The 144,179-nt window shown below is 39.1% G+C and overlaps 3 protein-coding genes across 14 annotated transcripts; all 3 read left to right on the forward strand.

The window, feature by feature from the left end:
• Positions 1–1,137: 1,137 nt before the first annotated feature.
• RGS17 (regulator of G protein signaling 17) lies at positions 1,138–81,199 on the forward strand. 9 transcript variants are annotated; one of them, XM_083829966.1, is made up of 7 exons: positions 2,379–4,577; positions 43,193–43,292; positions 47,872–48,015; positions 52,676–69,439; positions 70,889–70,978; positions 74,726–74,960; positions 77,635–81,199. In XM_083829966.1, exons 5-7 carry the CDS (start codon positions 70,950–70,952, stop codon positions 77,821–77,823), a joined length of 453 nt encoding a protein of 150 aa, XP_083686092.1. In that variant the 5' UTR covers positions 2,379–4,577; positions 43,193–43,292; positions 47,872–48,015; positions 52,676–69,439; positions 70,889–70,949; the 3' UTR covers positions 77,824–81,199. The 9 variants fall into 9 exon arrangements, with proteins under 9 accessions (XP_083686090.1, XP_083686089.1, XP_083686091.1 ...); XM_083829964.1 differs by lacking the exon at positions 52,676–69,439 and having other exon boundaries at positions 1,138–4,577; XM_083829963.1 differs by lacking the exons at positions 43,193–43,292; positions 52,676–69,439 and having other exon boundaries at positions 1,138–4,581.
• A 2,547-nt stretch (positions 81,200–83,746) lies between these two features.
• Positions 83,747–100,345, forward strand: MTRF1L (mitochondrial translation release factor 1 like). Of its 4 annotated transcripts, XR_014581944.1 has the most exons (8): positions 83,747–84,428; positions 86,766–86,845; positions 88,091–88,274; positions 94,886–95,049; positions 95,879–95,996; positions 97,754–97,890; positions 98,358–98,835; positions 99,921–100,345. XR_014581944.1 is itself a non-coding variant. In XM_083829957.1 (7 exons), the coding sequence occupies exons 1-7, from the start codon at positions 83,762–83,764 to the stop codon at positions 98,559–98,561; spliced, it is 1,554 nt and encodes a 517-aa protein (XP_083686083.1). In that variant the 5' UTR covers positions 83,747–83,761; the 3' UTR covers positions 98,562–100,345. The 4 variants fall into 4 exon arrangements, 3 of the variants coding, with proteins under 3 accessions (XP_083686083.1, XP_083686085.1, XP_083686084.1); XM_083829957.1 differs by having other exon boundaries at positions 98,358–100,345; XM_083829959.1 differs by having other exon boundaries at positions 84,391–84,428; positions 88,116–88,274; positions 98,358–100,345.
• A 942-nt stretch (positions 100,346–101,287) lies between these two features.
• Positions 101,288–108,259, forward strand: FBXO5 (F-box protein 5). The gene is made up of 5 exons (XM_083829960.1): positions 101,288–101,584; positions 103,223–103,956; positions 104,277–104,367; positions 105,598–105,759; positions 107,102–108,259. The coding sequence occupies exons 1-5, from the start codon at positions 101,303–101,305 to the stop codon at positions 107,351–107,353; spliced, it is 1,521 nt and encodes a 506-aa protein (XP_083686086.1). The 5' UTR covers positions 101,288–101,302; the 3' UTR covers positions 107,354–108,259.
• The last annotated feature ends 35,920 nt before the right edge of the window (positions 108,260–144,179 follow it).

Raw genomic sequence — 144,179 nt, forward strand, 5'->3', positions numbered from 1 at the left:
TGTTGGCACATAATACCAGCCTTTGAAATACTGATTGCTCAGCCAAAGTTAACAGAAACAGCTGCAAAACAAGATGTCATTATCTCTGGGTCTTGCTCTGAGTGAGCTACAAGTGCACTGCCATCTGCAAAGAGCAGTTCTTTAATAAGGGGACTTCTAAAGCCTTTGTTTCTGCATATAAACACGCCAAATTATGAACGTTGCTTGGGGAAATCTGAAACTGGACTCTCAGAGACAGACTCTGAGTATGTTCAATCTATTGCTACTACAAAAGTAAATCTTTGTAACATTGAGATGCTGTAGTGTTACATTTTGCAAGCCATCTTTCCATCCAAACAGCCAATGCAAAAGGATCACTTCTTCAACTTATTTGCTTGTGCCAAAGAGGAGGAGTTGGGGTTTGTTTTGTTCGTTCATTTGTTTTTCGTATTTTTCTGCATAGCAGCATAGAAAGGTCTATTTCTTTCTCTGCACCCTAATAGTATCAAATAGCATTAGATACTCTGATGGTTAAATACAGCTATGGCTGTCGCGTGGGCATAGCGAAGAAAGATTCAAATCAGTGTTTAGCATGAGGCAGATCTTAAATATACAGTCACCCCTGTAACTACAACACATTTTTCTAGTTCATTGCCTAGTTGATGGTACAAATGTAAGCACCTTTGATTTGCTGCAATACTGCTGCTTACAGAGGAAAAAAAAAAAAAAAGTATGTTATCAGGGGCTCACACATTCACACATATTTTAAATAATTTATTTTGTATCACATCAAAGCAGTGCTGGAGAAAAGAAAGTCATGACTTTTTGATCAATTTGAAGTTTTGACTATTGATTTGTTTTAATGATAGCCATTGATTCTTTTAATGTTGAAGAGGGGCAGAGACTACTATTTACAGAATGTAATCTTGATGAGTTCGTGACCATGAGAAATTTTAAACATCTTGTATTGTACAGGTAAAATATGAAGTTGTCTGAAGTTACACGGTCAACTAATAATCATGGAGCCTTTATACTGGAAAATAAGGAACCTAACTTCATGTTCATTAAAGTAATAGGCATCTTGACATCAAAGATCAGAAAGTTGGTGTATAATGATTTTATTATATTTATATGTAATCTTTATACCAGAGAGCCTTCCCATGTACACAGTGTTCTAGCTTTTTACAAAACATTTTATAATGCATTACTATGTCCTTTTCATTTTTCTCAAAAGTCAGTGACAATTCATTCGAAAAAATGATGACAACAGGTTTCAATTTAAAAATAACGAATGCATGGTAACGGAAATTGTTTGAGTTAAGAAGTGCAAAGAAGCATGGAACAAGACACAGGAACTAGGGAGAGAAAATAGAAAGGCCTGGAAGAAAAAGTCATTGAACACAATTGCAGGGGTCTATAATAGGCAAAAGGATTAGTCAGTGGTCTGAACAGAGTGGTTGAACAGCTATTGAAAGTAAGTGTATTTATAAACAGGAGTTCAAAGAACAAGGAATGGCTTCAGTGCAGGAAGCTACGGTAAATAGGAATGGCTGTGGGAAACATTAAGGAAGTCATAGAAAGCTGAAATCTTTTATTCATTTAAATAACTGAAGCACAGCATTTTCTAACATAAAATTCTAAAATTGTGATTTTTTTTTATGGTATATGGATATATATATATAGTATATTGATATATACATGTATGGATATTCTGGTGTATATATATGTTGAACACCTGCATAATACTTCCTGTGTACTTACTAAATCTCTGGGAGAAGACACTTGATTGATGGGTTTCATAGCTTTTGTCAGAACAAAAATGTCATCAAAACTGTTGTTCTAATATTAAGGAAGCTCTAAAGGCTTACTGTCTTCAGTAAGAAATTAATAAGCTCCAACATATGAGATTTAAGTATATTCCTTTTAGGAATATTTCCTAAAAAGGGAGGCTTTCCTGAACTGAGGCCTTAGAATAGCATCAAAGTTCTTTAAATGTAATTGTATATTAAATGTTAATATACCTAATGTATAGTAACATACTTTATTTATTTATTTTTTAATCATCACTTAGCAAGACCTGTTAAGAGACTCAGAATAGAACAAGTATGAAATTCTGAACAGTCATTCTTCCTAGTTGTCCTTCATCACTCAATACTTCTGGAGCGCAATGTCTAATTACACTTGGGGTTTTTTTTGTTTGCTTTTTTTTTTTTTCCTTTAAACTTTGCAGATATGCAAAGCTCAAAACACTGGTTTGGCAGAATATAAAACTATCTTTCCTTTTGGAGAATCCAAGGAGCAACAGGGCAGTGTTATGCTGTTGCTCATTGTACCATTACACAACCTGTCAAATGCCATCAGTACAGGAGCAGGAGGCATGTGATTCCTAGTGCTGGGCAGCACATTTGTTAGTGAGCCTTCCAATTGCTTTTCCTATTTACATCTCTGGGTATATGTGTTCTTGGTTTGCATGTTTTTGATAGCAAAACATGCTATTTTCTGAATGTCTCCCAGGGTCTGCCTTCTTGGAGGATCAGAAAATCTAATTTACACATTTGTTGTATTCTTGACAGAAGGGATATCCTACTTCAATCCAGGGTGTGGACTGCCTAAAGAAAAGGCAGTTTTAACTTCCCTTTAACTGTCTGTGAACACTGAAGATGAGTTTGAAGCATATTTAACACCGTTAACACTTCATAAGCATTCTTTTTTTCATTTATAAAACTCTGAACAGTATTTTGGAAGAAACACATCGTGAGCTATATTTCCATAAAGATTTCCAAATTGCCATCCACTTGGTTGCTTAACTTGGAGTTACATCTACATCTTTATTTAGGTATGTAACTAAAAATTCTGCAGGCAAAACTCCACATGTAGGTAGCATTTTTATGAAGACACTTGGCATAGTTGGAGGAAAAAACAAAACAAAACAAAACAAAAAAATGGGCCATCAAGATCTTCTTCAAGTCCTAAACAAAACCTTAAATATCAAACTAAATGTCTCCTGTTCTTGCTTTATTAATTATGTTTAAAATGGCTGAACAAATCAAGAGAAGGCTGTAGGAGCAGAAGGGGACAATTGCCAGGGAAAAGGTGACAACGTATGAGCACCTGTAAGCCACAGAAGAAACGCCTGGAAAAATTTTGCCTGTGGAAAACTGAAGGACTACCTTGGATGGAAACATGATATTTAGTTTCCATCATGGCCTTCACTTAGCCAATAACCTTTGGTATCAAGCAGAGTTATGTATTCCAGTTCTCAGATTTCTCTGCCATGAGGGTCAGGATCAGAAGAAAGTAAGAGTGACGGTTTGCTTCCCCTCTGGACTGCTTCCAAAGCTTTTAATTTCAGCCCTACTAATATACACACAGGTCTGGCCTCAGTTTTTGCACACTTGACTGTGGGATCTATCTGGGATGCACAGGAGTCTAGATCGGTGTTGTGAAGAGAATCAGTATGGGCTGTTGGCGAGGTGCGGTACCGCCTTAATCCAGCCTTGTGCCTTTTTGTACCGTCTTGCCAGATTGTTTTGACTGAGTGGTAAATGCAGCAATGTGTTCTCTCTTGAGATATTAACATTTCTGGACTCGTGGCACGATTTGACAGGATCCAGGTGCCAAATATGTATTTTTTCCAGTGCCGTTGCCTTCAGGCATACCAGGCTCCAGATTTTTAAGGTGCAGCAGGGAAGCTAAGTAACGTTCTCTGTCGAGCCAAAATTTGGAAACTGGAGTTTGGGAAGCTGGGGAAAAAATGACTGGCAAGATCTGGCAGGATTCAGGATTCGAAGCCAGATTTTCAGAACATCCTGGTGTTGTTTCTTACGGTCACAACTGACAGATCCACGCTGGTTCTTTATCCAGGCGTTGTGCTTCAGGTGCCTGACATCAAAAAGTTACTCAGGCTCTAAATGCCTGCACTGCTCTCGCCTGCACGAGCGGAAGGAAGAGTTGGATAGCGTTTTCAACACCTACTTCTCTTTTTTTACAAACCAATATGCGGACAAGAAAGACACCTAAGCCGCAGCCCAGCCACCCCTCACCACCGCGGCTCCTGGCTGCCTGCCGCAGGGCACTCCCAGGCCACCGGCACGGCTGCCGCGGGGCTGCGGGGACACCCGGGGGGGGAGCTCACCGCGGCCCCCACCGCCCTCGCAGCCCCGGGGCCCCCCGCCGAGGCGCCCCGCGGAGGCGCGGCCGTGCCGGGGCTGCTCCGGGGGCTTTCCCGCGAGCATCCCCCGAGCATCCCCGCGGCCGGCGGGCGGGCGGGCGACGAGGCCGTGCCGAGCCGTGCCGTGACTCACCCGCCGGGGCCAAGCGGGGAAACTCCCGCTTCGGTGGCAGAGCGCATGTGCCGAGGCTCCCAGCCTCCGCTCCTCGCACCCTCCCCTCGCTGCCTCCCTGCCTCCCGCCCTTCCTCCCTGCTCTGCCTCCTTCCCTCCTTCCCTCCCCGCCCGCCCGCCCGCCCGCCGCCGTCTCCTCTCCCTGCCGGCTGGGTGCTGAAGTTGGGCGGATGGCAGCAGCCCAGCTCCGCTAGGACGAGCCGCCGCAGCCCTTCCCGGGATCGCTCAGCGCCAACCGCACGCAGCCGGGCGGGGGTGGGTAAGGCGCTCCGCTGGGGTTTCAGCCTGAACCGTGCGGAACGGCAGCAAAATGTCTGCTTCGGACTGATGCGCGGGGTGGGGGGAGTGGGGAGGGGGGGGAGAAAAAATGAAAAAAAAAAAAATAAAAGAAAGGGGAGGGGGGGAGGAAGAGAGGAGGGAGGTGAGAGGGAGGATGGATGGAGGGCGGTGGAGTGAGGCTGAAAATGGGGGGGACCGGCTGTGTGTGTGTCAGTGTGTGTGTAACAACGGGCGGCTGCGGCGCCGAGGCTGCAAGGTGGTGTTTCTGTGTGTGTGTGTGTGTGTGTATATGCGTGTGTGTGTGTGTGCGCGGCTCCGTGCCCGCGATGCACAAAGGGGTGGAGAGAGGTGCCGCCGGGCTCTGCCCGCGCCCTCCCCCGCCGCCCCCCCGGTTCGTGCCCGGGGTGCCGTCGGGCATCCGCCGAGCCGGGCGATGCTGCCCAGCCCGGGGCGGGGACGTGGAAAAGGGGGGGACACGGGAAGTGGGGGGGGACCGTGCCGCCCCCGGGGAAGCCGGGGGCATGGGCTGGCGGTGTGACAGCCGCCGGCTCGCAGCTGAGGCAGCGCTCCTCCTGCCTCCCTTCCCTCCTGACCTTCCCCCGCGTATCGCGGCTCTGCTTGGCGGGCGGCGGGCAGCAATTAGCATTATTATCGCTATTACCGTTTTCATCCGAGGAGCCGGCGTAAGGTGCGGGCGAACACCCGAGTCGTTGCTCCGAAGCCGAGAGTTGCTTCCCGCTCCCCCGTTCCCCTACCCCAAGCCCCCGTCTCGGCCGCCCCCAGCGGGCCGGGGAGCCCCCGGGGGCCGCCCCCGCCGTGCTGCCCTGCGGCACCGCCAGCCTCCTGCCCCGGCCTCCATCCCGGTGTATGCCGGCGGCGGCGGCACGGCGGCGGGGGGAGCGGGTGGCGGGACTGGGGCTGCTCCCGGTGCGACCCCCGGCCCCGGTCCCCGCACGGCGGCGCGGCCCCGGGCGGCGCGGGGCTTCCCTGAGCCCGGGGAAACCCCGGCTGCTGCCGCTGCCGGTGCGGCGGGGGGATGCTGCAATCCCCGGCAGCCTCCCCAAGCCGCCGTGCGCTGCGGTTCCTCACCTCTCCCCGGGATGAACCCGCCCGCGGTTTTAAGCAGGCTGAGGTCGTCTCGCTTGCTCGGCTGTCAAGCCCGCGTTGCACAATTTATAGCTGCTTCTTGTTGATTCATCAGGGGACCTTACCCGCGCCGTCAGGCTTAGCATCGGCAGGGGTAAAATTTAGGATTTTCGGCATTCGGTTTCCTCATTTCCGTATGTGGATTTTCACCGATATGTGTCTCAGGTTTGCAGCCAGATGCTTTTGCAAAATGGATGAAATCTCAAATACCCTGCTAGGTAAATGTAAGTTACATATTGTCTGGCAATAGTATTATGGGTAACAGGTGATAAATAGCTTTCAACAAATGTAATATACACACGCTGCAAATTTGGGGAGTTGTATCAAGGAAGTTAATCCTTATTCAAATCTGTGGATGGTAGTGGCATCATCCTTACGTAAATCACTAGGGAATTTTCCCGTGGCCCAAGTCGTTTAGGCAAACGAATTATTTCACCGTTATAAAGACACAGTGTTACACGCTGTTATCACTGTTATCAAATATGTATTTTCATTTGATTCCGTACTCAGAATAAGCAAAGTCCTAACAAAAGATGTGTGTGCCCCACCCCAGTAAGTTTACGGCCTCAGAACTGCAGGCCATGATAGATGCAAGTATTTACCTCCCTAAAATACATGAGAGTCAGACATTGAAATGCCTTTCTCAATCAGGGCCTTAGATCCTTCTAAGTAGCCGAAATGGGAACGTAATTTGATTAAAAGCATACGATCAAAAGAATTGCTATAGTGAGTTGGACATCTAGTCCAATATCCTGGCTCTGACTGCAGTCATTAGCAGATGCTGAAGGGAGAAAAATGTAAGAAACAGGGCTGGTATACAGTGTTTTTTTCCTGGCATATCCTTTCAAGTTCAAGCAAACCGTAGTACAGGGATTTCTTAACCTGGAGTTTGCTTCCAGGCCATCATGTGTAATAAGCCCCTGACTTTCTGTGCTCCTTTTTTTTAAATCCATTTATACTTTGGTCTCAACCACATTCTGTGGCAATGAGCACCACAATTTAATTATGATTTGTGTGAAAAAGTACTTCCTTTTGTTTGCTATGAACCTGCTGCCTGATAATTTCATTCAGTGTGTGACAAAGAGCGTACACTGTGCCTGCACAAGTTGCTAGCAGTGTCCTCTCACTCCAGAGCAGGTACAGCACTGGCAGTACAAGTCCCGTCATTTCATCTAACACTGAGTTAGGAGGTCTGCCTAGGAGTGTAAAGCCATATTAAGCTCTCAGTCTTCCTGTTGAAATCTACAGATAAGAATAGTCGTTCTTTTTCTTGTTATTCAACATAGGTACTTGTGCACAAAAAATTGCCGTGAACCCATGAACTCATTTCAAAAAGGCTACTGAAAAGCTGTCTGCTGAAAATTAACTCTCTGCACTATTGATTTGAATCAAAGTCTGACTGACAGCTTGGTGAAAAAAAAATCCTGTCCTAATCCAGTTTTCTACTTATCCTGAGCAGAAGATAAAATGTTTTATTTTCAAACTGCATTTTTTTTTTCAAGAAGTATACTAAATACAAAATGGAAGCTACATATGTCTATGAACTCTGCACATTTGTGTAACATCTCTGCTAATTAATTCCTCTGTGTAAAGCTCATTATAAGGAATGTGCATATTGAACGATGCACACGGTTTCATCAGTAATGTTTAAATGTCCCATGAAATCTAACTGATTTGGAAGGACTTGTGACACGAGGTCTTCTCCCCACGAGTGCTACTGAGTTTGAATCATCCTTAAGAAGCAGAATCCTTGGTCAGATTAACATGGCAGAAAGCTTCCCCGATCTCACTGTTAGGCCCTCTTTGAGTTCGTCACAAGAGTAATAAAAGAATAAGAGCCCAGAGAGCTACAAAAGCACCACATGGACCCAAAGATCCAGAAGTTCCCACTGTTTGAAATCAGGTGCAGACACAACTTGGAACAACACAATCCACAACAAATTGTGGGCCCATGGAGAACCGTAGGAACTCATGTGAGCTGAGAAATCCTTCACAAAAGTTAAAATATTGGCAACCTCAGATGCTGTAATCCTCACTTCCCAACAGACTAAAAGAAGAGACCAAATGGTATGATTATGAAGACAGGATATAAGGGATGTTAGTCAGTCTCAGACATAAGCCAGTCTCAAACTAGTATGTATAGGTATACATATATGTGGCAAACATACGAATATAAACTTTCCATCATCAAAAATGCATGTGTGTAAAAAATATAATCCTACTATCTTTTAAATAAGATTAAACTTTTTTTTCTGCTTCTATAATGAGCAAATGAAACAACGTTCTTACTTGTATGCTTCACATGCATGCCTTTAAATATAAAACATGGGGAGATTCCTATGAGTACTCAAGAAGTGTACTAAAAGAAACAGTGTTAGCTCTTACAGAGACGTTGGTCGCAGTTCCATTAGCTCACTTCTTATAACATCTCCATGGTTTCAGGTATGGATTTATTTTGCACTTGTACCCAATGTCTCAACTTCAGCATTTTTGATGAAAAATATATCCTCACCATACTTGTAGTGCTTGTTCTGGGAATGTATAATGAGTTTTCTAAGAACACAAAATTAATGTGCTAATTAGCTTCAGTTAAAATTAGTTAAAAATGAAATCATTCAAGAAATTTAGCATTTCTATTGACCTCTTGTTTGTCCTAAGTAGTCTTTGTAATGAAATAATGCAATCAAACTTTCCATATTGTTAATTAAAAGCTTTGTGCATAGGGTATAAAAACAAATTAATAGAATAAGTTGTAATTAAGTTTACCTATTCCTGGCTATAGCTAATGGCTATAACCATACAGGCTGTAAGTAGGCTTGTGTGAGTAGCTTTGCTGGCTCCTGGGGGGATACTGCACCCCCTGAAGGAACGGAGCCTTTCAGCTCAGCACCCTGGCAGGTCCTGGCTACAGCAGGACTGAGGCAGGGGGGCTTCATGCCTGTGTCACGCGGTCCCACTGGGAAGTTTGCTGCTTCAGAGACCTCCTGTCTGAAAAAAAATAGTAATTGTGCCTCTACCCGAAGCTGGGTGTCTGCTCTCAGAAGGTTTCCCTTGGCACAGCTGCTGCCTCTAATGTGCACAAAGGAAGCAGCCATGCAGTGTAACTATGGCAGGAACCTGTGGGAACACTTAAAGCACACAAACCAATGAACTCAGGGTCTGCACTGCTGCTCCTGCCCAGCCACCATGCAACCTGGGCCACGGCTAAATGTGGGTCCTCCAAAGCAAGGGCTGGGTTCACATGCTTCAGCAGTTCTGCACTGCTCTGGTGATGCAAAATAGATGTAAACTCAATTTAAATGACTGCTGTGCTTTGAATAATTTGTGCTGTTCTGGTATATTAATGAATTTGGGCTTAAATTAAAAAAAAGAAAAAGAATAAAACAAAGTAATGCAAACTGATTTAATACTGAATCTATCATATCTTAATGTTTTGAGTGATAGCTTTGTGTTTGGGTTCCTTGTTTATAAAATATGAATGAAATGTTTCTTACCTTTCATACAATCACAATTTTCATAAATTATTTATTGTGTAATCAAATGGCAATAAGTTCTTAGAAATTGGTAGATTTCTAGCCAAAATGTATATGGGGAATTACAGGTAGGGAGATGGGCTAGAAATAAAAAATTAATAACATCTTAAATCTTAAAGCCAAGTATTACATATTGCACTTAAAGACACTTAGACATCTTCAACACTACAACTGCTCTGCATAATCCTTCTCCATACAAAAATACAAAATAACTAGCCTAGTTTCATCAGTGAGAAAGGGAGTAAATTAGTGAGTGATGCATTAACATAGCTATGCAGCTTCTGCTACCAAAGCAGCTTCATTTAAAGCATCTTGGCTCTTCTTCCAGTGATGCCAGCTCTGTGCTTGCTGAAATATGAGGGAGAGATCACAAGCTGGATGACTCTGTATAGACCTAACTCTATATGTGCTGCCCATCAGAGAGTATAACTGAGAAAATGCTGCCTTTAAAGGGAGTCACTCTATCATGGCTTCCTGCTGTAAAAGTCAATTGAATATGTCACTTTGGTCTGTAATTTTGGTTCAGTGCAAGTCCAAGCAAGACTTGTTGGTAGTCTGTTTTAGGAAGGCTGAATGTGGTTTGGGCTGTTTTGCTGTGTTATGTTTTGCTATGTTATATTTTGCTGTGCTGTGGTGTGCTGTAACAATGTCTTCATTTATCAGTGACTTGTGACAGCTGCAGTAAAATAACCCCATGTGTTCAAAGATAAAGCAATTAGACCACAGGAATCATGGATGAAGGCTGTCAGGGCATCCTTAGCACAACACTTCTATGCCTATTGCAGTTCAGACAGCTTTCAGATGAGAGGGCTCAAAATGCAGGGCACTCCAAGAGGCAAGTGTTCAACCAGCCCTAGACACACTGCAGCTAAGGCAAGGAGCTTAAGGAAGTCCTTACATTTCTCACGCTACCAACTAGTGTCACCGTATACATGCTGATCTCCTAAAAGCCTAAATAAGAGGAAAACACGCAGTACATGTTTAATAGTGTGGTTACTATTTATCCTTTATGCAATGAGAGTGACTTTGTGAAATTAGGAGTTTCTTAGCCAATCCACCTTATTAGGGTGCTCTTACCCAGCCCTGCAGGCAGTACCCAGTCTCCAGCATTCATATTGCACCACACCTTTGGGTGGTGTAGATGTGGCTTTCTCAATTGTTTGCATCAAATGAAAAACAAGAGCAGTGAGTAATAACTTCCTTTACAAGGGCTTCACAAGGAGCCCAGGTTTAATGAATGTAGGTGGGAAGTGTGGTCCTAATTACTTTGTGTCCAAAAGGTAGTTTTACTTCCAAGTCTTAATATCTTCAGAAATGAAAAATCTCTAAAATATTAATCAGAAAATTTTCACAGCTTTCAAGATGAGTTTGGGAAGAGAGGATTGAGATGTGTAACCTGTTCGTTTATTGTTCGTTTACAATGGTTCAAAAGTACACCCACAAATTATTTTCACGCTTAACTCTGAACTAGTTTGTTGGAATGCAGTTGTCATATAATGATCTGATAATCTAACTCATTCAGCTTGATATATCTCATAATCTTGTAACAAGAGTTTAGTTTGTCCTGTTTTTTTCACTGTTACATTTATTATGTATTCAAAGGTCTCTACAAACACTTTTTGACCCAGACAATGTGGAAAGAAAAAAAAAGATAATAGTAATCAGAGTCTTAGCTGCATGGTAAGCATCATGCTGACCAGAATAGACAAGGATATTTTCAAATTCAATATCTGATTATTTCATATGTAAAACCAGGTCATAGAGCTACTGAAGAAAGTCAAGACAGTACTCGTATGGTGAGGACATAGAAAAGCAGAGAGGGAACACCTCTACCGAGTAAATGCAGCAACTTCATATAATTATGAAGTTATGAAAATGGCATCTTTGAATGGTACGGTCGTGTACAACTGGGCATTGGTCAGCGACTGAGTATACAAAGATTCACTATAGAGATATATGACTGTTTATGGGGTTTGTCCTGAGTTCTGTTTGCAGAAGAACCATCCCATATCAAATATCTGTCTCAAAGAGCATGTCTTAACTGCAAATTGCAATGTATGGTAGAGAGACCTGACATAAGTTGAACACTGGAAAAAATCTAGTTAAAGCAGCACTGTACCCTGTGGAAGAAAATGACCTTATTTTACCTCTACTATCTGTATGCCATCTTGCATCCTGCAATATAGGCTACTCAGAAACTGAGAAATCCATTCCTGATTTTTTTCTGTTTTTTAAACTAAATGTCTTCTGAGGGCATTTACCATGAAATATGTTCCATGCTCCTTCAGCCGATGTCTTAGCTGTTCTTAAACCTGCTTCAATTGATCAATATCCCTCTTCATCTACGGACTTCCCAACTGTATTTCAATAGCAGTCAGTGAAAAATACAGAATTAACACAGCTTTCACATGGCTGTCTAAGTTTTCAATTTTATGTAGCTAAGGTAGGACAGCTCTTCCAGGTGCAGTATTGCACTGAGCACTTCTTTTACTTGCTGTGACTCTCAGTTCCTGTTAGATTCCCAGGTTATGTCCTGTAAAACAACAGAAGCCTGGGCTTGTGCACCAGAACCTGACCATCTGCATATAGCATTGTTAGAGTGGTCCCAGCCCTGGCTAGAAAACTAGCACAGTCCAGGGAGCATTCCCAATAAAATGCCTGCATGAAGCAGTCCTGTTATTCAGAGCAGGGCAGTCTAATTATAGAAATATAACTAAATTGGCCGTTTGGCCTCAGAGCCAGAGAAGAAGTCCTGGAATTGCTTAGCTTTCCAATATAGATATGTCACATCTTTTCAGGATGGAGCTTCCAGCCTCTGGCTTTGGCCTGCATCTTTTCTCCTTTGGTATGTGATGTTAGATTCAACCAAAGTAAATCCGTTTGCTGTGACTTACTTACCGATGGATCCAGATCACCTTAAGTCAGTGATTTGCCCTTGTTAGCCTATATTGTTCCCTCAATATTCACCTACTACAAACATTAGCATTAGCAATTTTTATGGTTCCTTCTGTTTCGTTCATAGTAGAGGGAAGGTTGTCAAGCTGAATAAAAGAACATATTCCTGAAAGACCCAATTAGAAATACACCTGCTTAAAAGTTATTCCCTATTTTTAATTTTAGACCAAGATTTATCAGGTTTTAATACATTTAATGTTTACCAAGTTCATTTTTATCATATTTATTTTACAATCACAATGTTATATGTACTAACAGAAGTCAACGTATTTACATTGGCAATATAGCCACCAAATTTAGCCATCAAATTGATAACCTTATGTAAAATATATAGCTATATAATTTTATTTTTTTATTTACCATAACTCATATGGAATGCCTTTAATTATTATTAAGTTCACTCAAGTCTTTCATATGATTATTATTAATAATATTCTATCAAATCTGTTGGATGTGGTGGTGATGTTTTTATGTTTAATATTCATTTCTTTCACACATAACAGCATAGAGGAGAATTGTTCAAACATTCAGCAAGAAAGTGTAAAGTTTAGAAAAGGGGTGTGGCTCATATCTGTATGTGCATGATATAATAGGAAAATTATATACCTTGTGTGACTTGACTTCTACTGAGCATTTTTCTTGGCCAGGCATATAATGCTGTGACAAACACCATGACCTGGTTTCATACAGGGTGTAAAAGCTAGTGACATTTCAGGAACTTTTAAGAAAACAGAGAGTCAAGAAAGCTCCAAACAGTAAAAGAGGAGGGTACGATTTTTCATATTATAACAATCTTGAGAATCTAGACAATTTAGTAAGCACTGAGAATGAATACAGAGCACATTATGAAAAGGCTGTCCTTATTAATACTGTTTTTCCAGATTTCTGGGTTTCAGACCTAGGAAGTCTTTTAAGATAATTGTCCCATCATGCCATTTTTGCTACAAGCTCATTTTTCAAAGAATCACATCACCTCTGTGTTCTACGACATAGTAAACAGCACTGCTATTTCATGGAAAAGAAATACAGATACACATTAATTAAGTGATTTCCCAGGATCACACAGTAAAGTACTGGCAGGAAATTAAAAAAAATAAATTGAATATAAAGGGCAGGAATCAAATTTCTTGTTGAAAAGACGTTCAAGAGTCAGAATTTAACACCAAGAATCTTGACTCACACTCAACTTAACAGCTTTCTTTTTTACCAAAGTAATGATCAGATGTAAAATATCAGTGAGAGCTTAAGATACAGGACAAAAATGGGAATTTGCATTTGACTCAGAAGTCAGTCTTTCTGTTCTTAGACATTCTGAAAATGACCAGAGCAAAGCCCACGTTTTCATCCAATATAATTACACTGATGCCTTGAATATGTAACCTGAATATCAATATTAAAAGTATTAGTTATGGCCCTGTTAGAAAAGCATCCCTCAATAGGAACAAAGAAGCTTCGAAAACATGATAGCTTTGGATAATTGAGCAATGTAACCGTAAATTTTGTAAACTGGAAGAAGAGAATGGAAACATAGTTGGTGGCATGATACCTTCTGCATATATCTACTGATATTTGGCTCATCAGTTCTTTAAAAAAATCTGTTGGGTTTGTTTAGTTTAGTTTTGTTTGTTTGTTTGTTTGTTTGTCTGTGTGTGTGTGTGTGTGTGTGTGTGTGTGTGTGTTTTCTTTCTTGTATGTGTGTGCATGATTCATTAAACCATTACCTATAGATCTGTCTATACAATTCCCAATACAGTAAAGTCAGTCGGATAACACTTGTTCTAGCTTTACTAAATTTAAAATAAAATAAAATAAAATAAAATAAAATAAAATAAAATAAAATAAAATAATTTTCTGCATATATATTTTGTTTATCTTTTTTTGTGACAAAAGATCCTATGAGATCACAGCTATAACACAATTTTTTATTTTATTTTTTTTACTGCTAGCAACAAGAGGACTAAGAGTGGACTAACAAGTCAACACGTCTGATTCTGCTAATGAATACACAATACATTTTCTAACCCAAAATTACTCTGAATGATAACAACACTATACATTCTTTGGCTTAATCAGAGCTTGGCCTAGGGGAGGTGTTTTCATCAGCCTATATCAGCATATACTTTATATATGTATATTATATGGATATTTATTTTTAATGCAGTCTAAGATATTTTGAATAAATTGCCTTGTGCGTAGCACGGTGACAGAATACATCCACGGGCTGTAGCATAAGTTACTCCCAGTCAACTTCTCCAGTATATTTGCCCTGAAGTACATTGATGGCCCAAGTAAATGTAAAGTAGTTTTTTTCTTAGTGAAAAGAAGTCACTCCATGTCCCTTTAAAGATAGGGGGAAAGGTCTCTGAATTCAAGTAAATATGGTTTAAAAGAACTTTAATGTAAGAAGACTAAATTTGTCTGAAAGTGTAATTTATTGCAGACTGAGTTGTAGTTGGAATTCAGATGGTTTAAGGTTCATAGGGGTTTTAACTGTCCAAATAATTCAATTGCTATTAACGTATAAGGCATTTTTCCATTAACTTCAACGGACTTCTATGGCAGAAACTATTCTTACATGCAATGCCACCAGTCATATTTCAAACATGTGATTGTGAGAGCTCTATTTAGGCTCTGTTAAATAGAAACTATTCTGCTGGACAGTGAGATCATATGCAGCAAAGGGACTAAATGCCAGAGACACCCTGACTTGGACTGCACCCTGTGCAGTGAGATACTAATAGGAATCACTTAAAGACAGTATTTTTTGTTTTAAAACCAAGCTGAACAATATTCATGCAGCAGATTTATTTATTTATTTATTTATTTTTCAGTCTGTATCAAACCTCAATCCACATAGGTGAGAGACTACTTTAAATTGTGCTAGAGTCTTATCCTCAGAGGTACAGAGTGTGTGCAGCAGGGTGCCAAGCAAATCAACTGCTATCGAACCAGGCTGGCAGTATGTACTCAGCAGCTCTCTGGATTAGGCTGCTTTTTATTAGTATGGCCAATTCCAGCAGGTGGCTTAGGAGTAGTTTTAGGAACACTGGAAAATAAGAACATAGACTGGAGGGAACACCCTGGCTAATTGCATCCAAATCCCCAGCTGTTTCCAACCATCAGTTCTTACTTTTCCTTCCTATTCTGGATCAATTTAATATTAGAAGCAGGAAGGGTCTTACATCTATTCTTATTCAAAGGTTGTTCCAGAGCTCCTGCTGAAAACCTTTTTTTTCTCATTTCAATATACATTTATTGAAAACTAGCTTATTCTCCATTTGTTCCTATGCAATAATACATATTAAATTGTTTTCCCTTCCTTTTATTTGTCCATCTGACATATTCATCTCGCTCCCGTTTAAATATTTGTCCCCATATTGCTCCTTAGATCAAACAGACCTCAGAAGATGGAGGGAATCCTCAGAATGCAAAATCTCCATATCTTGGGAGGAAAGAAGGCTCAAATGCCATGGCAACAGCACTCCTTCCATTCATGAAAAACCTCCTCCAGCCCTTTCTCTTCATAACTTGATCTGTGGAGTTCACTGTAGTAGGAACGCAATAGGCTGCATGACTACTACACAGTCATCCTCTCACTCCCATTTATTTAAAGGTGATTCCATGCTAAGATGCACCTAACACCTTAAGAAAGCATAGAATTGTGTTGCTTGAGTTTCAGTGCTGTGACACAGAGTCTTCCTTGCTGTAAATAATGGCATCAAAACTCTTAAAGTTGTCTGTGTAAGAAAAGACTCAGTTACATAAACTTCTACAGTCTGGACCTAACTGAAGCTGCAACCTATCCTGTGAGGCCTGCTGATAATGATTCACCACTGGTGAGGTGAATAAGTGACTGGTTGTTAGAAGGAAAGGTGGTAGCTGACCCATAGCCACTTCTATCCTAAGTTACACAATGTGAAAGAAAAAGAAAAAACATTTCAGGTGAAATAGTAGTTAGTAAAAAAAATAAATTACTTGAACTCCTGCATGCATTTTCCCTACCTTAAATTTAATATTTGTATCTATCTTTCTATCTATATGTATTAGAATGAAAATAAACAAGAAACAAGACAAGAGAAAAAAAAATAGGAAGATATATCAATATATCTCAGGAAAAAAAAATAATTAGTATATTAGTATTAAATATCTTAATTATCTTAACTTCAGAAAGCTTTTCTGACTTCATGTAACTTTAATGGATGTAATTTCTTTAAAAGTTGATAAAGTTGCTTTTGGAATTATTTCAAACCTAATAAAGGAAGAAACAAAACAAGGTCTTGCTAACTTAATAGCCAAAAAATCTGGTATAATAGAATTCTCATTCACTCTCCCAAAAGAAACCAAATTTATTCTTGTTTACTACTAGGTTTAGAGGTGCCTGAAAGTTGTTTGTTTTTGTTTGTTTGTTTTTCTTGTTGTTTGTTTGTTTGTTTTTGTATCACCAAATTACCTTTCCACATTGATCTGGATACGGGAAAGCTTAAGCATTAATATACTTTCTCTTGTCAGACAAAATTGCTTTTTCAGGAAATTTCTGTAAGTTACTTGTAAGTGCTACTCAATTTTGGCATCTTGTAGAACTAGATAAACTAACAAAATATGAGCGTAGATACTAAGATGTTAGTCTAGAAGAACAGTGTTCCAACAATGACAACTGTGTGATGCAATTGCTTTGGTTCCCCCATATGAGATTTCACAGGACAAAAAAAGAATGTCATCCACTTTGATTTGTTGCTTCTTATTCAGAAGAAAAGTCAAATCACAGGATAAATTAAACATTTGTCAAGGTAATGAAGAATCTGGGCCATTTGAATGAATTGGCTCATGATTATTCTTAAAGTTGAATTGTGTTATGAACTAGGTAATGTTGACCCACTTGCAGACTTGAATGGAAACAGACCATGTGGATTTATAAAGTTTTCACTCTCACGTCCCAAAAGTTGTCTTTACACCCAAGCAAAGGTTTGAGCTGACAGTGAGCATGACATATATTTTATTCCCCTTGCTATCCTAGCTGTTAACATGCAATAAGGAAAATACTCAGCCCTATATCAGGGCAGGGACCCAACTGGGAAATGAAATTTGGCCAGGTCCAAACTTATGATAGCTGAATGATGTCCAAATGTCTGATGTGATTAACAGAGAGCAGTGCCCCCAGAAAATGCAATTATAACACGACTTCAGTTTATTCTTTAATAGTAAAAAAAAAAAACAAATATTGTATTGTTCAAACAAACATTAAAGCCTTTCAGAAACCATCTAAATTTGGCTTCAGACTGTTTCAGACTTCGAATGCTTTTCACTGTTTCTGAGTGATGTGCGAGGTTGGTGCAATTAACACATTGAAAACACATCTCCTTCTTAAGATGTTGCATGGGTGCCATACCAGAGGCCAACATGTGTCATGAGTATTATCTACATGTGTCAGAGGAGAGTCCCCTGATCAAAAAAGCAGCTACCTTGAGGTTGTAGATATGCACATGCCATTTGTTAAAGGACATTCTGGAGCTCAGGTACCCAAACAAAATATGTGGAGACAGCACTGAGTTGGTCTCTGTGCTCAAGCAATGAACACTTACCTTTTGGGCGTCCAGTGGCTGTTTACTCCATGAAGCACTCCACATCCCACCAACATCCCAGTGTCTGAGCCTGTCTCATCCTCTTATCACACTTCCAAACACAGACACAAGAAATCTTGTCTTGTTCACAAGACAGCAATGTAGATGGGGCATGGGAACCTCCCACACATCCAGCTGGCTAGGACATACGATTTTGGTCCCCCTGTAAGCAAAGCTTCTTAAAGCAGATAGAAAGTATACACAACACCTGTTTATTATGGCTAGGACTCTGAACTAATCTGCAACTCCACAAAATCAGAATTTCAGATGTGGATTTACACAGAACACTGTTAGCAAGCATATCTAATCTTTGTTAGTCTCTCTCCAGAAGTCATCAGTCATAGCAAAATTACAACGATGATGTCGTAAATTAGGATAAAGCCAAAGAAACAAAATTCAAGAAGTTTTCTGATTGTCTTTGAGAAGTGTCCAAAGTAGTAGTAATGAGAATGGGAAGGTTAGAAGTTGATCTGTAGTGGTATAGATGGTTAGTGGCCAGGGGTGACTTCTGACAATAAGAGCAGAAATATACTTTCTTAGGGTGCTCCTGCATCCTAAAGGATGAAATCAAAAATGTTCTCCATGAAAGTATCATAGTACTTGCCCACAAGTCAGTGCCAGTGAGAAAACACGTCAGTTCAAATCAAGAACTGCAATGCAAAACTTCCAGTGTTTCCACACATGGAATGATGAACACGAATACAGGCCTCCACCCCACCAGAAAAATCTGCTTAATCTTACTTTATGACAAAACATGCAGACAGCTCAATTTGACTCTGACTAGTTCTTTCTACAAAACTAAAAAAATTGCCTTGCCTGAGCAGGAAGTGCTTGAGTCAGCTCCACAGAACAGAAGTCTATCCATTCATTAAGTGGGATGAATCTTCTATTGAGATGCTAAATATTGTTTCATTGCCTGGCATACAGCCCTTCTATATGATCTGAAGAACTTTTTATTCCACAGTCATATATTCAGTGTGAGCCTTTTGCCCCTGGCTCTCCACCTGTTTTTCTGCTTATATTCTGAGGCAAGAACTGCTGAACTTGGGGAGCAGGAAAACTGAATTATTGACAGAGACAGTCTACAGAAAGATTTAGATTATGTGTACATCTCAGAACTGTTTATCCAGATCTTTCAGGAAAAGAAAAAATTCTGCAAGAGCAGAAGTAATAACCAGCAAAGACTGAGGCATCAAGGAGATGTTAATGGGACATTCAAAATGTAGGAATGCAAGATACCGGCATATCAGGCATTCAGAATGTAATGGTAGACAGTAATGATGGGTACTGAAGTGAGAACATGAGCCTGGATATTAGTGAAGAAAAGAGGAATTTAGTGATGGCTACAGTGATACAAACCTGGAAGTATGAAATAGGAGGGTAAAGTAGTAAAAGTAAAAAGAGTAAAGCTGAAAAATAAATGTGAGAGGGAGGAAGGAGGCTTTTTGCTGTGGAGATGGGAAGGAGAGAGGGATTTTAGAGCTCAGAAAAATGAATGACAGTATTTCAACAGATGAGATGATAAATGAGAGAGGAGTCAATGGTGACTGAAGTTTAAAAGGTTGGGAACAAAGTGGTTTGAAAGATTTTTGGTGCAGAACAGAGTGGAATATGTAGAGAGGTAAGAAACACTGTTTCTCTTTCTATCCAATGAATTTAACTTGCCAGTGCAACATCAAGAAGAAGAAAGCCATTCGCTAGTTGATAAGAGGCTGAACAGAGCAAGATCTCACCAACAGTAAGCTGACTACACAGGTAACAGTTTAGACATAAGGCAGTAGAGGAACATGTTGCGGGAAAAAGAAAACTAATGTTAAAGTACTAGAAAAAGAAGCGGTAGTTGCTGAAGAGTTTTATAGTGAGGAATGAGGGGAATGGAAGAAATGTACTATAATCACGTTTCAACATAACAGCTGATTATTTTTAATATATTTTGATTATTAGAAGATGTTTGTAACATTTGAGGAAACCAGTCCTTATAACAAGATGTTTGTTCAGCCTGAACATTAGCTAAGATTTTATTCAAGTCCTGCTTTAAAAAGTAGTTTGAAACTTAAAAGAGTTAATTTAACTGCATTAAAATATGACACATGGACAACACCAGAACCAACCAAAGAAACAAAAATGTTCAATTTTCCCAAAATTAAAATTTCTTCCTGAGGCACTCAAAACTATGTACCATTCAACTAGGTCAGAACTAACAAACGGATAACAATTTTATATTCTCTCTTTTTTTCTGATCCTATCCTACACTCAAGACATCTTTGAATAAGTAAGAGCAAATGTATTCTTCTTGAATGGAAAAATTAACTTTTCCAAAGCTGTGCTTTCTTTGGAACTGGAGATCCATGAAGAGAAAGAATGCAGACAACTTTTGATAGCAGTAAATATTCATACCATTCCTAAATTTGCTTTATGTGGGGATTCTACTGGAGACCAACTGCAAGTCTCCCAAAGATTTTATTGCTGGGTTTATTTGTTTTTTTTTTTTAAGAGATAATTCAAAATTTCATTGTATCCTATTCAATACTCTTAACATTTCAAAATAGATTTTGTTTCATTGTTCTACAAAACTAAACAAAACAAAACCAAAAACAAAAACAAACAAACAAACAAAAACCACTTTCCACCATCCGAAATTTCCACAATATTTTTTCTCATCAAAATCTGTTTATGGAAGATGCATAAATATTATATTATAACATAGCTATTGGTGACGTTGTTTTCCAACATACCAGTGCTCTGGTAAATAGAAAGGGGGGAGACAGGCGTGACTAACTGTCTTTTTATAAAAAATATATATATATATTAAGCAATTTCATGTAATTGAAATGTTTCCTAGACCTCCATTTGCATTCAGCCTTCCTTGTAGGATGAGGTATATGTGCACAGGTTGAATTGGCATAGCATAGAAATAGGCAAGGAAGAGTTTATCTTTACTTAATCTGCGATGGCAGTATCTGCTGCATGTACCTTGGCCTCAGTCTTCCATAGACATTAGGAATCCAAACTAGGATTTATTTAATTGGCTTTCAGTCCTCTGTATCCAAGAATTCTCAACATCCCATTCCTCCCACAACGTCAGGTACCCAAATTTCCCAAGTCAACTACCTTGAGTGCCTATTACTCTCCTAACAGTTATGCCTGAAACTGCTTCCAGCTAAGTAAGCCACAACCAGCTCTTATCAGGACAAGTTTTCTGCCTGAGATCCCAGAGGAGGCTGATCCAAGGGACATGCTGAGAGTGTGCTTCTCATTTTCTAAAACAGCTGAGCTCATCGCAAAACACAGGTCACAAATCAACTGTCATTCCAAAACACAGCCAGAGATGAAGCCTGGCCAGAAGTAGTTTTTGTGGTTGTTTAACAGCCTCCCCTGCCCTCATAAAAACTGTTAAAATTTTCTTCACTTTTTTTTTTTTTTTCTTCATAAAACTGTGCAAGATGGACAGCTCCAGCCGGGATGTGAGTTCCACAGGATGCCTCAGTTCCACATCATGTGAATCTCAGGAGTTCAGACCTCCCCTTTGCAATCAAAAGAAGCCTGCCTTAATCACCAGTATTGTGTCCTGAAGATATTTACAGTCCCCTTCCACTATTTCTGTTGACCCTATATTGTTTTTCAAAACCAAACCCAAAACAAACAAACAAAAAAATAAAACCCATCGAACAATTAAACAGTCCTTAGCCAGAGAGGCAGCAGAGTACCCACCACTACAGTGTTCACCTGGGAGCAGGAACACCTTGATTTTTGCCCTAAGTACCAAAGAGAGTATTGGAGCTACATTCTTTAATCTTCATGATATTGAATAAAAGCAAGAAAGCACATCTATCATTTTCTTTTTTCAAAGCATAATCTGCCCCTTAATGTGTTTTTAAAACATATGACTCAGAGTCCTAAATTTAGGAGACGTCCTTGGCCAAAAATCTCAGTCATTCTGCAATTCAGGCGGGGTTTCTCAGTTCCAGGAAGGGACAGGTTAAAGTACTCTCTTGGTCACCTATCCTCCACTCATGGTTGTGCCCCAGCTTAATCCAGTCCAGACCAGAACTGCTGCTTCCGTCTCCCTGCCACATGTGAATCAGTGCAGAGAACCATTCCAGTTGATGACTGTAGAGTTAGTTTCTTGCCACAACAGCTACTTGATTTGGCTTACCACGTGGTAGAAACACATCAGCAGAAATCAGGAGTTTGAGGACTGGCAGCTCAGACTTCAGCCAGCCAAAGATGCCACAGAGGTTTCTGCTTGGTGTGCTGCCTTCGGCAATTCAATCTGAAATGCCTAATCCTGTCAGTGTATTGCAGATGCCCAGTATTTCACATAAGGAGGCAAAAACACCTCCAAAAGCTAGGTGCTAGTTGTGTTTTTGCAGCCAGAGTTCTCTGGTCTGGTATTTTCAAGCCAGCTAAGCAGATCAGCTCTGGGGGACCCAGTATTGCCATAGTGCTCTAGAAGCAGAGGGAGGCATTGGTTTGGTTTTATCATTTCCTCATCTTGGTAAAAATGCCCATATGCATTGTGTGATTTTTTTAATTATTATTTTATTTATTTATTTATTCATTTATTTATTTTCTGCTTGCATTGTAGTTCTGATGGGCCCCAGTTTTAACTTTTGAAATTAAGTTTGTGTTTGATTTTTTTTTTTTAATTCATTGAATAGCTAATAAAAGTTGTTTAAATTGTATCTCAAAAACAAACAAAAACAAAAACAAAAAAAAAACATTAAAAGTAACAAAATCTGTGTCCCTGCCTCGGACAAAGACTAAACCTACAGTAAATGTTGCATGCAACAAATACCCTGACAAGTTCTCTTCAAATACCTGCAGTTATTATTAAGTGGATGTTCACCCTGACCAGACACCCTAAAAGATATTTATCTGTACATAGGTGTTCTGCACATATGTGGTTATCCTAAACCCCTAAATAGAAAATTAATTTCTTCCTCTAAATACAAGTTTCATCCTTTTTCTTTTCTATTTATACTATAATCAAGTCTTGTGATAGTTCATCTGAGTGAAGATATTCACCAAACATGGATGGGAAATGCACTGAATGCCTTTTCTAAGAATTTTTGCAGATATACCATTTGTTGTAGATGAGGAGATGAACTCTTCTGGGAGTTGTATCAGACAATTTTGAGATTGTTTCTTTCTGAAAAGAGAACACTTTTTTTTATTTTTTTAACCTTTCATGTATGTTCCCCTACTCTGTGAAATTATTAGTTTGACAGGAGTCATATACGGGAGCTCAAAACTGAGATCTTGTGATCGTAAGACTGACACAATAATGTACACCACCACTTGTAATTCCAGCCAGGACTTAAATGAAGACAGGTCCACTATTATGGCCTCACACAATAGCTTATTTAAACACTAAACACAAATTTTTGTAAGTTAAAGTTTTTCTTGGGTGTTTTGTTTTAGCCCTAGAAGGCAGCTCAGCACCACTACTAAGTGAGCCGCTCACTCACTCTCCCCAGCTCCCCAGCTGGAATGGAGGAGGGAGAATCAGAAAGGTAAAAGTGCAAGAACTAGGGGGTTGAGATACAGGCAGTTTACCTGGTAAAAAAAAAAAAAAAAAAAAAAAAGAAAGCCATGCACACAAGAAAGGCAAAACAAGGAATCCATTTACTGCTTCCCATTGGCAGGCATGTGTTTTGGCTCATCATGCATAATGGTTTCTTGGAAAGACAAACACCATCACTCCCAACATCTGCCCGCCCCCTCCCCCCGCTTCCTTCTTCTTTCCCTTCCAGTTTTATTGCTGAACATGACACCACATGGTATGGGATATCTCTTTGGTTATTCTGAGCTGGGTGTCCTGGCCATGTCCCCTCCCAGCTCCTGGTGCACCCCCAGCCTCCTCACTGGCAGGACAGCACGAGGAGCCGAAGAGTCCATGGCTCTGTGTGAGCACGGCTCTGCAGCAACTAAACACTGGTGTGTTGTCAGCATTATTCTCATCAAAAATCCAAAACACAGCACTGTGTGAGCCTCTACAAAGAAGATTAACTCTATCCCAGCCAAAACCATGACATCTGGTTGTCTGCACATCTTATGTCATTCTTATGTCTCTCGTTGTCCAAGTCAGAATCTTAAAATAGTGTCTGGAGTCTGAGCTAGACTATTTGGTCAAAAAGAAACGACTCCTTTCTGCTCACCCAATAGTCAATCACATGTTCTTACACCTGTATGTAGAAAGCAAGGTTTAAGGCCAAGCTGAGCTGAAAAGGGAATTACATCTGCATCTCTTGCATCTTCTAGCTATATAACTGCAAACAGTTACATACACTTCAATGAGATCAGCACAAAAGTAAGAAGTCTGGAGTCATTTGATTCAACACTGGAAAGATTTTAAAATCACAGATTTGTTTCATGGAATCAATAAATATATATATATTTTATACAGGAAGAACTGCAATACATCATTTCACAACCTACAGTCGCCAACTCCTATTGAAAGAAAGAACTTGATAGAATTCGGACAGTAAGCAACAAATTTAGTCAGGCTTCTAAATTTTAGGATAGTCCTCACCTACTGGCTTGTGCTTTCTCTCCAGTTTATTGGCTGTTTCTGATCAGTTGGGTATTGTGGCTGACTTGTACACAAGTGGAACCTCCATTAGTAATCATGTATTAAAGCTGCGGTGAATGGCTGTTGTAGAAAGTTTAAAGGTTATGTTCTTTTATAGAATCTGAACACTTTTAAAATCCCTTGGGCTCCTCTACTGACACACTGCGAGATGTGAATCACAGCAGGATTGCGTGCTGCCTTCTCTGTAAAGTTGGACACACTGAACAGATTTTCTAACTAGTCAATATAAACATAAATCCTGTATGGCTGTTTTTTCCTGAAAGGAATTTCTTGCTCATACACTGTCAGATTTTAGGGTATGAGAGAGCAGAGAAGATGAACACTGGAAGAGAAATCAAATTAAGAATCTGTGTGGTCTGTGAGAGCAATACAATGGCTTACTGTAAAGGAACACTGTTAAAACCAAAATGCAATAAGAGATAGGTTTTCATTATGAATTATACTTCAATTATCTGGATTGCACCTGGAGCACAGAACTCATTTCTTCAGTTCAAAAACATGCAAATGTCTTTGTGTGAGACTAGCAGACTGACCATCTTCTTTAAACCTCCCATGAAAGCGACACAAATGCACAAAACCAAGAATAAATGAATAAATGGGGAAGCAACATTCCTGTCCATTGCTTCAGTAACTTAGATGGAAAAAGACACACCATTAAAAGAGAAAGGGCGATAAAAGCATATCACTAGACCGCTAAGTTTGCCTTGTACTTTGCTGTAAAAGCTAGGAATCATCAAGCTGAGTGTTCTGAAAGCTTCTCCATTCAGCAGGATACAAAAAAACAATTCCTACATTTTGTTATGAGTCAAGCCAGCAAGACGTTTTTAATGGGCTTTCAGGCTTGATTTTGGAAATATCATAGTGTCACTTATGGTAAAACTAGAACAAATAATAGCATCTGTCTTGAATATAGCCATCTCAACCCCATTACACCATAGCAATGCCATTAGAAGCAAACTGGCTTTCCTGTACTCTCTCTCTATTAAGTTATCTTCCAAAGTGATAGCATTCTTACCATAAAAATTTGCCAAGCATGTCTTGAATGATTACCTGTTTATATATAATTTCAATTTTTCCATCTAGTACAGTTTCTGATTTTTATTTTTTTTTTGGTATCACATCAACTTATTGGCCCCATTTGATTAAAAAAAAATCCTGCGTATCTGAAGGAGGGATATCTTCAGTCTGTATCCAGGTTAGTATAATGGCCATTTTTAGTTGGAAGATCATATATTGGCTAGCCAGAACAGGAAAACAAAACAAAACAAAACAAAAAAACAGTTTTTCAAAAAGCTGTGGTATGTGAGGCTTGTTGTTGGTTTGAGGTTTGGATTTTTCTGGGGTGTGTGAGGAGTTTGAAAACATTGTCTTGCTACCGTTTCTAAAGCAAGCATGCCAAAGCAATCCATGTAAACTACAAGTGTGCTCACAGGATGACTAATGTCAGCTGTCACTGAAGAAAATGTGCTAGGGAGTAACGGTGTACACCATTTAGCATGGAACAGAAAAAAATGAGTCTCTTTTATATCATTTAGGTGACAGAATCTGACTTGGTACTTAAGACCAAAGTATTACTCTCTTGGCTGCAGCTTAGTTTCCGTAAAGTCACTTGAGCTAGTAGACTTTCAGAGCTAAGCTACTAGAAAGGCATGGCTAGAGCAGGAAGCCAGACTGAGATAATTCTTGAAATCTGAGGTGGTCAGTCTGTTAAAACTGCACTGCTTTTCAATGACTCGAATTGCAGTTTCCTGGCATGATGATAAAGCATAACCCACCGTTCTTTTTGCCAAGTGGCTACGAACTGCCAATAGAGTGCTAGAGTAGACATCTCTGTGGCTGAAGCATAAGCACCTACTGAATTGCAATGAAACAGCATAAGGAAGGATGGAGCATAGAGAAAGGGAGCAGAAAGTGCTGAGACAGCTGGCAAAACCACCTCTGAAAAGGAAAACAAGGTGAACTCCTGCAAACTTATGCATCATGTCATATGCCATCCTCTTGAGGAAGCAGTAGGACGCAAACTGTACTCTGCATTTGCTCAGGAGTAATCCTGACTCCTTTAGGAAGCACAGTGTATCCAAGCTTGAGTTTTTATAGAAATAATCACTTTCACAGTTTGACATCTCAGTACTGAGTTTCCTGACTATCAGGTGAATAAGGTATGTCTGCATTCTATTCTATTCCCTTATCCTTCATAGGAGAAAAAAAAAAAAAAAAAAAAAAAAAAACCCACATACATTTTCACATTATCTAGAATCAAATGTATGTAATCCTAACTGGAGAAATTTGAGCAATTCAAGAATCTTGTGCTCTACATCCTTATTCAGTACTTTTATGTATACTCAAAAAAAAAATACACTGAAAAAACACCTTCTATGCTTGCTTTTTACATTTATGTGGTCAGATATATGAAACCAAAACTCATGTTGCTTTTAGGGTTATTTGGAAACCTGGTTAATATCTTGGCCCGGGGAGGTTAATCAAAGTTCTGTGCAAGTGCAAAGTGATGATGTGTAGTGAAGAAAGCTGTTTTCTCACCTAAAAAATGGTGGCTTTATAATACCTGGAGTTAACTCAGAAATAGACCTAGGCATCTTTATCGTTTCACTGGTCAAAATGATTACCCTTTGATGTACACTATAGCTGATCTTTAAATTGCACTTCTTCTCCAACAGCTCATGTAAAGTTTACAGCGCATTAGTCATTTTTCATTTTATAACACCAGTTTATACAGTTTTTCTGGTATAAGAGTAAAGGGATGTTGAATAGTGATTAGTAATTCCTAGATATATTTATTCAACGCCCCTAGAAAAAATGTATGCAAATAATAGATACCTGTCTCATGAAATAAGTTTTTGGGAAATTTCTCAGTCTTTGAAACAGCACTTTTCAGGCAGCAGTCATTGTATATCACTCAATTTTGCAACCCTGACCCATTCAGTTATCTAGAAAGGACTCCTTCCAGACAATTCATGTGCTGAGATGTTATCAGGACTAAATAACTTATTATAATATTCAGTAAACTTGACTGTGGTTACTCTTCTGTAGCCATGGACAGGAGTAATTATATGGCAATTTATGGTTCTCATGTAGAAGATTTTCTTCACTCAGAGGGTGTTGAGGCACTGGCACAGGTTGCCTAGAGATGTCCCGTCCCTGGAGGTGTTCAAGGCCAGGTTGGATGAGGCCCTAAGCAACATGATCTAGTGGGAGGTGTCCCTGCCCATGGCAGGGGGGTTGGAACTAAGTGGTCTTTAAGGTCCCTTCCAACCCAAAGCATTCTATGGTTCTATAAGTTTTTTGGGTTTTTTTTTGCACAGGTTTACCTGAAACTTCGGACAAGTAAATACCTGAAGAATTTAAAAAGAAAAAAAAAAAGACAAACCAATAAAAAGTGAAATATTATAGATGATTGGCCAAAATCACTGGAAAATTACTCTCAGCATAGTCTTGACATTAAAGCAAAGCTAGGTATAACAAATTGTATCAGTTTTGGAGTTAACATTACTGTCTCTGACATATAGGCATATATGCCTAATATATGGTGATACTAACTGCTGACTTGCTGTTAGTCAGTAAATCTCATATCTTGTGGTCTCTCTTACTTCTAGGCATTAAGTGCATATCCTAAGCAAGTCTGATCTCATACAAAGCCAATAGCAATATGATAGTCAAATGTATTTCCTCTTAATATCTGATTCAATCATCATTTTCTTCTTAAAAATTAAAATTGAAATCAGCACTAACTGCTATACCTGCCAGTCCATTTTGTATGGTAGTTCCTCTAGACAGCTACAGAATTTCATGTCTGACCACGGGCGAAAACAAACAGTAATCTGCCTTCCTCCAGCTTTTCTAGGACACCTTTTTGACCTGGAAGACTCTTTCAAATGCAAACTCAAGACTGTCATTGCCATATTTGTTTATTTATGTTTATATATTTGTATTTATTTCTGCCTAGGTGAATGAAACAGTCCTGAAAGTAGAACAGAAAGCATATTTTAATAAGTAGGGTGCATATTATCCATTCTCTTCATGGGAGGTAAAGACAGAAGAAAAGTTATAACATCCTCTGTCATGCTGCTCCTCTCCCACAAGATAATGGCACTTCAGTAGCATTATACTTCTCTGTATACTCCTTGATTATTTGACAATGCTTGACTGTGCAAAGCTCTGGCCTTTCATCCCCATTTTTTCCCAGAGAATCCCATTTCTTCAGTTCAATCATACTTGCCTGCTGGTGTACTCAAAGGGGGATGAGCTAATCCGGAGAGGTAGTCTAGACGACTGTAAGAGCAGACATTAGATTGTTTGAATGTCTAAATATTCTTTTTCTTCTTATTATTGTGAGATACATAGAATAACTAAGTTGCTTCCTAGCTAATATGTATTTGCTGTAGAGGAAAGAGTAAACCCAGTGCCTTTGTGTCTACTGTTTGCCATTCAATTTGTTAAGTGGAAAAGCTTTGGTAAGCTAAAAAGCTTTTTTTAACATTTATTTTAAGTTACATTCATAACTTTCCATGAGGGAACACTGCTTTCTGCTCTAAAATAATGAGGTATACACCACTGAATAAGTAATAATCTGTTCATTAGAGCTGAATTTAAGGTATTTGTTCACATTGTTAAAAAAATAAATAAAAATGATTTGGGTACAAGAATCACTCTAAATTTATTCTCTAAATATTAGTTTGTTGTTTGTTTGTTTGTTTTTCCCCAACTACTTACAAATTCTATAACTTGAGCTCTGATTTCTCCTCTCAATTGTTTTCCCATTTTTAATCATGCCAGCAGTTTTCTCTATTCATGTGGAAGCACTCAGGGCTTTTTCAGCACAACTGCTTGAAAACAAGACAAATTGGAATCCAGAGGATCATACAACTTTTAAATCTAGAAAATTAGTGGTTTAGAGACAATTTGGAAATCGATATTATCATAAAAGGATTGTATTCCACTTCTAACTCTCCAGAGTCTGTAGGAACTAGTTGACACAGAGTCCTGAACAGCTCCAGTCTAGAGGCGGAGACAGGAGCATTTTTTTCATACATTGAGAATCTTTAACATTTTCCAAAATATTTCTGTCCTAAATAGTGAAAAAACTTTCTCAGATATAATAACCCTTCCTAAGTAGAAAATGTGGAAATTAATTTGGATTAATTAAAACATTGATTTTTTTTAGAATACTTTTATTTCAATTTCCATCATAAATTGATTAATTTCAAAGCAAAAGTTTCCCTTTGAAAAGCTGGCCTCAATTTAGGAAAAAAAAAAAAAAAGTAGAAGAAAAAAACAACAGTAAAACAAAGCAAAACAAAAAACATCTCAGTGAGATACTTTGGCAACTTCCAAAATTTCTTTCAAATAAATGTTTTTTTTAAGAGTACATCTACCATAAACAATTGCTTCAGCAGTCAGTTTTGGTTTTGCCAAACATGGTCTTTTCTAATTTATACTTAATTGAAAATTTCCTGACCAGGCCTATTCCAGATTGACATGGGAATTGACTGGCAGTTGGACACTATGCAAAAGAAATATATTTACATGGCAAGCTAAGGACCGTGAGCATAAAATTAAGGTGATGTTATATAAGGCAGCTCCTTTCCCAGAGAAATCTCATAGGGAGCATAAAGCGGTACTGATTTTGTTTGCTGTGACAGCATGGGGAACTAGCATAGCCAAACTGGGACTGCTTCATGCCCTAACTGTGGAAAGCATCTGCACTTATTAATATGTCCTCTGCAGGACATAGCAGTAGTATATCTACATCCACAATGCCAGTGGCTAAAAAGTTGAAATTTTACAAGAAAAATCAGTCATCAGTATCTCATTCTCATGAATATATATGTGAATATATATATATAAATAATGTAGAAACCTTTAGTAAAGGGAAACCTTTACTCCATTGAATAGCCTTAGTGATGGTGATGACCATTGAACAGCTTATGTTCTGCTAATTGCAGGGCTACAGAAAACTACGTAAGTGCAGTCACAGATCTTCCTGTTCCTCTTGTAATATTTTACCAGAATAATTACTTTGCCAATTACAAATTAACCTTGCTTATGAAGCATCTCCACATTTTTAGGCTAAATTTTCAGGAAAATATCGGGATGCTCTTTGCTGCTGCTGTACCTCCCACCACCTTTGTTGCTGCTGCTGCTACCACAGCTGCTTTGCTAGCAGAAGAGGTGGAAATGTGCACAGAGACAGCAGCAGTACTTGCAGCAGGAGCTTTACCTGTGGAGGTGAAAAAGGTACAGTGATAAGAACAGTAACAAAAGGGTCTGGTACATATAGGATGAGTAGGAATTTCTGCATTCCTAGGGGGAGAAAATGTCATGCTGGAGAGATTTCAAAACCTTTTTATACCTCCAAACCAAATTCCTTTTATTATTTTTATTTTTATTTTATTTATTTTTTTTCTGCTAATGTGCAAGAGGACAATAGTGATTTCAGTCTCCCTGTGCAATTCCAGCTTCCCAGCCACAAGCGTTTTTAGGGCAGATATAATTAATTTTTTCCTTGTGCACTTGAGATTGCATTGGGATTCTCTCTAAGTCTCATCTTCAGCAGACACCTTTGTTCCCCGGGGGGGGATTTATTCACTGCTACAAATCACTCACTTTGAACACCCAAATCAATATGTTTCAAGAGAGTTTGAATAAATTATGTTTGGAAGCTGTGGTGAATATTTCTTTATTTAACAGAAATCAAACTATCCTTGAAAGGGAATCCGCTGTGTATAATTCTGAAGCAGAACTGACAAAATGGACAGAGCTCCCCTAAATACTTAACTCATTAAAGCAGACCAATCTCTGCAGGGAATTTTAAGGACCAGTAAAACAAAAACATAGTAGATGCTCAGGTTTTTATCATGTCAGAAGTTTTTCTTTCAGCTGTAACAATAATAGTTTATTTTGCTTGGGTGTCACTGACATTAAAGCTCTAGACTTACCAAGAGGACAATAGATCACTGTCATAGACTCAAAAGGTAAATGAGAATACTTTTCTGACGAGGGCAGAAAGAGGACATGAATGTCACTGTTACAGGAATCCCTTGTAACTCCCATAAATTGATTATAATTCTTCTTTGCTTCATCTTGTTTGTAAATGTGCCAGTAGGAATGGGGAGGGGAAGAGAAGGAAAAGGAAGAACATGGGGACAGTAGTGGCTATAAATGACTTGACACAGCTCCAGCATGATTCACTGAAGCCTTCCAAAAGGCTGAGTGAAACAGAGACTGCAGCCTTAAACAGATGAACAAAGTAGGCACTGAGGAAGGTTCTTTAGAAGTGCACAGGTGCCTGTACAGAGTGGCTGACCTTCCTAATTTGTGGAGGAAAACCTAGGCCCACTGACACTGCTGCAGAGGAAGAACACCTGCAAGAGAGTCAACAGTGTGGTTGTGTTTACCACTGAATAGGGAGCTCTGAATTTGGCCTGTTGTTACTAAAGTGGCAATTGAGGAATACAAAAAAAATAGTTTGAATACAGGAAATTAATAAGTAATGTGAGTAGAAAAGGACCCACTCCAGCAAAATTACTCTTCTGGATTAATTTGAATTTGAAAAGACCACACAGCTGATAGAAGTGCCAATGAAGTTTTTCAGCCCCTCTTCTGGCTCTAAAACAGATTAACTTGGGCAAAAAATGAGACTACACATCCAATGCAGATCTGCCTTACTTAAATAATTCTGTCTCGAATGACTGAAGTAGCCACAAAACTTCTGAACTTGTATTTCGGAATAACAAGGCATCATTTGAACATCTCTGGCCAAAGTATTTCAGGCATTACTTGCAGAATGGCACCTTTCTATTGCATCAAGATCTTCTCTACCCACTGTTTCCCATATGATGCACTTGCAGTATTGAGACACAGTATGTGATTTAGGCAGCAAGGGGAAAACGGTTCATGATGGGAGATAAATCTAGCAAATGCTCCCAACATTTGGGAAACTGATGAATCATGGCATCAGTGGCAGCAACAGCCTAATGTTGAACTGAACAAGTCTGAAAGGGGGGAGGGTTCCCCCATCCAGAAATTTAGAGCATAACTAGCAAAATCTTTCCACCACCACCACACCCCCTAGGAACCTGTAATGTTGCAAAGATGCCATTTTCCAACAGTCACAGGGAAATTCTGATTAGTCCTTGGCAGAATCTGATTAAATGTTGTTCAGTAACTTACAGCAAGACACAGCTAATTGTTTCTGCAGCATTTTTTGCATTTTCTAAACTATGGAACTTGAAAATACCCGTGAAGAGATTTGTCTACTATCTGCTATCATCAGCAGCATTTAATTTGTGTCTATTTTTCTAGGGAAAAAAAATGCAAACACAGTTGTGAATATTATCAAGTCATTCACAAACATTTTAGGCTAGTGCAGGTTATTTGGAAGTTTTGTTTATGGATAAGCCTGTAGGATACCTGATGACTTCATGCAAGACAGAATGACAATGGCCAGCTACATCACCTACATAATTTTTCATAAGTCATTTATTTTTGTACATCTGAATTAGCTTTTGTGTTGGAGCAAATAGTATCAAAGGAGTACTCAACTTCTGAGTTCTCGTCACTTTCATTAGCTGCATTCAGATTATCTGTAATGATTAATCAACTTGAATAAATTGCCTGGAAACATTCCTTTAACCACTTCCTGTTTGTGTCTCATTAAAAACACTGTCTTTACATGGTAGGGAAGGGTGGCAGATGTATTTACATGCAAATAGAAAAAACAAATCTCCCTCGTGTTGCCATGTGCCTCCTGCAGTAAGAATTGCTTATGGAGTTATCTCAGCCCTTGCAGGGGAAGCTTATTCCCAGCGGTTTCACTGGAGGCCCCTCGCACGTTCAGCTCTAGTGGGAGTTCATGCAGTAGCTTTATGGGGGATGTTGATTGCATCCAGATGCTGGTTCAGAGCAGCCAAAGTAGCAATGGAAACAATGACCCCAGCTTCAGAGGAAGAAAGGGGCAGATCATCCTCCACTGGGAACTGAAACACTGGAAATGGGGAAGGCTGATGAAGAAGTTTCAGACATGCCTTCATTTTGGCAGGAACTGGAGCTATCAGAAAAAGAAGTCAAGCAGAAGCATTCATATTTCTGAAAGTAGATAGTACTCAAGAATCTCACATTTTTCATTATTTTTGCTTACTCAAGTAGAGATGGTTAAACACAAGACTGTTCAAAGTATGGAAAATACACAGAAAAGAGCCTCAGAAACAATGTGTTTTTGAGCAAGACATTACATATGCAAGTGAAATGGAGTTATTGACTGGTTTAATTTTTAAAGGTAATTTTGGGAAAGTTTCTGATGCAAAAGCAAACTAGGACTGCAATTTGAGGCAACGTGCTCGGCCTGATGAAAGATCCAGAATTAACTTAGCAATATGATTATTGATGGGTAAATGAAGTGCCCCTGCCTGAAATTTTGAATGTAAAGCAGGAATCTGATAGTGTGAACAGCGAGGAAAATTATAAAATACATTTTAAAAACAGGCTTGAAGTACAACAACATTCAGAACTAATATGCAGCAGCCTGCAAACAACACAAGTGTGGTTGTCCAGCACGGAAATAATGAAGGAGCTGAGCTGGAATATGCCATTAGGAAGACTGTGCAAACTTCAGGAAAAGCTGATGAACATAAATTGATGATCTGACCAAATGCACAGAAGAATGCTTCCTAGCAGTTCTAGACAGCACTGGAATAGAAAAATGACCAGATTATTAGTTGCAAATATGTGGAATCTCAGCTGTTAGTTGCATGCTCGTGCACAAGTCAGTTGAAGAGAAGAGAAAGGCAACAGGTAGTAATACGCAAACTGAACTTTCCTCCATTAAAGAACAGCTAAACAACAAATGGAAAAGATAACACCCACAATATCACTGAGGGGAAAATAGTGTTCCTGTAAGGGCTAATATCTGTTATATCTTTTCTTCTTTTTTATCAGCTGTCCGCCTTTCAGAATAGATACGTCCAGAGACCTCTGCCTCCACTGCTCTGAGGGTGCTGCCCATGCCGGCCACATCATGTGGCCTCATTTGTTTCCACATCTGTGAGCTCCTCTGGGCACCACTTCTCCTCTGGGCAATGTTTCTCCACAAGTTGTCTCCAAACATAGCTGAGTAACTTTGTTGGGATTTTCCATTCTTGTCTATAATGTGGAATAAAGCCACTTCAAGAGATGTTTATTAGAACAAGCAAGGACTAGCGAATTGGCATTAGGCCTGCTGACATGTGTCAAGTGTGTTGGGAAGAAATGCTGAGTTTTGCTTTTCCAGTTGTGCATTTATTGAATATGCCAAAACTTTGCAAGAGGCATGAGTCAAATATAAAACATAACATGAAAGTATCATTTAGTCTGAGAGTTCTTGAAACAAAACAGTGGTCTTTTTTATTGAGAAATACTGTGCTCAATGTCTCTCTGTGAAGCCTCTGTTCTTAGTTATTACTGCATTTAATTGCACACCTCCTAACAAGTAGAGATCTGAGGATGCACAGCTGTGTTAAATGATCATCTTTTGCCTCAAAGAATTGTCTTATTTATTTATCTGGACTAAACTAAATATATATATATATATATATTTTCTTAGTGAAAGAGTTACAATATCAGAGGAATCTAATTCACATCATGTAGCCTTAGGAAACATCCGCCTGAAGCAGCAACCTTGTCTAATACTTAAAACACAGATAGTTTTCCAGTAAATAAAATTAATTGCAGAGCTCTTGCACATATCTTTTAAATAATGAAAATGGTACCTTGTCCTCTAATTGTTGTAAATATAATTTTCTAAAATTGAGCCAGAAAGCTACTTAAGCATATTTCACTGTCTAGAGGGAACAGTTCTTTATGCAAAGATTTTTGCTCTTTTTTTTTAACAATATGTAATACTGGAAAAAAGGGTGCTGATGAACTTCTGTCATGGAACCTATAATCTCTGTGGCAGTAAACGTGAGAGGACATCAAACACGCTACACTGCCAGCGAGCAGGATTTTGATAGGGAGAGAGGTGATATAGCAGGCATTCACATCAAGCTCTGTTCAGAGATCTGTGAAGACAGTGTTCCAAGAGATCTCGCCTGCTGATAGATCTTTGGGGATCTATTTATCTAAATTAAATCGTTTCACTCTATCCCATTGCATACTCAAGCAGAAGAGCTACTTGAAAGCCTTGCTGCACAGTAATATAGCTGGTAATTGTAAATCTCTTCTAATGCCCAGCATAAGATTAGAGAGATTGTAAATATACAGATCTGGCTAGACATGACACTTTCATACCAAAAATTGCATGTTCCCAGAAATTTCAAAGGTTTCAAGTTTCCATAGCATGTTTTCTGTCCCTTGTGTTATATTTTTTTAATAGCAGTACAATGAGTAGACTTGGATTATGATAAATCGTGGAAGTTATACCATGGCAGAGTAGTTTCAAGTTCCAGCCTTTAAACTTTATAAAAATAAGGCATTAAAAATAGACATTTTATGCAACCCGTTTTTGTAATTCCCTTATAAGAGGTCTTCAAAAGGTTTTCCTGCCTTTGGATGTATTTTGCTCTTTTCTGGGCAGCAATTGATTTGCAATTCTTTCTCTCTTTTTAAGCTTTGAAACAAATTCACTAGCACTACAGCCTTCCCTGAGCACACACTGCTTCAAGAACAACATCATACAAAGAAAGAACAGAAAAAATAACTTATGGAGCATTACTTACTCTTGGTGCATGTTTCCCAAGTTCAAATATTCTTTTCTCAAGAAGAAAAATTATAATATTTTTTTAGAAAAAAAAGGATTGTATTTAGCATTGTATTTATGCAAAAGCTAAAAGAGTTTTTATTGCAATGATTTATTAAGAATGTATTTGTTAAGAGTAAATTAGTGACATGTTTCATAGGTTAAAAAAAAAAAAAGGAAGAAAAACTTCTATATCATTTTTTTTGTTTGTTTGTTTCCATTCTGAAGGAATATGCAAGTCTTCCATAGTTCAATAGCTATCAGATCCTGCAGGAAGACATAATTTATTCTTTTCTGTTGGTGAATATGAAAGAACACATGGACAGCTTACTACAAAACTTTGTTTACTGGAATGGTTGTGAATCTGTATTTTTAAAACTGACATTAAAAGAATGACCATGGGAAGATAAAGGAGGGAAGAAATCATACTTGCTTTTGTTTCCATTCTCTGTACATCCTCATATCCCTCCCAAAACACAGCATGTTAACTCGCTTTAGGGACTTCCCATACTCACTTCAGAATGTCTCAAACTCCCTGCCTCAGTCTGGCATTTGGAGAATCTCTATGAACCTAGAGAAACCTGTACGATTGTTAGCCCCTCTCTGTATGATTTAGACATTTATGCTGTATCCTTGCATCATATCTCCGTGTTTAGGGAGAGAGATTGTGCTAAAAGCGTCCGCCACCTGATGTTATAAAGTACCAGCAGCCACATCAGTTTGTGGCGGTAGGAAAGCGTAGCTCCTGAAAAGCCTTCCAGGCAAGATAATAAACCTGAAGCTACTGAGGATTCAGTCAGCTGAGGCAGATACTCAAGTGATGAGGCACACAAAGGAGCTTGCTGCTTTACACATGGGAATCGTTCCAGCAAGGGAAGGGATAAAACAAGGGCAAGGGAGAGGAAAGAAAGCCTGCTTATTCTGATGAAAAAGGTAGTGAATAAGTTCTAGACAGCTCTTGTAATGGCGAGGGGCTTCACCTGGAAGTCTGCTTTCTCTTTTTTCCCACAGATCTCTTTCTGTCTTCTGTGCTGACTAGTGGCCTTGACAGATGAGCTGCAGTGAGTCTTGCTGCAGTAAGCACCCGCCTGGTGTTGCTCTGTAGGTTGTCGGTGGCACAGCAGAGCTGAGAAGTGCCTCAGCAGGCTTGGGATTGGGAGGGAAGGAAGCCTTGGGAAGAGAGCTGAGCTGCCAGTCAGCAGCCAGTCCCATGAGGCTCCTTCCCTTGGCCATCCCATGAGGCTCTTTCCCTTTGTCATCGGCTGTGAGCAGCCCATGCCACCACACTGGTTTGCTGCAGGTGGATGCGGATCAAAGCTTGGAGAGCTCCACCACTGTGCAAAATGAAGTCTTGCTCTTTTCTGCTGACAGCAAGTCTTAGAAAGGAACAACTTCAGGACCTAGAGTGGTGGTTCTCACTGCCCAGAGATGTGTCAGACGTGGGGTGTGCCTCAGTTTTCCATGAGAAGTACACAGAATTTTTATGTTTCTGACCAAAGTAAATGTTGTTGGTGAAATTTTTTTGTTGTTGTTGATAGAGATATATATATCAAGGCACCCAGAAGCTGAAAGCTCTGCGTGTTTTCATATCTGCATGCAAATACCAAAAAGTCTCTCATTAAAATGTTGAAGCTTTACAAGACACATAGCCTGCCTGATACCCACTCCATTCCTTGCTCCAAAATGGTTCTAACCCAAGATTTAGTCAGTTAAATCCACAGATTTTCTCTTCTAGATTTTTTTTTCATTCTCTTTCCATTTCCCTACTGCTGTCAGCTCCCCTTTTTACTTCAAGCCATCTTTTATCTTTTTTTTTTTTTTTTTTACTTTTTTCTGGTGAACAAGCTGCTTGCTCATCAAAAGCAAAAAGACAGAAAAGAGCTCCTCCAAATGACTGTCCTGTGGCTGTGATAAGCAGCTCCTGCATCCCCTTGCAACAGTGAGGTCCCAACCAGCAACCAGGAACATGCAGCCTGGGGTGAAGAGGGTGAGTGCACCAGTTACAGCGATCTGGTGAAACCATGAGGAAGCCTGGGGCCACAGTGTTCCCTGCAGCTTTGGCACCTCCACAAACTGTGCTGTTGATAAGGAAAAGGGACACTTTCTTTTTATAAGTGGGGAATCCTCTCACGTGACCTGCATGTAGGACATGAAACTTGGAAGCAGCAGATGGTAAAGTGAGAGTCGCTACGAGGGATGCGTGACTAACAGGAAAGCAGCATCCAACACAAAGCAAGCAAGTACTGGGAGACAGCGAAACTAGTGGAAATGAAGGCGTTCAGACTACAAGCATTCTCCAAGCGTGGAAGCAGTAGCTGCTTCGGCAGAAAGGGATGAGGAAATGAGGGCAAAGCTTTGCTGTATTATTTGTGGGGAGGAGAAAGGGGAGATAGAAAAAGTCTGAGACATTCTTGTCAGAAATAGTGCCTGAAACACAGAAACGGCTGACACTGAGTAACAGGGAGAAAAAAAAAAGAAAAAAAAAAGAGTTTTGGTTTTGTTTGTTTGCTTGTCTGTTTGTTTTACCTAGCATCTAGGAACACAGAGAGAACAGACATATTACAAGACAAGAAGATAATTGGCATGAGAACTTATAAGAACCATGGCAATTTTTGAAATTATGCAAGATTCCCTAATTTTAAAAACACAAAATTGGAGGAACGTTTGATTACAATTTATTGCAAAGATTTGGGTAATGATGGTAGATTTCATCCTAAAGCTACAGTCTAAAAAAGTCAAGGCAGCAGAGCCATTCAGGTAAAAATCAATATATCTTCCTAAACTGAAAAATAATTACCTGTATAGCCTTGATAAAAGCATAGCAATTAAATAAGAAGAAGTGCTAAGTAAGTCGCAGCCAAGCCTGGAAGGATTCAAGAACACACCTGTGTGTCTTTAATTATATGAATTATTGTTAGTTCATATCCCAAAAATGAGTTAGCAGTCTGGAAGATACACAGTCAAAACTGTGATTGGAATTTTTTCCTTGCAAAGTACTCAATGCTTTATCCTCTTACCTCATGCAATGATATTATTGCACCCATGACATAGCACCAGTCCTAGCATCAGTTAGCACAAATCATCTTTACCTAGACAGTCACAAAACCACAAAAAGATCTTGTCAGCAGCAAAGACAACCAAGATATTGACAGATGATAAAGAATGGATGGAAAGGATCCCTCGTGTGTCATGCTAAATTATCCTGTGTACCTTATTGGATGCTAATTGTAGCCCTGCACAAACTGATATGCTAAGACCTGCCTATGAAAGTCAAACGTAATGAACAGCTTGACGTGGCAGAGATTTAACTGTAGGAATGATTAGAAATAGAACTGCCACAAATCTGAACCTGTTATGCAGGTGAGCAAATGGTTACCCACACCAAGGGCTAGAGAGCAAAAGCCCAAGGTACCATGGACTATAGGTCACCTAAAGTAGTTACAGACATGGGGTGGGAGTGGAGGAGAAGGAAACAAAGGTAACTGTGGAGCGGTAATAGAAATATTACTAATAGAATAGCCTCACACAGATCCTGCAGAAACTCTTGAAACAGGGTTAACAGCTAAGGATGAAGTCAGAAAAGGCAACATAAATTTGTTGTCTGGAGGTGGTAGGAAGGTAAATGAATGAAAAACAAGCAAGGTGGAAGCAAGAACCATGCGAATAGCACTGTGCAGTAGAAAGAGTCAAGGATTTAACTACTATGGATCCAAATGCCAGCATGGTGGGAAAGAGCATGTCCTCTGCACCAAGTAGAAGCTAGTCTCCTCTCTCTTCCTCAAGTTAGCAAACATTAGCACCAAGTGGAGGACCAGACATATCAGGAGCTTGCTACAAGTTCAACAGAAGTAGCGTAGATTGGAGGGAAGTGGGGATGCTAACTGCACCAGAAAGAGGCACAGGAGCTGAAGTGTATGCACACAGCCTGAGCACTACCTGTCAAGGGTAAATATGTCCTTAGTTCTGTGGTCATAAAGTTCACGGGTACTATGATGTATGGAGAGCATGAGGATAATCTGCCCCTGCCTCTTACTGGCAGCTACTTGCTGCAGCTGGCTCCCATCAAGCCTATCCACAGGGTGTGCTTGTATTAACCTTCTCCCACTATTCAAAGCCATCCAGGACAATGCTACATGCCTAAACTTGTTTCTCCCTCATGCCACCTTCTGTTCCTTTCCCTCTTTTTTTTTAATTTTTATTTCTTTGCTATGTTAACCAAATACCTTCTCCCTGTCACACTAATCTCTCATTTATTTATTTATTTATTTCTGTTATTTTGAGGGTGTCTGAGGGAAGGAGGGCTGAAGCACACAAAGATCCTGTCAGAGTATACCTCAGAAGTCAGTCAGTGAACCTAAAGTCAGCATAATGAGCAAATCTCATTATTTCAAAAGACCTATGCTACAGAAGCCTTTTGGAGGCTACTTCTGTCTAAAGCTGCAACTTTCATTTCTGAAGATAATTTAAAATAATAATAATAATAATAAGGTGATTAAGAAGTAGAGAGCACAAGTGTTCATTCTACAGTGAAGAATGTACAATTTTTTCACCTCAGAGACTAGGACCATGTCCAAAGTTATTTCATGAAATCTGTTTTCACCCTAAAACCATTTTCCTAATGCCTTCTTTGTTTTTCAGCCTGTATTAGCACATGCACCCTAAATGAAAGTTTTGTGCATTTATTTGATTAAATACCATAGTCATTTATGCAAAGTTGCTGCCATTTCTGCCTATGGAAATCTACCAGAATGGTCTTATGTGCAGAAAATGTAGACAACCAACATTAAAGCTTGTTGGATACTTGCCTTGCACATGCAAATATTTTTCCCCTACATTTGGTGCAAAGGCTTGTACTGGTCCTATGATTTTTCTTAAATTTCTGCTGAACATTGTAGAGAATCTATGCAGTTCACATATCCCCAAAAATTACTTCTGTTTTTTCACACAGAAAACTGGCTTTAAGCATAGATAAACTTATTTGGAAATTACAACCATTACGCTTGCAGTAAAGCTATATGTGTTCTCAAGTGTCTTCTTAGTGTCCCCTTCATGGGAAATGTCATGGACTTCCACAAACACTTCTTTAATTATTTAGCAGTATGTCAAGATCTGTATTTCCTCCCTATGAGGAGAATATCTTTTCAGTTTTCAAAAGTGTAGTGGCTTGATGTGTCCAAATCAGCGGCAACCATGCTAGCCACAAACAATAGGTATATATATATATATAGCATAAAATGAGATTCTCAGATATTTCTCAAACGCACATAAATAAAAGCAATATGCTTAAAAAAGATAAAAGGTTTCCTGGTGAGTGTTACATTTTGCTTTTTATAAAAATGTTCCTGAAGGCTGTAGAGTGCTCTTGATCATAATTTTAGAACAGTTCCTTAAAAACCACATGCAGGCATCTCAAACTTTTCAATAATGCATTACTGTCAGGCTTAATGTTTTGTTTCTTAGCAGTAACCTCTGATTCAAAAGTACAAATGCATATCTACTTGATGAGATTGTAGAGATTTAAGCTGGGCTTCCTAAGGATACTAAGTTCACCATAAAATAATAAAAAGAAATCTCAGACATCCTTTATGAGCACAAAAGCTGTCTGGAAAAGTCATAAAAAGAATATTACTGTACACAAGGCAAAGATTTTATAATGTTCAGCCAAATTGCACAGTTTCCGGTTAAATGAACACTCACGGAGCAGTGTTGTATTCTAATAAAACGCATAATGTCCGAACATTTTCTGCCAAGTGTTCACACAATTTCTTTTTCTTCTCCTTCCATCATTGGACAGAATGTCCAGTTTGTGATCTTCTGAAAGACTTTAGAAAGAGTCAAACATTGCCAGAGCAGGAGAAAGATAACTGCACAGAAAAAATGTACAGGTCTTGAAGCTTCTTGTTAAGTTGCAGTAACTGATAGAAGAGCAAGATATTTTGCTGTAGGCACTTGGGTCTTCAATTCTCCTCCCCTTGGTTTGATCTTTCCTTCCAAAAAATTAGCATTCTTAACAATACAAGCATTTCAAACTTTCCATACTGCTGGAATTAATTGGCATTTTCCATGTATGCTATATTCAAAGAAATTAAAGTTTCATTTTTACCAATAACTTCTAATTGTCCTTTAATAGACTACAAAGACATTGAAATAAGTAAATGGAGCCCACGGTAATTCAATTACACTTCTCCTTCTGGTAAGCTTATCCTTCTCTATTACTTTACATTCATTTATTTGTAAAATATTGAGTGGTTATCATGACCCAGTAGCAAAATAGAGAATGTATTCATGTCAAGGTTTCTCTTGGGTAGAGTATGATTGCCATTGCTCTACGAAGATTGTATAGGTGGTGAGGAGCACTTCAAAGGATGCCCATGTCTCTTCTGTCTTGACTTCACTATTCATCCAATATTGCCAGGGGTGTACAGAAAATTTTATAGTTCACAGACACTCAATAAAATCTTCCAGTTTATCTTCATTTAGCTTGTGGCACCCTGAAGACACTCTCGAATGAAGACAGCACAAATAAAAGGCTGTTGCTGTGTGGTGGCTGTCCTTGCATCTCAGGAACCGCACAAGCATCTGTGAGCATCAATAGAGTTGCATCTGGGGCTAGTATAAACTGATATAAAGTTTACATTTATGCAAGCTATGCAGCTGAGGTTTTGGTGCTTTACTGTCAAAGTTAAAAGAAGCAAAGCAATGCAAAAGAGTTGATGTGCTAGATCACCCAAAGAAAGTATTTTAATGGCTAGGTTTCTTGCCTACAGAGTAAATCACCTTCAATACCCTTAAGTCATTGACCGCTTCTTTCTGATGAAACATGATTTTTTTCTCTTCCGTTGCAGAAGTTTGACAAAAGACAGATTGCTCTAACTGATTCTGCTCCAATTCTGTCCTGAAAGCTAAGTCATTATGTGTCCTACCTGCAACAAAAGACATAATACCACTTGCCTGCTGTAGAAAATGATGGTGTGTGTTTATCTGCACCCTTATATGATATCTCTTTTTCCAAACAGACATTAGGGAATGGCTCGAGAAGATACGATCAAAAATTAGCTGTCCCTAATGGAGTTTCAAGATGCTTCTAGGACTTCCCAGCATCTGAACTGCTCCATGGTATGCCCTCTCAATCCTGAGAGTAGAAATGCTTACAGGAGGGTCATATGCAGGGGAAAGCTACAACACTAGCAGAGAGGGCTGGTCTTGTCAGTGCCAAAAGTAAAGTTCAGATAATTTGCAGGGTACTAATGTCAGGCTTTTGAGGTCAGAGAAGAAAAAAGAAAAATAAAGTTCTTTTTTCGTCAGAAAATAGACTTCACTACAGCTACTGAAATGATGTAGCCTGTGTTCTGTGCTGTGTTGAACACCTTGGGACTTTCTGGGGAAACCATTCTAAAAGCTTAGCACAAGTTCTATAGAAGATGGAGGAATAGGGCGGTTGAAACATTCAGAAATTGCCTTCTTTTCATCTTCAAGAAGCACTGTGTGGAGTTTGAAATTACTGCAGTCAGTATTCAATAGAATTGCCCAGGTATAAATGTAATAAACCACATATTCTGTCAGCTATTCCTTTTTGAGCTCTCTTCCCAAGATACTCTTCTGTGCACAAGGGAATATCTCGAATAATTACTCCTGAATACCCAGTGGAATAAGTAGTAATTACATTATATAAACAGAAATAGATCCTTGTGCCAATGGTTCCATAACTGACAGGAAGCCTTACTCCAAACTTAAAATTTCTAAGGGGTTTTTAGTTTTCATGTTCCTCTTGCACCGCAGCATTGACAATGTTCACAGGGCTGTAGAAATGTTCTTGCTTTGCAGTTTATATGAACTACCTGTCTGTAACAAGTATAATAAACAGTTGCTATACCCTGGCATTCTTTTCCTCAGCTGCAGGGTAGGGGCAGCAGATGTGCAAAATTAAATCCTCCACGATTATGGTATTGCTCAGAGGGCCATAATACCTACCCACCCCCAAGAGAATGAGTCAGTCTAGCAAAATAGAATACTATTCTGATTTCTGATCAGCACAAATGTAAATCATAACAATGTTAGTAAACCATGCCATGAAATGGAGGCAAAGAAGCAGATGTAAAACTGGCAGAGGAAACTTTAACCTGTGTTATGATGGTCTGAGAGATCATACAGAGTATCATGGAAAAATAATACTTCTACTGGACAAAGGTCCACCTACATGACCAGGTATTATTATCAAGCTAGAGAAGAATGAAAATGTTGAAAAACCTAAAAGGCAAGAGTCTTGGAGATAGTAGATACAATTTGTACTACTATCCTAGAAGGTCTGCTCAATATCATCTCACAGTATTCTACTCCTTCATAGTTATGCACTAACTTTCACACTTGGTTTCAGAAAAACAATTTATCTCATTAGACTTAATTGCTGAATTAAAGATTCTAAATTCCTTTTTCATACCTTGGACCAAGGCGCCAAATATAAATCTGCTGTCTATGGTTCAGTCTGTCAATACAGCCAAGAATTAGGATGTTCCTGTTTCTGAATCCTACGTAATCTAACAGAATCAATTACAGTTTTCCATAGATGACATCTGGTATTCGCAAATACAACCTGAAACATTAAAATAAAATCAGCATGAAACTAAAGTTTCCACCCATCCTCGTTCATCCTCAGTAAACATATTATTGTTTTGCACAGCAGGGTAGATTTCTCGTATTTCTTATAGACTTCAGGTTAGAGACTGCATGGTAAGGAACAGGATGGGTCATGTCCCTCCTCAAACTCCAGAGAAGAGCCAGAGCATAGTAAAGCACATAGCATCCCTCTAGTGACTGGCTAGTCTGTAGGCTATGAGCAGCCTTGGAGGAAACCATGCCTCCTGAAATAGTCAGCAGTGAAGGCACATGTTTCCTCACAGCTCCTGTGTTGCTACCATATACTGCCAGAGTTGCAAACCTCTGACAAGGTTGGCCATTGCAGTCCACATCAAAAGGCGAACAGTGGAGAAGTTTCAATGGTAGATGTTGCTGGGCAGGGCTGGGAACATTGAACCACTCCTGTGAAATCTCACCTCTGCCTCTGTCCCCAGACATGGCCAGGGTTGTGAACTGGGAATTAAAGTTATAGATTTTACCTTTACGCAGCTGAACATCTCCCGTCAGTTTCACCATAATTTCATGCCAGCATAAGCAAGGGCTGCCAGCAGTAGTCCCCACTCTCACCTCCCCTTCTGTATGTTTGTGCTGTACTGCTCTGTTTCCTCCCTTGCTCCACCCCAGGTGTTCACATCTTCCCAAGGTGAACATGACTTGGACCTGAACCAAGTTAAATTTATTTTCCACCCCCTTTATATTACTTTTCAATCATGTGTACTGTTTTATTCCATTCACCAAGTGAATTTGCCTGCACAAATGCTGCTGCCTGCACAGAGAAGGGGACAGCTCAAGCAAGGGAATGAGAGGCTGTGTGCTCAGCAGAAGCAAAGGCAGAGGGTCATCTATCTTAGTAGCAGCGGCAGCTTGTGCTCTGTTAGTTATTGTGAAAGTACAGCAAAGTCACAACAGTCATCACTATGTCTGCATGGCTAACCTTTATCCTGCCAACTTGTATTTATAGTGAAAGAGATTCTAGCCATTTTTTCAACAAAGGTAATAGTATATTTTATATGTGTAGCTAAAATTGTGTAAGAAATGCATGATATCAGGTATAGAGGTTGAACACATGGGCTGCTTTCATTCCAATATTACAGCCCTATAAACGCCTAAATATGGGTAATCTCACTGGTTTCTGAAACTAATACATTTTATGATTATGTAGAAATATTTTGAGAATCTCTGTTTTATAAGAATCAAATGTTCCCTGTGAAAATATCTGGCTTTAATTTCTTTACCCATAGTCATTGCACCTGCTGAAGTAAGTACTATTCACAGCATGGCACAGCTATCTATGAAATAATTTAACTACATCATGCATAGTCAGCAGAAGTTCAGCACTGTAATTTGGAGAAAGTGGCTACATGCTGTCACTGTCTAAGCAACACATTATGCTGCAACACTTTCCTTTCCTTCCTACCTACTGTAGAAATATGGGCGTTCTTTCAATTTTATCAAAGTATTCCATGTTAACAACACATTTACAATAGATTAAAAATATATATATTTTTAAATGTAATTTTAATCTTCAAGAATTCAGCAACTATAAACCATAAGAAGTAATATCAATAGCATAAACAGGTAGTTAAATCCTGAAAGAATTCCTGAATTCCCCGAAGTGGTGGGACTTTAATTCCACTTAAATAAAAATCATTTTATGTGAAACAAATATAAAATGGTTGCTCATTGTTCAGTTTAACCAAAACACTGAAATGACTCAGTTTTTCAACATATACAAAAAAGTTAGCTGCACAAGACACTGAAATGAGCACCAACCCTGAGTTCTGCAGCATGGGTTCAAGCTCTGAGACTTAATGTTCTTGCTACAAGGCATTGTGTGTAACCTATCTATAAGGACATTTTTACAGAAGAAATTCAGGAGTTTTAGAAATAATGTAAAATGCAAATTCTCAAAGCTGCTCTTTGAATGCATGTAGAGGGAGTACAGACATCTCTCCATTACCTGTGTATGACGTACCCAGGTGGCAAATTAACCGGAGCCTGACTTTCCGCAGCACTCCTGGCTGCAACAGGAGGCCTGAGGGCAAAGAGCAGAGCACGTGCTGCTCACACCAGGCCCTCTTCAATCCACTTCTGTTTAACACTGGGCTGCTCTCCACACTAAAATGTTTGCACTTTTTCAGAGACAGAAGTACCAAATTTATTCTAATTTGCATTTACTTGTTATAACTCTTACTCTGGGAAAACAATAGTTGTACAAGGAAGACATGAACCATTAGAAGGACTCTGGTATCTAAACCTTCCTAAATAACATAACCTGACAGTAAAGTTATAGCTTCTTTTGAAAACTAAGTAATGCATGGAATATTACTTCTAGCTGCATAGTGCAAGTCACTGGAAAGAAAAATATCTTGGCCTAATAAAACCTAGGAAGGACTGACAATGAGCAAAAGAAAATCTGTCACCAGAAAATAGTCCCAAAGCTGGAAAAGTATTTTGGAAATAAATATTTATTATTCCTTTTATTTACAGAAAATAACTCTCAAGTAGCAAATCTCTCAGTTACGACACACAGTAATCTTGGCTCATTATTTACAGACAGCTATTGCTGCCCATGACTTTTACAACACTTATATCGATTTCTCTGGTCTAACATTCACCAGCGAAGTCAGTACTGGATTAAAAAATAAAGATCACTTTCCAGCTCGTGTTTGAAGTATATAACCATTTTGCCATATTTTTAGTACAATGGAAAAAGCTGTGATAGTCATATGGTAATGAACGACTCAGTTTCTACCAAGTGCTATCCAAGCTGTGTAGCTTGGTGTTCAGCAGGGTAATAACAGTTCTGTTAGTCCAGTCAAAGTGATAATAGATGTGATTTGAAAGCACAGTAGCATAAACTTGTCACCAAAACGTGGTCTTCTGGAAACTGCTTTTATCACAGGAGAACTATGACTTGGCCACCATGGTTGATGGCCACGTGCTTTCATTGCCACAAGCTGTGAGAATCAGTAGAATTAGAGGTTATTGTAGAAATGTGAATGTACTTTATGATGGTCTGTAGTAATTCTGTACATCTCTTATGTCTGTGTTCTTATAGCCACTTGGGCACTGAAGTAGCTGAAATGAGAAAGAGGCAGCAGTCACAAAATGAAGGAACATCAGCTGTGTCTCAAGCACCTGGAAACCAAAGGCCCAACAACACATGTTGCTTTTGTTGGTGCTGTTGCTGCAGCTGTTCATGGTATGTCCTGTAGTATATTTGGTTCCATATCCACCACAGGTAAACAAGGAGAATGGAAAGAGCCAAGTACTGGGAACATGCAAACTTCTGGGAGAGGATTGCTGCCAAGAGGCACAATTTAAACATTTCACATGCGAAAATAAATAAATAAAAATAAAAAAAAAATAAAAAAAAATATTAAATAATTCCCTGATTTGGTTGGACATCTTGTGAGGGGGGAAGGGGGAAGAGGAAAGAATAGTAAATTTGAGATATATTTACCCTATCAAAATCATAACTAAATGAGAAAATTTCACCCGTGAAATTTATATGTGAGAGACTTCATGCTGAATATTTTATATTTTGTGTTCAAAGTGTCGGGACTTTTTCTGCTTTTATTTTGATATTGCAGTTCTTTGCATTCAGGAAGAAAAAAGGGAGCCTTGTATTACTTCTTAGTTGTTAAATAATATATATTCTGTAAATCTGAAATCATAAGCCTTGAATTCTACTTTACCTTTTAACTGGTGTGTCAAAATTTTGATGGAAAAAAAGGCTTAGTAATTGTGGTTGCCTGTCTGTTCCTGAACAACGTGTTGGCTTGGAAAGTCAAAGAATTAAAGACAGTTTCAGAAATAGCTTAAAATTTTCAGTGTCTTGAAAAACATTAAGTCTTTACTTCTTATTTTCATGAACACAGTCAGTGTTGAAAGAAAAAGAAATTGACCTGCAGTGTTCAGAGCCTGTGCATCCTGTTACATACAGAGTTCAGTCTCTTTGGAGTGACCATTCATCTGTGTATCTGTGTTATTTTCACTTGAACCAGCACTCTAGCCCCAGTCTAAAATCAGAGGCTATTTGCCCCCAGTACATTTAAAAATACATGCAAGTGGATATTTGGAGCAAAGATGAAGGAGTGCTCATGCTTTTATAAAGATACTTTGCAATGTGTTCATTCCATACAGCACAGGGGCAGAAGTGCCTTTAATGGAAAGAAACAGGAGGATGTTTTGCTGCTGTTTTCTTCTGCTTGTGACAAAGGCACAATATAGGATTTGCTACACTATTACAGACCAAAGGTCCATTTAGTTCAGCATCCTACCTCAGGATGCTGTAGTGGATGCTAGAAGGAAAGGATAAAAGAAGTGAACATCCACATCCTCATGCTTACCCCAACAAAAGTCACAACTTCTGGCAATCTGCAGTTTAGGGACTTCCTGGCCCAGAGGTTATACCTATGGTTTTTGTAGCCCTTGATGGAATTTTCTTTCATTAATTTGTCATATGGTTTTCTGAAGTGACTTTTGTAACTTACCTAAACTTTTGGCATCTAGTTTCCCATAGAAATAAATTCTACAGCAGACCTGTGTTCTGTGTAAATTATTAACCCCTCTTATTTGTTTTAACCTGCTACAGAATAATTTCATTTGATGCCTCCTTGCTTCTATGATTATGAGGAACAGTGAATAATTGTACTCAGGATGATCATTTTTTAGAAAGGCTCTGTCGTATCTCCCTTCATGTGTCTTTTCTTACATAGTCTCCTCTATAATCTCTGTGATACAGAAATTGACCCAGACCTTGGTTTATCCTCTTCTATCGATCCACCTACTTGTGTCTCTTTCTATATCTTTCCTTTTTCACTATCCCCCGTCTGAGATGTGTGACCAGAACTGTTGCAGTAGTCAAGACATAGCTGTACCATGGGTGCACTCTGTTGCAATGCTTTCATGAGCTCTGTGCCCCTTGAACTTCCTCCACACCTTAGAATGCAATACCATTACATATTTGCTTTAAATTGTAGGATATTCTTTCAAATGCTTTAGTAACTGTTTTTGCTGTTGATATACTGTCTTTTTTGGGGAAAAAAGGGAATGTTGAATGGTAGGGTTTGGGTGCTTTGTTTGTTTGTTTGTTTTTGATAATGTAGATTAGACTGAACATGCAGAAATTCTGTCAATTTAAGCTAATATTCTGAATTAAGGCAAAACACGCAATCAAAGGAGGTAGTGACATCCCTTGTATTTTCTAAAATCAAAGAGATAAAATAGATGATAAAATAAGTCTTTTCCAGCTCTATCTTCTGTGATTCTACAGTGGAAACCCCAAAAGAGAAGAGATGGGACAAATTTTGAAAAAGACAGCATGAAATGCTTCTGAATCTGAGTTAAAATGAAGTAATTGGTTCTGGTGACAAATTTGTTTGGTGAATTTGAGCTGTCCAGGTGGAGTACAAATTACTGTTCTTGCACCAGTTAGTTACCCTAAAGAGAAAAAAAATGAAAAAAAAAAAACCAAAACACATAAACTTTGATAGTCACTCATTATATAGATGATTATAGGTAGGTAATTCTCTAGGGTCATGTAACAGGAAGGCTTAATCAATCATTGTAACAGGTTCTCTGGACCTAATGTAATTACATGCTTTCCCTAGTTCCACAGGTATTTGAGTAACATGAATTTCTCAAGAGATACCAGTCTGGAAACGTAGCTGGGTTTATTAATGGTGATAATAATGCTTTAGCTGTCAATATCAAGATAAGAAGGCTTTTCTTCTGTTTTTCCACCAGCTTATGTAACTGAGGGACAGCTCTTATATCACTATCGTTTAGTGCCACAACTTCCTCACTATTCATAGAAAAGGGGGGAGGGAGGAGGGCAGCTTTTAGCATAAAGCTTTCACTTGTGTCTATGTGAAGAGCTAGTTCAATAGTTCGTATCTCCACACAAATCATTCCAATTCTAAAAATATCTTTTGTGAATCATGTGATGTTTGTTTCCTTTTGTTCTACCCTGTGTTAAAATCAGAATAGGCATTAAGTCTTCTGTTTGCATAACAGCATAGGCAAATATTCACACCTTTGTTTGGAGAATTAATACTTTGCCTAACAGAGACTTGTTAGCAGCAACAGGTTGAATCCCAAAATTACCCAGTACCTATTTTTACAAACTTTTTTTTTTTCTCTCTAATAATTCCTCTTTAAAGGTAATAAACTTCCGGAGCACATTTCTATTATTGTGAGTTAATCCCAGAAGGCATCTGAGCCCCACCCAGCCTTCCCTCCCAGCTGGCTGGGGAGAGAACTGGAAAGGTGAAAGGCATAAAATTTGTGGGTTGACATGAAGACAGCTTAATAAGTAAAACAAGGCTGCATGCACAAGCAAACCAAAACAAGGAATTCATTCACTGCTTCCCATGGTCTGACAGATGTTCAGCCATTTCCAGGAAAGCAGGGCTCATCATGTGTAACAGGTACTTAGAAAGACAAACACCATAATGACAAATGTCCTCCCTTCGTCCTTCTTTCCCTCAGTTTTATTGCTTAACATGATGTTATAAGGTATGGGATATTACTTTGGTGATTTTGGGTCAGCAGTTCTGGCTGTGTCCCCTCCCAGCTTCCTGTGCACCCCCAGCTAACTTGCTGGTGGGGCAGTGTAAGAAACAGAACCTTGACTCTGTGTAATCACTGTTCAGCACTTGGTGTGTTATCAACACTGTTTTCTCCACAAATCCAAAACATAGCACTATGCAACCTACTGTGAAGACAATTAACTCCATCCCAACCAAACCCAGTATGTCCATTGGTACAGATCATGGAATCATAGAATCATTAAGGCTGGAAAAGCCCTCCAAGATCATCTGGTCCAACCATCCCCCTACCACCAATATCACCCACTAAACCATGACCCTAAGTACCATGTCCAACCTTTCCTTAAACACCCCCAGGGAAGGTGACTCCACCGCCTCCCTGGGCAACCTATTCCAATGCCTAACTACACTTTCTGATAAGGAATTTCTCCTGATTTCCAACCTGAAATTTTAGATAATTGTCATGACAGTAAATTGCTTAGTTTAAATGGACAGAGCAGGGTTTGCCCAGATTGCCAAGATGGAAATAAATGGCTTTTTATTTTTAAGATGGCTTTTTATTTTGATAGGTATGGTCAGTAGGATGCTCAACTATTTTAAGCCTTTAAGTGGTGGTCCCTGAGCATGACTAGCTAATCATGAGTGGTTCCTCCTTAGTGGGGAAAATACAGTACTACTGAAATCCTCAACAGCAAAAGTTTGTCCATTTACTTCAGAGGCAAATAATATATGCCTCTGAAGGTCTTCTATAAAACCTTCTTCTCTCTGTTGACCAGATATAAGCCTTAGGTGCTTACTTTGGAAGGACTGCCTCACTGAAGTGTCTAGTATATAAGTACAAGTTAGGTACCTAAGGTGCCAAACTGAATCTCACCCTGTGTCTTAAGCCACCACAAAATACCATTCCCATAGAGGAGAGAAGAAAAGGCTTCCTCACCAAGTATAACTTCAATGATTCAAGTAGCCATAACTGTCCTAGAATGACTATCTATGATTTCCTCAATTTCACTGCTCTTCAGAGAGATGCACTAGTGTTTAGTGCTATGGCTTTAGTGCTTTGAGCTCAGCCTGGCAAGGTAAAGGCGGAGAAAGACCTTTATTTCACTTTCTTTAACAGTCCACTAATTCAACTTCCTGAGCAGACATCAATCTAGTGGCTCTCATGCAAACATTTGTAAATCATATTCTTCAAAATAATCTCAAGATGCAAACACGGAGATATTGGCTATTTGCCAGTTTTACTTTGCTTCCTCTTTTTTCTCCCACCCAGAGAAGTCACAGTTTTTTATCCTCTCTTCCTTTTATAAGGTGCTCAGTGAATTTCAAAGCTCTTGGACACCCTGATGCCTAATAAGACCTCTCTTATTTCACCATACACAGAAGGTTCAGAGGACATCCAACATCTGCCCTGCAAGACCTTTTCTGTATGGGAGCCTGGGGGACATGAAGAGGCTTCCTCGGGATGAGTGATGCTGATCACACAACTGTACCTACTTCTGTAGCTTGATTCAAGTAACTTACCTGGATGGCCTTTTCCTTAAAGGGAACCTTAATGAGACCTGAAGCAGTTGCTGAAGAACTTGTGGAAGAGGGAGAGGTGCTCACAAGTCCAGCAGCGTGACCCATACAAAATCTGTGCCCGCCATTTGATTTCTTGTGACCTTTCTGTGACTAGTTTCCCACACCCAAGAGATCTCGAGGAAGATAGGGTATTTGCCAGCTTGGCAGTAAACAGGAGTTTGTTGGAAAGAAACCGCTCCCTTCTAGCTCTAATAACTTGCCCATGCCTGCTGTGAGTTAAGTCTGAAACTTCTTCCTGATGACCTTGTTACACAAATATTTTTCTTTATTAAATGGCTCATTTTCCTTGCCTGGGTTTAGGAGCTGACCTGGGACTACAAGCTACTTCTGTCACTTGTGCCTTGAATATGAGATGACAGATATAGTTCTAAGATGTGATTTCAAATTATATTAATATTTTTTTCCTCTATGGGGTTCAATGTTCTCCTCCTCCTAACTAATAGATAGCATGAATAGTACTCTAAATTAAAAAATAAAAATAAAAATCTGTACTTCCAACCTCTAGTACTTTGAGATGAATACTTGTTTTCTAGCATATTCAGTGTTTGCCACTGAAAAATTGTGTCTAAGCTTTGCATGACTCTACACAAGGCAATTGCTGGGGATTATAGTCAGGGGTGCTTTATCTTTTTTAACTATGGAGGAAAGTTTGGAGGGGAAAAAAAAATGGAAACAAAACCAAACAAACAAAAGAACCCCAACAATTTAATGCAATAAATTATAGCCACATTTTCTGAAATGTGTGCAAAAACTAAAATCTATATTCTACTTCCCAAGCATGTCTGCAGCAGAACTCTTATGCTGGGAGTAGACTAGAGGGGAACTGGTACAAATGGAGACACCCAGGCTCTGGCATTTTGTTAAAGTTTTTAGCAAGAAAATATCTTTATCTTCAAAGCAAAGGCACTCACATATTTTGAAAAACATTTTTGGCTTTTTTTTTTTTATGAACCTAATATTTTAATTCTTCTTTTTCTCCCTCAGTGAGAACATATCTCAAACAGATGTACCCAACTCTCTATGTTGTATTTTTTCAAAATGTCAGACCTGAGAAAAGCAAATGTGTAAAAGTGCACTGGGAATTATTGTGCTGTAGTGTAGAATATGGAAGCATAGACTATTGCACTCTAATTTACTGAAATAGAAGGTGATATTCTAAAAAAAAAAATATATATATATATATATATAACAGGAATAGATGTTCAATTCTGAATCTTTTTATACTTGCAAACATCACAGAACTTCCTTCAGTTTTTATCATTTGTGGTTACAGAGGTCAAAGATGAAAACATTCCCTCTCATTCCTGCAGAATAATTTATCCTGAGGGGTAGCGGGCTTAGCTAGCACAGGAGCTTGTGCTATATGCTTCTGTGAGACAGCCTCACTTGCTTTGCCTCGGGTTATCACATTGCAATGGGCAGCACTGGTGCTTCCTGAGGAAAAAAGCACTAGTTTTCCTGACAGGTAGAATTTAACGCTGTACAAAATCCATTACATAACCTGTCACACATGCTACTGAAAGTGATATTTTAGAAAACTAGTTTTAAATCACCTTGTCTTTAAGTCCACCAATCCTGAGTGCTGAGGCCATGACAGAAAGCAGCCTGGCAGGCATTCCTTTTGTCCCAGGAACGCACCATGGCGTGAGCTTGGGGTGAAGACTTAAATGTTTAGTCCTCAGAAGTGGGCCTCTCAAGGAACCCTGAGCTACTTAAAATAACAAATTTAAATTCTCAGCATTTGGAAAAACAAGCAGAAGACACTCTAAAAATGAATAGCTTGTCAAGTATTCTTTTCATACTTTCATAAACTGTGTTAATACTTGAGAGGTAAAGCATTTCTTTTCCCTTTAAAGCAAATGAAAGGGATGATCTCTGAAGTTAAAAAATCAGAGAAGTGAATCCTGTCTTTCTAATGGGTATGATATTTAATGGGCTCTCTCTGCTTTGTAATTCAAATGGGCAAGTATTTTTTTCAGGAGTTTTATGGATGCTTCATTCCTAAGGGCAGGTGGGGGAAAGGTGGCTCTGTACATGCTTGTTTACACAGCTCTCCCAGGGCATCACAGTCTGACCTGCCAACCTCTGGGCTTGCACCCTTCAGTGACACTGTGCCAGATTGTCAGTTTTAGCCTAATAATTCCCAGAAGTCTGCTCTCCCCTTGAGCCAGAACACAAATTTATCTCAGATGTGATTTGGGGCAGGTCCAATCCCAGAGATCCAGAGGCAGTGAGCAGAGAAAGATTTTGACCATTTCCTGCACCTCTCTGTGAAGCAGATGTGAAATGCTACTGTTTGAAAGAAGGGAGCACATTTCATCTACATAAATAATGCCACTAAGTGTGAACATATGACAGATTTGGTTTCAGGTATGCTAACTGCAGCAAACTTCACAATTTTTCCTTTATCTACTTCTAGAGAGCAAGAGGCCATGGCAGGAAATCAAAATGCTAACAGCAAACTGAAAGGACTACAGAAATAAAAATTACAAAAAGCAGAATTTAACGTAAAATCAACTAAAGAAAGCTTAAAATTAACCTGTTAAATCTCATGTGAAAGCCTGCCTCAGTCACTGTGGAGCCCTGCTCTAAAATGCTAATCTGATCTTCTCTAGTCAGAAAGCAGCCCCGAAATCTCTATTTCCAACTCCATCCATCACCTTTTGTCTTCCTATCTTCCCCCTGTCTTCTTCTCAGCCTCCTGCCACCTACCTCCAAAGCGCATTGCTGAAGGTATTGTGCAGCCTTGGACCACACACTGACTCCCGCAGCAGGAATGAGTCTCCACAGGCCATTTGCCACACAGAAGTGGCCTTGGTGCAGGTCATTGCCCCACTGGGACATGTAAAGTAGATCAGAATCCTGCATTTCTCTAGAATAAAGCAGCAAGCCACACACTGCATATTATTTCTGCCAGTGTCTGCAAAGGGGTTGTCACTAATGTGCTGCTGGGCTACCATGAAATCGTAGCGGAAGCACAAAGATACAAAAGATACCATGTGTTCAGCTTATACACATCATTTTAAATGAATTTTTAGCCAAAAGCTCTGGTTTGGAAAAAAAACGTACCACCATAAATTCAGTCTAACTCCATGTAAACTGACAGATGTTTCTATTTTCAAAGGTATGAGATAACTTTGTTCCTCCCCACCGTAAAATAGAGGACTAATGTGAGGAATGGAGTAATAGCTTATCATGCAGCCAGGCTGTTAGCTTTGCTCCCAAGCTAGTGGTAGAATCTTCATTAACATCAAAAGCAGCACTGTGTTCTCTTGGCCAAGCTTTCAAGATTAGGTCCTTGATATCTTAAACTATGAAGTTCATTTCATATTGAGAAATAAATGAAGGCTCATGTATTTACATATACATACAATTGCAGTAAAAAAAATACAAATAAATAAATAATAAAATACAGTAAAAAATAAATTAATAATACAGTGACACTTCTACCCATCTGTGATAACACAAGCAGGTTAGAGGATGGTAGAACATAAACATAATATATTAGCAAATTTTTAACAAATGTTTCTGAAGCTTCATAAACCAAATGCATAGATTCTTATGTGTATAATACTGCTGAGATAAGAAACACCTATCAGTCAAAAAGCAGAGTTTAACTGCAGAAAATAGTCCTGTTTCAAGCAAACGATTCTGCAAAGGAATTGGAATTAAAGAAAAAAAATCAGAACAACAATCCTCCTAAACTGAAGAATAAATACATGTTCAGAGGGGATTTGGGATTACAGAAGGCTCATTCTAATTCAGCCATACATAAGATGCTGACAGTAGCTCCTTAGAAGGAAAAAGCAGACTAAATCTAGTTAACTTTAGAAAATGATGTTGATTCTGTCCTGGCACAGCATGCAGGGTGTATTCAGGGACAGCTGCTCTTGAGGAGACTAGAGGAGGAGAAAGTGAAGGCAGAATCACCTCCACCGGGGTACAGCAGCTTGATGTCTCCTTGGAGGCTGTTTAAGAGATGGATAGCTTCAGAGCATCAGCATCTTGGTTCTCCCTCACCACTCATGCCCGTTTCCCACCTGCCTATGCCAAAATACTGTTCAGCCTGATGTCTGCAGAATGGTGTCTGAAGGAAGATTCATAATGTCAGGACAGATTTTCTGTCACTAGCACACAGCTTGACTGTTGCTGTGGAAAAAAAGAAAGAAAAAAACCCCACAAAAACAATAAAAACGAGTGCTGAGGTTGCCTGAGTCCAGTTTGTGCTACAGTTTCAGTGATCTTCAGTTGTTAGGAGTATGAAGCTTTTGAAATCTCCCCAGATTTTTTTATTATTATTATCTTTTTTTTCCTTATTGAAAATTTGTCAATTATATATTTACACAAGGATGCATTAACTTAGGAGTCTGTGGAAAAACACAGAAATGCAGATGTGAAAGATCAAAATGGGTCGGAGATCAAAATAGAAGCTCAACTAAGGTTTGTTACAGATGGTGTCATTTTAAAGGAGAAAAAGTGACATTGCAAATACTCAGAGCTTTATTCATCATGCAGTGTAAGAAGGGCTTAAATATTTAAATGCAAAAACAAAGCCAACAAAATCTTACTCAAATTAAACACATTGGCTGCATCTATATTAGCAAACTAAACAGGTCCAGGGGCCAATATGGGCTCAAGCAATCAGCCATACTGTTAAATTGTTAGCAGTTGGTACCTCCCTGTCAGTTTTGGCACAGTTTCAGACAGTGACCTATTGCATGTGCAGAACCCACCCCTGTTTTGGATATGGTGTTTATGGATTTGAGCTATGGGCTGTCTGTAAGCCTCAGCACCACAGAACTCTCCCAACCCCTGCAAGAATAAATGCAGCCTGCAGTTCTGAGCTGAAAGGGGAAAAATATTAGGCTACTTAAATCTGTTAGCAGCAAAATTTCCATCTTATGATGGCTTATTTTTTAACCATGTATCATTCCAAATCGGTTTAAAATGTCAGTTAAAACAGGAATAAATGCCTAGTGCTTTTAAGAGAAAAAATGAGAAAAAGTATCATGGAAATGAGTCTGCACCTCTAGTAGATAGCACTTATATGATGGAGATCCTCGCACTTGAAAGTGGGTCAGATATTCATTATGGGAGGCAGAAAGGCAAAGAAGATGAGAATCTTGTCTAGTCACTCTTAATAATTTCATAGCACACTTATTGGTCTAGATGGTAATTCTGGCTCTTCCAAAGTAGCTGATTTAGGCCTGATACTGGCAGATACTGAGCACCCATTATGGAGCAATGGATATTCCTTTTGCTCTTTACAGTCCCTTTTGGTATTCATTGAAAGTGCTTGTTGCTTTGCTCAGCAACTTGTTTAACAATATCTGGAACCCAGAAGCTGGCATCCATCATAACAGAAGCTTGTCTGTATTAAATACAAACTGGCATGACAGTTGTAATTCCAGCTTGTTAGGTGGACAAATGTTAAGCGGAAGATCCCCATCATATACGACTGTAGTGTGGATAAGTGTAAACTAGTTTAGCCCATGTTAATTTCATAAATAAAATAATCTATTCATAAGCATCATGGTAGGAATTACACTTTACAAATGCATAAAGCCCTTTATAATTGAAGAATTTAAAACACTTTATGAAAAATTATGAATTTAGTATGAATGCTGCAATTTACCTTCTTCCATTTAGAAACAGCTACTAAATCTACAGAAGCAAAGGAGCGACCCTAGTCAGAGTGAATTCTTTACTGCTGCTGCTATCTTCATCCCTTTAAACCAAGAATAATCAAAAACACTATGGAAATCGAGACTAGACTCATTTATCTGAATAAACTGAGACCATTAGGCTTGCTTACTAACGGATTGGAGGGCTTTTATTCATCCAGTTACCCTCGCATAATTTCTATTTCTTTGAACACTAGACAACTGCCACTTTTAATTGTGTCAAGTATATGAAGGAATTGCTTGCAAAATAGCTGTAGCCAGGAGTAAGGACACTACAGATTGTCTAGTAATTAGATGTATCCATTGAACAAAATAGGATATGAATGGTAATCTTATTCGGAAGGAAGGAAGGAAGTTGACAGCCAGACTAGTGAGCTGTTGGGTGACCTGACAAGAGAAATACACCTTTAAGTTGAATCTTGCCTAAAGCAGAAACCAACCCTACTGTAACAAAACAAAGCCAGAGTAATTATATTAAGAATCAGTGGCAAGGGAACTTAGTCAAATTGCATCAATGGATTTCTTATGTATACAAACGTTACATTCCGTATGTGAGACCAAAAATGTCAATAATTTATCCTAGAGGAGACTCAAAGTTCCCAAAAGATGTAATAGCTTCTGGTGTGGCTATCATTATGTAAAAGTAGTATAATCTCCTTGCAGTAGAATCCATCAGAAAACATATTTTTCTTAAAGATTTTAAGAAGAACAAAATACTTCTGAGAAAAAAAAGGAGAGTTTAGGAAGTCACCATTTTTTTCTTCTTTTGCACAGTTGCAACTTTTGTTCAGTACTAGTCTAACTTTGAGGAAGATACTGTCCTTTATTTCAGAAGTTCAAGTACAGTGCACACTGGTAGTTTCCATCTGCCTCTGGATGCCTGCTGAGCTGCAATATCTGTAGCTAGGTAGATTAAATCAGTCACACAAGAAGAGAGGAGAAAAGCAAGTTCAGCAAGCCTTGGCTTTCTGAAAGACTGTCCATAAAAAGAACAAGACTGCTTTCACATACTCTTTAGCCTGAATTTACTGTCATTGACCTTGGGAATATCTCCCTCTTTCACTGAGAAAAAAAAAAAAAAAAAAAAAGATATTCTGAAATGTAAATATAGTTACTCTTTTTTTATCAATGTGTGCAAAGACCTGAAGGGAAGGTGCAATGAAGACAGAGCCAGGCTCTTTTCAGTGTTGCCCAGACCCAGAACAAGAGGGTTCATAACAAGAAATGGACACAAGAGGTTCCCTCTGAACATCAGGCAGCACTTCTGTACTGTGCAGGTGACCAAGCACTGGCACAGGTTGCCCAGAGAGGTTGTGGGGCTCTTTGGAGCTCTTCAGAAGCCACCTGGACATGGTGCTGGGCAGCCTTCTCTGGGTGTCCCTGCTTGAGCTGGGGTTGGACTAGATGGCCTCCAGAGATACCTGCCAACCTCAGCTATGATGTGGTTCTGTGCTTCTGCTGACTGGGGAAAGACTAAACTCAGATCTTGAATGTTTGCAAAACTTTTGTTGTTGTGGATATATTTGTGGGTATCTTAGGTGTATGCCTCTTCTGTCAGGAGTTTTTGCAGCAGGTTAGCTTCTCCTCTATCAAACTGCTTCTGAACATTTTCCACAAGAAGAAAGAATCGGTTGAAAAATTGCATCAAAGATCAAACTGCAAATATCAATCTTTGTCAGAAGACATATCAACACTTGAATTTTTAATTCTGCAAGGCCTTGCTTTCAAATTCTTCATGGGCTCCAACAGGAAAATGCAGAGTTTGGACAAATTTGAAAGCTTTGTCTGCCAAATTTATACTGATTTCTACTTTCATGGAAAATACAGCAGGATGATATAGCTCATGGCTTTAAAAAGAGACTGTTAGTTCAACTGTCCCTTATGAACAGAAAAAGTTATCAGATTTTAGATCTGTTACATTTTAAATTATTAAATATACTGGAAAGGGAATAAAGTGGACCGCAGTAGATTTGTTCAAACCTTTTTAGGTACTGATTTTACTGAGCCTCTATGACTTACTTTAGCTTAGCATTCATTTTTCATAAGGATGATTTACCTTCACAGTGGCATGTGGGATGCAATTTAATAACCTTATATAATGATCTTACATAAACTCTAAAATCTTGTCCAAGACTTCCCATTAACAAAGAGATGATTATACTCTTAAGCAGTAGATCACTTGGTTTCAATTCCGCTTTTACTCAAGCTAAGGAGTAGCACAGCAAAGGTAAGAGCATCAGAACAGAGCTAGATGCCTTAACTGACCAGACCTTAATAGACTGAGATGATGCAGATAACTTAAACGTTAATTTTTACTGACCTCTTTTTTCTTTTATGGTTTGTAGTTGCATCTGTAATGACTTTGACCAATTACCCTGAATCCAGCACAGTATTAAGGAAGCACTGCTATTGAAAAGCCTGTTCTCCCCCACCTTCAAAACACGCCAGAAACATACATCTCAGATAAACTGAGAAATTTCTTATTTTTCAGGGGGAAGTTCATGCTTCTGAATTAAAATAGGGTTGGCCTTATGATAATCCTTTTAAGAAAAGCGTTCACACACCTAGTTCAAAATTTCATGAGGAAGAAAGGTAGGACTTCCCTCCTCTTCATCTACAGTGTTTTAAGTGTATTTTATTCTAAACTCTCAAATTTCTTGCAGAACTAGCAGCTAGCTTTTCACACAGAAAAGTCCAAAGAGCACTTCAAAAGCAGCACTGGAACAAAGACAGGTTAATTGTCAGCAATTCCTTAGTCACGTCTGGATTGCTGCTGCATTGTAGGTATTAGAAATACCGCAGCAAACAGGCCAAGATACTTGTGTGTAGGCACAAAATTTTTTGGCCACAGATCATCATAGAATCATAGAATGCTTTGGGTTGGAAGGGACCTTAAAGACCATCCCCTTCCAATCCCCCGACCATGGGCAGGGACACCTCCCAATAGACCAGGTTGCTCAAAGCCCCCTCCAGCCTGGCCTTGAGCACCTCCAGGGACAGGGCATACAGAGCTTCTCTGGGCAATCTGTTCCACCCTCATAGTAAATAATTTCTTCCTAACATCTAATCTAAACCTACCCTTTTATACTTTAAAACCATTACTCCTTGTCCTGTCACTACACTCCCTGACTGAGTTCTTCTTCTGCTTTCTTGTAGGCCCCCTTTAGGTATTGGAAGGATGCAAATAACTCTTCACTCCTGTCTTCAAACACTTCACAGCCACTTGTCTAGGAATCTCATGACTGATTTAGGGAAGCAAGGATACTTCAAAATAACACACAAAACAAATGCAGTTTTTTTTTGTGTTTTGGGGTTTTGATTCTTTCAGGCATTGCTCTTCAAACTTCTCTCAATAATGCTCAGCACAAACATGACTCTAATGGAAGGTGAAAAAGTATTAGCAGGACTCTGAGAGATAAACTAGTAGGCTCCAGGTATCGTGAAATTAAGAGTTACAGCTTTTGGATTTTCTTGTTAACTGCTTTCTTATTAGAAAATCTCTTTTCTAATTATCAGAGAGATTACTGGGGAAAAAAAAATCTGCTATGACAGAATGTAACTTTTTAAAGAGCTTTTTAAAGTCAAGCACTTTAATAAATCTAAGCACAGTAATTCATTTAAATGTATTTTTGATTATATTAGCTGGAAATAAATATAAATGACTAGTTTGTTGTTAGTAACTAGCAGTTTTTCATAGTAACTAGCACCTACTAGCAGTGAATGAAACCAAAACTACAGATTATTTTACTGTATAATTGAAGAAAAATGATTTTAAGAGTATCAAAACAAATTATGAAATTTCATGAATCTGAAACTTACTTTTTCAGAAATGCTGTTTTGTGGAAAATGAAGTGTTTAAAATCCAATTCAGAAGTAAAGTAGCTTCAACTGTCAATTTGTACCCAATATAAACTCAGTTTCAGTCAGCTGTGTTCCCTACCACACCACAGTACAAAGGGCTGTGAAACAACTTCTGTACCCATTAGTGAAAATCCGACCAGAAAATTTCCTTGAGTTTCCCATTGGCCCCCAGGATTTATGGTATGCCGAAAGATGCATATGGGAGCCAGAAGTCTGCCTGCATTTACTATTACTGGATCTTGAGCAGGCACTAAGCTTTTTAGTTGAAAGCTCATTCACAGCACACACAAGTGCCCAACCGTCTGTTACATACCGTATCTCAGCTGTATGCTCTTCAAACAAAGAGATGGAAAAAGAGGAAAAATCTGAAGTACACCACACTACAACATACCAATCTGAATCAAACAGAAAAAATTCCATCAAGAAAAATTGGAAAGGGAGAAATTTAATGTATTCTAGCCATTGGAAGAAAGAAAGTGTCTGTTTTATCATCTGGTTCATTTTTATTTTACCTTTTGTGACCTATGAGAAGGGAAAAAAAAAAAGAAAAAAAAAGCCAGTTATCAGTTATCATCTAACTATCATTGTGGCTTTTATGGTTACAGGTCAGAATGTTGCGATCATGGTGCAAGCTGAACTAAACTGAACACATGAACTTGGAAGTTTGTGACTGCACATTCCTTTCCCTCACTGAAGCTTTGAAATATTAGAGTTTTTTTAGCTGCAATATAAAATCTCCAGGATGAGAGAACCTTTGAACCTTGCAAATACTTGTTTTATTTAAAAACAAAACTAAACAAAATTATTGCTTTTTTTTTTTTTCTTATATGAGGTAGGCTTGCAGAATCGGGCCTCAAGTTCTCTTTGCAAACACTTTTTTTTCACTCTAAAATAGCTGAGTTCAAGGCAGTGTGTAGGTTTGTTTTGATTATTATTATTCTATTTTTTTAAGAAACAATTTGTATCATACATATCTCTTGCGCCATCTTTTCACTTAAGGCAAATGTAACTCTGGCACTCAGGAAACTTAGCACCACAGGTACCTGGACTTTTTGAAAGGAGTTTACAGTTTCAGTGGACACTGCCAAGTAGGCTGATTATAGCCTTATGGTAATTGTTGGCTTTTCCCCAACAGGCTGCTTTCCTGTGGCAGTCTACTAAACACAATCTCCCTCATTTAGTTTAAAGCATGAGACAATTCATTGCCTCAAAGAAGGATGTAGCTATTTTTCTCTAAGATCCTAACATGTATTCAACATAAAATTTTACATCCTACATTTCTTCACTGAATTCAATGAAGATCTGTAAATCTTATTTCATTAAAGAACTAGGAAGGACACTAATTCTAAAATAAATTCCTTCACTTTTTTTTTTTTTTCTGCTTTACCTTTGGACAAAGATGATCATGTTCTGCTGCCTCAGTTAAGACCTGTAATCATTCTGTAAATGATTCCCAAGGCTCTTGACCACCGCTTCCACTTCAGTTTCTTCCAGACAATCAATGTATATATATATATTGAAATAACAAATAAGCACTTTTAACTGATTTACGTCTTTCTGTGGGCTAGATGAACATCACTTATGCTGGCTTTGTCACCAGGGTTTTTTTCTGTGGAGCGTCTGCTCCAGAATTCATTTAGTGCTACTAATTTGGCTGAAGGTTGTTCTGCATTTCTATGCTTTGCATATATTGGTATTACAACAATCTAAATGCTTTAGCCTGTCTTGCAATTCTTACTGACAAGGATATAAATTCTCAGAGGTCAGAGATAAGAGACCATAACACATGGCTTTTATGTCTCATGCATCCCCTATGAAAATATCTAGTGGAGGGCATCACTTCTTGACAAAAATCATTACTCTAGTTCAAGTGTTTCTCAAACTAATTATTCTAAATTTTTTCACTTACTGTATCAAAAGTCAACCCTTCCTAACTTTTTCTCAGCTACCAAAAAAAAAAAAAAAAAAAGCTCTTTTAAAAATCCTTTTGACAAATACCTATTTTTGCAACTTTAAATGGGAGATAGAAGATAGCATTACTGACTAGGCTCTGCCTAAGTTATGAGATTAACATAGCTTTATTGTTCTTTACAAACAGATAACAAATATATTGCAGCTATTTTTCATTATTTTTGATTTATTCAATATAGTAAAATCATCATACTCCTCTGGTCATAAACACAGCCCTGCATAGTTTTCACTGCCTTCAAGCTTCACTATTCCATCTGTCAGAAGAAAGAAGTTGTCAGAAGATAATTTTATCCTTTGTTTCATGAAGAAATTAAAGGGTGCCAGTATAGTTGTCTGTTTTAGTGCCATACAGCATCACGAGACCACATCCATCTTTGACTTCTACCAGAGCCTGCCTCAGCAGCTGAACAGAGCTGTGCAAATATGCTGATTTTTCAATGACTGACTGTTGAATTAAACTTTTGAAAAAAGTCTGATCAGATTGATGCACAATCAAAAATGGCAGGAGATACCAGCATGCACTTTTTCTGCATCCAAATTAAACCCAGGAAAAATATATTTCTGTTCATATGGCATGTTTTACATCAGACATTTATTAAAAAATAAATAAAAATAAAAATAAAATGAAGGAATCAAAGAGCTTGGAGGCAGGAAGGGGCACTAACATTTTATACTGAAGAGTGAAGGTATTTAGCCAGCTGGGCAGAGATCTAGGATTACTGCCCATCTTTGTCTCAGAGTACTCAAAAACACATTTTCCTCTTTTCAGGAAAATTCAGTGATCATATGTTCTTGTTTTCAGGCTCTCCCCTCAATGGTATAAAAATATTGTACTTTATATAAAATTATTCATTATGCAATGTTTTGCCATTAAGAGTCTCTTATTTCCACCTCATGTAACCTGTTATTTTTATCAAGTGGAATAATTTCAGCAGAACATCTTGAAAGACCCCACAACAGTCCAACAGTGAGGGTGTTTCAAACCATTCAATGAATCTACTAACCTTCTGGTTTAGCAAAGGGCTTCTCCTCCTCCAGATCACCCTGAAAAACATATTTAATGGCTGAATCTGTTTGGCAAATTTGACCTGAGTTTCTCAACATTTTCAGGTAAAGGGCCACATTATATTGTCTGCCAGTGGAATTTTGAAATCTCAAATATATCTTGATCTCATTCTTTTTTCTTTTTTTCTTTTCTCTTTTTTCTCTTTTCTCTTTTCTTCTCTTTATTCTTTCCTTTCCTTTCCTTTCCTTTCCTTTCCTTTCCTTTCCTTTCCTTTCCTTTCCTTTCCTTTCCTTTCCTTTCCTTTCCTTTCCTTTCCTTTCCTTTCCTTTCCTTTCCTTTCCTTTCCTTTCCTTTCCTTTCCTTTCCTTTCCTTTCCTTTCCTTTCCTTTCCTTTCCTTTCCTTTCCTTTCCTTTCCTTTCCTTTCCTTTCCTTTCAAGAAATAAAAGAAAAAAAACAACTTTTCATTTCATCTACACCTACTAAATCACTATTATTTAAGTTATGTTAGCCCTGCATATAGTTTGCTTAAACTGGAAGCTGGATTCAAGCGTCAAAACAATCCTTCCTGGGTCTTGCACCTAAGACCTAAAAATATTTTGTCTTTTGATCCAATGATAACAAAATTTCCTAGGAGTAGGATAGGTGAAAAGTAGTGTCAGCAAGATATACTCTTTCAGAGGGTAAACCTGTGAAAGAAACATGTCAGAACATTCATCTGTTATCCAGAGGCCCTGAAATGAATATTGATTTTTACCTGGAAACCAAATTCTGCCTTTAGATTATATGTGTGCAACTGACTTATGTGGCCTTTCGGCTGAAATAAAAAATGCAGTTGTGTTACAGCAGTGGCTAAAAGGATCGTGGCCCTACTGCATTACACACACAGATTCAGGCCAAAATATAATCATCAGCAATGAAGTAAAAATTGAGCACTGATCTCCTGAATGGCAACCCAATAGCTTACCAAATAAGTGTACAATGTCCCCATTTGATTTCTACTCCTTATCTTCATGGCAACACAATAAATGCCACTAAGAGGACAGGCTTTAATTGTCAGTCTTCAATGCCAGATATAATTGCAAAATACTGGGATGATATACTGCATATGATGCGTATAACGCAGAAAATACCTGAGTAAATAGTAATTAGTGGTAGCCATGCACTGGCAGAGTATTGGTCTTAGCACCTGTCACCATGGCAATTTTCTTGCCATAACAGTAATTTCGTTGATTCACCAGATTTAGGCTACTGGTATATAAGGATCTGATGTTTGGGAAACAGTGAAAGACTACTCATGTACTGGATATACATAGAATGAAAGATTAGGTCCAAGCTCTAACTAATTTTCAGTTTCTTAGTGGCAGTAAAGGTGAGTGCAGCAGTAGAGAAATTAACCAGCTTTTAAAAAAGGCTAAAACCATCGGCAGGAAACACCTTGAAGGACAGGTAGTGAGGTCCTTGCTCTTAAATTACTCCAGCTCTCTTGATGATTCTATCCAATTAGCTTGCCTTTTTTACCTCACCGTGCACCAGTGGGCTGCAATATATTTTTATTAAAGTAATCACTCAACAGAACAACTATTTAATTTCTGAACATGGATATTAACAGGTGATTAATAGTAGCTAAATAAATAAATGTTGGTCTTCTGAATCCCAGTATTTTCTCCAAAAACACATCAGCTAGGAACCCAGACCATTTTAACCTTGTATATGGTAATATTTTCAATTTGTATACATCTTCATGCAATCCCTGGACATTAATATTTTTACTTATAAAGATCCTGAAGTAGCAAAATAGAATTGTACTGACTTCAAATATAAATTACTCATAATAATACTGTTGCAGTAGTTAAAGTAACTATTATTTTTATAAGTGTCAAGAACCCAAGATATATTTGAAAGCAACATCAAGGTCAAGTACTTGGGCTTACTGAAGTACTTATACTTATTTATACTTATAAATAAAGTCAGCACAAATATGGGTAGAACAAACCTTCCAAAAGAACAGAAAACAAACCACTGCTTGTGCTTTGCACTTAACTCTTCCGTTAGGCAGCCCAAACTCTCTCTTTTTAATCCCTTAGTAGTTTTGTTGCAGTTTTATCATAGATAATTTGTGTCTCTAAATTTTAAAGATCTCTGTTGGATATATTCTAACTAATACATAATAATAGGTGCCATATATGTTAATTTCCATCAGATGTCTCCCTAGAACACCTCTCTTTTATTTAACTACTTTTTTTTTTTTTATAAGGCTTCTCAGCAATTTCCTTTTTCTCAAAGCCTTAAATATGTAAGACCATTTGTTGATCATCCTGTTGCTTTTAGTTAATTTAGTTTTACACTAAATAATTCTTCTGCCATAATCAGCTAGCTTCCATGGTGGAGTAGTGTATGAAGGATAAGCTTGAATTCCACAGAGAAATGTGAGCAGATAGGGTATTTTCAAATGAAGACAGCAACTTAGCAAATAACAATGTAGTGTTGTCATTTTGATGTAAAAGGTAGCAGTCTGTTATTGTGATCAGTGTTATTTAAAGACTGCTTTTAAATTAGCTTTACAGTCACAAATGTGTAAATATTTAATATATTTTTTTCTAACTTAATACGAACCAGTTCCTTGACTGAAAACAGAACATGTCTGAATTGAATGTACTTCTGTATAAAAATGATGGCTTCTTTCACAGGAAAAACATAGCAAAAATAATGTATCCGATGGAACTCCAGTCTTGACAGATGTAGATAAATAAAAGTTGAAATGTAGGGCTAGTTGTTGTCACTAGAAACATAATGTAGAATTTAGGCCAAGATATATTATAAATTTAGCATAGTTTTGAGTACAGTATCCAAACTTGAGAAATTGGTCCAGCCACGTCTAACACCTCTTTTAGAGTCTTCCCTGTTTTGTAGTGCTGACTAACTTCAGCCATTGAACTTCAGCTATGACTGCTGAGATGAAGGGCCAAGTGTGCCCTTTGCACTATCACACTGGTATAAATACCAGAAAACTGTACGTTGCATTCTGGGCCCACAATCCAAACTTTTTACCAACATGTAGTCTTGCAGAAAATCAAAATGCATAGGGCCTATCCATTACTCCTCTGATAAAAACATGCAATGAGGTCAACATGGATTTCTCGTCCATTTCTCTATTTCTCTTTCTTATTCCCTACTCACTACTTGTATTCCCCTTTCATCAACCCGTATTGGTTTTCTGAAGTTCAGCACAGATTTTGCATGAGCACAACCATCAATATCTGACCCCAGACATCAAATTAAATTAGCAGGGCAGATTAGCTGCTCTCAGATCAGTCACCTTCCACTTCCAGTAAGACTCTGCATCCAAACCTTGCAATAAGTCTACTGTCCAATAAGTAAATTATCTCAGTATGGTTTAGCTACTGCTCATGTGATAGAAGAAAGAAAAGGGCAGCCTTTTTTTGAAGGACTCAGGTGAACACCCTGCTGCATTCCCAGCTGACACAAGCTGTTTCCTGCTTCTGCTGTGTCACACCCCCATGGCCCAAAGGACAGTCAGTTCTCTGAACCCAGCCGAGAACACAAATGAATGCTCTTCTAGTGGACTGCAAAGGCAGGGAGGGAGAGCAGCTTTGTGCCTCCCCTGCTTCTCCTTTGCCCTCACTTTATGCTCCAACCAGATGCAAAGTAAACCCTAAGCAGTTACATGTGCGGACTTAAAGATTACAAGACAGAAAGTGGATGGTCCCTTTTTTTCTCCTTCTATATATGGAACTCCCATCGGTTTTCATGGGTGCTCCCTCTATAGACTGACAAGCAACAGGTCAGAGGAGATGGAAGGGCTTTTTACCTGCCAACCCCAGAGTTCAGGATGTGTTGTTTCTCCTGCAGCAGTTGATGACACCCTAACACCTTAGCAGCACTGGAGCTGCATTCCTACGCTGTAACAGGGGAAGCAGGACCAAGGGCCTGAACTAAGGTCTTGGCAGGTAAGTGAAGGAGCAACCAGTATCAAACAGCTTTGTTTGAAAGTGTACGTCTTTGTAATGTTTAAGTCTTAATATGTGCTCTGCTTTACATGCAAGTTTAAACTGCCAATTTTCAGAAGAGTAGTTGAGATCCCCTATTCACTCTGCCAAATGCTTGAAAACATGTTGATGAAACTCGTCAATGCAGAAGGGCTAGGAAGAAAGGTTATTTGTGCTAAAAATGTCTCGAAGTTGGGATTTCTTCTTAGAACTGAGTGGAAGTTACTACAGTTGCGGGGGGGGGACACACATGTTATCAACATATTTTTGCATATCTCCACTTGGAATGATTGAGAGCATCATTGTATGATGAATACTAAATATTCAAAATACGAGCTTTTTTAGGACTAAGAGGGGGGAATTTTTTGCTTGGTTGCTTGTTTTCCCTCAGTTGAATATGCGGGGAACACCCATTGAAGGAAAATCTCCATTTTCTATGTTTCACTTCTTAAGCTTAATTATTGGAACCAGCTTTCTAATATGAATACTGATGTTATTCAAAATGCACTTTATTTCAGTAGTTATCAGGGACTGTGTTTTTGCTGGCAATACCATGGTCCAGAACACTCATACAGAGCACACACAGGGGAAGCCACTACCACTGAACCAAATCCAATTAAAAAGACATTTACAGAAAAGTAAGTGATGCAAGTTACCAGCTTGAAAGAGAAGCCAAAATTTAAAATAATAATAATAGTAATAGTAATAGTAATAATAATAATAATAATAATAATAATAATAATAACAAATACAATTTAACTAGGTCTTTACCTAAAGGAAGTTTTTATTTTCATTGCTTCTAGTAATATAACTTTAATGGAGGCCTTTCTGTTTAGAGGCCAGTAACTTTAACTTTTTGGAATGAAAAAGAAATTTGAATTAGAGGAGGAAATCATAAGGAGTAGCCACATGCTAAGATCTGTATCCAAGCCATCTACTGCCACTATATCCTGGAGAGAAAAAGGGGGATGTTCATAAAGAATGAACAACCATCCAGAGCTGGTGGGGCACCAATCCCTGATCAGTGTCTGATTCAGATATTCTTATCCTCCCTATCCTTATTGTTACTAATATTATCCAAAATTTCCTAAGTGAAATTACTCCAACAGTGATCTCTAAGTTCTTCTCCATTTTTCAGTGGATAAACTGTCAGCTTGTAAATAAATAAATAAATAAAAATCACATATGTTAATACCAACTGTTAATTAACATTCATCATTATTACAGAAAAAAAAAAGTTATAAAAAATTTCTCTCCAAATGTAAATTTTGATTTGGGTGTAAATTTTAGGGGCAAGAGTGAAAAATGACACTTTACATACATTTATATCTTTTGAAAGTTTGCGTTTCTGTAGTCATTGTTTTAAATTAACTTTCTCTAGACAAAATAAAGTGTTGTACTACATTGCAGCCTCACTGTTAGGAATGAAGATAGAGGAGACAATGCAGGAAGGCCAACACATACGACCAAAATGGAGAGCATCCAAGTCATAGAAGAATGGTAAGTTGGTTAAACTATTGTCCAGTAAATGTCTTTTAATTTGCCTTTAACTAATTTGTTTTGGTTTTGTAGGCTTCTGAAATATTCTTTTGATGACTTTTCCTCCTAAAATTTCTAGACAAAAGGAAGCAAAATGAGGCCTGATATGAAATGCCAACAGGGACATTCAGGCTTACCTACAGTTTCACATTTGTTGGTAAAGAACAATGGGAAGAAATGGGAGGTGCAAGAATGGTTCCATTGATCTATAGGAAGTGTATGCTATTTGTGGGATCATTTTCTTCTGCTTACCCAGACAAGAAGAAAAACTAACTTGGGAAAAAGTGTACTTTATAGTCAGATTTTTAACATGGCTACTTTTTGTAGAACAGTTTGGACTATGGTTTCATCTGAATTAACCAAGGAAACACATACTCTGAAAGCTGGGCAAATGTGCATTAAAGTTCTGAGCTTCTGTGTCTGGCTGAAGGTTGGGCCCGTATTTATTCTGTTGGGAAATATGCTAAACTATCAGTGGTCTTGACTTCTCTAATCCCATAAAAAGTAAATTAAAACTTAACTCTAACTTAACTCTAACTCTGTGATCGATTTTAAAAGCAATCCAATCATCTCAGCCTATCCATTGCTACTCACAGTCATTTCTGAGAGGTTAAAATCAAAAATTTCCACAAGATATAAGTAGTATAGACTTTTTTGTTGTCGTTGCTCTTTCTGACAAAGAACATCTAGTGAACTGATTTGACAGATTTTTTTTAGGTTTATGGAAGTATGTTTTAACTATTTATTTCCTTCAGTTATATTCTGCTGAGCACCCCAGAATTCAAGTTACTTGCAACAAACTTACAGGAGCTCTCCATCGCAACATATCTATGGTACTTTGTGACATTTCCATCTAGGATTATATGTTTCATAGGCTTTAACACTCAGCCTTGTAGCTTTGCCGTGCAAAGGAAGAACAGAGTTTAGTCAGGGAGCTCAGCCTGCATGGCTGAGATCCTGTGTTCTCAACGTCATTGTCTGTGGTAGGCAGAGAGACAGGAAGCCTGAAAGGTCTGTCAGAGGAATATTAACAGAGAGTAAGGATGTGGCTTCACAAGACAAAGATGTGGTTAATTCAAAGCTATGACTTAACAGCTCCTTGCCTTTTGGGAGAAGGAGGTTTGCCACCCATGACATCTCTCTGCTCCCTCCTCTTTTGCCTCCAGTTCTGCTCCCCCACCACAAACTACACTGAATTGGTATTCATCTGAGGTTCTTCAACTCAAGGAAAATGTGCAGAGGTAGCAGGTAAAGAGATTACTTAGTTAAATATTAATTCAATTTTTTTAAAATTCAGCTCAACCATGATATAAAACTGCATCCTACATAACTTAAGATCCTTCTGTAATCCAATGGAGATCAAAAACTCCAGACCATACCCAGAGCACCTGAATTTAGCCCATGGCAAAACCTACATTTTTGCATCCACTGCTAGTGAAACTTATGTCAGGTAGCATCCATCAGCTAAGGTTAGTATCTTAGTTTGTCTGAACTTGTCAAATTTACAGGACAATGTACTCTGTGATTGCATGAGCTCATTAGGTAAAAAACAAACGATCTCAGTAGCCTTTTAAGAGACTAACTTATTAAGATTCTGATTCACAACTTCATTTATTCATTAATTCATTAATTCACAAATTCACCAACTTTGCAAGTTCATCAACTCATGCATGACTGAGCAAAATAGTTACTTGGCTGATGGGGAGGGTGCTCACCTTTCCTGCTTCTTCCTAGGCACATCCTAGTCACAGCAGTTCAGTTGCTGACAGATCCACTCATTTGAAAGGCTTGTTGGGTGAACTGATGTGTTTAGACCTCTTTCAGTCTACACCACCCCCTAAATTACTGAATTCTGCAGAAACTGCCAGACAGTTGCTGTTGCAAAAATGCAGGAGATGAGAGCCAAAGGTCACAATGGCTGCAGGATGGCCCTTGTCTCACTCTCCATAGTGTCCCACACACATGATACTCACATTTTAACGTAATGGTGCTGCTCCCAGCATACATCAGGCCTCATCATGTGCTGTATGTTAGGGCTACACCCAAACAGGAGGTGAGTGAACATCCAGAGGTTCAAATATTCCATGTAAGTATCTACCTCTTCTTTCCTGGGAACAAGGAACATTCAGACACTGCCCCACTGCAGTGTTTTGGCTGGTTTCTATGTCTACTAAATTCAAGACTTCAAAAAGGGAGTTGTTCTTCTATTTCCCAACATCAGGATGAGTTATTTAAACAAAAATGAGCCTTAGTTTATCAAACTGGAGATTCTGCATGTGATTCTTTCTTTAAACTGATATAATGGTATAGCACAAGAGTATTCTTCACAAATCTCCTCAGGAAACTAGCATTTTGGAGAGGGAACAGGAAAGCAGTTTTTAATGAAATGACATACCTTATAGTGGAAAAAAAAATCTTTATAAGTGAAACCTTATCAAAATGGCCTTCTTCTGTACTTTTCTTCATATTGTTTTTACTTTCATCCAACTGTAGTAAAGATGCCTTCCAAACACAGGTTGCTTGTCAGCTCCATCTACTTCAGCAGGTTTGTTTCATTCTCCTCAGAGAGAGGACTTTTTACCTTTAAATCTGTATGTTTATAATTTTTGCTTCAGATTACAACTATTTTGCTGGATAGTTTCAATGTTAAACACTTTCTCATTTATTAGATCTTTTGGTCTGCCAAAAAACTATCATGAATAGCTTCCTGTCATCCAGTCTGCCTTGCATGCAGACTAGGAGTTGACAAATGGACTTGAAATCATATGGACAAATGTCACTTATTGTGCAACATGATTGCACAGACACTGTTAGCAACATCCAGTAAAACTCTTGCATTGTATCCTATCAGGAAGGGGAGGATGAGCACTCAGAGTTAAGGGTGAAACCGCATTTAATTGTTTTTAAGTAACTTGGAGTATGACCTTCTCAGGCTGTTGATTTGTACATTAGTGGATTAGCGACCCGAATTAGTCTTCTGTTCACTTATCCCATGCATCCGCTCTTACAAGCTGCAAATAGCTTCTTTCAGAAAATGGGAATGGGGATTTTTTCCCATTTCTTCTCTCTTCAGTTTTGCCAGAAACACCCATCACATCCCATGCCAATAGATCATCATTCAGGTCAATAGCACCAAACAGAGAGAAGCTTAGCAACCCTTAGGTACAAGCATAGAGAAATATGCTAATTTAAAAGCTCTCTGAATTACTATTTTGTTGGGCCTCATTAGTATGCTCTTGGCTGCCAAGAGCCTTTTGTTTTTCTTGTCCTTGCTGAACCAAATCGTGTGGCAGGCAGTGATTGGCCAAACCCTATCAGAAGCAGGCAGGGACATCAGGTGTCTTCCAAGCCCATCATGAAAAAGAACCTATTGTCAGCTGCCTCAATTCACATCTCCTTTAAATGCAGAAGCAGGAATTCAGTCCTGTTGCTGGAAATTTCTTTGAGTCTGATGGTGAACAATACCAGTGGAAACCTTGCAGAAAGCCAAGTGCACGTCTCTTAATATTAAACATAGTTTATTGGGCTGTTGAGATAATGAATGCACAAGTGAAGAGTGAACAAAATTCTCTTGTCACTGCTGAAGCCTTGTTGCTTCCAGTTTTCACTCTGGACTAAAGTGCAATTGAAAGGAGAATTTTGGATGAATGTATGAAAACACTGTTACAAAAATAGAAGCATATTTGTAATGATAGTTTGCTTTTGCAGCCAAAACCCTACTGCAGATGAAATTTTGTCTTGGGCTCAGAATTTTGACAAGATGATGAAAACACCAGCTGGGAGGAACCTTTTTCGAGAGTTTCTTCGAACAGAGTATAGTGAAGAGAACCTGCTTTTCTGGCTCGCATGTGAAGATCTAAAGAAGGAACAGAACAAGAAAGTTATTGAAGAAAAAGCAAGACTTATTTATGAAGATTACATTTCTATACTTTCACCAAAAGAGGTAAAGCTGTAAATGCTAGATTTGCATTTTCTGATATTCCAGAGCAGATATGCTATACCCTGGATTGCCAGAGGGGGGTCAGAAAGTCTGCCTGATCTGTCAGATGAGAGCAATACTTATTATAGAAGTTTAGATCACAAAGCAAGGGATAGAACAAGTGCTGACACAGGTGCTAAGCCATTTAGTATCACTGGCCACAACTCCTCAAAGCTCTCTATAAGAGAGGAATAAAAGGGAAATTCCAGAAACAGAAGGATGAGAAATGGGAATACTACTTTAGCAATGCAGTGTGCCTGCCAAAAACAAGAAATACGTCATAGAAATGGATTTACGGAGAAATGGCACCAAAATTTTCAGCATCATATGACAAATAAAATACTCAATATTTAACAGGAAACAAATCAATCATGAAACAGATTCACAGTTTGTGTCTTGTACAACATAAAGGAATTTAAATCATAATCAGCACAGATTTATCTGCTGCAACATCTGGCTGGGAAAAAAGAAGTAAAACTTGCTCTGGTTATTCCTATGTGGGATCAGCTAGTCTAAGTTGATCTCTAAGAAGTGAGATCACATATTTTCTCTAATGAAAGGTATGATAACATCTAGGAAATTATATATAACTTCCTCCAAACCTAAAACTGAAATGATCTTCAGCTGAAGTTGAGTAAAAGCTATCAAATCACAGTTTGGAATAAACAAATAAATATAAAGGCATTGTAGAAGAGTTCCTCAGGCCATGTCATGTACCTTTAGCAACTCTGCCTTGTCTTGCATCTGACTTTCTCCTCAATAGTATTATGCTAATTTACGCTCACTTGTGGACTTGGCTTGCTACATTTTACCTTTGCACTGCTTTTAGTAATAACTTGCAAATTCGTTCATATGAAGGAAGCCACCAGCCATTTATAACTCCATTCCCTTCTCTTGTGACACCATGTGTGCTTTGGCTTTGGAATGAGACAACTACCAATACAGCAAGATAATGTGTATTCCTGATAGTATATATGTGTCTCTAGTACACATATATGTACTAAACACTCAGTTGTCTTTCTAAGCCACCGTGAACCAGCAGATACATTTTAAACACTAAAGTAGTTTTGCTTGACTTAGGGTTTAAAAAAACCTGCTCACAAACTTCATGCTCTGGATGTGTGAGGATGTCATCATCCCAATTGCTCCTGCCCCTACTGGAAACCCCATGAGGCAAAGAAGATGAGTTTGCAATGCTTTCGATCAGCATAGGAGCTTTAAAGTTCTTGTTCATCCCAGCATCACATTCCAGATGAAACCTTTTGACATAGGAACTGAAAGGAGGACTTTGACATAGGAACTTGCTCAGTGATGAAGTCATTGAGGCAGAAACTCCTAGTGTACTAAACAAATACCTTGTATACATCTGTTTACCAAGGAGATAACTTTAATAATTGCAACTACTCTTGCCATCTGGCTCTAGTGAGTCACGGAAAAACTACAATGTGAATTAACAGATCCCTAATTAATTTTTGTTTCACTCTATAACTGCAATTAACTTTTACAATATTCAATGGCAAAACGACACCGCCACTCTGCCAAATCTGAGCTTTTTTGTCCCAGCCCTTTTATTTGATAATGAGGAGTCAATTAGCTAGCTGCATAAACTGGTCTTGCTAAAATAAGTGCGTGTGTGTGTGCATGTGTGTGTGTCATGGGAGGAGCAATTGCTTCAATCTTAGCGTGTCATTTCCATGCTACAGATAGGCACTGGTCTAGGATTTAAAATTATTTTAATAAACTCCTAAGACAAGGCTGCAACACTGCTGCTCAAAACTATGTAAGCTACACCCCTGCATGCTGTTGTGTCTCAAAGCATTTAATCACCATCAGAGTAACCCCTCCAGCTTGTTAAGCTTGGCCACACAGCCCAGCATGCTTGCCCAGCTAAGTCAGTTAGGCACTGAAGTCAATCTGAACAATAGCTGGGTCAGAAATAGCCTGGAAGACAACGTGTCACCTTCAGAAGCTAAAACTGAAGCTCGCTAACAACTTCCATATGGACACGATATCCTGAAAGTATAAATTGCCAGATGTTAATGGGTCTTGAAGAGAAAAATGAATCAGAAATACTCAATATTAATGGGGAGATTAGCACAACAAAAACAACGAAAAACTCTGGGTAATTTGTAAGTAACAAGTTTAAGGCCTGAAAAAACAAACAAACAAACAAAAAAAACCTGCTTGTAGGACAGCCAGATAAGAATGCTGAATAGGAAATTTCTAAAGATTCAACCACAAATTATAAGGGAAAAAAAAAAGCCTTTGTGAGAAATATTTCTAAATATGTAAAAAGATAAAACATTTTATGATATAATAACATATTTGGGGAGATCCAGGTTACTGCTGAGCTTTATTTAGCAGCACTGTATTTATTCTGTTAAAGAGAGGAATTTAATTTTACAGCTCTTAATATGGTTGAAAAGAACAGGTCAAAACTGAAATTGAGTTAGTTGTCTGACTTTGTAATTGTGTGTGGTCATTTTAGAATGCTGGCTGTGAAAGACAAATAGCATAACTTAAATAAACTATGAAATTGATAAGCTCTGGGTATTCTGTGGAGCCCTATGCAATGATGAGATGTATACATCCTTTCCAGCATTATTATTTAATATCAGTCTATTCTCATCTCCTTCAGGTTAGTCTTGATTCCCGGGTGAGAGAAGTGATCAACAGAAACTTGCTGGATCCCAGTCCTCATATGTATGAAGATGCCCAACTCCAGATATACACCCTAATGCACAGAGACTCTTTTCCAAGGTTTTTGAACTCTCAAATTTATAAGTCTCTTGTTGAAAGTATTACAGGCTCTACTTCTGAAACTTAGTTTTAATTTTCAAATAAAATAACTTGATTTTTTTTGGGTGGGCGGGATGGAAGAAAAGTAGTTTAATAACATCTGGAGCTGGGTTCCTGGAGAACTACAGTTTAGCTCTACTCAGGCTACTGTGAAGAAACAAATACATATTATGGTCTATGTCTACATTTTTACCAAGGTCCTCCTTGCTTGAGATGGCATGGGAGGGGAACAATGGATTTGCCAAAATACATTTGTTTCACACTCCTTTCACCCAACTGCAGTCAAGATTGCAATGATGTATTTGTAGTTTTATGAACAGTCTCCTTGTGTATCCTCACACTGCATGTGCAAGGTAAAACTGCTTCACTTACCACTTAGTTGTTGCAATATTTAATCCAATAACATAAATTATATCTGTATTTAAGAACTTTTTTGTGCAATACAGTCTAATGGTACATAGAAACAATTGCAGCAAACCAGAAAGAGGCTTGCATTTTTTAACATCACTAACTGAAAAAAGCCAATTTTTAAGGTGTAGCATTACTCAACATGCTCTACTGAGTACAATACACTGACTTTTTGAAGCCAATATTTCTGTACAGAAAAAAAAAAAAAAAAAGAAAAAAAGAAGAGCTATTTATCACTGTTTATTTAAAATAAATCAAGCGGAGGATTCCTCTGGTTGTTCACTGCCAAAACTGTGGCATTTTCATTACAGAGTTTGCAATGTCAAAAAGAAAGAGAGAAAAAAAAGCACAAACCACTTAAAGGGATCCATATCTGGGTGACACAATCTATGCGCTGATATTGTTTAATTGTTAAAAGAACAAAGATTTTCAATGTACATTTCAGATGTCAGATACTGTAATTGATTTATTAAAGACTGGCTATCCAGTTCTAACACTGTTGTATAATGTTATGTACTTCAGAAAAGAAAAAAAGAAAAAAAAAGAAAAAGAAAAACAAACAAACAAAAGCTTGATAATTTAGTTTTTTGAATAAAGAAATTTAATAAAAGACTGCCTACATGTAGCATTTTAGAGCATTTTAGAACATTTTGATGAATTACATCTGTCCTGTAAGATTTTTTTCGAGAGCTAAATCCAGTCAAAAAAAAATGTTTTTAAACAAAGTAATGTTTTACAAGGTGGCGGGTTAAAGAAGATTTATCTTAACTTCTAGCCTCATTGATTTTGAGTACTCCTTGAAAACAAGGGGTTTGGAGAGTGATATTAAACCAAACTTCAAGGGCTCCTAAATCTGCAGTCCTTACCCAAGCAAAATGCCTACCAAAACTCAACGGGTGTCTTTCCTGGGTAAAGAATCCTGTAGTGAGCCCTAAATCAGAGCTAAGGCAGCACAGTACTCAATCACTTTGCTGCCATGGTGTTTTTAATAGATGTTTGCTTGGCCTTTTTATCAAAAAATGTCCAATTTTAGGATGCATTTTGATGTTTAAAGAGACAGTGACTTGGAACTTAAAAATCCCAACATCTTCATACCTACCATATACAAGACAAATGAGCATTAGCATCCCTCACAAACTGCTAATAACATACCATGAGATTGCTTTGAATGCTTGTTAAATATATATATATATGCATGTGTGTTTGTATATATATATTTAACACTGACAACTCTGGTCTTGTACTAAGACTTAAGAGGCAAAGTCCTTCTCACTTTCCTAGGCCTAAACACAGCATAACCCTACTGCTTTTGATGGGACTGAAAGGCTTTACAGTTGTGTAACTGAGTGGAATCTGGCCCCAACAAACTTGGCTCCAACCAGCAAGCTGCTTCTTGCAGGCAGCCCCTGGTGCCAGCTCGTGATGAAGCCGCTGCTACCGAGGCTGCTCTGGCTCTATACAGTAGCTGGTAGGATGCAGGTCTTAGTTTATTTCCTGGGGCTTTTTTTTTTTTCCTTTATTTTACTACCTCTTTCTCTCTCTCTCTTTTTTTTCTTCTTTTTCTTTTTTTTTTTTTTTTTTAATTTATTGAACATGCTTCAAATAGCAAGTCCGGGGAATTTTTTAATCATTCTTTTTACTTGAAACCTATGTGCTTTTTTTGGATATATATGAACAATTTAATGAACTGTTTCTTAAACTCATTTGGTTTTGTAATTTATATAGAATTCAGGAGATGATTAAAAGGGCTATTCTCTATTCCCTATGCAAATATTTTAACTGTTGTAGTGTTTGACAAAATGGGATCTAAAAAAAATCTGCAAAGTGGAAAACAAATCTGTTTACAGTGGCGTTGCTGACTATCCTACCATATTCAGCACTTTTAAATATTGTTATTTATGAAAATGTAGTTTAAAATGCAAGACAAAATATTTATAAATGTTTCTTTTAATAAATAACTGTTTTGTCTGAAAGTGTTATTGTGTTATGACAACTTTATTCATGTTGGTTAGCTACTTACCATTATGAATAAAATATTCAATTATTATACTGATAGAATAATAGCTACGATGTTTACAAATCCTGAGGGGGGGGGAAGTCAGTGAGAAAAGACTGCCTCCTTCTACTGTGAAATATTGTTAGAAAAAAAATGATTTTTTTCTGGCTTCTTTTCTTAACTGGAATTTAACTATGGTCCTACATATGTCTAGTATCATTTGATTACAGTTGTATTTACTGTGGTACTAAACATATCCAGCATCATATATGAATATATTTATATAGTGTAATTTCAAGTTTGTTGGTGTTTGAGGCACAAAACATTTAGTTCACACATCTAAACAATGTGTAAGAGACAAAACTGCATGCAAAAGTCTTTACAAATGTAGACTTGAATATTCTCAATGTTACTATTTGATGGTGACCTGCTAGTCATAAGCTATCTTTATAAGATACTTCACATAGGTAGAAGTTCTTGTCAGCACAGACAAGTCATCCTTTCAAGGACATTTTTAAAGCTAACCGTGTGGGCCCTAAAATATTATCTTGATTTATAGCAAAGGATTCCAAAACCTGTATTTGGAAACTGTTTCATTATTTTGATAAATATTACACCAATAATTCAGTGTAATACTGCAATGAAATCATGCTCAAATTTTCTTGTCTTAAATCCTCTAGTTGGAGGGATTTATAAATTGACCATAACCTGTATGAAGTTTCTTTCTTGGAGCAAATGCTCATATTTAAAATGGTTAATATACATTTTATCTATTAGTTTGGATTTCCAAAAATTTTATGAAAAAACGGATATAGTCCAAATGGACAACAAATCGTGCCATAACATGATCTCATTGCCTGTCATACAGTTCTTTGAACACAAAATGTAAAACAGTCAAGTTATTAAACTGATTTACTGTGCATGCAGTGTACAATACACTTTGAAAGACTGCCTAAATACACTTATTCTATAGCCTGGAATAAAATACGTATGTATTTAACTTGTATTTCAGTTTGTCATGAAAATGTATATAGCAAGCGCACTACAGAAAGCGAGTTATGTTTTTTCTCATTTTTGCCTGGTGTTTAATCTTTTCTGTCAAATAGAGCCTAATGCCAAATAGCCACAAATAAGCACTTGGGTACACTCCTGAGACTTAGGTTTTGAAGAAACTCAGTCTATGTTGTATTACGCATGCATTCAACTTAGCTGTTTGCAGTCAACTTTCAAATAACTGAGCTAAACATAGTTTGGGATACCTACAATAAAACAAAAACACAGATAAGATCAAGAATATTTAAATTAGCTTGAAGGCAAATATGGTATGGATGAGAATGAAGGTATGATGGAGAAAAGAGAAGTCAGTGACTGAGGTGACTGCAGTGCCTGTCAGCCAGCCCAGCCCAGGCAGGACACCCTGGAAGCGTGGCCATACGGTGTCCAGTGCCCCCAGCGGTACACAGCTCACCCGAGCACCTGCGGAATCCACGTGAGCCATCACAGGACCACCGAGAGCTGGCAGAAATCACACTTAAGCTAATAATACCCTCTCTTAAATTACAAGCGCGCAACGTGTCTGCTAGTTTGTGGTCTAAACCAACAATATACGGCAGACCCACACTATAACTTAACTAAGCAGGTTTGAGCCGTCACTCGATGCCAGACTCACTCCCCTTAGCATCAGATGCGAACATAAGGAGCACTTGAGCACGGAAATAGCATCTAAAAGAGGTAGGAAGCTCTTTCCGTGAGAGCAGTTTGCTGGACTGACCACACTATGAGCCCGCTAAGGAACGGGCAGTTTCCATATCCAGTGAGTGTTGCAAAAGCCATTTAGCATATGTATTGCACTGCACTGACTCAAAACCAAAGCTCATACAAGGAAGCCTCTTAACTTCAGCGGCTCCCTGCACCACCAGGAGTAAAGGTCACAGGTATACAATGCCTGTGAGCCTGCTCCTGACAGCCTTAACACAGTCTGCAGCAGCCTGAGTCCTCATCAAATCCAACAAAGCAAAGAGCTGTGGCTGCACGTACACAGCTGCAATGTCTGCCCCAAGCTGAATGGAACCAAGTCTAACTACCAACTTCAAAATGGGATTTTTCTCAACCCAAGTTGATATTTCTGGGGATACCCAAAAGTAGAGCTTTACAGCAGCCTAGGATGTGGCTGCAGTGACAAACTCCCAGCCCTGTCCACCTCTGTCCTGAACACACATTGCAGTGATAGAACTTCATCCCCATTCACCTTGGTTCTGAATGCTTCTGCCAGCAGATGTGACCTTTGCGGGATGAAAGAATGATGCGATCATGGTGCCAACATCATATGGAAAAAGAACTTACATGAACATTGTCTGCACTTTTGGGAAACAATTACCTTAACGTTATGCCAAAAGCCAGATTTTGCCCCTTCCTTTATCCACAAACTATCACTCTCTGGAAATCCATTCTTCCAATTTAAAACAGAAATACAATAAAGGTGATTCAAAGGCTGACAATCAGTCATTGACTCACAAAAGCTTTTTTTCTTCCCAGAAGCTTTACATTAAATCACTTTTTATTCTGAATTTCCCAAGCTCTGTGTATTTCTCTCGCAAGCAGTGATCTCTACAGCAGTTAAAACTCTCAAGATTTCTTTCATTGTTCTCAGAACACTGAAGTATTTGGTGTATGAAAGGTATAAATTTGATTTTTTTTTTTTTAACTCTCTGAAAAGAAGGCGTACAGAGAGCGTCACAGGCAGGTGGCAGTGAGCGTAAGGGATGTCAGTGAGAAAGGAGTGAGAAAGTGAGCAGCAGTCTGGACTATTTATTGATGCCAGGCTAGCTGCAAACACTGCACATCCTCCACAGCGGTCTTCAAGTGTAATTTTACTTATAAAATATTGTTACAGCATAATTTGTCAGAGCCTTACTCAAAGCAGTGCATTTGCATCATAGGAAAACATTTTTATCCCACCATTTATTTTAATGTTTGCCATTCCAAATAACAAGCGTTCGTGTTGTCCATATTGCTTTGGGATGCCTGCAGTGGAACAAAACTCTCAGGCTTTCATTTCTGACTACAGGAACCACTTGGGTGCGCAAGCACTACCCTCACTTTTGATATTGCACCATTGGTATTATCACATGAAGATAACAATTTGCTGATTTAACATACTGAAGTTGCTGTTATTCCATCAGTGTAACTTAGCTGTAAAGTCTGACTGCCTCCTTCTGTTAAGACATGACCAAGAATGGGAGAGCGGCAAAGACCTGACTTTGATCCCTCCAGTGACTGTAATATAGACCGCCTAATAACTTTTATGGATAGTTGCACATTTTTATAATAAAGTATATTCTTCAAACCACGCTCTGAGTTTAGCTAAGGCTCTCATTGATGGCATTACCCAAACCAAGGTCCCCTCGGACAGGCAGCCCCAGCAGGCCGCCCCAGCCCCTCACCAGGCTGCCCCTCACCACCAGGCGGCCCCCACCAACCAGCCCCTCCCCCGCTTGCTGAAGCGACACCCCCTCAGCACCCCCTTGGGCTCTCTTCCCAGAAGGCCTTTTATAAAGTCGCGATGCGGTGCGGGTCACTCGCCGAGGTTTTATTTTTATATTTTATTTTGTTTTGCTCAGCACGACGACCAACCGCCCCGCCCCAGCCCCTCCGCCCACAAGAGCTCCTGGCACCACCCCCGCGGCTCACCGACCAATCAGAGCGCGCCCTCCCCTCCCCGAGGCTCGGCTCCGCGAGCCGAAGGGAGCCGAAGCCCTTCGGCCGTTTCCGCCAGCGGAGCGCCGACGGTTGGGCTCGGGGCCGAACCACTTCGGCAGTTTCCGGAAGCCCGGAAGGGAGGCGGCCGAGCGCCTTCGGGTGTCTCCGGCAGGGCCGGGGCTGGCGAGGGAGGACGTCCGGGGCTCCCGCCCGGCGGCTCGGGGCCGGCATGCGGCTGCTGTCGCGAGCCCTCCGCGCGGCGCACGGCTGCCGGGCGGCGGGGCTGCCCGCCCGGAGCTACCGAGCAGCGCCCGCCGGGGGCAGCGCGGCGGCGGGGCCGTGCCCGCCGCAGCCACGGCGCGGTCTGAGCGGCCGGCCCTGCTTGGACGGCCTGTTCGCCACCAACGCATTGAGCCGCCTCCTGGAGGCGCGGGCGAGCGGCGAGGCGGGGCCGGAGCTGGCGGCGCGGATCCAGCGGCTGCGCGACAAGGAGCAGGAGCTGCGCGACACGCGGCAGCTGGCGGGGCAAGGTGAGGCCAAGCGAGGGGAGCCCAGCGGCCTGACCCGGCCCGGCCCCGCCTTAGGGGCCGCTGCGGGGGGGGGGGGGGGGAGGAGGCGGGCCGTTGGGCCTCGTGGGCGAGCGGGGGCGATTTGCATAGAACGACGGGTGATTTGCATATCCCGGCGTGATTGGCTGAGCGACCCGCCGGCGGGGCGGGGGGGGCGCCTGGCACCGCCCACCTCCGGCAGCGCCGGCTGCGCGTGCACGAGGAGGGCACGTCCCGGCGCGGGGGCGCGCCCCGGGGTGCGGGATGGGCTCCGCGCTGGCTGCAGGTGGCACCAGCGGAGCTCCCCAGGGGCGGAGTGAGAACTCACCTGTTTTTTTGGTTATACTTTTTTTTTTTTCCCTTTAAACACAGATCTGCACGTGTTCACTTCAGAAGTAATAGAATTTATTACCTATTTGTGCTACCTCCGTAAGCATTCGCCAGATTTGTTAATGCTTAACAAATGTTCAACAGAATCGTTAACTACACTCCGTTACTATGGATGGTGGAGATGACAAACACTGTTGGAAAATAAATCGTATTTCTTATTTTCTTCCATCCCGCAGTGAAAATAGGAAATGCATCCTTTGAACAAACCAATGCTTGACCCAAACCTGTTAGTTTCCATTCCCATGAAATGGAATGAAAGATTTTTTTCTCCTTTCAGAACCTGCTGAAGATGCTGGTGTCATTAAAACCTGATGTAGAAGTTCAGCAAAGTGAAGTGAACATAAGGGTTTAGTCAGTAACTATAAGAAATTCTGTTGCTCATCCTTAAAAATATTTTTATTACTCTTAAATGATTTTAAAGCTTATATTGCTTTTATACGTTTAAATATGCAACTGGTATTAAATAGATTATTTCTTATTATTTACATAATAAATATCTGGTCTGACTGTAATAGACATACAATTCCTTAATTCTTTTCCTCATTTCTGTTGGCTTTAATATCTAGCCCTTGAACAGTCAGTAAAAAAAAATAAAAGTAGATAGTTGCAGGTGATCGAGTTTGCATGTGTGAAGTGTTACGGTTAGCTAGTCAACCGTACATGCCTCTCACCAGCTGTAGGTAAGGCATGCTTGTTATATAAACAACTTACACATGCCTATTTTTTTGCAGTTTCCTTCTTGCAGAGGTGATTTTGGGGAAAAAGTCAGATATTAAACTTGATCTGTAAATTCAAAAAAATATATTTTAAAATTGTGTTAGTGACTAAATACAATTACAGCGATAAAAAGGTGTAGGTTTACAGTGAGAGTGTACCTCCAGTCCTGGCTGAATTCATATAAAAGCTCACCATGCACAAAGAAGAAATGGTTAGCATCTTTCCCTTTCTTCTGCTGCAGTTACATGTCCCTGTGTTCCCCTACCTGCTCTTTAAATACAAGTGCCATTTTCTTATTTTTGGAGTTTATTTTTTTTCTGGGCACACGAGCTGAGTCAGTGCAGATCAGAGGCAGCTTAAGCTGAATTTTTATTTTTCCGTGTGAAGCTTGATCCGGACCAGAGAGGAAAAAAGAAAAAAAAAAAAAGAGAACATTTTAATTTATTGAAACCTTGGTGTAGAAAAACAAGTCTAATTCTAAAGTGTTAGTGTTGATCAGTCAAGTAAGATCTTAAAATTTCAAGTTCCTCTTATTATGTGAGGGTTCTTTCATACCTTTTTTCACCTTAGTGATAGAAGTTTTGCAGCTGCTCTGGAATTACTTGATGGAGATGGAATACTTGAAGTTACTGCTACTGACTGGAGATTTTTACATATGGCGATAGGCTAATAGTCTTTTTAATGAAGAGTGTTAATTGTGTGGCTTTTATGCTTTTTAAATCCTTGACGTTCCTATTGCAGGGAAATACAAAAAGCAATTCCTTAGAATCTCAGAGCAGTGGAGATGGGAAGACCTTTCTGGAGATCATCTAGCCCAACCCGCCTGCCCAGAGCAAGGTCACACACAGCGGGCTGCTCAGGGTCGTATCTGGTCAGGGTTTGGCTGTCTCCAAGGGCAGAGACTCCAGAACTTTTATGCGCAACCTGCTCCAGTGTTTGACCACCTCCACCATATAAAAAGTTTTTCTTGTGTCTAAGTGGAACTACCTGTACTTCAGATGTTCCTGCATCTCCCACTTGAACACTACCAGAAAACTGGTACATACTATTTATCTCCATTACAGATCGTAATATTAATCTAATTTTTAGATAGGTTTACTGTGTTTTTTGTTTGTTTAGTAGAGTAAGTTCTTTGTATGGTTATTTTTCAGAAGTTTTTCTGAGAGTGGCACTGATTTAAGTCTGAGGATTAACCATGCTCAAATATTCCAGATGAAAGTGAAGATTTGCGGAAGCTTGCAGAAAGGGAAATCATTTCCTGTGAAGAAGAGATAGCTGAACTGAAACACCAGGTTAGATTCCCTTTAAAAGTCTCTATTTCTTTGCCATTCTTAAACAAAGCCAAATTGTCATCATTGAAAGAAGATGTATGTGATGAACTTTTCTCTTACTCCCATCCCCACCCTCCTCCACTAACTATAATCCTTGACCAATGTCTATTATCTGCATTTTTCATTTTTCTTAGATGGTATATAGACATATATACTATCTGCAGATGGTATATAGATGGTATATAGGCCTGTAAGTGCCTACTTAAGTCTGAAATTCTTTGAATCAATACATCTTGGTAAGTAGGTGCTATGGGTTGTCTGGTCTGGATGTGCCTTTGTGGGTGTTCAGCTTTTATCTTTTAGAAAAACTGAATTTATATGGTACCCCACACTAGTCTTTTGTAAAAAATAGTTTAATACTATGTAACTGCTGTAGCCCGCTACCTTATGTAGGTTCTACATAGTATCTGTGGTATTTTGTATAAGATATGTAGCTTTATGTAAACAAACTGTTACATATTCCTAATCTTACAGATGAAGTAGAAACTGGTATTCTCATATTTTTTTTATTCCTTTGACAGCAATACAACAATCATCCTATATAAATATATATATATATACACACACACACACTGAAAGGAGTAAGAGAAGGCTGAAGTAGAAAGAAACATTACCTGATGCTAGTAAAAAAGGATGATTGAAAAGCATTCATAAATCATCCAGAATTTTGATCCAGTCTGCAAATTTACTATTTTTATGGGTCAGTAAAACTTCTTTTAAATACATAAAAATGATGCAGCAGAATTACTGTTGAAGGAATGCACTCCAGAGCATCCATACCTTCTTAGTTCTGAAGTGGATGTTGGGTTAAAAGGGAATTTGGTGGGAAGGGAAATGCTTAGTTGTCTTGCAAGAACAGTTGTGTATCCTATGGTGTCCAAACAGTGCAGTGTTTCTAATTTATGAAAGCTTCTAATGTATGAAAAGTTCTTTGAAGCTTTGTGGGTCTCGAAAGAAATCTTTTGTTACTGCAAACAGACACAGGGAGCCTTTCTGCAATGCAGCATCCTCCCCTCCCTCTTCCTGACTGTATTAGTGCAAGGGATGTCAAAAAGCACTGAGAGGCCAGCCCTCTGGAGAATCTGTGAGTTAACACAGGAGAATGCAGAGTAGATCAATTACAGACTTGCATGGCATTTTATACAATCTCAGTGCTGGATTGAAGTGCCAGAGGGAAATCTTAGATGGGTGTTTTTGCATTCACAGATAGTATTGCTTTTGATTCCTTCAGAAGAAACAGACAACAGTGATCTTGTCATGGAAGTAACCGCTGGAGTTGGAGGACAGGAAGCCATGCTGTTCACGTCAGAGATATTCGATATGTATCAACGATATGCTGCCTATAAAAAGTGGAAATTCGAAACGTTAGAATACTTTCCCAGTGAAATAGGTCAGTAACAATAAAAAAAGTGTGTAACTTTTTAATTTAAGTTGAAATGTTTATTCCTAGGCCATTTGAATTTCCTAAGTGCAGGAAACTGAATTGTGTAACTTGTTTTCAGAAGCAGAGGTAGAATGTCAGGGTATAATTTTCCTCAGCTTCTGTATTTGAGAGTAAAATTACATTTGAGAAGTACTGCTGAAATATGAAGGGAAAAAATGTCATTCAGTAGTTTCAAAAACATATAAATAAAACTAAGTGTTTGGAGGAAGGAAATGCAGAAAGTCAAGTAGATGTGTTTTAGCTTTATATTAATTTTACAAATACAGGTTACATATTTCTTGTGTTTATAGATCAGTTTAGAGGCAGGCTGAAAGTCTGTTTATTATTTCTTGGCAGAGAAGCAAACAGTATAATTAAAACTAGTCTTGGTGTTTAATCCAAAACATCTTGATTTTTTTTGAAATGTCAACTTAGGGTTTATATAAGGAAATGGGATGTTTGGATAAAGCTTGTGAGCTAGTATAACAGCTAATGAATCTGCAAAGTGGAGGAACTGTTGAGACAGCGGAGAGCTAAGACATCTAATTATTTAAGAAGGCATTTGAGTAAAATTTCACAAGTAGTCAAATTTAGCAGCTTAATGATGCTTGTGAAAAGATATTTTTCTCCGTTCTCTCATTTACTGTCTCTGTGCCTGTCTAAGCAATCCTACCTCCATTAAGTCCTCTTCTGATGTGCTTTCCCTTAAACTGGCAAAGACTGTGTTTCCTCAGACTAGATTTGTCTTTTGCCTAGTTTGAGTTGAGTCAAATTCTCAGCTAGCATAAAATAAGGAACAATGCATTTGAATGAAAGGAAATGGAAAACTGGTTCTTTTGGTGATGAGCTGTTAAGTTGGTCATCTCAGGTAGCAGTGTGTTTACAGAGATGGGATTGATAGGTTTACGTAACAAACAGAGGCAGTGATGTTTATTTATTAGTTGTAGCTTAATCCAGCTGGTGTGTAAGGTTGTATTACAGAAATCAGGCTTCTGTCTCTGTGCTGCTGCTGACACTTCTGCACTGGCACTTTCATCTGTGCAGAAAGTCTCATTACCAAGTTAATTCAATGCACAAGTAGCACACAAAAACCCAATTAATTTTCAGGTGATCCAACACAGGAGAAAAGGAAAAATGCTTATGGGGAGAATGGAAGCAGAAATGTGTGTCTGCGAGTGGTGGCAGTGAGAAATCAAGACCTTTCTGTCCAGCAGCAAGAGATTTGGTCAGCTCAACCTAACTGTGAAACAGCAGTCTGAAACATGGAGAAGTGCCCAAGTGATGACAGGGATTAGTGGGTTTTTTGTTGTTGTTGTTTTGTGGTTTTTTTTTTGTTTTTTTTTTGACTGACAAATTGCTAGCCACAGTTCTCAGAAGGCCAGATCTGCTGACTCTGTGTTAACAGATCTGCAAGCTTGCTGTCATACCTGCTGCGGTGAGTAAAGCTAGCACATTCTGGTAACCTGCATCGTGCTGTGGGTATGATTGGTAGGTGGATACTTACGCAGTTTACAATTTGTAGCTCAGATTGGCTGTGAAACTTTAACTGTGTTTGTACTTTCATCAGCATCCTTTTCTTCTTTTTTTATAACGGTGGACAGTTAATTCATAGTTTTAATTATGCTTTTGTTCTTAACTGTTCTGTTGAATAGGTGTCAATAGAAAGTAATGGGTAAAATGAAAAGTAATCCTTTAAAAATTGGATTTCATTGGAAAAAAAATGAAGAAAACAGTTTGCTTGTGAAACTTTGAAGATGGGAGAAGCCAGGATGTCACAGTATGCAACCTGTAAAAAGAACTCATCTCTTTTCAGTCAACAGTTAATTGCAGAAGTACTTTTAGCAAACTTTGAGAAACATATTGCATCTTCCAACTCTTCTGTTCACAGAGTCCAAAATGTGTCATAAGTAGTATTTTCAACTACTTTGAACCTTTTCTGTTCTTTTCATGTAGAAATTCACAAAAAATAAATATCCATGACTCTCCTAATTGAACTTCTCGTGTCAGTGAGCTACTTTGCTCTTCTAATGAGGGTCTTTCCGTGCCTTAAGACCTTTCTTGCTTAAGTACAGTTTTTGATTCACTGTTAATGTAGTGAATAGGTTACAAAAATTGGACTGAGTGGAGGAATATAGTCAGACATCATAAACTGGGAACTTGAAAGTCTAGCCACAGGCTTCATTTTGTTGTCTGTACTCATACTTCCAAAGAGGAAGGCCCATATCTTCACCTGTCAGATAATGCTGATATAATCTGTTACGGGATTTCACTTGCATTTCTGAGTTCTTAAAATCATTAACAATTCAATTTTTAAAAATGTTATTTTGGTAAATATGTTCAAATGGGAACTCTTGTTTTAGAGTTCTAAGTAACTTACTTCAAATTCAAGCTCATGAACATGAACTCAGTTTTTCTGTTTCAGAATCTCCTAGAGTGGCTACTGTTAATTCAGTTAATATCCAATCTTGAATTTCATGAGACTTGAATTCAGTATTTTCTATTATCTAGACATGTTATTATTAATACATTTTCGTATGGTCAAGAGTCCGTTTGCACAGTTCAGGTGATGGGAGGGGCAAGAAGTTGTTGCATGTTACAGCACAGCTCAGTGCTGAAAGAGGAAAGTTCTGTTTATCCCCGTTTATCCCTAGGCAAACACTTCACCAGCAGCTCAGTCAGTTCAACCTTCTGAGCTGACAGAAATCTATTAACTTTCTTTTAAAATCAAGTTGAATCAATGTGGTGCAGGTTAGGTGAGTGTAAGTGCTATGGGGAAAAGGGATAGGCCTTCTCATGATGACTAGGGGACCGGAACATCTCTCTTATGAGGAAAGGCTGAAACAGTTGGCCATGTTTAGCCTGGAAAAGAGAAGGCTGAGAAGGGGATCTTATCAATGTATGCAAATATCTTAAAGGAGGGTGTCAAGGTGATGGGGCCAGACTGTTTTTGGTCGTTCCCGGTGATAGGATGAGAAGCAATGGGCACAAACACAGGAGATTCCAGCTGAATATGAGAAAACGCTTCTTTATTGTGAGGGTGACAGAGCACTAGAACAGGTTGTCCAGAGAGGTTGTGGAGTCTCCTTGTCGAAACCTGCCTGGGCGTGATCCTGTGCAGTGTGCTCTAGTTGACTCTGCTTGAGCAGAAGGTTGGACCTGATGATCTCCAGGGTTCCCTTCCAACCTCAGCTATTCTGTGATTCTTCATATTGTATGCCAAGAAGAGGATTTAAGGACAAAAAGAGATCTGTCCTTTCCAGTGAAGCAAAACTTGGATCTGGTGAACGCCAGCAGCCATATACAACCTTCAGAGCAGTTTCGTAGCTTTAACAGGGGCAGTCCCACTTCCATGTTCCTTCTATCTCAGCCCTCGCAGTTTTGAGACCACAGTGCTAATTGGATCGATCTGCTGATCCGGCATGAAAGCTACCTATTGTTACAGGGTAGTTTGGTCAGGTCTGACTCAACTAACACTCCTGTGATTGCAAGAGGAAGGGAGCTGTGCTCGACTACCCTTTCGGTGAAAGCTCAGATCTTAGATACTGAACCCACACCATCAGAGACATTCTTTTTAATGCCTTATACAGTAAATCAGTCATACATAAATCTAATAAATATCTAGCCATTTTTCCTTTTTGAAACTGCTAGTCTTTAATGGATATATATGTATATTTGAACTGTTTTGTCTTGCTGAGGACTTGCCTGTGTGATGAGATTAATATTTAGAAAGGTGGGATGTAAATTTACAGAAAAATAAAGGCAGCCTATCCTTTGTTTGCCTGTGTATGTGCAGTGCATTTTCAGATCTTGCTCATTTGTATGAACACACATCTTTCAAAGCTTGAGGGGCTGGGAATAAGTAGTAAGGTAGAGGCATTGTAGATGGCATTGCCATTACTTTCCCATACAAGTCCTCAGTTTCACTTTGTCCATGCTGTGTTGAGTAAGAACTGAGCTAAGGGTATTTGCTGGTATACCAGTGGGTTGCATCTCATCCGTGCTTAATTCTTACAGACTGCATGAGCAAAAGCAAGGTCCTATGTTAAAACATCAAGTTTCCTCATTTCAGAGAGTTCCAGAATTTGACTGAAGTTTGAAAGTGAGCATATGTAAATATGGTGCATGTTAAGCAAAGCTGCAATTAAGAATTAGGCTGAATCCACTTTTAACTGACATTATTGACCTACCCCCAAGGAATGACACTGTGCAAAATAGCACATTTGAGGTTTAACACATACGTTAAAGCACAAACCCACATGTCATTGTTTATCCGCTGCTGCTTGCTAGTGGCATGTGGAAACATATCAGACTTTGTCTCAGTCTGGTTATAAGGTGACACAAAAAATTGAGGGAGTGCAAACATGCACCCTTCTTCTGTGCACCTCACCTTTTCAGAACAGAAGGGAACACTTTTAGATAGAGGTAAACATAGAGCTAGTAAGGGCTAGCTGTGTTCGACAGGCCTGTGCTGTTTCTGCCACATTGAAGATTTTTGGGTAAATGGTTTGCTGAATTTTCATTGGTTTTGACTGTGTTTCATATTAAAACCTGAGTTTACCATGTGTTGGTAAACAGTTGATTTGAAGCAGTACGACCTAAATAAATGCCTGTCTTTCAAACCAGTTTCTTAGTCTTGTGTTAAGCCCCACGTTGCCACAGGCACACGATCACCTCCACAAACATAAACTCTCCTGAATAAGTCACATATGCAGCTGCAGCTCAAATATACAGGTTGTACCCATGGTAGATGTACCAATCCCAGAACAAGTGAGGGAGAAAAGACAGAACATTAGCTTTTGCAATGAACTGCTTATTACGTAATTAATGCTTGTCAGGAGTGACATAGAACTGTGGACATTCAAGTTATTTTTACTCCTGATGTGGCTTGGTTTCTTCCTCATGTGCGGAAGTTATGTTTTTTTAGTACTTGTTTTTATATATATCGGGGGAAGTATGTTTTGATGCTAGCACTGCAGTCAACCTCTGTGAATTATTTAAGGCGTTATTTTAGGTTATATATAAGATTGTTTTACAGTAAAGAATTATTTTGTTCATTGGAGTACTGTTCGCATAATCAGGATTTCACAGTACCTGTTAGAATGCACCTTTCTCCTTTAAACTGAAGACTTTGAACAGGTATTCTTATTAAATTGTGTGCTTTAAGGTCGTATTTATTGTAAACATGATGGATTTATCTTACAGAATTACTAGTAGCTGATGGTTATAAATTGGGCTGCATACGTTGAACAATGCGTTTGATTCTAAAGTGGTACAGATTTGTACAACTGGGAGCAAAATTTTAGAAGTCACAAGGACAAAAATGAGGTGAAAGAGAAAGGAAGAGGCCATGCAGGCTATTTTCCACAAACCTGACTGTAAAAGGAAATAATTTTTAGTAAAGTTATGAGGGAATGGTACATCTCTGTAGAACAAAAACATTTGCAAACCTCAGTAGTGGTGTAAAACCTGGCCTGCGTTCTGGCCAATGACTTTGTTCTGTGCTGTTACAGCATTATCAGATTCTTTGTTGTCTTCATCTTCCTTTTTTTATAAAGCTGTTATTTTGTCCCTGTGGTAGATTTCCTTAGTCTAGAGAGAGCCTAAAATGGTGTTTCTGAGAAGCATGTGTGGGCCTCTCATTTTCATTGACTGTGGTTTCATGTTGAAAGACTTCAACAGCAGTACTCTTCCAAGGTCTTTTGTTTCTAATAATTCCCTTTGCACATCGTTCCCTGTTCTGAGAATGGGATCTGAGAACTGATCTGGATTAAAAAATAAAGCAGGTTTCAAAGAAAAAATGAAAAAAATACATTCATTTGTAGTGCCATCAGTTCTTTAATCCTTCAAAAAGTTTTACTAGCAAAATTAAAGGGATTGCACACTGTCAAACAAAAAGGAGACAGAATGCCATCAGCTGGTATTGCAACAAACTTGTCTTGAAGCCATGATTATATTGGGTCTTACTTCCAAGTTCCAACTCTGATGGTTAGGTGCTAGCTTTCAGTACACTGTTGTCAAATGTTTTACTGGATATATGGGTAAGGGGGACAGGAGCTAGAGTTCTGCTCGTTCTGGAAGATTAAAAGAGTAAAATGAAATGAAAGAGCAAGGATGGGATGTGGGTAGGATGCATGAAAAAATGGGGGAAGAAGAAAGAGTAACATCAGTCATCACTAAATTAAAGACTTTGGGTATTATTATTTTTTTTCCAGTGAATGGTGAGGTTCTCAAATACCAGTCAAAAGAATTTGATGTAGTTTCTGAAGGTAGCTTTGCGTGCATGATTCAACCTTTATATGTATATAGAAAATAAAATGGACTTTGTAAAAAGAACTTGAGAGGCCTTTACTTGACATTTTGTGTGAGTATATACGGCTTTAGAGTTTTCTTACATTTTGGGTATAATTCTGCCTAAGCATTTAAATGGTAAAGTAATAATTTTAAGAAACAAAGAAACAACTTAATAAATTTTAAGAAATAATAAATCAACAATGATGCTAAATAGAAAGTCTGAAATACAAAAGCATAGAATGAACAGTTTTTCTTAGTTTTACAACTGTTTTTCTTTTTTATTTAAGGTGGCCTAAGACGTGCGGTTGCCAGTATAGCAGGTATTGAGGCTTACAAGTACATGAAATTTGAAGGAGGAGTGCATCGCGTACAGCGCGTGCCAAAGACAGAAAAACAAGGGCGCATTCACACCAGCACAATGACTGTTGCAATATTACCCCAACCCAGTGAGGTAATGCTTTTTTAGTATAACAGACGTTACCGTAAGCAATGCCATGTTGCTGATACCTACATCTTTTCTGTCAGTCTTACTATTCTCTCTTAATGCCTGGGGTTTTTTTGAATCTTAAAATTTTACATCGTATTTTTTTGTTTGTCTAGGGAAATAATTTCTGTTTTTTCCTCAAAGTCTTAATCTCAAAAAACTTACTGGCAGTTTACTTCACAATAACTTGAAAATTTGCTGTAACTGTGCCTTGCATGTTCAGTGGAAAATTTGACACAGTTGCAAAGGACTGAATTAGTTTAGAGAGCTCAAAGAGGTTTGTTTTAGCACTTTCTCTTCCACAATTTTATAGTATCCTCACTTTTCCCTTCCAAAATGTATGGGTGACAATTTTTTCTTACCGTATTTGCTTGGCTAAAGACAACAAGCTAAGAATTAAAACTTTGTTTGGATCTTTGTTTCATGTTGACCTAGCAAACTGTCAAAAGATGTTATTCCCTCCTGTTCTCCCTAAGTTGTCTCGTTACTTCCTCACACAGATCACCCCATTCCATAACCAGAAAAATCAGTGTGTTCTGTTTTATCTGAAACCCATCTAGTCAAGTTCAAATATTGATTAACTTGTCTGGGAGAGGGTACAGAGCTTTCAGAAGAGGGGGAAGATTAATGCTAAGGGATGGTTGTATCTTAAACTCCTATGTCTGATTTCCCAGCATTTAGTAAGTGGATCTGAGCTACCACTCATAAACCAGAAAAAAAGGTTTGATCTTGCCTGAGTGTGACTTATAAAATAAACCAACTATGCGTATTTGACATCTTTTTCCTCTTATGACAGATGAAGCTGAAAATTAATCCGAAAGATCTGCGAATAGAAACAAAGAGAGCTAGTGGAGCTGGAGGGCAGCATGTCAATACCACAGATAGTGCTGTACGGATAGTTCATATTCCAACAGGTGCTTCACTTTTTCCTTACCATAAGATTTACGTTGTAAAACTACTATCATAATTTCCTTTGAAACGACAGTTTCAAACATGGCTAACAGTAGAGCAGAGTTTTTGTAAAGGCTTTATGTGTGCAAAAATATCCCTAATATTGTGTTTAAAAAAAAGGGGGGGGGGTAAAAAAAAAAAAAGTCTTGCGCCTACTCGTTTGTAATAGTGAAAGCTTTAGTAGGTAACTATCCATTTTGCCATTAAGCATGACACTCTTGAAGTATTCAAATCAATTTCTATGAAAAAAGTTATATTTAAGCTTTCAACTAATGAAAAAAGACACAGAAAAACAAATGTTAAAATCTGATGATTTGCCTTTTCTTGACTATTCTCTGAAAGAGAGGTTGGCTCTTTATTAAAACATTGGTTTAAGTATCACCTATTGCATTATGATGCCAGCTTCCATTTGTCTTTTGGCTCCTTTCCAATAGATTACAGACATAATTAGGAAGTCCACCCCCAGGGCTCAGGTTAGGGAATGTAAGAGGACGGATAAGATACGCCCTCAACGACTACCTGATTTTAGCTATCATATCTTTTTTTATTGCCGTTTCTAAGCTTTTTACTTCCTTTTGAGCAATCCACAACAGCTGCCTTGACTTTCATTGCTTTTTAACTTTTCCTCTTCTCTACCACAAACATTAGTCAAGTTTTACAGCCTCAGGGTAATCCTGAGCGTGCTTATCTTCACATATCCAGATTTTTGCCACCCATTTCTTCATATTTATTGAAGACACAAATCCATTCTACACTTGTTGCATCACCTCAGTAAAGTAGAAGGTAAATAGTGGAGATGGTAGAATTCCGTTTAAGATACGGTGACAAAAAGTTACTTCAGATTACAAGAGTTTTGTATTGTCTCCATGTTTGGGGAAAAAAAAAAAGACCTTAGTTTTTGCTGGTGGCAGTTATTAGTTTTTGTTATATAAATCTTAAAATATATTGCTTTTTTGTGATTATACAATAGAGATGGTTCATAAGGTTTTTTGTATTTCACCTTATTTCCTGAACTTTTCTTGTTCCATCTTTTGAATCTTTGTTCTTCTTGATCTCTCTTCCTTTACAAACGTTCTTTTCCTTCTTCTGTGTCTCTCATCCTAATTTTGTTTACAAGCCTTCATTTTGACCCCAAAAGTTGTTTTTAAACAACTCTTTCATATATCATATATAAATAATCTTACCAGAGTTACTTAAAATAAATCCAAATAAAAACTTAGATAGTACTGTCTTCTTCCTATATTTCTTCTCCCGACTGTTTTGTTAGGCTGTTCACTTCGTGTTTTAAGTCAAATTGTATATATATTTTGATGAGGAAAACCACACTTTTTAAATTTCATTTTAAGAATACTGTGCCCACTTTGGTCTGCTTTGTATACTCACTGCCTAGTGTATATTACTGCTATTTAAATCCTAAATTTTCTGGAACTGTGGCCAAAAACTACAGGTATTAAAGGAATCTTCTGTAAGTCAGATCACATTATTTCATGTCTACCTGTTCAAATCAAATTTCTTGTCATCTGGTTTAAAGTTTGCACTCTTCCAAAATGTATCATTAGACACTAATGAGCCTGGACTTTTACATTCCTAGTCCAAAATAGGTGTTGGAAGAAAAAAAAAATGATTATTTTAATTTTTAACATAATAAAAATATTAAGAAAGGGTTTTGACATTTCTAGCGTGTGTTACAGTTAAGTGTTAAATCTCATATTTTTGGCAGGGGTCACGTCTGAATGTCAGCAAGAAAGATCTCAAATTAGAAACAAAGAGAAGGCTATGCAAATGCTTTGTGCTAAATTATACAACATTAAACTGGAAGAAGAAACCAAAAAGAGAAATAGTGTTCGAAAGATTCAAGTAAGTTTCACTTTATAAAGATAGAATTCTATATGTGCATATGTTTTGGGATGTTTTATGCTATGCTCAGCCACAAATCGTAAATGGAACAATAGAGGAACAGGAGTCCATTAAGGACTTATATGAGGGGGGAAAAAAGAAATTTACGTTCTTGTTCAGCGATAAAGGTTGTGCGTTAGCCAGACTTAACGTTTCAGTGGTATGTAAATTCTAGAGACTTAGTGAAACAAACTGGATTAGAGTGTGAAGAACTAGAATAGTATTAGAAAAAAATATAGTAAAATAGGTCTTTTACATGTTTAAGTGTAATTAGTGTGACTACTGAACTAGTCTAAGTACTATATATTTGTATTAAATATTTATGGGAGGAGAAGAAAGCTTTTCCTTTAAATGTTTAATCAACATTTCATCCTTTTTCTAAGAAGACTTTTAATCAGTTTTATAAACTGATTCTCCTTGTTTGATAGATTGGGACTAAAGGAAGATCAGAGAAGATCAGAACATACAACTTTCCACAGGACCGGATTACTGACCACAGAATAAGCAGATCAGTGCATCATATTGAGAGTTTCATGTTAGGGGAAGAAATGCTAGATGAAATGATACAAACTCTGAGGGAATACGCTGATTATGAATCTTTGATGGAAATTATTTCAGAAAATGAAAAATGAACCTTTCTCTTTGACAAGCCATTTCAACAGATGTAGATGCTCGTCTGCCAAAAGAACTTTTTGGAGTACCATCCAGAGAATAGAACTGCTTTTCAGATCATGAAGGACACCACATCTTGTTTCCTCATGACTGATAAACAGTTTTCTTACTTGCTGAGTAAAAGACTTTATTTATTGCTGCAGCAGTACAATTAAGTAAATTTGACTGGTCCAGAAGTAACTGCAGTTTTTAACTTTCTCCGCTGAGAAGATGTTGATACACCACTCCCAAAAGGTATGCATTAAAAACAAGCTATTTCTAGTTCCAGATTTCATTTAAACAGTAGTTTGAACATTGATACAGTGTCAAGTAGCTTACTTGAAATAACAAAAAATCCCTTTTTGTTTGAGTGACAGGAAGAAAGTGATAACTAAATGAAAACAATACTAATCTGAAGACTTGTTAATGGCTTAAAAGTGACACAGGAGAGGGAATTCTTCAAAGTGTATCTCTTTACGTGTTCATGGCCTGTTGGCCCTTATTAATCAAGCACAAAGAATTGTTTAAGAATATTGTTCCTTGTTCCACAAGAGCTCTGGAAGCAAAATGACAAGATGTGTGGAATCTTTTTTGAAAAGAATGGTTCTGTTCTTGAGTCAAAATTGAAAAGAACCAAACAATTTGTAATGTGTATCTTGAAGGCTGGTATGATTTCAATCTCCCCCCCCGTTTCAGGAGTGCAATTTCTCTTTTGTTTTTAACTGGCTCCATTTTTTTTTGATTTTTCTGAAATTTACGTAACATGAGTGGCATCTTATTATTTTGACCTATTCAGTTTAACAACATCTTAAGACATTTGATCTGTGAAAGCAAAATAACACTTTTTCCTTTCTAATCTACTGATAAATGTGCACGTTTATATCTGCGGGTAAATACGTTTTTGCAATCCCAAATATATATATATATATATATATATATAGTAACACAAAACCTCCTGCCTCCATCCCATGTTATCCCATCGTGCATCATGTATGCATGTGTGTATACATGCAGAATATATTTGAACTGTAGGTACCAGTAAATTAGAAATCAGAACCTAAGGAAAGAATGTTACCATGAATACAGATGTTTACTTTGAGAATTCTAATTAAAATTACTGTAAGAAATCAGAGTAGGAACAAAGTAAATGCAGCACTTTGCTACAGATAGCTTACTGAAATGCATTATTGAAGGATGCTAGATAAAATTCAGGAAGGAATGCAAAAACAAAACTGGGTGTTATCAGTTTATCTTCTTTCATTATAAGACTGCAGTTGGAACAAAAGCACATTAAAAAAAATAAGTGATTCTACACTTTTTTTTATTAATACCTTGGTCAGCTTTATTTTCTAGGAAATACTGCACGGTAACGATGATTAAATTCCAAATCTTCAAATTAAAGATGCATACGTTATTTTGGGATGTTGGAGTGCCTGTATGCGTGAGGTGAGGTAAATCTTGAGGCCTTTGTCTAGATTTACTAGAAGATTTACAACTCCAGCTGTTAACCTAAGAAAGTGAAAATATACAATGCGCTTCATGTGTAAAATGTTTAGGTATTGATTGGAGCAGAGTCCTGGACTGAGGTCTTCATTCCTACTAGAGCAGTGCTGCAAACGGAAAACTACGAAGCAATTGTCACACTCTTCCTGACTTAAAGCCAGGATTGATGGAAGGAATTTGAGATTCCTTCTCTCTAGCTTCATAGTTCTGTAAGCAAATAAAGGACATTAAGCTGGTCTAAGCACTGGCCTACTGCATAAAACCCAGGAGTGTTTGGGTCTTTGTCACCTCAAAACCTTCCCTGATGTTCCAGGTGGTGGCCTTGCTGGCCAGATCCTACCACACTCACAGCCTCCCTGTTCTAGTCTGCCTCCTCAACAGCCACGAGCTGCATCATTGCCTTGCGAGTGGCCACCCTTGGATCTGTGTGAGAAAAGCCAGACATCTTGTGGTCCTGGCAGGAGGCTGGCAGAGGTGTCTGAAAATGGATGTGGAACTGACAGTGTTGTACGAGGTGGACTTCCATACCCCCTGTCACACCTCCTTGGTCTGCCATGGCAGGCTTTGCACCACAAAGGCTGGAAGTCTCTTTTTGGCCCTGTATTCATTTTAATGCAAGACTCGTTTGTAGTCTCGGTGCAAGTGCAGCCTTCCTGAGCTGTGAGAGGATATTTTCAGGGTGGTAGGATCCCTTCCCTTACAGCCTGTTCTCCGTCTGCCGCCAGCTAGCAATGTTCATCATACTTTAGAGGAAACGCAGGCATTTCATTTCATTTCACCCACGTGCTAGCAGCAGCCTGTCAGCCAGGGGGAGGCAGGGAGATGTCAGCCCCGCCACCAGGCGCAATTCCCGGGGGGCGAGTGCACACTCGGTGCGTGCAGAGCCGAAGCGAACGCCCCAAACGCGTCCCTTTGAAAATGACCGTGGCTGCAGGAGGGCAGCATCGGGGAGCCTGATGCTCCCCGGGAGCGCAGAAGCCGCTCGCTCTTTGTGACCGCCGGGGAGGGAGCGGTGCTGCGGGGCCGAGCGGGAGGCAGTGCGGGCAGGACCGGAGCCGGGAGGCGCTCTCCTGCCTCTCCCTCCTCATCCCGCCGCCGGGCGCTCTGCGGGGGGCGAGCCCGTGCGGGGCCGGTGGGTGCGGGTGGGTGCGGGTGGCGGTGCCCGCGCCGTGCCGGGTGCCGGGCGGGAGCCGGGCGGGAGCCGCGGCCCGGGCGGGAGATGCCCTCAGCCCCGCCCCCGGCGCGCGCGGCACCGCGCCGCCACTCGGCTCGCTCCTCGCCTGCCAAGGAGGGAAAAATGGCAGCAGGGCCGGCGCCGCCCGCCGCGGCCCGGATTGGCCCCCGCCTCCTGCCGGCCTTCCCCATTGGCCGCGTCGGCAGGGCCGCCGGCCCCCGATTGGCCGGCGCGGTTTTGGATACCAAATTCAAAGTTTTTAAAAGTACCCGGCGAGGGCGGCCGCGCACTCACTGCCCGCGGGACGCAGCGGCCGCAGCCCTGCAGGTGAGCGCCCGCCGGGACGCGCCGCGAGGGGCATCCCCGCCGCTGCCGGGGGCTCGGAGCTGCTGCGGGGCTCCGAGGGGTTGCACCGGGGCTGTACGGGGCTCCGGCGGGGCTGGGGGGGGGGGCTGAGGGTCTGGGGGCGCTGGGCGTGCTGCGAGGGGAGGCGGGCAGGGGGACCGCGGCTGGGCATCCCCCCGCGGGGCTGGATGGCGGCCGCCGGAGCCGAGCCGCATGCGGGGCACTGCTCGCCCCACGCCGGGCCGGCAAGCGCTGATCCCGCCGGCGGGCAGCGGGCGGGCGGGGAGGGGCCGCGCCGCACCGCGCTGCACCGCACCGTGCTGTCTCTCTCCCGCGGGGCCGCGCCGCCGGAGGGGGGCATCCAGCCCTGCCCACCCCGCCGCCACCATTTTGGGGGGAAACCCGCCGCCAACGGGACCCCTGACGGCCCTGAGGGGGCTGCGGCAGAGCCCGCCCGGAGGGGGTCGGGGCCGGTTTGGGAGCCCCCGGGGCTGGGCCGAGGAGGCACCATCGGCCGCACCGCGGTGGGGAGGGGGCTCCGGGGGGCTCCGCTGCCACCCGCCTCGCTCCGGGTGTACAAAGCCGTGGGCGCTTTCCGTCCTCTCTTCCCCCTCTTCCCCCAAACGTGGGCACGAAGAAGCGGGTATTTCCCTGGAGCATCATGAAACGCTTCCAGTTCTCCCCTACTTTGCCCCACGCCACTGGGAGTGCTAAAATCCCCTCCCCAAAATACCTGCTCAGACTGGGGGGGTTATTTTTCGTGCCGATTGCGGAGCATATTGGCAATAATCCCCCATTAGGGCTAAGGCGGCAGCGATGGCTTCCCTCTCCCCTCCAGCCCTCGCCCATCCCCCGCGGTGGCGAATATAGATAGCACCACGCTCGGGGGGAGGGGAGCGGAGCAGGGCAAGAAGGGCTCCATTTCCTTATAGCAGCGACCAGTCCCCATGCCTTCGCCTCGCACCCGCTTAAAATCCTGCTCGTAAGCAAGACCCCCGCTTCACCTTGACCATTGTCTAAGGCTCCTTGCACTCCCCTGTAACTCACCCGGGCCTGTTAGCGCACACGTTTTTCCTGTGCCACCCACCCTCCTCCCCTTTAAAAATGCCAGGAACCTGCCCTGCACCAGTAGCATTGCTTCTGGCCATGCACACAGACCGTTCAGGCAGCTCCGGCCTGGCTCTGCCCCTTGCCTGGGCACTCTGCTGTCACTCAGTGAAGGCCTTTGGACTCCCTCCCACCAGTGTCCCTTGCATGGACTGCAAATGTCCTCATCATATCATTGCATCTAGGGCAGGAAGTGGAGGCACTGGTGTGTCTGAAACCAATCTGTACTAGTGGAATGGTGGCAATGTAAATCATCCACTCACTTTGCTCATCCCAGCTATATGCAGCATCAAGGTCAAATCCTGAGAAGAGAAGATCTCAGGTAGATCTAACGCGTGGCTGATCCAATCCTTAGTTCCACTGGTTTTATGTGTTTAGCCACTAGAGGCGTCATTAGATAATAGATTAAAATTCCTACTTTCAGAAGGAAGGCATGATCACTTCTTTGAAACAAAACCAGTTTGTGCTGCAGTTTATACTATGTTGTAATAATTTCCTTACTGTCACTTGCAGGATACAAATAAGGCAATGAAATCAAATATTAGCCACTCTTTCAAAACGAAATGCGATTTTGGTTGTACGTCTCTTCGCACTGGGTTCGTGCCATCAAAGACTGCTGGAAAAACAAGACTGGAAGAGTCCTGCCCCTCGAATTATGAGGAAGGTTTGTATAAAAGCTGTGCTGAAGAGCATCAGAAAATACTCCTTAGTGAATCATATCCTGCAGCCCCCAGAAATCTAGATCTTGAAGATGAAGGAAGGCCTGTACGTAACAAAGAAAACAAACAAATAAACCAAAGATTTGATGAAGGGATCTATGAAGTGGAGGCACTGGAAAATAGTAAACTTAACGAGGACAGTGGTTATTCCTCTATGTTAAGTAATCAATTCAATGATGCAGTAGAACATGAAGATAGTATACCCTTGGCTGGAAATCTCTGTGGCACACCAGAGCATTGTCTCGTGAAGAACCAAGACCAAGTACAGTTTTCAAAGAAGACTTTGTTGCCAGTAATCCATTATGAAAAAATGATTTGCTCAACTTTGAAAAAAAGTGGTAAAAGAAATCTCAAATCTTGGACTGCTGTAGACAGAATTGTTTTTAGGGGAAAGTCTGAATTTCACAACCTAATTGGAAAGAAAATGGGGTTAGATGGAATAGACATTCTTGCTGAACTCTTCCAAAAGAACCTGAAGCATATATTAGCAAACATCTTAAGGCATCTCAGTGACATGGACTTAATAAAGTAAGTATTTTGATCTTCAGGTATTTCATGGTGAAAGCAAACTACCTAATCAGATGGCCTAATGTTTTAGATACGTGATTTGTGACATTTTCTTAGGGGTTAGTATTATGTATTAATATACTAAAACAAGAACTGTTGATGTAATCCATAATATTTGTGGGCAATGTGTCTTTTCCCTAGAAAGTAAAGGCAATAATTGTGAACATTTCCCATTTCTGTATGAAAGAAAAAAAATGCATAAATAGTTATTCCCACTGCTAAATAACAAGTTTTCCGGCTTTCTTAAAAAGATAACTGACATGTTTGTATTGTCATTACAGTTTTGCCAAAATCAGCACAACGTGGAAGAATATTCTGCAAGAAGATATATGGGCTTTCCAAATGTATAGTAAAGCTGTGGAAAACCTTTCTGTAAGTTTCTGCACTCGTAGGATATTTTAAGCCTAAACCAGCTGTGTCTCTTCCCAGCCTCGCAGAAGAGATTCTTAGGTTGGGAAGAGTTAGTCACTGAGTGTCTGAGTTTGTCCTGTTAGGATGCCTTATCTCAACTGTTGCTAGTCAATTCATGATAGTTCCATAAACTGACTTTGAAGCCCAAGGAAGGTTGGCTGAGAAGATTATCCTACGTGATACAGATGTTCTTAAGAGCTTCCCCATGTCCTGTTTAAAGAGGAAGAAAGGACAGTGTCAGTTCCAGTGCTGCCCACTAAGCAAACCCTAGATCCTCTCAGCAGAGGCTTGCTTACTTCAGCATCCCCACTCATCCAGAAGGGAGAGAGACTCAAAGATACTAAGTGGTTGACTGTGAGACTCAGATTTTTTGCATATACTTTCTATCAACAGTCTCTGAAGTCCAACATGTTGACTACAGACATCCGAAAAGCTTTTTGCTCTGTGAGCTACTGCTAATGCTTATTCACTGTGTGAAACAATAAATACAAGATCCAGCCACACTGGTGTTTTCACTTTACCAAGGCAGGACTCTTTCAGAACGTTAGGAGTACTTTTGTTCTTTGAGAGAGGGGAAGACAATGAAGCAAAGCTTGGCATCTGTCACAGAATGAGGTAGTTAATTAATTTGAGTTTTCGCTAGTACTTCATGATACTAGGTAGTTGTAATGAAAACAATGGATGCCACCGATGTAAAAATTTATGCCATAAAGTTTGATTTTCACCTTGCATTGTATCACTTTTTTAACCTGAAATGCAAACATAGGAAATCAGTGGAGGGGAGGGTGAAGTTTACTTTCTAGAAATAAAATGTACAAGCATTCCTATTCTCTGTAAGGATTTAGAAATACTGCTTTGTGCTTTAAAACATTGCAGTGTGGACATTCTGCTTAAATAATTAATGACGTGTTATTATGAAGTTAAATTGTATTAAGTAATATAAAATGGTTGCAAATGGTGGTCAGAAATAGGGGTCAATTTTATTTGTTTCTAACAGTAATGACTGAGAAAGCTAAGGTAAAATTGTTAGCATACTACCTGCTGTGACACTTTATTATTGGAAACCTAGCCAGAGGAGGGATCACAAAAATAAGTTCTTGATTTCTGCTAAACAAAAAGTCACTTTGTATCCTATAAACTGTTGCCAGATAAGTCTCTTCTCAAATTTTATTCTTGTTTTCTCTTTGTTAGGATGGTACTAAGACATCAGAACATGCTGCAACAAGGGAGTACGTTCTCTGCCGGGCAGCTTTAGCTTCAGTTCAGAAAGCAACCCCGTCAAACAGCCTAAGTAAAAAAGGCAGCAGATCCAAAGCATCTAAGAATCACAGTAGGCTCATGGAGTTTTCAGAGGTAACTGGTGGATTTCATTCATCTTTAATTTCTCACACGTTGTCTGGCACACCATCAGCTTGTAAAGTGTATTTCTAAAAGTAGTATCTTCAATTTGAAGTGCTTGTAACTCTTTAAGTATAGCTGCCAGCTTTTGCTTATTGAGTATTTTAACACAGTGGTAGAAACAAAGTGGAGAACATATACTGTGAAGTTGTGCATCTTTTTTCTCTGAGTGTCTAGGTACCATCAAAATAGCTTAGCGCTTTTTTTTGCTTAAATTTTGGCTTTCATCAGACATGAAAACTTTAAGTCATTTCCTTTTACTTCCTGTGGACTTATGATGAATCACGTGTTTTCCAGTTATACAGTCCCACAAAAACTGTCAATTTGCTTCAACACCAATAGGCAATTTCTTTTTTAAAAAAAAAAAAACTAAGAAAGTAGTTCTTATTTTTGAAAAATGAAACATCAATAATTCTCGTGTTCATTCTGTGCTTCTTTTTGAACTAATTATCTGACACTGAAATTACCTTTTTAATTACACATTTGTAGTGTGTCCTGTATTTGGAGTTTTGATTAAGACACTTGGTCAACAACTGCTAACAGATTTCCCTTCACCTTACTATTTTTTATAAATCAGACAAGATATAATGGCATTGAAAAGTATGATCAAAGTGCTCTAATACTAATATACAGCACTTAGTAGCATTAGAAACCTGAAAGTACAACTGTACACTAAAGCCATCTACATTTATTTTGCCTTGATAAGGAGATATATATGTTTATACACACTGATTATAAAAGCATTTTGTTTTTAACAATTGAGTGACATAAGCTCTAATATACATGTTGAGCTATTTTGAATGGAGGATCTATTTTTGTGTCAAAAACGAATTCTTTGGATAAATGTAGGAATTGTTTCCATTTGATGTCTCAAACTGAGTACCCCACAGCTGAGATATCTGGACTCAATTGTTCTCTTTGCAAATGTTGTTAATTCAGTAGAATTCAGATTGCTTTATTTTTTAAAGCTGACTAAATCACCATCTTTGGATGAGATTTGAAGGATTCAGAAGTTTGATATTGGCTATTTTTCTTATTGGTTTGCATTTAGTCTGACTGTCCTTTAAACGTAAGAATTATAAATTACTTATCTCTAATCCAGTCCAAAGTAACTGAAAACCGATAACTTCTGTTCAATCTCCATCAGAACTTGATACAACCATAACTAGACTAAATTTGTAGTTTCTAGAGTGAGAGAAGTTATAATTTGTTTTGTGGCACATGGTTAATACCAGAGGATGTTTGCAATGTGTTTACCCTCCACTTACGACTTTCTTTGTATACTTTTTTCTGATAGGCTGCCAAGACTTTGAAAAACACCGAAAGCCTTAAAGTCTGCCATCGCTGTGGCTCACCTGCAAAGTATGACTCCTATCTGCAAAGAGCAACATGCAATCGTGAAGGCTGTGGCTTTGACTTCTGCACAAGGTGTATGTGTTGCTACCACAGCTCCAGTGACTGTGTGAGCGGCAAGCCAATAAAATCGAACTCTAAGATAGGGCCACTTCCCGGGACTAAGAAAAGCAAGCAAAATCTGCGGCGATTGTGATCCATCCTGATACACTTTGTCAGATGTGCCATAAAAGATTTCTAGGATGTAAATTTTTCCACAAAGAAAACAAAGCCTAAAGATGCATTTGCATTCTGCCATTATTCTATATTTAAAAAAAAAAAGTTAATTTTATAATTCCGTTTAGTCATTCTCAAATTCCTAGGAATTGCCACAAATAACCATTTTAAAATGTCTTACTAATTTCCAAGTTTTAAAAAAAAAATACAGGACATGGATTCTAGTAACATTTTAAATATTGTCTTGACAATTTTTGTCTGCCATGTTCCAGTCTCCAAAAACTTCACCACAAAAATATTGAACAAAAAGCTTTTGGCAAGTAATCAAGTAATCTTCTTGGCAATTCTTAGATGCCAACAGGAAAAAAGCTAAGCTGTGTTTTATTTAAATGTTTACTTTTGGTGTTCCAAAAGTCTTTTAAAAGCATTGATAATGAAAATGTCAAGAGAGGTGAATGAAGTCCCCTTTAAAATAAAATTGTGTGAGACTCTAGATTTTATTGTCTTGTTTAAGATTTTGCCTTAATTTTAAAATGTGAATGTTTGTAATGCCATTTTCTCTGATGGTTTATTTGAATCTTAAATTTTGTTGTTCTTCCTTCATTCTTCACTCATTCAGGAACTACATTTTTTCCCAGAACTGTGATTCCTAGCTTTTTCTCTTCCTAAGCTTTTCCTAGCTTTTTCCTAGCTTTTTCCTAAGCTTTTCCTAGCTTTTTTTTCTTTAAAAAAAGAAAGTACTGTATCTTGGCAATACTGCTAAAAAAAAACTGCCAATATTTTCCAAATTATAATATACATTTTTAATATCTGTATATATTTGTAAATACTTTAAATATTTTTTTGTTTGTCTTGTAAATGTGAAAATAAATTACTGTTTTCAACAATCTGGTTAGTAACTCTGAACTTCCTGTTTGTTGTCATAACAGATAACTTTATATACTCATTTCTCATCTTTGCTGGTAGTGCTGCTTAAAATTTCTGAGATTTACAATGGCCAAATCTCCTGGGTTTGTGTAAAACCTTCGGAATCCATTCTCATGTTGTGTTTCTGCAGCTCACCTAATGTGTGTTAGTGTAACTGCTTGTAGTTTCTGTTCTAACACATTGTAGCAGACGTTGCATTGACTGAATTTATGATGCTGTTGTAGAACTAGTTTGCTGCTGGTAAACTCATACTTGCTATTCCACAGCAAAAGAAAAAGGCAATCTTTCAAGAAAAGCCCTAATTATTTATTTATTTTTTTGGAAACAACTGTTATATGGTGTTTTTTTATTGTTTTTCAGGTAGCATTTAGACAACTGACTGGGAAGGCAGCACAGTCTATTTGTCCTACTTGAACTTCTGGGATAGGAGTTATCAAATACTGCAGGGCAACATCTTCTGCACTTTAATTTTTCTTTTGTGACAACAGTGGTAGAAACAGGCAGAATCTCTAATTTCTGCATTTACATGGTAGACTGAATCACCTAATCTAAATCTGAGACTTAAAATAAAAGGCTGACAGTTACACCAAGAACTTTCATTACATAAAACGTCCCTTAGTTGACCTAGAATGAAAACAGAAGTCTTCCATTCCATTATATCTCGTTCTAGTAATCAGGCCGTGACAGTTTTACTAGCTGGTCCTGTAGCATAGGCCAAAAGAAGAATCGTGCTTTTATTGGAGGGAACACTCCTCAAACAGCAGGTATCAGTCTACAGTTTTGTTTGACATGGGGGATAGGCAATTGTCAGTGACTTGATGCTTATGTAACCACAAAGACTGTTGGAAGGCTAAAGGCCTAGCGCCGATAGGTACGAAATAGTGTGAGCAAAAGTTTGTTACCAAATATTCCTCTGTCTACTGAAATTCCTGTGTCCTGAATAGCACAGACAATTCAATGTGACCTGGACAGAATTCCCTTTTTTCTGTAGCTTTTGAGAAAGTCATCACCGGTGTCTACACTTAGACTGGTGTTGCACAATATAATACACCTTTAATTAAATGTGATTTAACTATCCTCTTTAATATCTTCATTGATGAGTTAGATGAGGGAATTGAGTGCACCCTCAGTAAGTTTGCAGATGACACCAAGTAGTGGGTAAGTGTCAGTCTGCTGGAGGGCAGGAAGGCCCTGCCGAAGGACCTGGACAGGGTGGATGAATGGGCAGAGGCCAGTGGGATGAGGTTCGATACGGCTAAGTGCCAGGCCCTGCACTTTGGTCACAAGAACCCCATGCAGTGCTACAGGCCTGGGGCAGAGTGGCTGGAAAGCTGTGCAGAGGAAAAGGACCTGGGGATGCTGGTCGACACTCACCTGAACATGAGCTGGCAGTGTGCCCAGGTGGTCTAGAAAGCCAATGGCATTCTGGCTTGTATCAGGAATAGCGTAGCCAGCAGGACCGTGGAGGTGATTGTCCCCTTGTACTCTGCTCTGGTGAGGCCGCACCTCGAGTGCTGTGTTCAGCTTTGGGCTCCTCACTACAAGAAGGACATCGAGGCCCTGGAGCATGTCCAGAGAAGGGCTATGATGCTGGTGAAGGGCCTGAAACACAAGTCCTGTGAGGAGCGGCTGAGGGAACTGGGGTTGTTTAGTCTGGGGAACAGGAGGCTGAGGGGAGACCTCGTTGCTCTCTACAACCACCTGAAAGGAAGGTGTGGGGAGCTGGGGGTCAGCCTCTTCTCACAGATAAGTAGTGATAGGACTAGAGGGAATGGCCTCAAATTGCACCAGGGGAGGTTCAGGTTGGGAATTAGGAGACATTTCTTCTCAGAAAGAGTGGTCAGGCATTGGAACAGGTTGCCCAGGGAGTGGAGTCACCGTCCCTGGGGATGTTAAAGGAAAGTTTGGCTGTGGTGCTTAGGGACATGGTTTAGTGTCTTTGGGTGACTTTGGTGTTAAGGTGATGGTTGGACCAGATGATCTTGGATGTTTTTTCCAAACGTTATGATTTGATTCTATGATTCTAAAGTTTGTGTCTGTTTTGAAGCTGAATGTGGATGGTACAAACTTAATAGCTTTACTTTTTCAGGTTTTGAACTTACTAATGTAAGCTGTATCTACTCTCCAATAAGAGTATTATCTCTAATAATTTGTATGCAGAGAAAGTGAAGGACAGCTTCATTTTCTTTTTCCCTCCTGTAGAAACTTATCTGTTTAAGCATTCTGCTTGCTCGTGCAGAATTTTGAGGAAAATTCCTCATTACTTGCAGCAAAGGGGAAGGAATTGGACTACGTGGCTTCAGTGATCATGGGGATATGAATAATATGAAGAAACAGACATTTTTCACTAACTTCAGGGTTGGGTGGGGGGATAGTCTACTGGAAAAAAAAAAAAGAAAAAAAAAAGTATAAATCCTATGATGAATCTATGAAAAGCATGAAACTATGAATCCTAAGCCAAAAGCATAAACTGATGATCTGGAAAGCAACGCGTAAACTGCTTCTAATAAAAACCTGTGTTTGTAAATAAATGAAATGCAAAGTGTGATTGGTGATACCATACCTCACATATTGTGTACACTTTTGGGCCCCTCAGTACTCCAAAGATATTGAATATCTGGATTCAGTTCAGAGAAGAGCAAGAAAACTGATGAAAGGACTAGAAAACAAAGTATTTAGGGACAGCTGAGGGAACTGGGACTGTTTAGTTTGAAGAAGAGAAGGCTGAGGGGAGACCTCATAACACACTACAGCTACCTGAAAGGAAATTACAGCAACGAGGGTGTTGGTCCCTTTTCTTAGGTGACAAGTGGTAGTATGCAAGGAAACGGCCTCAGGTTGTGCCAGAAGAGGTTTAGATTGGGTGTCAAGAAGAATTTCTTTAAAGAGAGGGTGGATAGGCATTGGAACAGGTTGCCCAGGGAAATGGTGGAGTTCCCATCCCTGAAGGTACTTCAGTGTTGTGTGGATATGGCACTTAGGACATGATTCAGTGATGGGACTCAGTATGTCAGGTTAACAGTTGGACTTGATAATCCTACGGGTCTTTTCCAACCTGTGGGTTCTGTGACTCCTAGCCCTTTTTTAGAAACTAGGAAAATCTTATAGGAAGTTCATGAACAGTACAGGAAACGCAGGGCCATGTCCAAGCAGCTTTAGAAGATCTCTAAGGAGGGAGTCTCCACAACCTCTATGAGTAACCTGTGACAGTGCTCCATCGTCCTCACAGTAAAGAATTGACTTTTGATGTCCAAAGGGAACTTGTACTCCAGTGAGTGCCCATTGCCTCTTGTCCTGTCTGTCACTGGGTACCACTGAAAAGAGCCTGGTTCTATCTTCACTGCATCTTCAGGTATTTATACACACTGATGAGAGTCCCTTTAACCAGCACTCTTAACCACTGTTCTGGATTCATGACTTCGCTCTCTACTTGTCACTACATGGGCACAAGGTGAGCAAAAGAAATTTTATGTTTTAGTGCAGCCAATCACTGCTTGAAGAAGGAATTTGTATTTAGTAGATTTTATAGAAAGCACCTGTATTTGTTTAAGTGTAGCAAGCAAATATGTGTTCTTAGAAACTAGGAAAACCTTAGCATAAATTACTTTCTGGTAAGAGCAGGGAACTTCATACCCCAGAAGAGTCCATTTGTGATAACTCCTTAAGGATCTGGACCTGTTACCAATGCTTGTAATTTCCCTATGCAATTTTTTTAAGCGGAAGCACGGGGACCTATGGTGGCCACACTGCTATTTCTTTCTTTATGATAATCTCGCCCAACGGTTGAAATCTTTCCCAATGATGCATAGCACTGGAACCATATGAAAACCATATACATCTTCCTGAATGCCACGTAATTGTTGGTCTCCTCACAAATAGCTCCAGTGAATGGTGTACAGCAGAAAACAGTCAAACAAACAAACAAAAACCAGCAACAACAAAACAGAGTGGACAGTAAATCTCCATCCCCATACCAACATCTACCACTGAGTAAGAAAGCTGCTATTTTTAGAGGCACTACACATTAGTACTAGCTCGTGCCCCCACGAATGCTGAAGATTTAAGTGCCAAAAGTGGGAACACAGTAGCATATGCAGATTATTCTTAATGTCTGTGCTGAGCCCTTCTTGAACCTGCCTTTGATATCTAATCAACATAAGATTAATAACTAACATAGGAGAATGGCATGACAGTTGCCAAACAGAGATGAATAATGCCCAATTACTACAGTTGTGTTGTTAAAAATGCTTTCAGACTTGCCATCTCGTGGGCCCAGTAGTATGGCAGGAGCAAGGTAAGCAAGGTAAGCTTCTTAGCCAGAGTACTTGCACCATTCAGATCTATTAAGGGTGATAAATACCTGGTTGATGGTTGGACTTGATAATCTCAAGAGTCTTTTCCAACCTAAATGATTCTGTGACTCCTGGAAACTTGGAAAATTTTACAGGAAATTCAAGGACTTCTATGAACTTCTATGAAATTCAAGGACTTTTATGAACAGCACAGGAAACCCATAACACATGGGTTACCAGTGCAGGATGACAGAGTTCCCTGGCTGGTTGGTGCAATGCAAATTTCTCCCAGTTACTTGCTTATATCTTGGCATGGCTCTACATGGAAAGGAAGGGCAAGACATTTCTCTGCTTTGTAAATTACCCCAGCTAGTAGCCATTCCCCAAGCCTGAAAAGCTTTGATACCAGAATGGTTCTTACCTTCACCCTGATTGCCTCTCCCTGTGAGGGAGGTAGAGGACGGGATTTAGGACTTCTTGTAAATCAAGAGTAAGTATCCACATTTGGCAACTCTTCTCTCCTGCACTGATGATGCTAATCTGAAGAAACCAAGGAGGTCATCTGTTGCTATTGAGCAGTTCAAAGAGGTGCTTACTTCTTTTTGGAAAACATTAAAGACATTCTCAGCTGTCCCACCACAGCAACCAGAAAAACTAGGGAAATGTCAAATGTTGATTAAACTGATGACATAATCACTTTTAAAAACAAGGATGACTTTGCATGCACCTATCAGTGTAATTTACCTTCCAGCAGCAGGTTTTGTGCCATGAGGACCACGAGACATGGAAGAACCAAGCCAAAAAAAAAAAAAAAAAAGCTTACTTCAACCATGCAACTGTTGGCACCTTAATTTGGTACACAACCTCTCTGTTTTCCTGGGAGACTCTGTTTTCCTGAGTCTAGCCCATGGCAAAACTGCTGGTATTCTGTCACTAGCTGAATGCTCCACTACAAACAAGCTACCTTTTATAATGCTGAATGTTTTGTTTGATTAAATGTTTAAAACTTAAAGTTCTGGCAGCAACCACTATCGAAAAAAAAAAAAAAAAACCCTCAGAATATTTAATAATAAAGACCAAAAATAGTAAAATAGTGTAGTCTTCCCTGACTCACAGAGTTTAAAAAAAAAAAAAAAAAAGGGATCTAGATTAAGACGGCAATAAGAATTGCCTCATCAACTCACAGAACATATACTCCTAAGGCCAAGGGCTGACATCCCTATTGAGGAAATTGTGGTAGTATAGAGATTTAAAAAATATAAAATATGTTCTGGAAAGGGAAAACCACAAGATGGTGCTCTTGAAACACTGCATGAGGCCAGATTCATTGACTTCCTTCTTGCTCACTTCAGAGTATATTTCCTCCATTTCCGCTGACAATAGCTATCTATCCAGTTACTCTGGTCTAGGGTGATTACATTAAATCTGTGATTAAAAGAACAAATCCTAAACCTTGAATTCATTTACTTATTTTGACACTTGTTTGAAAAATATTTATCAGAATACGTATTTGTTTGTTACACTTAAACAAATATCAGCAGTTTCTATAAAAGCTTTATCCTGCTGCTATGTATTGTTTATTTACATGTCTTCTTCAAGCAGTGATTGTCTGACCTAAAACATAAAGTTTATTTTGTCGACCTTGTGCCCGTGTAGTGACAAGCAGAGAGCAAAGCCATGACTCCAAAGCAGTGGTTAAGAGCCATCCTACCAGTGTGGGTCTGAACAAAGTTGTCAGTAACGTGCCCTTGCTGCTGAGAAGGCTAATGGTATTCTTGCTGCACTGGACAAAGTGCTTGCAGCAGGTCGAGGGAGGTGATTCTTCACCTCTACTCATCATTGGTGTGGCCACACCTGGAGCGTTGTGTCCAGTTCTGGGCTCCCTTGTGAAAAAGAGATGTGGACATTCAGGAAAAGGTCCAGCAAAGAGCCACAAAGATGTTGAAGGGGCTGGAGCACCTCTCCTGTGAGGAAAGACTGAGAGAGCTGGGACAGTTCAGCCTGGGGAAGAGAAAGGGGCTTGATGTCTGGTTTCTGAATAACTTAAGCATCAGCTGTATGACTGCTATAGAGTGACTTGGACTTGTCTTCTAGCAGAAGCTAACGCTGCCAACTTGCAAAATATCTAAAAGGCTTAGCAGGAATACATAAGACAACTTCCCAGACAGTGCCTTTCCTGTGTTTTGGAGGAGCTGGTGTCTTGAGCTGAAACACCATTACCGGAAATCAAAGGATGGACTGGGCAACATCTGTGATACATGCTTGATTTTGGAATACACTTCCCATGACAGAAAAGGTTATCCCTCTAATGCATTTAATCTTTGGAATAGAGGATGAGGATTTACAGAGTTGGGGAACTGCTGGAGTGGAAGTCTTTACCTGAGAATGAACAAATTGTCATGTCAGGTCTACTTGATGCTAATATTACCTTGTTGGAGTTGTTTCTCCCCTGAAGAAGTCCAGGGGCAGACAAGGAGAGGTGGAAAACAAAGTGTTGATATTTCTAACATAAAACAAAAGCTACAAGGGTCTCCTTGAACTTGCAGGTACATACAGAAATACTCACAAGGTTCAAATGAAAGAATACATGTAATGGCCACTGAGATGGTTCAGCAGCTGCGGGTTTGTCCCCTAAGGTTTAGTCTTGCTCTACACTTTTTGTTCAGAAGTGTGTTCACTGTACTTCAGTACTATACTCGCACGAACCAAGGCTTGGGAGGTATTTTGAGAAATTAAGATGTAAAAATTAAAAACAAAACCCAACAACAAATAAAAAACCACAGTTCCTCATGTCTGCTGATTACTCTGCAGGTGTCTGTTTGGTGCTGGGGAGGGATACAAGCCAAGCTGAGCTCTCAGCCAGCTGTAGCGGCAGAACCAGCCTGTGACCTCACAAATGGATGTCCTCTCGCTGAGCAGGGGCCTTACTGAAGACACAGAGGGAACCCTGGACACCCTCGGCTCCATTTCCCACTTCCTAAGTGCTGCTGGACTGGTTTTGGGGAGGTGCCAGAAGTGCTGCTGACCTTGGTCGACGCAGCTGTGCACGGCAAGGGGAAAAGGAGGAGGCTGATGTGGGACTTGGGGCAGGGGAAAAGCAGGGCCACGGAGCAGGACTAAGGGTAGGGGTGGGAGCCATGGAGCAAGGGGGCCTAGCTGGAGCAAGGGCCACTCTGGGGCACAGTGAGAAACAGAGGAAAGGTTTCCAGATGTTTGTGGTACCTTATAGCCAAACCTGGCTGGTAGTTTTGGATGCTGATGTTGCTCTAAATGGCCTAGTTACACCAAATTCCTCACAAACGAATCACCCACACCCAGAGCATCCTGAAGGTCAGCGTTGGCTCTAATCAAAAGTATTTAACCAAAAGTATGTGCAGTGGGCACATAAGGTTCAGGCAGCCCTCATCTGCTCTTCACAGTAGCCCTCTATATGCCGCGATGCTTGGCCCCTGTGAGACCTGGAGGAGGTGTGGGGATGGGCCCATGCCGGCACCTCTGGCCGAGAAGAGCACTGCAAAAGGAAGCTGCTCAGAAGCCCCTGGGTGTTTCAGGAGGAGGTAACGCACAGTGACTACAGCTTCACGAAAGACTTAATGTGGATCCAGCTATGGTTCTGGTGCTGCAACATTTACTGCCTCCTGACACGCTTGCTTTCTGCCTGTATCTCCTGTATTTCCACCAGGGTGCGCAGTGCACCTTCTTAAAAGTGGTGAAAGCTGCTTCAAAGGGCTTAGGTGGTAGCTTTGCTCAGGCATGAATCATAATGCAAACACGATGACACAAGACCTCTGAGACTTACCTCTCATATTTAGTGTCATTTTATGAGGGTCTACCTCGGTTCAGTTAATTACATTGTGCAACAAATTTTCGTTAGTCATATGTAGATCTAATTTTCAAGATTGTCCCTGGGTACCAAATTAGCAGAGAAGACATCAATTGCAATTTGCTTACAAACATACTTTAAACACCAGCTGCTTGTAAAAATACACATAATGTTTTTAAATTAAAAAGCTCTGTGTTGCCAAAAGCAACAAAAAAAAAATAAAAAAAATCTCACAACAGGCAGCACAATAGCATTTAGTCTCTGCAATGCATTTACTTATGTACTGCTAGATTAAAATGAAATAAAATGAAATAAAATAAAATAAAATAAATAAAATAAAATAAAATAATAAAAATATGTATGCCAGAATAAAACCCAGGAAGTTTGTGGCTTGCTCACATGTCCTTATAATTCTTTATGGCGCATCACGATTATGTGATAAGTAATGAGAAGCTGTAGTGGGAAAAGCCTGTTGAAGTAGGGTAAAAAGCCATGTAAGATATCATATATTAAACATAAATAAATCAGAAAAAAATACTGCAGGACTTTCAGACTCACAGAATACATTTTATCGGAGTTTTGGAAAGCCAGGCTGTTCATATTTTTTCTGTTTTTTTTGACCTCTATTAAATAGCTATTATATTTTCTGTATTTATATTTGTATATTAGTATATAAAATATATAATACATTATAAATTATTAAGATGTCTTAGTGCCCTACACCACTACCATTGTCCTCCCACTCTGCTATGAAATAGACATGAAATACGTAAGGAGTGCACTTCTTACATATTTCTATTTATACTCTCAGTATGTTAATAGTCAGAGTATTTATTTTCTTGTCAGAAATTGTAATGTTCTGCAGTGTTCTTGGTACTCTTGTAAACAGATTAAAATCTGAATGGTGTTTTGCTCAAAGGAATGAAAACAACTCCTTTGCTGTATATCAGATATCACGACAGAATAAAGGCTCTCTTCCATTGTAGCTTCAGTCAAGAGCAAGATTTTCATTGTTCCTACAGAGCAGCTCACTATAGTTAGGTTTTCCCAAATTTCTGGCATTTACAGTAATTTAGCATGTTGGGTTTTGTTTACATGCTACTTTTGAATATGATTAATGTTAAAAAAAAATTAATGTCCTATCTATACATATTGACACTGAAGCAAAATAGATCTCAGTATTTACTCTTTTGCATATTAATTTCATAAATCCTGGTGACCAAAATCAAAGGTGCTGGTTGTGTACATTTAAAAAAGTTAGATCATATGCCCTCCTTACTCAGGAAATACTCTAGGAGAAGAAAAATACAAAGTACTCAATAATATTAATAGTAATCAAAAATATTAACTTGTAAGGCAGGTAATGAGAAGTGAACAAGAAGTGTTGCAGTAAGAGCAACTTGATTTTTGAGAGATGTGTCTCAGTTTCATTCTTTGCCTATGTGTGATGTGAGAAAAATAACACTCAAGGACTCCAATTCCTTTCTTGAAAGTGATAGATCTTAATGAAACATTTTCTTCCTGAACATTCATACTAAGCAAGGCAAATCCATGACCAACAACAGTTTCAGAAATAGTTTTTTGAATGATCCTGGCTTATTTGAACATAAATCAAGGATAGAATAAGACATAACCACACCTAAATCACGTGTAATTTCCTTATGTGTAACTTGCAAAGAACTTCACAAGTGAGATGAATGTTGTTATTCTATTTTAAATGTAAAGAAACCAAGAGGTATGAAATGCTTAGTCCATTATCGTGAAGGGTTTCAGCTACAAATACATCCTGGAATTTCTGACTCCAAATTCTGGGGCTATATCTTCTCCTATCCAAACTGCTTTTCATAGTAATTAAAGTAGAAAATCAAAGGAGCATTTTCTATTTTATGGTACACAGTGCCCAAACAAGCAATGAAGCTTTTAGGGAACATGAATGTGGAGAAAGATTTCTGGTTTAAATTGGTTATATTTTGAAGTGGTTAACTTATATCAACAACAACAACAATAATACCAATAATAATAAAAGGTACAAAAAAACAAGTTGTCTGAAACGATAAAACCAGGCTCAGCTCATGCCTCAGACAGTTTTAAGATGAGGTGAAGATCAGAAGTAGCAAAATCTCAGTGTTTCTTTCTGATGTAGGATTCACCCTTTGATGTAACTTCTTACTGCAGGTGAGTGATGTACACATGTACAGCCCACTTAAGTCTACATCACATATTTATTGCTCATGTGACTGATAAAAACAGAAATTTATGCTCTTGTAAAAATACAGGATTAACTTTTAGCACTGCTAACTAGGCAGAAATGGTTTTGTTATTTTATAGTATGTAAGTGTAACTCACTGTGAAAAAAAAAAAAATCAGTGGAAGAAATGCTTGTGACTTGGGCCTCCAGAGGTATGAAGAATAGTCAGAACTGTTAGCATCACTGATAAGCACCAGCCTTGGGCAAAGGGGAGTTGAGCAGCTTGCTCCTGTTTATCTCTTATGCAACCTTTGTGGATGGAGGTCTGCAAGTTTGGTATGAGAGGCTGCCGAAGGCAGGAATCTTGTGGTGGCAGGACAGCCCAGTTCTGGTGGCAGAAGAGTCTTGAAGGCCATAGTACCAAGAATGAAAACTTTTGCCTCATTATTTGTTAAATAAATATTAAAATGAACATCCTTGAATATGAAAATGAGCTTAATGAAGTACATGCTAAACATATATGACATATATGACTTAACAGTACTTAACTCTTCACCCAAATCATGCTAAACATCACCCCAGAGGGGGAAAAGATAAGGTTAGGATACAAAAGAGTGTTAGGAGCTAGTGTTAAGAAAGTTAGTGTTAGGAAAAAAAAAAAAAAAGAAAAAAAAAAGAGTGAGGAAAAAGAAAAGCAGGGGGAAGAAAGAAGAAATTGGAAACCTAGAAAAGGCAGTTAATGGGCTGTGCTCCTTCTCCTCCACTGAGACAGGGAAGCCTCCCTGGTAAGCTCTGCGCCTTCACCCTTTGGTGACAAATACCTGGGATAACATTTTTGCTAGCACTATTACCATATATTACTGCTACTGCATTAAGTGTATTTATCAATGCCTATTCTCTCGCCTTACTAATTACTTTAAATTTTGTGAAGCTGTCTCAGTGAAACCATTAGGAGGGCTCTTAAACAGGCTAATGTTGGACTATGGTAAGTTCCCTTTAACATGACAAGAGGGTAAAAAATATTAATTGTGGAGAGGATGGTAGAGGGTTACTGTAGCTTTTCCTCTTCTATCTGAACAAATTAAATATATCTTGCTATGGGTTTGCAAGGATTATAAACTAGAAAGAAAAAGCCATCACTTACATTATTACTTATTACTTATTACTGTTGCTTTGTTTTGACCTTAATAGATTTATCTTTCAAAGAAATCAACACATCACTCAATAAAATTGTAAAGTTCCAAAATATTTCTGAAAGTTCTCATTGTCACATTTACATAAATTCTTTGCTATAAACCAGTTAAATTTGTATTCAGCAAATAAGGTTTAAGAATACTTCTATTCCAGGGTTTTCTGTATATGTATTTATTGTATTTATCTATAGTTAATTTACCTAATCTTAATGCAAAGTATGTTAGACATAAAATACGAGTTTTTATTCTCTGCAACTATTGTGACAGGAGCTAGCTAAAAGTAGGCAGGTCGTATAAAAATTTCTGAAGTTTTTAATTTATTTTGGATTTGCAGAGTTTTAAATTCCTTTCCCAAATTCCAATTTGTATTATGTATTTATAAAATATAAAATATTTATAATCTATAACTGTATTAAAATACTTTCAACTTGTCACAGGCAGTGCCCAAGAAGCTGAACCACCACAGTGCTTTGCCATACTGGCCACTTTCTCCCAGGTGGCAAGGGATGTACCATTATACCTTCACACATTTAACCCACGTACTGAGGCAGCTGGAGGCCACTTTCTTGAAAGGCTTGATATTTTAAAATAGTGTACATACAATCTTTTCTACTTAATATATATTATATATATATATATATATCAGTCAGCACTTAGCCACCAGGGCAGAGAGACAAAGCCTTCTTCTTACCTGCTCTGCAAAGGTTTTTCAGACAGCAGTTTTGTTCATGCACATATGGTTCTTGATCTTGGGCCAGGGCAGTTTGAACGCAGTGATTTCAGAGTATGCCTGTGCAGACCTCCCTTGATACAACCCTCACTGATACAGCCTTTCAGAAACAGTCACACTCGTGCAGTGATTCTGGATATTTTTTATTCCTGCTGCTGGGTTTGCTGTAATGAACATCAGAGTTCTTGTCATGGATGCCACCTCACATTCAGAGTACTAAACTTGGCCCTGATTTCAAGTTTGCTATCATATTAATCATCCAACTTTTGGCTAGCTTTATATTGATGTTCTTTTCTTTGCACTGCTATAAATGTGTATAAAATCATATCTAATCTCAGTAACTCTGACAGTTTCCATGATGCCAGCAACAATACCAGTACCCACGCATGCATCTAAAGTAAGGGTCCCCTGCTAAAGAAGAGAAGGCAAAGAGATCTTGAAATAAAGTAAGTACCAAAGATTTTTACCTTTCATCAGATATTTGTCATGCATAAAGATTTTAACTCCTACTTGCACTAAATTCCAGCACAGTGCTCCTATGTTTTTATCATTAATTTCCAAAAGTCATTTGAGAAAGATGTCAGAGCTCAAGATGAGAAAACATAATTGAGTTTATCTTTTTATTGATGTATTAACCAGTGCATTTTCAAACTAACATATTTCTTGAATTACCTTGTTTTATCACTGTTTAGTTTTAAATATTACTGCACTGAAAATATTTTTGAGTCTTTCAGTTTATAGTTATTCTTCTCTTAATAAGAATGTAAAGCTATTGCCCAGTATATAAGCTTGTAAGCATCATCATGTGGATTCAAAGTTAATAAATCTTCCTCTTAATTTTAATAAAGGAATGAATAAAGCCATGACCTTCTCCTCCCACCGTGTTAAATTACAACGAGGTTGGGGGTGGTTTAATCTATTGAAGCAGTTGTCCATGATGACATTGCTGTATTATTGATTGAAGACAGACTACATGTGCATACTCGTCCCTTTACTTGAAAAAGAAACAGTTTTAAAGCTTTATGTAACAGGCACATGTCCTTAGCTTTCAGCCATTTCATCTCTGGCATTCTAACAAGTGTATGTGCTTATTTTTTCTTCATGAAATAATAATCACCGTAGTAGTAATATGTATTATGCTTTAAGGTATCCATAATGTAGGCTACAGTTTTAGACATCAAATGTTTGAGTGTGTTACAGAGGGTTAAGAAAGTATTGGTTATCTGCCGAGTGTGGCAACAGTTCCTGGACTCAATATTTGTCCTAGTTTTCATGCAAATGATTTATTTTATCTTAAAGCCCATCCAGTAGTGTTTAGGGTAAATTCTGCTTTGCAATATGCTAATGTGCTAAGAGTATACACAGTTTTAAGCCATGCTTAAGATGGCAAAATGAAAACGTCCAGGAACATTCATAGTAATTGAGGCTTACAGCCAATGTCTATGCTGACAAACCCTCTCAGCCTCCCTAAGAGGTGGACTGTGTGCACATGACCCACTGAAGGTAATCTCCACCAACTGTAATAACTTTTGAACAGTACACAGCAATTATTTGGGAAAAAGCTAGTCAGCACAGCCTAATGGCTCTAACACTAGAGGATAAGGTATTTCAGTGCCCAGGAGTCTACTAATGTAACTTGTAATTTGCTTATGTAGAGGTAGCCACAGTGAACTGGCTAAGCTGCTCTAACACCACCAGTTGAACTTTTAGTAGAGAATGATCTTTACTGAAACTACAACATTTAAAACATGGTTAAAGTTTGGCCCACAATCTTAATTACCTTTATGGCAATGAGAATTTATTGGGTACCATTTGGTTCACATTCAGATCTCTAACCAAAGAAGTAAAGCTAAGGGAAATCACTGGAGGCTACGCAATACAACAGAGATAGTCCCAGATGGTGGTGTCAAGACATCTCTGGGCACTCTGTGGTGAACTGCCTCATCTTATTCCTGTCTAAAGTGACTGAAGCCTGTTTGAGAGAGGAGTAAAAATGCATTATTCACATTCCAAATGTTTTAAGCAATGTAAGCAATTTCTGTAGTTGCTCAAGGGACAGTATACCTACTTTCTAGATAGGTGGATTGTAGGAACTTAAAAAGTAATTATAGTGAATAAATTACCATATATTTATAGATCTGACCCATCTCTCAGGAAAGATGCACATCCCTAAAAATACCCAGGAAGAAAAGCACTGGAATGACAGACATCCTCTGATAACTGAGCTGAGTGTCCTGCTTTGTCCCAAACACATGGAAAGAAAGAGTTTTGTACTTCCAAGGTACTTTGGAAGGAAGAAACAGAGAGATTAAAAGGGTTGTGCGCCATGACAGAAAGCCAGGGGTAAAGGCTTGCAGACATGAGCAATGCCATGGAGGTGGAAAGAAAGTCCCGTTTTGAAATCCCTGCTGCAGGTTGGGAAGGAAAGGGGAGATCTGAGAGCACGGCTCTGGTTATTGAACTTGTCCATGCATTACTTACGCATGAGTATAACGTGTGCTATTCAGCAACTAAAGATTTTGACTGATAATACACAGACTCAACACATTGAAACAGAACATAGATTCTATATCGGCTGAAGCTTCCCAGGGATTTTTCTCTCAGATGAAACCTATAATTTATATTTGGTAGGACAAATTTTTCAGCTGCTATAAATCAAAGCACCAATGTGATTTACAGAGTACGAAGATCAGTCCAAACTGTGTGTACATAATTTCTGGGCTATAAGACTGATTTTGGGGCCTGATTTTCCTGTGGTTTTCATTAGCATAATTTTGCAATAATTTCAATGAACATAGAAGTATTTGATCATTGAGTGAAAGGCATATTAGCTCCAACATCTGCATTGCAAAGGTGTAGATGCCAGTTTATGTCATGTTTCTTGCTATCACTGGCAAGTTTAAAACCCAGCAGTCACATATTTAAGTCCATGATAGTCATGTTAAATTGAGCCTATCATGTTGATCATCACACAATAGATTTGTGGCTAAAGAACAATAAATTATGTTGATTCTATCTTCTTAATGCTCTTCCAGGGAAAATATTGATTATTCAATTGAATTGATGATGCTGAAATATTGAAAGTAACATCATTTTTCAAGCAGAAAAGTAGATGAACATATAATATTCTAAAAAAAATTATATTTAGATGTTATTGCTTTCGATAATTCAGTGATGAATTATCATCAGATCATCAAAATATTATAATTAGATGGTTCCTTAATAACAGTGTGTTTAGAACAGGTGTTCCTCTGCAGAGTATTTTTTGCAACTATCATACTGTTAACAGCTATTTTTTTCTGGCTCTACAAGGGGAAGCATTTTCTACAACAGCACAGTCCAGCAGGTGACATATAAAATGGATTTAGACTCCGGGATACTCCTGCCTGGCACTTCAGCCTCTCCTCAGAAGTGTGGCTATTTGAGTAATGCAAATAGTCCTAGCAATCCACCCAGCAGTGCACGAGCACAGCAGAGGACAAGCCTCTGCCCCATGTTTATGTGGGAGGGCAGGTAGGAATGAGGGCACATGTTGTCCTGCACTTCCATGTGCTCCACCATGTCGACCAGCTTCTAAAGCAAGGCAGCCCAGAGAAAAATACCTCAGCTAGGATGTGGCCCTGGTGCTGGTGAATTTCAGGCTGTTAGGTTGGAAATTCAATTCCCTTTAATATGTATAACTGAGTCTGGGAGGTTACTCTTTGAAGGTTGACTTTAAAGATGGTTATGAAGTGTTGACATGAGAAACCAGACCCAATAAAAAGAAGAGAGAAAGGTGAAAATAAAAGTTATAGCCACTTAGTCATTTGTGGAAGGCATTGGTCATCCTGCTTGTTAAGTGGTGACAATGATGACTGGTGACTCAGAACTGACCCTTAGGAGACTGCAGCCAGTTGACGTACTTCCATCCATCCCCTTCCCCTCAGCTCCTGGTAGATGCTCAGTGAAGAAGCAGTGGATTTGCCCATTCTACCCAAAATAGAAGCCTGGAGGCTAGGGAAGAAAAGCAGGATGTCAAGACTGTCTTTTTATTTTATTCCCCTCTTCCCTCACAGAAGCAACATCCTCAGGTGATTGGAGGAGAAAAGGTGGCATGGAGGTTTCTATGGGAGGCGATTTTTGGGAGCAGATCCTTGTCTGGAGCACTTCTAGAAAATGCTTACCCATCCATCACCCACTATGGGGCAGCTGATAACTCCAGGGTGAAGGGCCTGAGTTGCTCATTCTTCCTCAACAGGCATACTGAAGAAGTCTCAATAACTTCAGACACTTATGACCAACCACACAGTCTGGTGGCCTAGGATCATATTAGTGGCTGTTATTCAACATAAGATGAGGTCTGTTTTAAAATATGACAGGCAGATTTTTCAACACACTTGGAGGTGGAAGGTGGGGGAGTACAGGATGGGCATCATCCTTCAACAGGTAAAGAGAGAGAGTAGGGAGGTTCGTGACACTGAATCATACGTGCACTTCTTACAGTGAAAAATAGACCAAATAGAGGCTCTGGTCCTGACACAGGCCTTCTGCCAGATGGTATCTGCAGCTGCTTAGAGCCCACAAAATCACTTCACATAGGTTGCTGCACCTAGGATCTTCATGTGGAGCTCTTCTTGCTAGGTATGTCTGTGTTGCTTTTTTATTTCTTTATTTATTTCTGTTTTAGAAACTGAGGTCAGTGAAGAGCAGCTGCACTTAATAGGCCCGTAGTGTACATGGTTGCCATGGGGCTTTGACGTGCAGCATCTCTTTGTGGCATTGGGTAGAGAACAGCACTCTTCTGCATATATATACTGATATTTTCTGATTTGGTCACATTTCCATCCTGCGTGTTTCTTTTCTGCAGAAATAGTTGTACGCTAGCTCAAAGTTACCCATCAGATTGCTAACAGTGTTGTAGGTGCTCACTATCATGTTTCTCTCCTCATGCACCCTCCACAGCTTTCACCTAGCTGTTGCTGTAGGTGTTGTTCATAGGTTAGATTAGCTGCTGCTGAGCTTGTATCATCCTCTGGGCTAAAGCTGGGTCTTTCAGCACATTTTGGGGTGCTGGAGTAAAATCATGAACTTCATTTTGTGAGTTGATCTATTTGCTAAAAGGACTGATGGTTTTCTGCCAGTCACAGCCAGTTCCAGCAGAGGATGGTATGCATTCATACTTTTTACAACATATTGATAAATGCCACTGGCCTTTGCAAAGACACAACTCTTCCTCTTGATTGTATTTAGCACTACACTGATATTCTTATTACTATCATTTCATTCAGGGGGATCTTTACATTTTCAGAGCTAATAATTTGGCACAGCAATTTTCAATTAAACAAACAAACAAACAGACACAAACCCCACTCCCCAAAAAAGCATTATGTATATTGCGGACTAATGTAAACTCACATAATGAAAAGGATATTTCAGTGAAGTACTGCAGCCACTAGTTTGGGAATGATGACAATTGAGCTCAAACTGCATATGAAATTACACTGTAAAGACTGTGTTATTCAAGAGAACAGCTCTCACTGCAGATGTCTTGGATGTTGCCTATTAAACCTCTGTAACCGCCTGGGGAAAGCCTACAATGCAGTGTAGGCAGGCAGATTCTCTTGCAAAATGTAATCCAGGAGATACTACAAGGGACCAGAAATCCTGCTGGATGGTGCTCTGGTTGATGTGGACATGGATAATCTGAAAGGGTTTGCAGGGTCAGGAGGGTACAATTACCTTACTGAAATTAAAATAGACAGCTTTTCCTCAGGAGCTCTGCACTGGAAGAAATGAAAACATTAATGCCACCTAAATCCTCCCCTTCCTAGATCTTGCCTGTGCAATTACCTTTCCCGTTCCATTCTTTAATGGATATGTCCTCTGCTTAAATTCACTTTATGAGTTTTAAAGCACTGTACAATCACACTAATTCTCATAAACCTATAATCTATTTACATTTCACAAATGAAAAATCAGAAGTAAGAACTTGTAGCTAGCTGAAAGCTCACTTCAGAATGTTTCAGAGCCAAGATTACAATGCAGGGGTGCTTGACTTCCACCCTCATTTTTGCTCATTATAAATCTCCACTCCCTTTATGTTTCTGTCTCCCATTTCTAGAATCTAAGCACTATTTCATAAAGGCTCCAAAAATTTACATACCTTTAAGCCCTTACAAAGCTTCAATCAGACATTAACAAACAAAATAACTTCCGATAGTGGAAAAGAGCTCTTCTCCCTCCCCAGTAACTCTGGAAAATGTTTCATTCATTTTAATGACTTAAAGGTTTAAAAATTACTCAGCTAATCTATTTTGGATTTTTAGTAAGAAAGAAGACAATCTGTAAGACATGAGATCATTTCCTACTTTGAAACCTTCTGTTTCTGACTTGCTTTACTGACTCTGCTTCAGATTTCCTGAGGAAAGTTTTATCCATTACATAAGACAACATTTCAGGTAGAAAAGTTTGGCTACAAAAAGCTTATTTATATCTGTTTTACAAGAGGACTAGAATGATGCATTTGTGAATAATAAAGAATATTCATAACAATATTAAAAATCAACCAACTTTTGTTCGAAGTGATAAAATGTAAATTTTTTTTTCCTCCACCAGATTCTGCTGACCTCAGTGGAATTATTATAATTCACAATTATAAAAAAGTTCTAAAAAGTAGAAAGAACCAGACCTCTGATTTCCCTTTTTAATTATTGATTCTTCTCTTCTAATACTTGATTATCACATTATTTTTCATTGTGAATTGAGTACGAGGGAGTTCTGTTGCAGTGTTTGAGAAATTCTGCCCAACCTCTGCTGTTTGTCTGGAGCTTGTTGTGTACAGCTCTGCAATGTCAAACATCTTTGATTGGATTTAGACTGGACCAGATGTCAACAAATTGAAATTTAATGTTGTTGAGACAGATGACAACGTAGGAAGCATAAAGGGATTCATTACAAATTAGAATTAAAGAAAACATTCAGATGCAGTTGTGCAATTTTTATTCACCACAAGTTAGATCAATTAGGGGAAAAAAAAAAAGAAAAAAAAAACTATTTTTCTCTCATTCCTTACAAAGAAGTAAATGGGAATTTAGGGCTTTATCATAATGCACCAGTATGCACTTTTTTTTTTTTTTTTTCCCCTCTGGACTGGTATTTTTCAAAGATCAGTTTGTGGTATGTATTGTGACATTCTTCCCTGGCCCTCCAATTTGCCTGGCTGAAGATTAGACAGAAACTCTACAAATGCCCAGTGTTAAGGGGCAAAAAACCCACCTTAGAGTTTATCTGCAGAAGTAATAGGTATATAAAGCTGGTAGGGCTTTTTGCCTTCTTGCTGTTGACAACAGCAAATTTGTAAGCAATGACATTTTACTTGTACAGTTAATTGTAGAGCAGGTTTTAAAGTAAAAAAAAAAAAATGCACAGAAAATTACTGCTAAAACTGCCTGTGTGCTCATTTGCCTAAGAATTGTTTGCAAATTCATCTGGTCAGTAAGCAAAACAAGCTGCCACAAACTCACTGGCCCAGTAAGCAGTGTGGGTCAGATGGTGATTAACTGTTGCCTATCTATCTAGCAGAAAATGCCAATGAATAAGACACTCAAAGACATGGCCCTCTGAGCAGAAGATGACAAAACAGAGGAGGTCAAGACTGAGGTGCCCAACACCACATCCAGCTTTTCTTTTGGAGCCTCTCCTGGTTGCCTGGCCAGCGACTGTCTCCTGCCCCTGGATCTTCTCTGCTGCCATCTGCCAGGATTGCAGTGGGAGAACTTCCTCTGTAGCACAGGATCTGCAACCCTGAGGGACAAAGTCTTTTTTCTCCAGGAACTCAGTGGTAGTGCTTTTTCTCCAGGAACTCAGTGGTAGTGCAGACGTTTCTTTTTCTCGCCTTGGCTTATCGGTACACCTAGCTGTGACCTCAGAGATGCCTTAGCTTTTGTGTCGGAAAGTAGGCCATTTGGGTTCCAAGGGAATGATTTCAGTGGTTTGTGGTAATGACTGGTAAAGCTTGGGAAATTCAGAGGAGTCAGAAAGTGAATGGGAGCAGTTTTCCTCAGTTCTGAGTAAAGACAGATCCCTTTCCCAATGCAGGCAGCACGGTGGAAATTGGCAGGTCCATATGGAGAGAGGAAAAGCCCCACAGGTGTATAATTTCCCTTTAGGTAGAACTCAGGTGGAAGCTCTGTGAAAAAAATAACTAAAAAAGATGGATCTGGTTCCACCTAACCCTGACTTCTATCCTGGACATATCTGATTGTGGTGGTTTTAACCAGCTGGGCAGCTGAGCTCCGCTACAACCACAACCACTATTGCTCTCCCACTTCTCAGAGGGAAAGGGGGAGAAAATACGATAAAAAGGACTCAAGGGTTGAGATAAGGACAGGGAGATCACTCAACAATTATCATCACAGGCAAAACAGACTCAGTATAGGGAGATTAATGTAATTTATTACCTATTACTAACAAGCTAGAGCAGTAAGAAACTAAAATCAAACTAAAAACACCTTTCCCCCATCCACGCTTTTCTACCTCCTCCCCCTGAGCAGCACAGGGGAATGACGAATGGGGGTTGTGGTAGTCCCTAATGCTTTGTCTCCTCTGCTCCTTCACGGTCACCCTCTACCCCTGCTCCATGTGGGGTCCCTCCCACGGGATGACGTCCTTCCTGAACTGATCCTGTGTGGGCTGCCCACAGGCAGCAGCTCTTCAAGAACTGCTCCCACACGGCTCCATACCACGGGGTCCATCCATCCCCCAGGAGCAAACTGCTCCAGCACGGGTCCCCCACGGGCAGCAGCTCCCCCCAGACCCCCTGCTCCTGCGTGGGCTCCTCTCCACGGGCTGCAGCTCCGGCCCGGGGCCTGCTCCTGCGGGGGCTCTCCATGGGCCGCAGCCTCCTCCAGGCCACATCCACCTGCTCCACCGGGGGCTCCTCCACGGGCTGCAGCGTGGAGATCTGCTCCGTGTGGGACCCATGGGCTGCAGGGGGACAGCCTGCTCCACCAGGGGCCTCTCCTCAGGCCGCAGGGGAACTGCTGCTGTGTGCCTGGAGCACCTCCTGCCCTCCTGCTGCACTGACCTTGGGGTCTGCAGGGCTGGTTCTCACTCCTCTCTCCCAGCTGCTGTTATGCAGGAGGATTTTTTCCCCCTTTCTTCAATCTGCTCTCCCAGGGGCCCACCCAGCATCTCTCCCTGGCTCAGCTCTGGCCAGTGGCAGGTCCATTTGGAGCCAACTGGAGCTGGCCCTTATCTAACATGGGGCAGCTTCTAGACTCTTCTCACAGACGACACCCCTGCAAACCCCCACTACCAAAACCTCACCATGTACCTCATCCAGTACACTGATTAAGATCAATATGGGCTCACTTGGGTCATACAAAAATCTGAGGTTTTGTCCTGGTTCTAGACAAGAGGGTGTGGCAGCCTTTTTTTTTTTTTAAATAAAGATTGAACGAATCCTTAGTAGCAGCTGAAGGTTTGACTTGAGGCTTAACTGACAGATTTTCATTCAACACATAGCAGAGAATTGCAGCTGAGGTCGCCTTAGGTTGTTCAGCCCCGAGCAGAGGAGGCTGAGGGGAGGCCTCATGGCGGCCTGCAGCTCCCTCACGAGGGGAGCGGAGGGGCAGGCGCTGAGCTCTGCTCTCTGGGGACAGCGACAGGACCCGAGGGAACGGCATGGAGCTGGGACAGGGGAGGGTCAGGCTGGGGGTTAGGGAAAGGTTCTGCACCCAGAGGGTGGTCGGGCACTGGGACAGGCTCCCCAGGGCAGTGGTCACAGCACCGATCCCACCAAGTACAAGAAGTGTTTGGATAATGCTGTCAAACACATAGTCTGATTTTTGGGTGTGCCTGTATGGAGCCAGAAGTTGGACTTGAGAATCCTTGTGGGTCCCTTCCAGCTCATGGTATTCTATGATTCTACGATTTACTTCTCTCCACACCCCATCCCCTGTCATGGAGGCATTTGTCTTTTATGACCATTTTCTTTATAGGTACTGAAATATGGGTACCACGAAGAGGTTCATCACTTTTTCTGTCTTGATACAGTACGTCCTTCAATGAAAAACTATGATTCTTCCTCTGAGCAATGCTGTTTGAATAATATACAGTGTACATAATACAATTTATATAAAAATCCACATTAACCATTGCAGAATAGGGATTCCATATAGAAAGCGATTTAAAAAACTTTACGGTAATAGTGTAAAATGACTAATTGTTCTATTATTTTTTTCTTTTTCTATCTTTTCCACTTTATGCAATGCGTATGAAATTTGTCTTTCTTAGTCCTTTCTGCAAAATGATGTTCCTTATTTTTATTTAGGTTTTATACTATTTATTAATTTAAATCTTAGTTATATCCCACTTTCATATGATAAAATATTTCCAGAGGTGTTTTTTTGTTTGTTTGTTTTGTTTTGTTTTCATAAGGATGCATACAACTCAGATTGTGTTAACTCTGGGCACTGTGTTAGATGTCCAAGGATCAAAATGTATTTTCTAGCCTTAGAAAAATTAAAAATTCATAGAATTATCCACTCTGTTCCCCATTGTAACTGATCAAGGTAGTAAGATATATTCCTTGTTTTAGAGAGCTCTCTGTAGGGATACTTCCTACCACATCTTCAAAAAGATTATGTTGCTGAAATAGAACTTAACTCTTTCCCTATTTTCTTTTAGATGACTGAAAAGGAAGACATCAGTTGATTATGTTTCTATTGTTCTTAACTCACCTTCTAGTTTTAACTAAAGGCTGCAAAGCAATTAATAAACTCATTAAGACTTTTGCCAAGAACACAAACTATGTCCAAGAGTTGTGTCCACTAAGTTTTTGCATGAAGTGAAGGATAAGTAAGATTACAAATTCAGCACAAATCTACCATATTTTCTTAGAGTGCCCACTTAGCAAGTTGTTTTTTTTTTTTTCTCTACAGTCATTCTATCTAGCTCTTCTGCTATCTAGAAATAGAAATCTGGTTTGAGAATGATCTTAAATGTTCATTAGACTAGTAAAAGCAGCTATTGAATGTTTCTGCTCTTGTGAAATCCAATAAAGATTGACTTCACATCAGATGGAAGTGATAAAATCAGCATTTTTTAGATCAAACCTGTTGAAGTACATGATTTTATTTAGTGACTGTAATCCTGATCCTAAGATCTGCAGTGCTTGCACTTGATTTTTCAAGAAAGAATAATGCCTCTAATGATCCACAGCTATTTTTCTTCCTCCTCGTTGTTTTTTGATTTTATGTAGTGTATAACAGAAGTGTTTATCTTGACTTAATTAATTTTCTGGACATTTTTGAAATTACTTAAAGCATATTCTGTCAGTACCAAGGTACAGCAGCATGATAACTTTCCTTGCCAAGAAAAAACAAAACAAAACAAACAAATAATAAAAAAAAAAAACAAAGCTTAAATTCTCCTCTTTTTCAGGCTCCTTTTCCTCTTCCCCCTCATCACAATACATGCATTTTAGGGTAAAATAAATGCTTTTATTGTTATTGTTACTGTCTCAAGTGTCTGGAGGAGCAAACAGAATAGACAATATCAGAAAGAGAACACAGATAAAGAGAAAACAAGCAATAAATAAGGCTTTATAAATACTGCAGAATAGGGTATGGCTAAACAATATTTAAAAGGGGGAACACGTGGCTGTTGAATCTATTGCTAGAATTTAAGGTTATTCCTACTCGCGATTCAAGAAGAGGGCAAACTATTGGTTTCTTTTCTGCAGGAAGTCTCATATGCATTTGAAGACAGGAGTCATCCCCACCATTCCATTTCCTTCTTAAGTAAACAGCCTAACGTCCTTTTGTGTAGCCAGTTTTCTACAACACTGATCATTCTTACTGCCCTGTGCCTAATCTTTGTCTTTTGCAGAATGTGTTCTTCAAAGTCAGATATTTTGCAGGGTCAAGAAGCTTGTAGTTTTGCCTGAAGTTGAAACCATGCTCCAGCTCAGGAAGTAGCAATAGTACAAAAAAGCAGAAAGATTATTTTAGTCTTGCAAATCTGCTCCTCTTTATACATCCCTGGATGATATTTGCTGCTTTGGCAACAGCAATACATTGTTGACTCGTGTTGGGTTGTGATCCTCTCTTCTATTTGGCTTTTTTTCTGGGAACAGGTAGGGTCATAGGATAAATCAGGCTGGAAGAGACATCAAGAGGTGTCTAGAACAACCTCCAGCTCAAGGCAGGGTCAGTTGTGTGCTCAAACCAAGTTGCTCAGGCTTATCTCTGGCCGTTATTTCTCATGCTCCTGCCATGCCTTTCTTTGAAGAGCATGGATCCATCTTCTTGCTGACCTCCCCTATGGGTGCTGAGGGGCTGCTGTTAGGTGCCAAAAAAGGCATCTCTGCCCGAGGCTGAACCAACCCTAGTACCTCAGCACCTCCTCACAGGGTGAGTGCTCCAGCCTCTGACCATCCTGGTGGCCCTCCACTAACTCCACTCCAGTTTATTTCCTTTCCTTGGGAGTCCAAAACTGAACATGATACTCTAGGTATAGTACCATGAGTGGTGACTAAAGGGGAATGATCGCTTTGCTCCATCTCTGGTTGTGCTCCTTGCCACGTAGTTTGGGATGTTGTTGGCTGTCTCTTTGCTGCCAGGGCACACTGCTGGCTCATGCTCAATTCTCTGTCTGCCGGCACCCTCAGCACTTTTTCAGCAAAAGTGCTTCCCCCAGTCAAGCCCGACCTTGACTTCACTGCTGTAGGAGGGTCTTTCATGTGAGATGCAGGACTTTACATCAATGGGGCTTTAATATGTACTAAATGCCAGGGTGTTTATAAACCACATCTGCATCACTCAGGAAGCAGAACATCCTCCAGACCATAGAGATTTGGTAAAACTAGTTTGTTCAAAGGATTTTCCAATTGGGCAACAAACCTTTTCTTTATTCTCTCTAAGGAGAAAAAGCCTATTATGTGTTTGGAGAAATATAAATGCATAAATGGTCATGTATCCTTCAAGTAACAAAGCAAATCCCTCTTTGCTCTTCTCCTCAGTCACGGCAGTCAGAATTTTCAAAGGAACTAAGGTTAAATTTTAGAAATATGGTTCTCAATTCAGATGTTTTTTTCTTTCTGTGATTGATTTAAAAAACTATTATGTTAACTTTTCCCATGTAGCAGTCTACTATTACAAAGGAATGTTCACATTCCAAATCTAAGCATTGTCTACAATCACAGCTTAGAAACGGGATCTTGCAAAAAGACAGGGCAAACCCACAAGAGAGTCTTTCCTCTGACTTTAAAATACAATGCAAGTTTTTAGGGCTTTACTGAAGCATAAATTCAGTTCGCTGATGGATGCATGACTTCTTTAACGGCACTTTATAGTTACTCACTAACTGTTACCTTGTAATAATGTGAGCTTCCTTTAGGAAATTCCTCTTTGCACATTCATGATTTTGCTGAGGTTTGGAAAGTGAAATTTACCAAATTGTCTAATATATTAATTTCTTTGTACCATGTTCATCACCATGATATCTACATATTTCTCTAATTATTGAAGCTTTATTGTGAAGCTTTCACCAGTGTATGATAGGAAGGAAACGAGTTATTTGTTATTATCCAAGCTTTAATCTTCAAACAGGATATTAAAAAAGGCTAACTGCCTATAAGAACTATAAAATGGTACTTCAGCTCTTGCACCTTTATGCAGTGTAATTATAATTGTATTACTGGAACCTGCACAAGTGCATGCTAACCTACTCAAGGTAACGAAAGCTTTAATCTTCAATTATTACTTCCTGTGCTTGTTGTCTTCATGTTCCTTCTGCAGAGTACATTGGATCATTCCAGCACAAAATTAATCTCTTGTAGAAAATAAATCACCCTTTTCTTTCTAGTTAAAATATGTTCTCGCTTTGCTATTCATAAACACACTCTTTTAAAGAGGTATATTTTTGTAGAATGGATGTGTCTTGGACACTTTCAAATAACTGCCCATTACTCAGAAATGTTGAATGAAAACTGTTTTTGTTGGACCTGCTTTGAATAAGAAGTTGGACTAGATGAGCTCTTGAGGTACCTTCTAACCTACACAATTCTGTCCTTGCTTCAAGTGATCTCAACTTTCCCTTACATTTGGAGATTTCATTGTATTTTCAACATCCGTAGAAAAATAAATCTCTGGAATAATAGAGGAATAATTTTGATTCCAAGGGTTCAAAATTCATGTTGGAAAATGCAAATGTAGAAAAGTGGATGAACTTGTTCCACAGTGCAGCAGAAGTAGTTTTTAGTTGATCTTTCTTTAGTAGGATTGACTACATTATACCAGCTCAAAAAATGTGAAACAGCTGGGAATCAGAGCTATTATTACACTCTTTGATATAGAATGTCTGGAAGAGAGAATTGTGAACATATACTGAAGGACTAACGGTGCTTTGGAGCCATGTCTGTCTTACAAACACAATACAAAATGGGCACCTATGACTCAGCTTTGAAATTGTGGACCCATGCTGAGACATGCTTAATGAAGCTTTTGCTACTAAAAGTGGCCCAGAAACCTCCTTACACAGATAAATTCTAGAGGATCTCCTCAAGGTTGTTGTTTTTGTTTATTATTATTATTATTATTATTATTATTATTATTGTTATTATTATTATAAAAAAGGACTTCTGGTGGATTGTGTATATTGTCCTCTCAAGTGAACACACTGTCACTGGGAAAATACATTTGGATATGGAACGACACAGACATGAAATGTTGCCTTTTATTGATTTAAAATTGTGTATTTATTTAAAAAGTAAAAGATCAGTTTTTTATTATCAGTTTTTTAGTTTTTCAGAATCTGCTCCTCGCTAAGTTTTAAGTTTGTGAAGGCTTCAGAAGAGTTTCTGAGATGACTGGAAAACATTTGAAAAAGAAGGTAGAAAAAAGGAAATCTAGGAGTCACAATTTATTTTTTGAGTCTATATTTTCAAAGTACTTAAGTCATAATTGTTATTTCTTCTGACTCATAAAAGAGTGAAAATGTAAATGAATAAAGGCCTTCAGGTTTGTTCTTTTCTGGACTTTCAGATATTTATTTGTTTCACACTTTTTTGTCAGATAGGTCATTATGGAAAAAACATCAACATAGTTTTATATATCCTGTTGTTAATAAGTAGTACCTTAATAAAGAATTCTAAATGAGGTCAATGGGAGCTCAGTGTGAATGATCTCTGCTTCTCTGCTTTTATTTTGGAAACTATGGGAATCCAAAAGCTATTATGTTGAAGATTTCCCTGTTAATTAAAAAAAAAAAAAAGTTTTATTAAAAAAGAGAAAAAAAGAAAAAAGCTTTCCAGTCTTTGTGGATAGTTTCTGGGAACAAATAGATTTTTAAATCTTGATTTAAAATGCAAAAGAAAGATAAAACATTAATATTTAATGTTAGTGGGTCAAATCTGTGTTAACCTTAGTACTTAGCAGACCTATAAGTTCAAATGTTATTGCAACAAAAAGAGAAAATTTCATATATTTGTCTCAAACTAAGTCCCTCTCACCTTTCCTCATCTCTCCTCTGACTAGCAGACAGAATAGGATTCCGAATACTGATAAGTACACCAGCTCATAATGTATTTAGTTTGCTCCCAAAATTGTAGATGATGTTTTTTTCTTATTATTTTCTTTGCACCTTATGTTTGCTCCAGTATACCCCTATTGTTGTAAAACAAAGCTACACATTCTTTGAAGTACAATTTATTGTGAGTTTGCAGAGGTCGTTTTAACAGAGCATGATCTCAAAACGTGTTACACGCAGTAGGTATCAAGCAGCATTTTATATCTCCATTCTTGCTTTAAACACAAGGAGCTCAATTCATTTCTTTGGCTGTAAGCAAACAACTTGTCAGGCTCCAGGGTATCTCACACAGGACTTCAAGAAAACCCACATCTCATGTGGTGGCCAGAGGCTGGGAGGATGCCAGGCCATGCCAAAGGCGGCTGCTGATCACCACAAGAGTTCAGACACCGAGGGTGCGATGCGGTTCCCCATGAGATGCTGTCTATATCCAGAAGGGCACAGATCCATGAGAGAGAGATGCCTCTCTGTTTGCAGCAACTAGGCAAAAAGCAGGGTATTGTGGAATGGCTGAGAAGGCACTAAATTGATGAAAGAGCAACTGAATCCTGCCCCTAGTGCACATGCAGAGATATAAACCCTGCTCATTAGTTCAGTCTGCTCTTTAATGAGAAAAACCTGTAGAAAACACTGATTATACCTCTATGTTAACTTGGGGTACCCATCAACTAATTTTGGTTCTGAGAAATGAGATGTTTTTTGATAATGACTTTTTGCCATGTGGAATTATAACAAATCAGGCTACAGAAACTCACCTGGTTTGTTTCCTTGTCTCCAAAGCAAACTCACCTGTACTTAAACTGCTCCTGACAGACATTTGTTCTTGTAATCCTTTAAATGATGGGGATGCTGTAGTTCCCATAGACTACTCATTCTATTAGAAAGCTAAATCTCTCCTGCTACAATTTAAGCCCATTTCTTATGCTATTCACAGCAAACACAGAAAACAATTTTTTCCTTTCTTCTTTGAAACAACAGTCTAAATACTTGAAAATCTTTCCTCATAGATAGCATCTTCCAGATGTTTTATTCTCTTCAGCTGGCCACATCTTTCAATACAGGAAAAAAAACATTTGCTGCACAAAAACTTTTCTCCCCTAATCCCCTATCCCACTAAAGAGAAAGAGCTTTATGATGGTGATGCATTCATCACTGATCATCTACATTTGAGATTTATTCTCCCTGTGTACCTTTGCTGTTGAGGAATGTTCACTGATATTCATTTCTGAGCCCCTTCAAATTTCTCACAGCAATATTTTCAGGTATGCTGGGCCTTGGTTGTCTGAGAGGCCATCTTTTTCCTCGGGGGGGGGATAATGGTGCAGTCAGAGTTTTCAAGTTTCTGCCTTGTGATTTGACTTGGACTGAGTGATATTTGGTTTGAAACTATTCCTTCTGGAGGCACTCTAAGTCATAGTGTAGTAAGGGAGCAGTGGACTGTAACACAAGACCTTTTTAAGTGTTAAGTAGGTCACTAGCAATTTACTAGGTTTAACCCAGCTCTCTTCAGAGTATATAAAAGATAACTAGACTTGCCAATGTTATTGTTAGACAGCAAGTGATTTAGAAATTTAATAAAAATACTTTTCAAATTAAACAGAGACCTGATCAAATTCAGAAGTATGCCAGGTAACTACCAATGCATGATCCACAAAAATACAAGAGAGTGAGGGAGCTCAGAAGTCAAATACTGCTGCATTTTGTCTGGGTCATCAATTTTTTTTTAATTTTTTTTTTCTATGTGTGCTTCACTGGAGGTAGGAGACATAAGAGCTTTATCATGGAAGAGTTTTAATAAAGTACTGTAGCTTCATCCTGAAAAAGACTGGGTCACTCTCTCGATAACAAGATAAGCTACCCTAGTTTAGTGGGACATACATCACATTGACTCACACCAGCCATTGACCTGTCTCTTTGTGCCCAGAAAAACATTCTGGAGAATTATGCAAAACCTTTCTTAGTTATATAGTTTATATATATATGTATTATGTCTCTTTCTCTTTCAGTCAGCGGAGCATAATGCAGTGAGTAGAAGGAAATCATGGTAGAACATGACTTTAAGAGCACAAAAATTGGGGGGATCTTGTCTGCAGGAATATGTTTGTCACTATTTTTAAGGTGATGAGATATTTCTAAACTGACTGGATTTCAGATTATGGTGTCAGTTAAACAAAAACAAAAAAGTGATTGGTGATTGGGTGAAGATAATGAATATGTTTGGTAAGCCTGGAATATATAAATTACAAGGAAATAGACACTTAAAAATAGTTTGTCAAATTATGGATGAACATCAGATGAAAGAAATAAAAAATAGAAACAGAACAGCCTTTGGGACGTCAGTGGGATCCATCAAAGTCTATTCATTATACAGCTCTGGCATTTTCCTTCAGTGTAGGGGGTGCCCCAAGCACTTCTGGTTGGTGGCTTGCTGAGTAAATGTCAATTTAACACAGTTTTCCTGTTTTTGCGAAAAATTCCTGTAGGGTCTCTCATCAGCTAACCAATTTTATTACGTCCTCACTGACTCTAGTCAAGCATAAATGTTAGATCTCTATGTATAGCTGCTTTCTTATCTTGTTTCTTTTTGCTCAGTGACGTCAGGGTTTTTAGCCATTTGAGGTCTAAGACCAGCTATTTTTGAACCATGAACTACTCGTATCTTTGATGCTTCTTGCAAATTGTATCCCTGGGTACACGTCACCGAATTCATTACAGGCAGCAGACATGCACACAGTTATGACAGTTTTAAAATTATTAGTTCCACTTTAAATGTGATCCATGGATAATACATCCCAGTGAGTGCACAGAAAATCAGTTCAGTTCTGTTTCTTTGTCATAAGCACTAAGATCAAGCAAAAAACTTGTGAGTGTTGAGAGAGCACTTGTCACTTTTCTTTTTAGTTTGCAGGGTGCGTGTCTGACCATGATTGTACGCTATGCTCATCTCCTCACTTAAAAACACTTCACACAAAATAGAGGAAAAATGTTAAGTGTATTAGATACCTTAGAAAAATATTATCACCTAATAATAGAGACATGCTGTTCTTTATTCTGACCTAAACACTGGAAGCATCCATAGTAACTTACAATGTGCTGTACAAAGAACATAATCCCTGCATCACAGGGACATCACAGTCTAAGTACGTGAGTGGGCATAGTATAGTGATCATTCCTTGTATGTTCATTTAATTGCTGTTTAATTACCAATTTATTTATAAAGTAAAATATATGCATATTGAATAAGTAATTCCATTGGAATTCATCAAAGCCGGGAGAGAGAGGCCTCATTTACTGAACTTCCTATAAAATTATTGTTTCATTTGGGGTCAGAATGGGAAAATTTTAATAGGGTAGAGCAACTTTGTCTGAGATGTGGCATAAAGATTGAAAAAAGTTTTAGTAATGTTGACAGATCTATTTGGAGAAGTTAAGGGCTGTTTTAAATTATCATTACTTTTATTATTATTATTATTATTTTATTTTTGCAAAGGACCTTGCTAAGGTGAGGTGCAGATGTGGCCATTATCTAGCTCATATGGCTATCTTCATTGTAGCTCCACTAACTGGGAAAGGTTCAACTGCAAAGCTCCAGAGCTGCGTCCATCTGTGAGTCACAGCAGGAGCAGAAACTCTCTTTTATAGACAAATAGCAAGTTAGAATTTCATTTATCTATCTGTCTATTTATTTATTTATTTATTTTTCGCAGGAGATCCACTCACATAGTTCTGCTAATAGTCAGCAGAAGCTAAGGTAAATTTGCCATAAAATCTGTCCCAATGCCAGAGTGAATCTGTAGTCTTGTGACGGAGCAGCCTTGTGTTTTAATTTGCAGCCCCGTGTTCTCACCTGTAGATAACACTTTCTTAGCATAAAAGAGTAAGTTTTAGAGGAAATGAGAAGGCAACATTTCTTTGAGTAACTTTGATTTAGTGAAAGTGGGATTCTTATGATTTTTTTATGATGGGGTTTTTGCACATAAAATATAAATGAAAGCAACTGTTAAGATTCTGCCTTTTTTTCTGCATCATAAAATGATGCTATTTTTAAATAATCATCCCTTAATGCATCACATGGTTCATTTTCATTAAATAAACATTTTAAATGTGTAAAAGCCATATTCATTAGGTTTTTTTTTTTTTTTTTTTTTTTAATCTAGCCCAATGGATGTGGCTCCCTATGAATAATTGATATTTGTTTTATCTTCTGTTTCATACAAAGAATTAGTTAAATTAAAATGACATTTTTCCTCATTTGTTTAATTTTTCTTCTCTTTTAATCTTCCATTAGTGTTCAAGTAATTCAAATATATTTAGTCGTTGTCCCATTCCCTCTGTTTCTTCTTGGCTGTAAGGCTCTAGCCCCAAAAGGCCAGCAAGCTGCAACCATCTACATAAGCCTTGCTTCAGTCACCACTCACAGGACTTCCCACTTGCAGCTTTCCCTATTATACCTCCTCTGGACTTTTCTTTCTTTATGATAAAAAAATTCAGCAAGCCTGGCCTACATCATCTGTGGTTCTGTAAAACCTGCTCATAGGTAGCATGCTGCCCACGGGTCTGAGCCAGATACCACTATACTTATTGGAAAGGCAATCGGATTTGTATGAAATCCCTCTGAGTCAGGCTTTACACATTTGTTTTTGCTATGTTGCTAGACACCCATCAGTCCTCACTGTGCACAACTCCTTTCACTAGCTTTATGCCCATTTCAGAGTCATTCCACTTCTGAGTTATTTCAGCTTTATGCCCGTTTCAGACATTTCACCCCTTGACATTTATTTCTGAACTCTACATTACTGAAATTCCAGGAAATTTTGCTCGTCTTCAGTTTGCTTCCTTTTCTTGGCTGCTATTGTGTATAACTGATGGTTTGTAAATCACTCCTTGTTTGTCCTTAGATCCCACCTCACTATCAAGAGAAGTTTGCTCTTTTCTAGTTGGCCTGTGACCCCAGTCCTCTCTGCAATATAATAATCGAATCCTATTTTCATCATTTCATCTAAATTTCATCATTTTTCTCCATTCAGTTATTCTACATGAAATCAATCCATTCTAATAGCATCCAGCTTTGAAATGATTTATTGTGCATTTCTTATGTTGTACATGCATAGGCTTTAATCAGCTCTTGTCTGTTAATAAGTTCTATTCCAGACATGGAAAGAGAGAATATTTTGTTCAGAATATATATGATTTATTAATCAGAAGAGGTGAACTTTCATTCTGGACGGACTAGAAATACGCCTTTTTTTATCAAGCCAAAGGTGAATTTACTAAGGAATAGCTCTGTCATTCATTTAGCTGGAATTGTAGATATGTTTGTGCCTCTGAACTTAAAACAACAACAACAACAAAAGTGAAACAACAACAACAACAATTTAGGTTTTTTTTAGAAATAGCAGCAGTCTGAGATGTTCTTTCTCTATGTGCTTCAGCTTAGTTTCTGTAAAAGTAAATCAGTCTTTTCAAACTGCTTAAAATTTGCAAGAAGGAACAGCCTCTTAAGGACAAAACACTTGTACTAGCTTTTCCAACCATCATCTTGGTAACATAGTTATGTTTTACCTACCACCCTCAGTGAATGAAATCACTTTAATCTCTCTTCCCACCTGTTCGCTCTTCAGAGCTGGTGTACCAGAGGAACGATGCATGAGAGCAAGCTGCAGCCTGTGTTTTGCTTGAATCCCAATGTAATTAAATCCAAATGAAGAAAATAGAGTAAGTACAGAGGTATCATTTGTGATACAACATAACCAACAGAAATACTGCTCCTGGACTGCAGAGCTTTTAGTGCAGTACTGATTATTTCAGTAGTGGCAGGAGGTAGGACAGGAGAGGAAGTTTTCAATCTCAGGCAAAGATTTGCGTATATTTCTTTTCTAAAGCAAGTATATTTCTTTCCTAAAAATAACGTATTTATATTGCATATGTAAAAGAACAAGATAATAAATTTAGAATCCTATTTTTGAAATTCCTGTGTTGAAATATATGAACCGCTATAGCTTGTGTTTACTTTTGTCTTCCACCCACCATTATCTTCTTCGCAGGAAAAAATTTCCTCAGCCCACACAGGCGCATCAGTGACTGACATCAGCAAATGGTGCTTCTTCAGAGGAGGAACAGGCTAGAAGATCTGAGTTTCCAAAACAGAGGTTTTGGGGTTTTGGTGACTGTGGAGCTAAATTTCAGCTGAGAAATGTCACATAATCTCTAGTGTTCAACACCTCACTTTGTTAGATGACTTACAACAGGGACTTTGAAGAATCAGCTTACATGAGGAAAGAGGGTGCTAGGTGCTCTTCCAGAGAATGCCTCTTAGTGGACTTCTTGAACTCAAGGTCCTGCTGTGTGGTGTTGCCTTTGCTGGAAGGTAATGCCATAAAACCACCGCATACCAGAGACAAAGGTATGAGATAGTCTTCATAGCACACATATATGAAGCAGAAGCCCATTATTTGAGTTTGATATTCAGCACATGAGATGTCAGATATAGTGGTTTATATCTTGTATAAAAATCCAAGCTGATCATATGTATATATAAATGACTATTTAACCTGCTTTGTAGCAGAGATAAGGTAACGTCTCTTTTTTCCTTTCCCCTCATCAAACCAAGCTTCTGAGCAGCCTGGCAGGCTCAGATTCTGCCCCACTTAAATGTTGCTCACTGGGAATGGTTTGCTGTGATGTACTTTTTATATGCATGTCTGTATTTGTCCTCTAGGGTAATATGGTCTGACTTCAGTCAGGGATTTAGCTATTAATTGAGCCTTGCCTCTTCTATACACCAACCTTTCATCTTTCCTCTGACAATTTGACACAAATTGTCAAAAGTTGTTGCCTCATTAAAGTAAATGCCTAAATCACCAGAGATCATCACAATCACTTTCCATAATCATTTTCTTCAAATGAGCTATGTTTATTAAGTGGTTTCTTTTACAAAGAATTACAGAATACCTGAGGTATGAAGGTTCCTCTGCAGATTGTCCAGTTCAATCCTCTGCTCAAGCAGGATCACCTACACCAGGTTGTTCAGGGTTGTATCCAGTCTAGATTTGAATATCTCCAAGGATGGAAACTTCACAGCCAATATTAGCTACCTGTCTGTGCCTCTGTTTGACTACCATCACAGTAGCAAAAACTTTTTTCACATGCTTAGACAGAATTTCTTGTTGTTCAGTTTGTACTCATTGCTCCTTGTCCTGTCGCTGGGCACCACTTTGTATGCATTGGCTCCTTGATGACCTGGTTGCCTGTATAATCCCTCAGGCTAATGCAGGTGAAGACCGGTGGATATGCAAAAAGAAGGTGGATTTTCAGTGTCAGGAAACCTCGGTTCTTATCTTAGTCCCATAATGTTTTCTTAAGCATGTTTCTTGTCTGTTCTAGATTTCAAGGGTACCATCTACATAATGAAAATTATAAATGTGAACAGCATTCTTTGGAGTTTTCCTGCAAAATTCTTTTTATAAAAATAACTGTTTGATTTTCACTTACTTTCTTGATATTTTATATTCCTTTAACATTTTTCTGCTTTGGAAACCAAAACTAATAGAGATTCTTTCTATTGTTCTGTATTTTATCAATAACAAAATAGAAGAAAAGGGAGGCAGAGGAAGGAAAGTTCAAGGAGCAGACTTCACATCAATATTGAGTTTGATTTTTTTTTAAAGCTAAATTTAGAAGAAACATTTATTTTAATATTTCTCTCCTCAGTTCAGTTCTGGTATTTGTCTTCCCTTGTGATGTACAGTTGGAAATCACCAAATCACAGATAAATAGGGTGCAGATACAGGAAGAAATGCAACTTCGTGTTATTCTGTATCCTTCCAATAAACAGGTAAGACTATTTTAAAAGGCAGAATAAACACCATTGTATGTAGTTCAGTAAAGTTGTACATAGATCTTGTAAATATCAGTGACAGACCATGACAGAACTCTGTGTCTAAATGTACACACCAAATGATTTCAAATTATTAGTACTACTATATTAAAGTCTCACCATTTCCACATTAACACTACTTCCATGGCTTCTGCATCATCACAGGGAGAGATGGGAGAGGTCTCATTTTTCCTCTGCTTTCCCTTC

Source organism: Anser anser (assembly GCF_964211835.1).
Source record: "Anser anser genome assembly, chromosome: 3".
Lineage (NCBI taxonomy): Eukaryota > Metazoa > Chordata > Aves > Anseriformes > Anatidae > Anser > Anser anser.

Coding starts and splice junctions, on each gene's coding strand:
- RGS17 (XM_083829961.1), top strand. CDS start 69,959: ATGAATACTGATGTTATTCAAAATGCACTTTATTTCAGTAGTTATCAG. Junction 70,979..74,725: donor ATCCAAGTCATAGAAGAATG/GTAAGTTGGTTA, acceptor TTGCTTTTGCAG/CCAAAACCCTACTGCAGATG. Junction 74,961..77,634: donor CTATACTTTCACCAAAAGAG/GTAAAGCTGTAA, acceptor CATCTCCTTCAG/GTTAGTCTTGATTCCCGGGT.
- MTRF1L (XM_083829957.1), top strand. CDS start 83,762: ATGCGGTGCGGGTCACTCGCCGAGGTTTTATTTTTATATTTTATTTTG. Junction 88,275..94,885: donor ATACTTTCCCAGTGAAATAG/GTCAGTAACAAT, acceptor TTTTTATTTAAG/GTGGCCTAAGACGTGCGGTT. Junction 97,891..98,357: donor ATAGTGTTCGAAAGATTCAA/GTAAGTTTCACT, acceptor CTTGTTTGATAG/ATTGGGACTAAAGGAAGATC.
- FBXO5 (XM_083829960.1), top strand. CDS start 101,303: ATGCCCTCAGCCCCGCCCCCGGCGCGCGCGGCACCGCGCCGCCACTCG. Junction 103,957..104,276: donor AGTGACATGGACTTAATAAA/GTAAGTATTTTG, acceptor TTGTCATTACAG/TTTTGCCAAAATCAGCACAA. Junction 104,368..105,597: donor AAGCTGTGGAAAACCTTTCT/GTAAGTTTCTGC, acceptor TCTCTTTGTTAG/GATGGTACTAAGACATCAGA.